Source organism: Somniosus microcephalus, chromosome 9 (assembly GCF_052327205.1).
Source record: "Somniosus microcephalus isolate GS21.2 chromosome 9, FLI_Smic_1.0, whole genome shotgun sequence".
NCBI lineage: Eukaryota > Metazoa > Chordata > Chondrichthyes > Squaliformes > Somniosidae > Somniosus > Somniosus microcephalus.
In genome coordinates, this window is record NC_140995.1 from 72,147,040 (window position 1) to 72,289,916 (window position 142,877).

General features: G+C 49.6%; 1 protein-coding gene across 1 annotated transcript; it reads right to left on the reverse strand.

Moving 5' to 3' along the window:
• Positions 1-38,950: 38,950 nt before the first annotated feature.
• Positions 38,951-105,112, reverse strand: pgbd5 (piggyBac transposable element derived 5). The gene is made up of 7 exons (XM_085996765.1): positions 104,511-105,112; positions 91,719-92,146; positions 64,449-64,583; positions 61,980-62,160; positions 56,996-57,193; positions 55,754-55,859; positions 38,951-40,414 (listed from the first exon to the last, which is right to left on the reverse strand). Exons 1-7 carry the CDS (start codon positions 104,869-104,871, stop codon positions 40,219-40,221), a joined length of 1,605 nt encoding a protein of 534 aa, XP_085852891.1. The 5' UTR covers positions 104,872-105,112; the 3' UTR covers positions 38,951-40,218.
• Positions 105,113-142,877: the final 37,765 nt, after the last annotated feature.

Below are 142,877 nucleotides of genomic sequence, written 5' to 3' on the forward strand. Positions count from 1 at the left end.
GATCAGGGCTGGGAGTGTGGGGTGAGTTCAGGGCTGGAAGTGTGTGTTGAGTTCAGGGTTCGGAGAGTGGGGTGAGTTCAGGGCTCGGAGAGTGGGGTGCGATGAGGGCTGGGAGTGTGGGGAAGTTCAGGGCACATAGAGAGGGGTGAGTTCAGGGTTCGGAGAGTGGGGTTAGTTCAGGGCTCGTAGAGTGGGGTGAGTTCAGGGCTCGGAGTTTCCGGTGAGTTCATTGCTCAGGTGTGTGGAGCGAGTTCAGGGCTGGGAGTGTGGGGTGAGTTCAGTGCTCGGAAAGTGGAGTGAGTTCAGGGCTCGTAGAGTGGGGTGAGTTCAGGGCTCGGAGAGTGAGGTGAGATCAGGGCTCGGAGCTGGGGTGAGTTCATTGCTGGGAGTGTGGGGTGAGTTCATTGCTGGGTGTGTGTGGTGAATTCAGGGCTGGGCGTGTGGGGTGAGTTCAGGGCTGGGAGAGTGGGTTAAGTTCAGGGCTGGGAGAGTGGGGTGAGATCAGGGCTCGGAGGGTAGGGTGAGTTCAGTGCTGGGAGTGTGTGGTGATTTCAGGGCTGGGAGTGTGCGCTGAGTTCAGGGCTGGGGGTGTGCGGTGAGTTCAGGGCTCGGAGAATGTGGTGAGTTCAGGGCTCGGAGTCTGGGGTGAGTTCAGGGCTCTGAGGTGTGTGGAGCGAGTTCAGGGTTGGGAGTGTGGCGTAAGGTCAGGGCTCGTAGCGTCGGGTGAGTTCAGGGCTCGGAGTGTGGGGTGAGTATAGGGCTGTGAGTGTGGGGTGAGTTTAGGGCTGGGTGTGTGGGGTGAGTTCAGGACTGGGAGTGTGGGGTGAGTTCAGGATTCGGAGATTTGGGTGAGATCAGGGCTCTGAGTGTGGGGTGATTTCAGTGCTGGGAGAGTGTGGTGCGTTCACGGCTGTGAGAGTCATGTGAGTTCAGGGCTGGCAGTGTGGGGTGAGTTCAGGGCTGGAAGTGTGGGTTGAGTTCAGGGCTCGGAGAGTGGGGTGAGTTCAGGGCTCGGAGAGTGGGGTGCGGTCAGGGCTGGGAGAGTGGGGTTAGTTCAGGGCTCGTAGAGTGGGGTGAGTTCAGGGCTGGGAGTGTGGGGCGAGTTCAGGGCTGGGAGTATGGGGTGAGTTCAGGGCACGGATGAGTGTGGGGCGAGTTCAGGGCTGGGTGTGTGGGGTGAGTTCAGGCTGGGAGTGTGGGGTCAGTTCAGGGCTTGGAGAGTGTGGTGAGTTCAGGGCTGGAAGTGTGGGGTGAGTTCAGTGCTCAGAGAGTGGAGTGAGTTCAGGGCTCGGAGAGTGGGGTGAGTTCAGGGCTCGGAGCTGGGGTGAGTTCAAGGCTCGGAGCTGGGGTGAGTTCATTGCTGGGAGTGTGTGGTGAATTAAGGGCTGGGAGTGTGGGGTGAGTTCAGGACTGGGAGAGTGGGTTAAGTTCTGGGCTGGGATAGTGGGGTGAGATCAGGGCTCGGAGGGTAGGGTGTGTTCAGTTCTGGGGGTGTGTGGTGATTTCAGGGCTGGGAGTGTGCGCTGAGTTCAGGGCTGGGTGTGTGCGGTGACTTCAGGGCTCGGAGAATGTGGTGAGTTCAGGGCTCGGAGTGTGGGGTGAGTTCAGGGCTCTGAGGTGTGTGGAGCGAGTTCAGGGCTGGGAGTGTGGCGTAAGGTCAGGGCTCGTAGCGTCAGTTGAGTTCAGGTCTCGGAGTGTGGGGTGAGTATAGGGCTGTGAGTGTGGGGTGAGTTTAGGGCTGGGAGTGTGGGGTGAGTTCAGGGCTGGGAGAGTGGGGTATGTTTAAGGCTGGGAGTGTGGGGTGAGTTCAGGGCTGGGAGAGTGGGGTGAGTTCAGGGCTCGGAGAGTGGGGTGAGTACAGGGCTGGAAGTGTGGGGTGAGTTCAGGGCTCGTAGAGTGGGGTGAGTTCAGGGCTCGGAGAGTGGGGTGTGTTCAAGGCTCGTAGAGTGGAGGGAGTTCAGGGCTTGGAGGGTAGGGTGAGTTCAGTGCTGGGAGTATGTGGTGAGTTCAGTGCTGGGAGTGTGGGGTGAGTTCAGGGCTGGGACTGTGGGGTGAGTTCAGGGCTGGGAGTGTGGGGTGAGTTCAGGGCGTGGAGAGTAGGGTGAGTTCAGGGCTGGGAGTTTGGAGTGCTTTCAGGTCTAAGAGTGTGGTGTGAGTTCAGGACTGGGAGTGTGGTGTGAGTTCAGGATTCAGAGATTTGGGTGAGATCAGGGCTCGGAGTGTGGGTGAGTTCAGGGCTGGAAGTGTGGGGTGAGTTCAGGACTAGGTTTGTGGTATGAGTTCAGGACTGGGAGTGTGGGGTGAGTTCAGGATTCGGAGACTTGGGTGAGATCAGGGCTCGGAGTGTGGGGTGATTTCAGTGCTGGGAGTGTGTGGTGCGTTCAGGGCTGTGAGAATCGTGTGAGTTCAGGGCTGGCAGTGTGGTGAGTTCAGGGATGGGAGTGTGGGGTGAGTTCAGGGCTCGGAAAGTGAGGGGAGGTCAGGGCTCGGAGTGTGGGGTCAGTTCAGGGCTGGGAGTGTGGGGTGTGTTGGCTCGGAGAGTGGGGTGAGTTCAGGACTGGGAGTGTGGGGTTTGTTCAGGGTTCGTAGAGTTGGGTGAGATCAGGGCTGGGAGTGTGGGGTTTGTTCAGGGCTCCTAGAATGGGGTGAGTTCAGGGCTCGGAGAGCGGGGTGCGTTCAGGGCTGGGACAGCAGGGCGAGTTCAGGGCTGGGAGTGTGGGCCAGTTCAGGGTTTGGAGCGTGGGGCAAGTTCTAGGCTAAAATTGCTGGGTGAGTTCAGTGTTGGGAGTGTGAAGTGTGTTCAGGGCTCGGAGAGTGGGGTGAGTTCAGAGCTGGGAGAGTGGGGTGAGACCAGGGTTCGGAAGGTAGAGTGAGTTCAGGGCTGGGAGAGTGTGGTGAGTTCAGTGCTCGGAGAGTGTGGTGAGTTCAGGGCTGGGAGTGTGGGGTGTGTTCAGGGCTCCTAGAATGGGGTGAGTTCAGGGCTGGGAGTGTGGGGTGAGTTCAGGGCTGGGCGAGTGGGGTGAATTCAGGGCTCGGAGAGTGGGGTGAGTTCAGGGCTCGGAGAGTGGGGTGAGTTCAGGGCAGGAAGTGTGTGGTGAATTCAGGGCTGGGAGTGTGGGGTGTGTTCAGGGCTCCTAGAATAGGGTGAGTTCAGGGCTGAGAGTGTGGGGTGTGTTCAGGGCTCGTAGAGTGGTGTGAGTTCAGGGTTCGGAGAGTGGGGTTAGTTCAGGGCTCGTAGAGTGGGGTGAGTTCAGGGTTGGGAGAGTGGAGTGAGTTCAGGGCTCGGAGATTCCGGTGAGTTCATTGCTCAGGTATGTGGAGCGAGTTCAGGGCTGGGAGTGTGGGGTGAGTTCAGGGCTCGGAGAGTGGGGTGCGATCAGGGCTGGGAGTGTGGGGTGTGTTCAGGGCTCGTAGAGTGGGGTGAGTTCAGGGTTGGGAGAGTGGAGTGAGTTCAGGGCTCGGAGATTCCGGTGAGTTCATTGCTCAGGTATGTCAAGCGAGTTCAGTGCTGGGAGTGTGGGGTGTGTTCAGGGCTCGTAGGATGGGGTGAGTTCAGGGTTCGGAGAGTGGGGTTAGTTCAGGGCTCGGAGAGTTGGGTTAGTTCAGGGCTCGGAGCTGGGGTGAGTTCATTGCTGGGAGTGTCTGGTGAGTTTCGGGCTGGGAGTGTGGGGTGAGTTCAGGGCTGGGAGCGTGGGGTTAGTTCAGGGCTAGGAGACTGGAGTGAGTTCAGGGCTCGGAGTTTCCGGTGAGTTCTTGGCTCAGGTGTGTGGAGCGAGTTCAGGGCTGGGAGTGTGGGGTGAGTTCAGGGCTGGGAGTGTGGGGCGAGTTCAGGGCTGGGAGTATGGGGTGAGTTCAGGGCTGGGAGTGTGGGGTGTGTTGATGGCTCGGAGAGTGGGGTGAGTTCAGGGCTGGAAGTGTGGCATGAGTTCAGGGCTGGGAGTGTGGGGTGTGTTCAGGGCTCCTAGAATGGGGTGAGTTCACGGCTGGGAGTGTGGGGTGAGTTCAGGTCTGGGCGAGTGGGGTGAATTCAGGGCTCGGAGAGTGGGGTGAGTTCAGGGCTCGGAGAGTGGGGTGAGTTCAGGGCTGGAAGTGTGCGGTGAGTTCAGGGCTGGGAGTGTGGGGTGTGTTCAGGGCTCCTAGAATCGGGTGAGTTCAGGGCTGAGAGTGTGGGGTGAGTTCAGGGCTCGGAGAGTGGGGTTAGTTCATTGCTGGTGTTAAGTATGTGTATTGTATTGAACAATTAACACAAAGACTTAAACGTATAACTCAACAGGTCTTTACTGGTTGGAGGTAGGGACTATACTGAATACAAGATTACTGCACAGTGCTTATATACCGGTGTGTTCACCCCCGGTATTACGTCTACAGCAGCCTGAGAAAGTAGTACATCTCTTAAGGTGGAACAGGCTTAAGCTCTCTTAAGGTGGAACAGGTTACATACACAACACTCCTCCCTTCTTAGCTTTATAGTCATCCCCCCCATTTAACATAACGTAATAACATATATACATATATAACTTCATGTTTAACGTAACATATCACAGATTCAGTCTCTGCGGAAAACAGTTCACAGATTCAATCTCTACGAACAGTTGCAACATACTCTTAGTGGGAACAGTTTACAGGTTCAGTCTCTGTGGGAACAGTTCGTAAATTCAGTCTCTGATCTTAATTCGTTCCAGACAGCATCTTTTCGTAGTGTTCGGCCGGAGGTAGTAGAAGTAACAATGTTTTAAACAATTATTATTTTCGGCCTCTTCTTTTTCTTTTCTGCCTTTTTACAACTCTTGTCGTTCCCATCTTCTCGGCGGACAGCTGTAATGCTACCAACTCTCTATGTTCTTTAGACCTTAAGTGCTTCCTCCGGATTTCAGCACTTTGGGAGTTTCCATCACAATTTGGGCATACCACATCCTCGTAGTATTCACTATCACTCAACAGGTCGAGAGGCCCTTCTACTTCTTCCTTACCCAACTGGACGCTATCCGACTGCTGTTCCTTCTCTATCTCTCTTACTTCCCGTAGTAGAGCCACCTTCTTCCGATGTTCCGTAGACTTTTGGTGCTCCTCCATGATTTCTGCACTTTGGGGGTCGAAGTTACAAGCTGGGCAGGACAGGACATCGTAATATTCGGAGTCGTCCGACAGGTCATGGTAATATTCGGTGTCGTCCTGAGCTAGGCCAGCGAGAGGGTCGTCTATTTCCTCCATACCCAGCTGGACGTTAGCCAGCTCTTGTTCCAAATCCAGACATCTTTCCTGAAGAGACTTCTTCATGTGTACCTCTGCATCCAGCTTTTTCTGGGCTTTCAGCAAGTCGTTTACTAGTGACCTCATTTGTGATTTTAATACTTCAACTTCCTTTGGAGATTGATTGCTCGGACTATGCAGTCCCTCTACCGGAGCAGCTGTTTCAGCGGTCTGTTGTTCTACATTGACGTGAGTCAGCATACTTTTGGCATCCAATGGCTGCTCTGTTGCAGTCGTTTCAGTCTGTGTCGTCACATCAGCCATCTCAATGACTTTTGAGAGCTCCGAACCCTTTTCCTTTGAAGATCGCAGCTCGTGTTCAAGTTTTTCCCATTTCAGAGTCTTGTCCCTCAGCATATGAAGGAGTTGGCTGACCGTTAACTCTTCTGACACCAGATTATGGCACGCACCTTCAGAACCTGAATCAGCTTTGATTCGTTCGGCCTCCTCGCGCAGATGGTTGGTGTGCTCCTGCTCCATTTTCTCCATCAGTTGCTTCTGTTGCCTTTCCAGATTCTCCCACTCTGTAACAAAGAACTTTTTTATTTCATTCATCTCTTGCTCAAAACGGCGAATCATTTGTTCTAATTGCTGTTGTAGTTTGAAATGGAGTTGAGTTCGAGCCCAGTGTCCCTCAAAAATGTGCATATCAGTAGACTTGACAGACTCAGAATTCTCTGTTAAACTATGTTGTTGTTGCTCAGTGGAATTCTGTGCTGAAACTTTGTCTTTTGCACATGGGTTGGTCTTACCATCATCAGTTCTAGAGTCTGGGCTGATTATCTGCACCGAGTTCTCACTCTTTATGGCTTTTAGTGAATGCCAGTCCATATTTATGTTTCTAAACCACTCCCGGCCTAGTAGTGGTGGACCTCCCTCCGGTAGCACATATAAGTCCATTATTTGACTTCCTTCGCCCTTGTTGGCCACTGCAACCTTTATTGTCCCGATGGGGTACACTCTCTGCCCCGTGTAGGTTGTCAATATAATCTCCGTATCCTGTAGGGGAATATGTTGGAATAACCTTCTGTAATCTTTCTTATTCATGACCGACAATGCCGATCCAGTGTCCAATTCCATTTTTACTTGGACTCCTTCTATCTGAAGAGTAACCCAAATTGTCTGGAGGTCTGCACCCTTACCAACGTTGAGTACCCTTAAGCTAGCCAGTTCAATACTGCTTGCGTCTGAATCGGACTCCTGTTCGGCCACCTTGTGTACCTTTGCGTATTTCCCTTGCGGTGACTTCTTGTTGCTGGTCTTCTTCCCTGACCTGCATACTCTAGCTATATGTCCAAGCCTACCACAAGTTCTACATTCTTGGTTTTTAAACCAACACTGGTTCTGATCATGCGTTGTCTTTCCACAACGATAACATTTAACAGAACTCACACCCAATTTGTGTGCACTGAGCTCCGGTGACCGTAGCTGCATTACTGCCGTGCCTCTCGCTGCGGCTTCGTGTGCTGCTGCCATAGTGACCGCCTTCTCAAGCGTCAGCTCATTCTCCTCGAGCAGTCGCTTTTGTGTATCCTGTTTAAATAAACCACACACAAATTTGTCTCGTAGTGCATCTGTCAGTCCCGTTCGAAACTGGCAATATTTCGCTAATTTACGCAATTCCAGCAAATATTCAGCATTGCTTTCATGCTGTAGCTGCCTTCTGTCGTAAAATTTAAATCGTTCCGCTAGCATCAGCGGCGTGGGGTTTAGATGATCTTTCAGGACAGTAACAATCTCATCGAACGTCTTATCCGCCGGTTCATCTGGTGATAACAGGTGTTTCAATTGCCCGTATGTCTTCGCACCCATTAAATTTAATAATGTTAGTGCTTTATCAGCCTCACGAATTTTATTGGCCTTATAATAATTTTTAACTCGTTCAACATATATGGCCCAATCTTCGATGTCACTATCAAAGTTGCTAATATTCCCGTGTTTAGGCATTGTAGTACTTTATCAGATTTGCAATTTCTCAGATTTTTTTTTTTTACTGCTATCCAAGATGGCGGCTTCCCGCTCTTGCCGTCGTCCTCCGCCCACAAAATGGCGGTTTTCCCGCGCTTGGCGGTCTTCACCCGTCCCCCGACGCCGTCTCCCTTCAGCCCCCGAGTGCGGCCCTTATCTTCGCCGCGATCGATAGCCCGCGCTGTGCACCGCGGCTCTCGCACCTTGAGCTTCTGCAGCCGCCGCGCCTTTCAGCCCGAGTGCGGCCCTTATCAGGGATTTCGATCGATGGCCCGGCTGCGCCTCGCACTTGAAAGCGGCCCGGCCCTTATCAGCGGATGCGATCGATGGCCCGGCTGCGCCCCTCACTTCAAAGCGGCCCGGCCCTTATCTGCCGATCGCTATCGCCCTGTACCTCTCTCTTCCCCAGTCCTGTCTTCTACTCCGGTTCACAAGCTGATGGAGGCTTCAGGGTCCTAATGCCTGTCGCTTCCAGTGGGGTGGTGAGTGGTGAGGTTTGAAACCTCTCTTCAACCGCCGTGGAATAACTGCCGCAGGGTAAGAACCTGACTCGTCGCCAGTGTTAAGTATGTGTATTGTATTGAACAATTAACACAAAGACTTAAACGTATAACTCAACAGGTCTTTACTGGTTGGAGGTAGGGACTATACTGAATACAAGATTACTGCACAGTGCTTATATACTGGTGTGTTCACCCCCGGTATTACGTCTACAGCAGCCTGAGAAAGTAGTACATCTCTTAAGGTGGAACAGGCTTAAGCTCTCTTAAGGTGGAACAGGTTACATACACAACAGCTGGGAGTATGGGGTGAGTTCAGGGCTGGGAGTGTGGGGTGAGTTCAGGGCTGGGAGTGTGGTATGAGTTCAGGGCTGGGAGTGTGGGGTGAGTTCAGGGCTGGGAGTGTGGGGTGAGTTCAGGGCTGGGAGTGTGGTATGAGTTCAGGGCTGGGAGTGTGGGGTGAGTTCTGTAATGTATGTACCTTTAAGGGAGAGAACTACTTTTTACAGCTCCTGTATACTGTAGTACCGGCAGTGACCACACCTGTATATAAACCCTAAGTAGGGATCTGTAAAGTTAGTTGCAGAGTAACCATCATTCAGTAAACACCTGTTGATCGTTCCCTGCAGTCTCTTGTCTAATTATTGAAGGACACAACATCAAGATACACGGATCTAACATTGGCTGCTCGGCCCTTGAACACCGGCTGCAACTCTGCATCACCTCCCAGGGATTCGCTCCTGGAGAACAGTGGAAGAAGGCCGAGTCCAAACGCACGGGCGTCGACCACGGGAAACCCCCCAGTCATCCAGCGGAGATTTGAGCATCGCAGGGGAGGCTGTCGAGAGCCAGGCTTGGCTTTCCAGTCACGGTGGTCCAGCGAAACGGACTGGCAACAGGTACTGCGCAGACCCTTCCCGGACAGCGGCGGCTAGAGCCAACCGATGGCACAGAAAAAGGCTGAGCAGCGTCGACGGGGGAGAGAGAGAGGGTAGAGCGCACAGGGCGCAGCCGGTGTTCAGGACCGAGCGGCGTCAACGAGAGAGAGCAGAGCGCAGCCGGTGTTCAAGGGCCGAGCAGCGCCAACGGGGGAGAGAGGCACGCAGGAAAACGCGCAGAGCGCAGCCGGTGTTCAAGGGCCGAGCAGCGTCAGCGGGGAAGAAAGGAAAGCGCAGGAGACACCATTTTAAGCCGCAGCGGGGAAGAAAGGAAAGCGCGGGAGACGCCATTTTAAGCCAGTCTAACCACACCCAAAAATGCCGAAGAGTGGCAGTATCACAGCGTTCGACAACGAAGTCGAAGATTGGACGACATATGTCGAACGCATAGAAGTATACTGTAAGGAGAATGAAGTGCCAGATGACAAGAAAGCGCTGGTATTGTTGAATTCAATGGGTGCAAAAACGTATGGCTTACTACGAAACCTAGTAACCGCAGAGAAGCCAGTAGAAAAGGATTTTGCAAACATAGTATCAATCCTACAGGACCACTTAAACCCCACACCGCTGCTGATAGCAGAAAGATTTAAGTTTCACAAAAGGAACAGAAAGATTTAAGTTTCACAAAAGGAACCAGCATAAAGATGAAAGTAATACTGAGTATTTAACGGAACTGCGCAAGCTATCGAAACACTGCCAGTTTGGAACAGGACTAGCAGATACTTTAAGGGACAAGTTTGCGTGTGGGCTTCAAAGTGAAGGAACCCAGAAACGGCTTCTATCAGAAAAGGATCTTACGCTGGACAAGGCTTTCAGCATTGCAGTATCACACGAAGGTCATCTGGGAGGGGTGAAAATGAAAAGCCTTGCTAGGACTTATGTGTGGTGGCCGGGGATCGATCAGCAAATCGAGGACCTGACAAAGAGCTGCTCAGGATACCAGAAGGTCCAAAATGCACCACCACATGCCCCTCTACACCCATGGGAGTGGCCCTCATCTCCATGGCAACGGGTGCATATTGATTTTGCTGTTCCATTCATGGACTCAATGTTTTTAATAGCCGTGGATGCGCACTCGAAATGGCCTGAGGTCATCAAAATGTCCTCCACCACCACGGAGAAAACTATTGCAGTCCTACGGACCATTTTTGCCAGGAACGGCTTGCCAGAGCAGATTTGCTCTGATAACGGACCACAGTTTGTGTCCAAAGAGTTTCAAAGATTTATGAAAAGGAATGGGGTGAGGCATTACACATCCACCCCGTATCATCCAGCCACAAATGGATTGGCTGAGAGGTTCATACAAACCTTTAAAAAAGCAGTAAAGGCCATGTGCGATGACAACATTCCACTGCAGCATAAGGTGGACAATTTCCTGTTAGTCTACAGAAATGCGACACATGCAGTCACCAACCAGGCCCCGGCCATGATGTTCTTTAACCGAAGGTTGAGATCTCGTCTGGATTTGCTCAGACCAAATGTACGAAGAGATGTTGAGAATAAGCAATTCCAGCACATCAATGAGAAGCCGACAAGGAGCTTCAATGTAGGGCAACCAGTCTTGGCCCGCGACTACCGAACAGAGAAATGGCAACCAGGAACGATATGCACATGGCAGGGCCCACTAATGTACACAGTGGATGTTGGGGAGAACATTGTGAGACGCCATGCTGACCAGATCCTAGAGTCACAGGAACGAGTCAACCTCATGTCTCGGCCATACGTACCTGGTGAGGAACCCGACGTACAGGTCGCATCTACCCCAGAAACAGTAGCATCGGAAGCTGATGAACCAACCGACGACAGGGGGCCAGAATCGCCTCCGCACCAAGAGCAAGACACTCGGGAAAGGCACTATCCAGAAAGGATCAGGAAGCCTCCCCAAAGACTGAATTTATAAATAGACTATTTTCAGCTAATGTTGCATGTTAAAAGTGTTCATTGTAATTAGTTGATATTTAATTGTTAAATGAGTGTTATTGTACTGTTAATCTAAAAGGGGAGGAATTGTAATGTATGTACCTTTAAGGGAGAGAACTACTTTTTACAGCTCCTGTATACTGTAGCACCGGCAGTGACCACACCTGTATATAAACCCTGAATAGGGATCGCTACAATTAGTTCCAGAGTAACCCTCATTCAGTGAACACCTGTTGATCGTTCCCTGCAGTCTCTTGTCTAATTATTGAAGGACACAACATCAAGATACACGGCTCTAACAAGTTCAGGGCTGGGAGTGTGGGGCGAGTTCAGGGCTGGGAGTGTGAACATAAGAACATAAGAACATAAGAACATAAGAAATAGGAGCAGGAGTAGGCCAATCGGCCCCTCGAGCCTGCTCCACCATTCAATAAGATCATGGCTGATCTGATCCTAACCTCAAATCTTCTATCACTCTGCATCCACCCGAACCCATGTGATCTCCCGGGAGAGGCGAAAAACCAGATAAAGACCCAATGGCCAATTTGGGAGAAAAAAATCTGGGAAATTCCTCTCCGACCCATCTAGGTGATCGAAATTCTTCCAGGAGATCACTCTGTCCCTATATTTTCTACAGTAGTTACCTTCTGTAAAGGCGATCTCCACCCCAGCCAGGAACAGGAATAAAACCATCTCCTGAAATCTAACAGAATTAGAACACAGTAGGAGCAGAACAAGGCTACACGGCCCCTGGGCCTGCTCCACTACCCACAGGGCCATGACCATTCCGAACCCAGACTCATGTCCAATTTCCTGCCCGCTCCCCGTAACCCTTAATTCCCTTTACTTCTAGGAAACTATCTATTTCTGTTTTAAATTTATTTAATGATGTAGCTTCCACAGCTTTCTGGGGCAGCAAATTTCACAAACCTACCACCCTCTGAGTGAAGAAGTTTCTCCTCATCTCAGTTTTGAATGAGCAGCCCCTTATTTTAAGATTATGCCCCCTAGTTCTAGTTTCACCCATCATTGGGAACATCCTCACCGCATCCACCCGATCAAGCCCCTTCACAATCTTATATGTTTCAATAAGATCGCCTCTCATTCTTCTGAACTCCAATGAGTAGAGTCCCAATCTACTCAACCTCTCCTCATATGACCACCCCCTCATCCCCGGGATTAACCGAGTGAACCTTCTTTGTACTGACTCGAGAGCAAGTATGTCTTTTCTTAAGTATGGACACCAAAACTGTATGCAGTATTCCAGGTGCGGCCTCACCAATACCTTGTACAACTGCAGCAATACCTCCCTGTTTTTATATTCCAGCCCCCTAGCAATAAAAGCCAACATTCCATTGGCCTTCTTAATCACTTGCTGCACCTGCATACTAACTTTTTGAGTTTCGTGCACCAGGACCCCCAGATCCCTTTGTACTACAGTACTTTCCAGTTTCTTGCCATTAAGATAATAACTTGCCCTATGATTTTTCCTGCCAAAGTGCATAACCTCACACTTTCCAGTATTGTATTCCATCTGCCAAATCTCTGCCCACTTACTTAGCCTGTCTATGTCCCTTTGCAGGTTTTTTATGTCCTCCTCACTCACTACTTTCCGTCCCATCTTTGTATCATCTGCAAACTTTGATATGTTACACTCGGTCCCCTCCTCCAAATCGTTAATATAGATTGTAAAGAGTTGGGGACCCAGCACTGACCCCTGCGGAACACCACTAGTTACTGGTTGCCAATCTGAGAACGAACCATTTATCCCAACTCTCTGCTTTCTGTTAGAGAGCCAATCCTCCACCCACGCCAGAATATTACCCCCAATCCCGTGATTTTTTATCTTGAGCAATAATCTTTTGTGTGGCACCTTGTCAAATGCCTTTTGGAAGTCTAAATACACTACGTCCACTGGTTCCCCTTTATCCACCCTGTATGTTACTTCCTCAAAAAACTCAAGCAAATTTGTTAAACATGACTTCCCCTTCATGAAACCATGCTGAGTTTGCCCTATTAAATTATGTTTATCCAAATGTCCCGTTACTGTCTCCTTAATAATGGACTCTAACATTTTACCAACCACAGATGTTAGGCTAACAGGTCTATAGTTTCCAGCCTTCTGCCTACTACCCTTTTTAAATAAGGGTGTTACATTAGCAGTTTTCCAATCTGCCGGGACCTTTGCTGAGTCCAGTGAGTTTTGGAAAATTATTACCAATGCATCCACAATCCCTACCGCTACTTCCCTCAAGACCCTGGGATGCAAGCCATCAGGTCCAGGGGATTTATCCGCCTTGAGTCCCATTATTTTACCAAGTACCACTTCCTTAGTGATTTTAATCGTATTTAGTTCCTCCCCCCCTAGAGCCCCCTGTTTGTCCAGTGTTGGGATATTCTTAGTGTCCTCTACTGTAAAGACTGATACAAAATAATTGTTCAGTGTTTTTGCCATCTCCATGTTTCCCACCATTAATTTCCCGGTCTCATCCTCTAAGGGACCAACATTTACTTTAGCCACCCTTTTTCTTTTTATATAACTATAGAAACTTTTACTGTCTGTTTTTATATTTTTTGCTAATTTACTTTCATAATCTATCTTCCCTTTCTTAATCAATCTTTTTGTTATTTTTTGCTGTCTTTTAAAGACTTCCCAATCTTCCATCCTCCCACTAGATTTGGTTACCTTATATGCCCTTGTTTTTAGTCGGATACTATCCCTAATTACTTTACTTAGCCACGGATGGCTATCTTTTCTTTTACACCCTTTTTTCCTCAGTGGAATATATTTTTTTTGGAAGTTGTAAAATAACTCCTTAAATGTACACCACTGGTCATGTACCGTCTTACCCTTAAATCTATTTTCCCAGTCCACTCTAATTAATTCCGCTTTCATACCTTCATAGTCTCCTTTATTCAAGTGGGGCGAGTTCAGGGCTTAAGTGTGGGGCGAGATCAGGGCTGGGAGTGTGGGGTGTGTTGAGGGCTCGGTGACTGGAGAGAGATCAGTGCTGGAGTGCAGGGTGTGTTCAGGGCTCCTAGAGTGGGGTGAGTTCAGGGCTGGGACAGTGGGGCGAGGTCAGGGCTGGGAATGTGGGGCGAGTTCAGGGCTGGGAGCATGGGGCAAGTTCAAGGCTGAAAGTGCTGGGTGAGTTCAGTGCTGGGAGTGTGAAGTGTGTTCAGGGCTCAGAGTGGGGCGAGTTCAGGGCTCGGAGAGTGGGGTGAGTTCAGGGCTCGGAGAGTGGGGTGAGTTCAAGGCTCGGGGCTGGGGTGTGTTCATTGCTGGGAGTGTATGGTGAATTCAGGGCTGGGAGAGTGGGGTGAGTTCAGGGCTGGGAGAGTGGTGTGAGATCAGGTTTCGGTGTGTGGGGTGATTTCAGTGCTGGGAATTTGAGGTGAGTTCAGGGCTGGGAGAGTCGGGTGAGTTCAGGGCTGGCAGTGTGGTGAGTTCAGTGCTGGGAGTGTGAAGTGTGTTCAGGGCTCGGAGAGTGGGCTGAGTTCAGTGCTCGGAGAGTGGGGTGAGTTCAGGGCTCGGAGCTGGGGTGGTTTCAGTGTTGGGAGTGTGGGGTGAGTTCAGGGCTGGGAGTGTGTGGTGAGTTAAGGGCTGGAGAGTCGGGTGAGTTCAGGGCTGGCAGTGTGGTGAGTTCAGGGCTGGTAGAGTGGGGTGAGTTCAGGGCCTGGAGGGTGGGGTGAGATCAGGGCTCGGAGAGTGGAGTGAGTTCAGGGCTCAGTGTGGGCTGAGTTCAGGACTGGGATGCTGTGTGAGGTCAGGGCTGGGAGAGTGGGGTGAGTTCAGGGCTGGGAGTGTGGGGTGAGTTCAGGGCTGGGAGTGTGGGGTGAGTTCAGGGCTGGGAGTGTTGGGTGAGTTCAGGGCTGGGAGTGTGGGGTAAGTTCAGGAGTGTGGGGTGAGTTCAGGAGTGTGGGGTGAGTTCAGGAGAGTGGGGTGAGTTCAGGGCTGGTAGAGTGGGGTGAGTTCAGGGCCTGGAGGGTGGGGTGAGTTCATGGCTCGGAGAGTGGAGTGAGTTCAGGGCTCAGTGTGGGCTGAGTTCAGGACTGGGATGCTGTGTGAGGTCAGGGCTGGGAGAGTGGGGTCAGTTCAGGGCTGGGAGTGTGGGGTGAGTTCAGGGCTGGGAGTGTGGGGTGAGTTCAGGGCTGGGAGTGTTGGGTGAGTTCAGGGCTGGGAGTGTGGGGTAAGTTCAGGAGTGTGGGGTGAGTTCAGGAGTGTGGGGTGAGTTGAGGAGAGTGGGGTGAGTTCAGGGCTGGGAGTGTGGGGTTAGTTCAGGAGTGTGGGGTGAGTTCAGGAGTGTGGGGTGAGTTCAGGAGAGTGGGGTGAGTTCAGGGCTGGGAGTGTGGGGTGAGTTCAGGGCTGGGAGAGTGGGGTGAGTTCAGGGCTGGGAGTGGGGTGAGTTCAGGGCTCTGAGGTGTGTGGAGCGACTTCAGGGCTGGGAGAATGGGGTGATTTCAGGGCTGGGAGAATGTGGTGAGTTGAGGGCTGGGAGTGTGGGGTGAGTTCAGGGCTCGGCGAGTGGGGTGAGTTCAGGGCTCTGAGGGTGGGGTGAGATCATGGCTGGGAGTGTGGGGTGTGTTGATGGCTCGGAGAATGGGGTGATTTCAGGGCTGGGAGAGTGTGGTGAGTTCAGGGCTCGGAAAGTGTGGTGAGTTCAGGGCTGGGAGAGTGTGGTGAGTTCAGGGCTGGGAGAGTGTGGTGAGTTCAGGGCTGGGATTGTGGGGTGAGTTCAGGGCTGGGATTGTGGGGTGAGTTCAGGGCTGGGATTGTGGGGTGAGTTCAGGGCTGGGATTGCGGGGTGAGTTCAGGGCTGGGATTGCGGGGTGAGTTCAGGGCTGGGATTGTGGGGTGAGTTCAGGGCTGGGAGAGTGGGGTGAGTTCATGGTTGGGAGAGTATGCTGAGTTCAGGGCTGGGAGAATGTGGTGAGTTGAGGGCTGGGAGTGTGGGGTGAGTTCAGGGCTGGTAGTGTGGGGCGAGTTCAGGGCTTGGAGCGTGGGGCAAGTTCAAGGTTGAAAGTGCTGGGTGAGTTGAGTGCTGGGAGTGTGAAGTGTGTTCAGGGCTTGGAGAGTGGGGTGTGTTCAGGGCTCAGAGTGGTGTGAGTTCAGGGCTCAGAGAGTTGTGAGTTCAGGTCTCAGAGCTGGGGTGATTTCAGTGCTGGGTGTGTGGGGTGTGTTCAGGGCTGGGAGTGTGGGGTGAGTTCAGGGCTGGAGAGTCGGGTGAGTTCAGGGCTGGCAGTGTGGTGAGTTCAGGGCCTGGAGGGTGGGGTGAGTTCAGGGCTCGGAGAGTGGAGTGAGTTCAAGGCTCAGTGTGGGCTGAGTTCAGGACTGGGATGTTGTGTGAGGTCAGGGCTGGGAGAGTGGGGTCAGTTCAGGGCTGTGAGTGTGGGGTGAGTTCAGGGCTGGGAGTGTGGGGTGAGTTCAGGTGTGTGGGGTGAGTTCAGGGCTGGGAGTGTGGGGTGAGTTCAGGGCTGGGAGAGTGGGGTGAGTTCAGGGCTCGGAGTGTGGGGTGAGCTCATGGCTCTGAGGTGTGTGGAGCGACTTCAGGGCTGGGAGAATGGGGTGATTTCAGGGCTGGGAGAGTGTGGGGTGAGATCATGGCTGGGAGTGTGGGGTGTCTTGATGGCTCAGAGAATGGGGTGATTTCAGGGCTGGGAGAGTGTGGTGAGTTCAGGGCTGAAAGTGCTGGGTGAGCTCAGTGCTGAGAGTGTGAAGTGTGTTCAGGGCTCAGAGTGGTGTGAGTTCAGGGCTCAGAGAGTGGTGTGAGTTCAGGTCTCGGAGCTGGGGTGATTTCAGTGCTGGGAGTGTGGGGTGAGTTCAGGGATGGCAGTGTGGTGAGTTCAGGGCTGGGAGTGTGGGGTGAGTTCAGGGCTGGGATGGTGGGGTGACTTCAAGGCTGGGAGGGTGGGGTGACTTCAGGGCTGGGAGGGTGGGGTGACTTCAGGGGTGGGAGTGTGGGGTGAGTTCAGGGCTGGGAGGGTGGGGTGAGTTCAGGGCTGGGAGGGTGGGGTGAGTTCAGGGCTGGGAGGGTGGGGTGAGATCAGGGCTCGGAGAGTGGGGTTAGTTCAGGGCTGGGAGTGTGGGTTGACTTCAGGGCTGGGAGTGTGGGGTGACTTCAGGGCTGGGAGTGTGGGGTGAGTTCAGGGCTGGGAGGGTGGGGTGAGTTCAGGGCTGGGAGGGTGGGGTGACTTCAGGGCTGGGAGTGTGGGGTGAGTTCAGGGCTGGGAGGGTGGGGTGAGTTCAGGGCTGGGAGGGTGGGGTGACTTCAGGGCTGGGAGTGTGGGGTGAGTTCAGGGCTGGGAGGGTGGGGTGAGTTCAGGGCTGGGAGTGTGGGTTGACTTCAGGGCTGGGAGTGTGGGGTGACTTCAGGGCTGGGAGTGTGGGGTGAGTTCAGGGCTGGGAGGGTGGGGTGAGTTCAGGGCTGGGAGTGTGGGTTGACTTCAGGGCTGGGAGTGTGGGGTGACTTCAGGGCTGGGAGTGTGGTGTGAGTTCAGGGCTGGGAGGGTGGGGTGAGTTCAGGGCTGGGAGGGTGGGGTGAGTTCAGGGCTGGGAGGGTGGGGTGAGTTCAGGGCTGGGAGGGTGGGGTGAGATCAGGGCTCGGAGAGTGGGGTTAGTTCAGGGCTGGGAGTGTGGGTTGACTTCAGGGCTGGGAGTGTGGGGTGACTTCAGGGCTGGGAGTGTGGGGTGACTTCAGGGCTGGGAGTGTGGGGTGAGTTCAGGGCTGGGAGTGTGGGGTGACTTCAGGGCTGGGAGTGTGGGGTGAGTTCAGGGCTGCGAGTGTGGGGTGAGTTCAGGGCTAGGAGAGTGGGGTGAGTTCAGGGCTCGGAGAGTGGGGTGTGTTCATGGCTGGGAGTGTGGGGTGAGTTCAGGGCTCGGAGAGTACGGTGAGTTCAGGGCTGGGAGAGTGTGGCGAGTTCAAGGCTGAAAGTGAGGGGCGATTTCAGTGCTGGGAGTTTGGGGTGAGCTCAGTGCTGGGAGTGTGTGGCGAGTTCAGGGCTGGGAGTGTGGGGCGCGTTCAGGGCTGGGAATGTGGGGTGAGTTCAGGGCTGGGAGCGTGGGGCAAGTTCAAGGCTGAAAGTGCTGGGTGAGTTCATTGCTGGGAGTGTGAAGTGTGTTCAGGGCTGAGAGTGGGGTGAGTTCAGGGCTCGGAGAGTGGGGTGAGTTCAGGGCTCGTAGCTGGGGTGATTTCAGTGCTGGAAGTGTGGGGTGAGTTCAGGGCCTGGAGGTTGGGGTGAGTTCAGGGCTCGGAGAGTGGAGTGAGTTCAGGGCTCAGTGTGGGCTGAGTTCAGGACTGGGAGTGTTGTGTGAGGTCAGGGCTGGGAGTGTGGGGTGTGTTGATGGCTCGGAGAATGGGGTGATTTCAGGGCTGGGAGAGTGTTGTGAGTTCAGGGCTGGGAGAATGTGGTGAGTTCGGGGCTGGGAGAGTGTGGGGTGTGTTCAGGGCTGGGAGAGTGGGGTGAGTTCAAGGCTGGGAGACTGTGGTGAGTTCAGGGCTGGGAGAGTGTGGTGAGATCAGGGCTGGGATTGTGGGGTGAGTTCAGGGCTGGGAGAGTGGGGTGAGTTCAGGGCTGGGAGAGTGGGGTGAGTTCAGGGCTGGGAGAATGTGGTGAGTTGAGGGCTGGGAGTGTGGGGTGACTTCAGGGGTGGGAGTGTGGGGTGAGTTCAGGGCTGGGAGGGTGGGGTGAGTTCAGGGCTGGGAGGGTGGGGTGAGTTCAGGGCTGGGAGGGTGGGGTGAGATCAGGGCTCGGAGAGTGGGGTTAGTTCAGGGCTGGGAGTGTGGGTTGACTTCAGGGCTGGGAGTGTGGGGTGACTTCAGGGCTGGGAGTGTGGGGTGAGTTCAGGGCTGGGAGGGTGGGGTGAGTTCAGGGCTGGGAGGGTGGGGTGACTTCAGGGCTGGGAGTGTGGGGTGAGTTCAGGGCTGGGAGGGTGGGGTGAGTTCAGGGCTGGGAGGGTGGGGTGACTTCAGGGCTGGGAGTGTGGGGTGAGTTCAGGGCTGGGAGGGTGGGGTGAGTTCAGGGCTGGGAGTGTGGGTTGACTTCAGGGCTGGGAGTGTGGGGTGACTTCAGGGCTGGGAGTGTGGGGTGAGTTCAGGGCTGGGAGGGTGGGGTGAGTTCAGGGCTGGGAGTGTGGGTTGACTTCAGGGCTGGGAGTGTGGGGTGACTTCAGGGCTGGGAGTGTGGTGTGAGTTCAGGGCTGGGAGGGTGGGGTGAGTTCAGGGCTGGGAGGGTGGGGTGAGTTCAGGGCTGGGAGGGTGGGGTGAGTTCAGGGCTGGGAGGGTGGGGTGAGATCAGGGCTCGGAGAGTGGGGTTAGTTCAGGGCTGGGAGTGTGGGTTGACTTCAGGGCTGGGAGTGTGGGGTGACTTCAGGGCTGGGAGTGTGGGGTGACTTCAGGGCTGGGAGTGTGGGGTGAGTTCAGGGCTGGGAGTGTGGGGTGACTTCAGGGCTGGGAGTGTGGGGTGAGTTCAGGGCTGCGAGTGTGGGGTGAGTTCAGGGCTAGGAGAGTGGGGTGAGTTCAGGGCTCGGAGAGTGGGGTGTGTTCATGGCTGGGAGTGTGGGGTGAGTTCAGGGCTCGGAGAGTACGGTGAGTTCAGGGCTGGGAGAGTGTGGCGAGTTCAAGGCTGAAAGTGAGGGGCGATTTCAGTGCTGGGAGTTTGGGGTGAGCTCAGTGCTGGGAGTGTGTGGCGAGTTCAGGGCTGGGAGTGTGGGGCGCGTTCAGGGCTGGGAATGTGGGGTGAGTTCAGGGCTGGGAGCGTGGGGCAAGTTCAAGGCTGAAAGTGCTGGGTGAGTTCATTGCTGGGAGTGTGAAGTGTGTTCAGGGCTGAGAGTGGGGTGAGTTCAGGGCTCGGAGAGTGGGGTGAGTTCAGGGCTCGTAGCTGGGGTGATTTCAGTGCTGGAAGTGTGGGGTGAGTTCAGGGCCTGGAGGTTGGGGTGAGTTCAGGGCTCGGAGAGTGGAGTGAGTTCAGGGCTCAGTGTGGGCTGAGTTCAGGACTGGGAGTGTTGTGTGAGGTCAGGGCTGGGAGTGTGGGGTGTGTTGATGGCTCGGAGAATGGGGTGATTTCAGGGCTGGGAGAGTGTTGTGAGTTCAGGGCTGGGAGAATGTGGTGAGTTCGGGGCTGGGAGAGTGTGGGGTGTGTTCAGGGCTGGGAGAGTGGGGTGAGTTCAAGGCTGGGAGACTGTGGTGAGTTCAGGGCTGGGAGAGTGTGGTGAGATCAGGGCTGGGATTGTGGGGTGAGTTCAGGGCTGGGAGAGTGGGGTGAGTTCAGGGCTGGGAGAGTGGGGTGAGTTCAGGGCTGGGAGAATGTGGTGAGTTGAGGGCTGGGAGTGTGGGGTGAGTTCAGGGATGGGAGTGTGAGGTGAGTTCAAGGCTGGGAGAGTGGGGTGAGTTCAGGGCTGGGAGAGTGGTGTGAGTTCAGGGCTGGGAGTGTGGGGCGAGTTCAAGGCTGGGAGTGTGGGGTGAGTTCAGGGCTGGGAGTGTGGGGTGAGTTCAGGGCTGGGAGTGTGGGGTGAGTTCAGGGCTGGGAGTGTTGGGTGAGTTCAGGGCTGGGAGTGTGGGGTAAGTTCAGGAGTGTGGGGTGAGTTCAGGAGTGTGGGGTGAGTTCAGGAGAGTGGGGTGAGTTCAGGGCTGGTAGAGTGGGGTGAGTTCAGGGCCTGGAGGGTGGGGTGAGTTCAGGGCTCGGAGAGTGGAGTGAGTTCAGGGCTCAGTGTGGGCTGAGTTCAGGACTGGGATGCTGTGTGAGGTCAGGGCTGGGAGAGTGGGGTCAGTTCAGGGCTGGGAGTGTGGGGTGAGTTCAGGGCTGGGAGTGTGGGGTGAGTTCAGGGCTGGGAGTGTTGGGTGAGTTCAGGAGTGTGGGGTGAGTTCAGGAGAGTGGGGTGAGTTCAGGGCTGGGAGTGTGGGGTTAGTTCAGGAGTGTGGGGTGAGTTCAGGAGTGTGGGGTGAGTTCAGGAGTGTGGGGTGAGTTCAGGAGTGTGGGGTGAGTTCAGGAGTGTGGGGTGAGTTCAGGAGAGTGGGGTGAGTTCAGGGCTGGGAGTGTGGGGTGAGTTCAGGGCTGGGAGAGTGGGGTGAGTTCAGGGCTGGGAGTGGGGTGAGTTCAGGGCTCTGAGGTGTGTGGAGCGACTTCAGGGCTGGGAGAATGGGGTGATTTCAGGGCTGGGAGAATGTGGTGAGTTGAGGGCTGGGAGTGTGGGGTGAGTTCAGGGCTCGGCGAGTGGGGTGAGTTCAGGGCTCTGAGGGTGGGGTGAGATCATGGCTGGGAGTGTGGGGTGTGTTGATGGCTCGGAGAATGGGGTGATTTCAGGGCTGGGAGAGTGTGGTGAGTTCAGGGCTCGGAAAGTGTGGTGAGTTCAGGGCTGGGATTGTGGGGTGAGTTCAGGGCTGGGATTGCGTGGTGAGTTCAGGGCTGGGATTGCGTGGTGAGTTCAGGGCTGGGATTGTGGGGTGAGTTCAGGGCTGGGATTGTGGGGTGAGTTCAGGGCTGGGAGAGTGGGGTGAGTTCATGGTTGGGAGAGTATGCTGAGTTCAGGGCTGGGAGAATGTGGTGAGTTGAGGGCTGGGAGTGTGGGGTGAGTTCAGGGCTGGTAGTGTGGGGCGAGTTCAGGGCTTGGAGCGTGGGGCAAGTTCAAGGTTGAAAATGCTGGGTGAGTTGAGTGCTGGGAGTGTGAAGTGTGTTCAGGGCTTGGAGAGTGGGGTGTGTTCAGGGCTCAGAGTGGTGTGAGTTCAGGGCTCAGAGTGGTGTGAGTTCAGGTCTCAGAGCTGGGGTGATTTCAGTGCTGGGTGTGTGGGGTGTGTTCAGGGCTGGGAGTGTGTGGTGAGTTCAGGGCTGGAGAGTCGGGTGAGTTCAGGGCTGGCAGTGTGGTGAGTTCAGGGCCTGGAGGGTGGGGTGAGTTCAGGGCTCGGAGAGTGGAGTGAGTTCAGGGCTCAGTGTGGGCTGAGTTCAGGACTGGGATGTTGTGTGAGGTCAGGGCTGGGAGAGTGGGGTCAGTTCAGGGCTGTGAGTGTGGGGTGAGTTCAGGGCTGGTAGTGTGGGGTGAGTTCAGGTGTGTGGGGTGAGTTCAGGGCTGGGAGTGTGGGGTGAGCTCATGGCTCTGAGGTGTGTGGAGCGACTTCAGGGCTGGGAGAATGGGGTGATTTCAGGGCTGGGAGAGTGTGGGGTGAGATCATGGCTGGGAGTGTGGGGTGTCTTGATGGCTCAGAGAATGGGGTGATTTCAGGGCTGGGAGAGTGTGGTGAGTTCAGGGCTGAAAGTGCTGGGTGAGCTCAGTGCTGAGAGTGTGAAGTGTGTTCAGGGCTCAGAGTGGTGTGAGTTCAGGGCTCAGAGAGTGGTGTGAGTTCAGGTCTCGGAGCTGGGGTGATTTCAGTGCTGGGAGTGTGGGGTGAGTTCAGGGCTGGCAGTGTGGTGAGTTCAGGGCTGGGAGTGTGGGGTGAGTTCAGGGCTGGGATGGTGGGGTGACTTCAGGGCTGGGAGGGTGGGGTGACTTCAGGGGTGGGAGTGTGGGGTGAGTTCAGGGCTGGGAGGGTGGGGTGAGTTCAGGGCTGGGAGGGTGGGGTGAGTTCAGGGCTGGGAGGGTGGGGTGAGTTCAGGGCTGGGAGGGTGGGGTGAGATCAGGGCTCGGAGAGTGGGGTTAGTTCAGGGCTGGGAGTGTGGGTTGACTTCAGGGCTGGGAGTGTGGGGTGACTTCAGGGCTGGGAGTGTGGGGTGACTTCAGGGCTGGGAGTGTGGTGTGAGTTCAGGGCTGGGAGGGTGGGGTGAGTTCAGGGCTGGGAGTGTGGGGTGAGTTCAGGGCTGGGACGGTGGGGTGAGATCAGGGCTCGGAGAGTGGGGTTAGTTCAGGGCTGGGAGTGTGGGTTGACTTCAGGGCTGGGAGTGTGGGGTGACTTCAGGGCTGGGAGTGTGGGGTGACTTCAGGGCTGGGAGTGTGGGGTGTGTTCATGGCTGGGAGTGTGGGGTGAGTTCAGGGCTCGGAGAGTACGGTGAGTTCAGGGCTGGGAGAGTGTGGCGAGTTCAAGGCTGAAAGTGAGGGGCGATTTCAGTGCTGGGAGTTTGGGGTGAGCTCAGTGCTGGGAGTTTGGGGTGAGTTCAGGGCTGGGAGTGTGTGGCGAGTTCAGGGCTGGGAGTGTGGGGCGCGTTCAGGGCTGGGAATGTGGGGTGAGTTCAGGGCTGGGAGCGTGGGGCAAGTTCAAGGCTGAAAGTGCTGGGTGAGTTCATTGCTGGGAGTGTGAAGTGTGTTCAGGGCTGAGAGTGGGGTGAGTTCAGGGCTCGGAGAGTGGGGTGAGTTCAGGGCTCGTAGCTGGGGTGATTTCAGTGCTGGGAGTGTGGGGTGAGTTCAGGGCCTGGAGGGTGGGGTGAGTTCAGGGCTCGGAGAGTGGAGTGAGTTCAGGGCTCAGTGTGGGCTGAGTTCAGGACTGGGAGTGTTGTGTGAGGTCAGGGCTGGGAGTGTGGGATGTGTTCAAGGCTGGGAGACTGTGGTGAGTTCAGGGCTGGGAGAGTGTGGTGAGTTCAGGGCTGGGATTGTGGGGTGAGTTCAGGGCTGGGAGAGTGGTGTGAGTTCAGGGCTGGGAGAGTGGGGTGAGTTCATGGCTGGGAGAGAGTGCTGCGTTCAGGGCTGGGAGAATGTGATGAGTTGAGGGCTGGGAGTGTGGGGTGAGTTCAAGGATGGGAGTGTGGGGTGAGTTCAAGGCTGGGAGAGTGGGGTGAGGGGTGAGTTCAGGGCTGGGAGAGTGGTGTGAGTTCAGGGCTGGGAGTGTGGGGCGATTTCAAGGCTGGGAGTGTGGGGTGAGTTCAGGGCTGGGAGTGTGGGGTGAGTTCAGGGCTGGGAGTGTGGGGTGAGTTCAGGGCTGGGAGAGTGGGGTGAGTTCAGGGCTCGGAGAGTGGGGTGTGTTCATGGCTGGGAGTGTGGGGTGAGTTCAGGGCTCGGAGAGTACGGTGAGTTCAGGGCTGGGAGAGTGTGGCGAGTTCAAGGCTGAAAGTGAGGGGCGATTTCAGTGCTGGGAGTTTGGGGTGAGTTCAGTGCTGGGAGTTTGGGGTGAGTTCAGGGCTGGGAGTGTGTGGCTAGTTCAGGGCTGGGAGTGTGGGGCGCGTTCAGGGCTCCTAGAATGGGGTGAGTTCAGGGCTGGGAGTGTGGGGTGTGTTGAGGGCTCGGTGACTGGAGAGAGATCAGTGCTGGAGTGCAGGGTGTGTTCAGGGCTTCTAGAGTGGGGTGAGTTCAGGGCTGGGACAGTGGGGCGAGTTCAGGGCTGGGAATGTGGGGCGAGTTCAGGGCTGGGAGCGTGGGGCGAGTTCTGGGCTGGGAGCGTGGGGCAAGTTCAAGGCTGAAAGTGCTGGGTGAGTTCAGTGCTGGGACTGTGAAGTGTGTTCAGGGCTCAGAGTGGGGTGAGTTCAGGGCTCGGAGCGTGGGGTGAGTTCAAGGCTCGGAGCTGGGGTGTGTTCATTGCTGGGAGTGTATGGTGAATTCAGGGCTGGGCGTGTGGGGTGATTTCAGGGCTGGGAGAGTGGGGTAAGTTCAAGGCTGGGAGAGTGGGGTGAGTTCAGGGCTCGGCGAGTGGGGTGAGTCCAGGGCTCGGAGAGTGGGGTGAGATCATGGCTGGGAGTGTGGGGTGTGTTGATGGCTCGGAGAATGGGGTGAGTTCAGGGCTGGGAGAGTGGGGTGAGTTCAGGGCTGGGAGAGTGTGGGGTATGTTCAGGGCTGGGATTGTGGGGTGAGTTCAGGGCAGGGATTGTGTGGTGATTTCAAGGCTGGGAGGGTGGGGTGAGTTCAAGCCTGGGAGGGTGGGGTGAGTTCAGGGCTGGGAGGGTGGGGTGAGATCAGGGCTGGGAGGGTGGTGTGAGATCAGGGCTGGGAGTGTGGGTTGACTTCAGGGCTGGGAGTGTGGGGTTACTTCAGGGCTGGGAGAGTGGGGTGAGTTCAGGGCTGGGAGTGTGGGGTGACTTCAGGGCTGGGAGAGTGGGGTTGACTTCAGGGCTGGGAGTGTGGGGTAAGTTCAGGGCTTGGAGAGTGGGGTGTGTTCATGGCTGGGAGTGTGGGGTGAGTTCAGGGCAGGGATTGTGTGGTGATTTCAAGGCTGGGAGGGTGGGGTGAGTTCAAGCCTGGGAGGGTGGGGTGAGTTCAGGGCTGGGAGGGTGGGGTGAGATCAGGGCTGGGAGGGTGGTGTGAGATCAGGGCTGGGAGTGTGGGTTGACTTCAGGGCTGGGAGTGTGGGGTTACTTCAGGGCTGGGAGAGTGGGGTGAGTTCAGGGCTGGGAGTGTGGGGTGACTTCAGGGCTGGGAGAGTGGGGTTGACTTCAGGGCTGGGAGTGTGGGGTAAGTTCAGGGCTCGGAGAGTGGGGTGTGTTCATGGCTGGGAGTGTGGGGTGAGTTCAGGGCTGAGAGAGTACGGTGAGTTCAGGGCTGGGAGAGTGGAGAGAGATCAGGGCTGGGAGTGTGGGGCAAGTTCAAGGCTGAAAGTAAGGGGCGATTTCAGTGCTGGGAGTTTGGGGTGAGTTCAGTGCTGGGAGTTTGGTGTGAGTTCAGGGCTGGGAGAGTATGCTGAGTTCAGGGCTGGGAGTGTGCGGTGAGTTCAGGGCTGGGAGTGTGGGGCGAGTTCAAGGCTGAAAGTGCTGGGTGAGTTCAGTGCTGGGAGTGTGAAGTGTGTTCAGGGCTTGGAGAGTTGGGTGGGTTCAGGGCTCAGAGTGGTGTGAGTTCAGGTCTCGGAGCTGGGGTGATTTCAGTGCTGGGAGTGTGGGGTGAGTTCAGGGCTGGCAGTGTGGTGAGTTCAGGGCTGGGGTGTGTTCAGGGCTGGGAGAGTGGGGTTGACTTCAGGGCTGGGAGTGTGGGGTAAGTTCAGGGCTCGGAGAGTGGGGTGTGTTCATGGCTGGGAGTGTGGGGTGAGTTCAGGGCTGGGAGAGTACGGTGAGTTCAGGGCTGGGAGAGTGTGGCGAGTTCAGGGCTCGGAGAGTGGAGAGAGATCAGGGCTGGGAGTGTGGGGCAAGTTCAAGGCTGAAAGTGAGGGGCGATTTCAGTGCTGGGAGTTTGGGGTGAGTTCAGTGCTGGGAGTTTGGGGTGAGTTCAGGGCTGGGAGAGTATGCTGAGTTCAGGGCTGGGAGTGTGCGGTGAGTTCAGGGCTGGGAGTGTGGGGCGAGTTCAAGGCTGAAAGTGCTGGGTGAGTTCAGTGCTGGGAGTGTGAAGTGTGTTCAGGGCTTGGAGAGTTGGGTGGGTTCAGGGCTCAGAGTGGTGTGAGTTCAGGTCTCGGAGCTGGGGTTAGTTCATTGCTGGGAGTGTGGGGCGAGTTCAGGACTGGGAGTGTAGGGCGAGTTCAGGACTGGGAGTGTAGGGCGAGTTCAGGGCTTAAGTGTGGGGCGAGATCAGGGCTGGGAGTGTTGGGTGTGTTGAAGGCTCGGTGACTGGAGAGAGATCAGTGCTGGAGTGCAGGGTGTGTTCAGGGCTCCTAGAGTGGGGCGAGTTCAGGGCTGGGACACTGGGGCGAGTTCAGGGCTGGGAATGTGGGGCGAGTTCAGGGCTGGGAGCATGGGGCGAGTTCAGGGCTGGGAGCGTGGGGCGAGTTCAGGGCTGGGAGCGTGGGGCGAGTTCAGGGCTTAAGTGTGGGGCGAGATCAGGGCTGGGAGTGTTGGGTGTGTTGAAGGCTCGGTGACTGGAGAGAGATCAGTGCTGGAGTGCAGGGTGTGTTCAGGGCTCCTAGAGTGGGGTGAGTTCAGGGCTTGGAGAGTCGGGTGAGTTCAAGGCTCGGAGCTGGGGTGTGTTCATTGCTGGGAGTGTATGGTGAATTCAGGGCTGGGCGTGTGGCGTGAGTTCAGGGCTGGGAGAGTGGGGTGAGTTCAGTGCTGGGAGAGTGGTGTGAGATCAGGGTTGGCAGTGTGGTGAGTTCAGTGCTGGGAGTGTGAAGTGTGTTCAGGGCTCGGAGAGTGGGATGAGTTCAGGGCTCGGAGCTGGGGTGATTTCAGTGCAGGGTGAGTTCAGGGCTGGGAGTGTGTGGTGAGTTAAGGGCTGGAGAGTCAGGTGAGTTCAGGGCTGGCCGTGTAGTGTGTTCAGGGCTGGGAGTGTGGGGTGAGTTCAGGGCTCTGAGATGTGTGGAGCGACTTCAGGGCTGGGAGAATGGGGTGATTTCAGGGCTGGGAGAGTGTGGGGTAAGTTCAAGGCTGGGAGAGTGGGGTGAGTTCAGGGCTCGGCGAGTGGGGTGAGTTCAGGGCTCGGCGAGTGGGGTGAGTTCAGGGCTCGGAGAGTGGGGTGAGATTATGGCTGGGCGTGTGGGGTGTGTTGATGGCTCGGAGAATGGGGTGAGTTCAGGGCTGGGAGAATGGGGTGAGTTCAGGGCTGGGAGAGTGTGGGGTGAGTTCAGGGCAGGGATTGTGGGGTGAGTTCAGGGCTGGGAGAGTGGTGTGAGTTCAGGGCTGGGAGAGTGGTGTGAGTTCAGGGCTGGGAGAGTGTGGTGAGTTGAGGGCTGGGTGTGTGGGGTGAGTTCAAGGCTGGGAATGTGGGGTGAGTTCAGGGCTGGGAGGGTGGGCTGACTTCAGGGCTGGGAGGGTGGGGTGAGTTCAAGCCTGGGAGGGTGGGGTGAGTTCAGGGCTGGGAGGGTGGGGTGAGATCAGGGCTCAGAGAGTGGGGTTAGTTTAGGGCTGGGAGTGTGGGTTGACTTCAGGGCTGGGAGTGTGGGGTGACTTCAGGGCTGGGAGTGTGGGGTGACTTCAGGGCTGGGAGAGTGGGGTGAGTTCAGGGCTGGGAGAGTGGGGTGAGTTCAGGGCTCGGAGTGTTGGGTGAGTTCAGGGCTCTGAGGTGTGTGGAGCGACTTCAGGGCTGGGAGTGTGGGGTAAATTCAGGACTCGGAGAGTGGGGTGTGTTCATGGCTGGGAGTGTGGGGTGAGTTCAGGGCTGGGAGAGTACGGTGAGTTCAGCGCTGGGAGAGTGTGGCGAGTTCAGGGCTAGGAGAGTGGAGAGAGATCAGGGCTGGGAGTGTGGGGCAAGTTCAAGGCTGAAAGTGAGGGGCGATTTCAGTGCTGGGAGTTTGGGGTGAGTTCAGTGCTGGGAGTTTGGGGTGAGTTCAGGGCTGGGAGTGTGTGGCGAGTTCAGGGCTGGGAGTGCGGGGCGCGTTCAGGGCTGGGAGTGCGGGGCGCGTTCAGGGCTGGGAATGTGGGGTGAGTTCAGGGCTGGGAGCGTGGGGCAAGTTCAAGGCTGAAAGTGCTGGGTGAGTTCATTGCTGGGAGTGTGAAGTGTGTTCAGGGCTCAGAGTGGGGTGAGTTCAGGGCTCGGAGAGTGGGGTGAGTTCAGGGCTCGGAGAGTGGGGTGAATTCAGGGCTCGTAGCTGGGGTAATTTCAGTGCTGGGAGTGTGGGGTGAGTTCAGGGCCTGGAGGGTGGGGTTAGTTCAGGGCTCGGAGGGTGGGGTTAGTTCAGGGCTCGGAGAGTGGAGTGAGTTCAGGGCTCAATGTGGGCTGAGTTCAGGACTGGGAGTGTTGTGTGAGGTCAGGGCTGGGAGTGTGGGGTGTGTTGATGGCTCGGAGAATGGGGTGATTTCAGGGCTGGGAGAGTGTGGTGAGTTCAGGGCTGGGAGAGTGTGGGGTATGTTCAGGGCTGGGAGTGTGGGGTAAGTTCAGGGCTCGGAGAGTGGGGTGTGTTCAGGGCTCGGAGAGTGGGCTGTGTTCATGGCTGGGAGAATGGGGTGATTTCAGGGCTGGGAGTGTGGGGTGAGTTCAGGGCTGGGAGAGTACGGCGAGTTCAGGGCTGGGAGTGTGGGGCGAGTTCAGTGCTGGGAGTGTGAAGTGTGTTCAGGACTTGGAGAGTTGGGTGGGTTCAGGGCTCAGAGTGGTGTGAGTTCAGGTCTCGGAGCTGGGGTGATTTCAGTGCTGGGAGTGTGGGGTGAGTTCAGGGCTGGCAGTGTGGTGAGTTCAGGGCTGGGAGGGTGGGGTGTGTTCAGGGCTGGGAGAGTGGGGTGAGTTCAGGGCTGGAAGTGTGCGGTGAGTTCAGGGCTGGGAGTGTGCGGTGTGTTCAGGGCTCCTAGAATGGGGTGAGTTCAGGGCTGGGAGTGTGGGGTGAGTTCAGGGCTCGGAGAGTGGGGTTAGTTCATTGCTGGGAGTGTGGGGCGAGATCAGGGCTGGGAGTGTGGGGTGTGTTGAGGGCTCGGTGACTGGAGAGAGATCAGTGCTGGAGTGCCGGGTGTGTTGAGGGCTCCTAGAGTGGGGTGAGTTCAGGGCTGGGACACTGGGGCGAGTTCAGGGCTGGGACAGTGGGGCGAGTTCAGGGCTGGGACAGTGGGGCGAGTTCAGGGCTGGGAGCGTGGGGCGAGTTCAGGGCTGGGAGCGTGGGGCGAGTTCAGGGCTGGGAGCATGGGGCGAGTTCAGGGCTGGGAGCGTGGGGCGAGTTCTGGGCTGGGAGCGTGGGGCAAGTTCAAGGCTGAAAGTGCTGGGTGAGTTCAGTGCTGGGAGTGTGAAGTGTGTTCAGGGCTCAGAGTGGGGTGAGTTCAGGGCTCGGAGAGTCGGGTGAGTTCAGGGCTGGGAGAGTGGGGCAAGTTCAAGGCTGAAAGTGCTGGGTGAGTTCAGTGCTGGGAGTGTGAAGTGTGTTCAGGGCTCAGAGTGGGGTGAGTTCAGGGCTCGGAGAGTGGGGTGAATTCAGGGCTCGTAGCTGGGGTAATTTCAGTGCTGGGAGTGTGGGGTGTGTTCAGGGCCTGGAGGGTGGGGTTAGTTCAGGGCTCGGAGGGTGGGGTTAGTTCAGGGCTCGGAGAGTGGAGTGAGTTCAGGGCTCAATGTGGGCTGAGTTCAGGACTGGGAGTGTTGTGTGAGGTCAGGGCTGGGAGTGTGGGGTGTGTTGATGGCTCGGAGAATGGGGTGATTTCAGGGCTGGGAGAGTGTGGTGAGTTCAGGGCTGGGAGAGTGTGGGGTATGTTCAGGGCTGGGAGTGTGGGGTAAGTTCAGGGCTCGGAGAGTGGGGTGTGTTCAGGGCTCGGAGAGTGGGGTGTGTTCATGGCTGGGAGTGTGGGGTGAGTTCAGGGCTGGGAGAGTACGGTGAGTTCAGGGCTGGGAGTGTGGGGCGAGTTCAAGGCTGAAAGTGCTGGGTGAGTTCAGTGCTGGGAGTGTGAAGTGTGTTCAGGACTTGGAGAGTTGGGTGGGTTCAGGGCTCAGAGTGGTGTGAGTTCAGGTCTCGGAGCTGGGGTGATTTCAGTGCTGGGAGTGTGGGGTGAGTTCAGGGCTGGCAGTGTGGTGAGTTCAGGGCTGGGAGGGTGGGGTGTGTTCAGGGCTGGGAGAGTGGGGTGAGTTCAGGGCTGGAAGTGTGCGGTGAGTTCAGGGCTGGGAGTGTGCGGTGTGTTCAGGGCTCCTAGAATGGGGTGAGTTCAGGGCTGGGAGCGTGGGGCGAGTTCAGGGCTGGGAGCGTGGGGCGAGTTCAGGGCTGGGAGCGTGGGGCGAGTTCAGGGCTCGGAGAGTCGGGTGAGTTCAGGGCTGGGAGAGTGGGGCAAGTTCAAGGCTGAAAGTGCTGGGTGAGTTCAGTGCTGGGAGTGTGAAGTGTGTTCAGGGCTCAGAGTGGGGTGAGTTCAGGGCTCGGAGAGTCGGGTGAGTTCAGGGCTGGGAGAGTGGGGTGAGTTCAGGGCTGGGAGAGTGGTGTGAGATCAGGGTTGGCAGTGTGGTGAGTTCAGTGCTGGGAGTGTGAAGTGTGTTCAGGGCTCGGAGAGTGGGGTGAGTTCAGTGCTCGGAGAGTGGGGTGAGTTCAGGGCTCGGAGCTGGGGTGATTTCAGTGCTGGGTGAGTTCAGGGCTGGGAGTGTGTGGTGAGTTACGGGCTGGAGAGTCGCGTGTGTTCAGGTCTGGCAGTGTGGTGAGTTTAGGGCTCGGAGAGTGGAGTGAGTTCAGGGATCAGTGTGGGCTGAGTTCAGGACTGGGATGTTGTGTGAGATCAGGGCTGGGAGAGTGGGGTCAGTTCAGGGCTGTGAGTGTGGGGTAAGTTCAGGGATCGGCGAGTGGGGTGAGTTCAGGGCTCGGAGAGTGGGGTGAGATCATGGCTGGGAGTGTGGGGTGTGTTGATGGCTCGGAGAGTGGGGTGAGTTCAGGGCTGGGAGTGTGGGGTGAGTTCAGGGCTGGGAGTGTGGGGTGAGTTCAGGGCTGGGAGTGTGGGGTGAGTTCAGGGCTGGGAGGGTGGGCTGAGTTCAGGGCTGGGAGGGTGGGCTGACTTCAGGGCTGGGAGGGTGGGGTGAGTTCAGTGCTGGGAGAGTGTGGCGAGTTCAGGGCTCGGAGAGTGGGGCAAGTTCAAGGCTGAAAGTGAGGGGCGATTTCAGTGCTGGGAGTTTGGGGTGAGTTCAGTGCTGGGAGTGTGGGGTGAGTTCAGGGCTCGGAGAGTGGGGTGAGTTCAAGGCTCGGAGCTGGGGTGTGTTCATTGCTGGGAGTGTGTGGTGAGTTCAGGGCTTGCAGTGTGGTGAGTTCAGTGCTGGGAGTGTGAAGTGTGTTCAGGGCTCGGAGCTGGGTTGATTTCAGTGCTGGGAGTGTGGGGTGAGTTCAGGGCTGGAGAGTCGGGTGAGTTCAGGGCTGGCAGTGTGGCGAGTTCAGGGCTGGGAGGGTGGGGTGAGTTCAGGGCTCGGCGAGTGGAGTGAGTTCAGGGCTCAGTGTGGGCTGAGTTCAGGACTGGGAGTGTTGGGTGCGTTGATGGCTCGGAGAATGGGGTGATTTCAGGGCTGGGAGAGTGTGGGGTGTGTTCAGGCCTCAGAGTGGTGAGAGTTCAGGTCTCGGAGCTGGGGTGAGTTCAGGGCTGGGAGTGTGGGGTGACTTCAGGGCTGGGAGTGTGGGGTGAGATGAGGGCTGGGAGTGTGGGGTGAGCTCAGGGCTGGGAGAGTGGGGTGAGTTCAGGGCTGGGAGTGTGGGGTGAGTTCAGGGCTGGGAGTGTGGGGTGAGTTCAGGGCTGGGAGAGTGGGGTGAGTTCAGGGCTGGGCGTGTGGGGTGAGTTCAGGGCTGGGAGTGTTGGGTGAGTTCAGCGCTGTGAGGTGTGTGGAGCGACTTCAGGGCTTGGAGTGAGGGGTGAGTTCAGGGCTGGGAGTGTGGGGTGAGATGAGGGCTGGGAGAGTGGGGTGAGTTCAGGGCTGGGAGAGTGGGGTGAGTTCAGGGCTGGGAGTGTGGGGTGAGTTCAGGGCTGGGAGTGTGGGGTGAGTTCAGGGCTTGGAGTGTGGGGTAAGTTCTGGGCTGGGAGAGTACGGTGAGTTCAGGGCTGGGAGAGTACGGTGAGTTCAGGGCTGGGAGAGTACGGTGAGTTCAGGGCTGGGAGAGTGTGGGGTATGTTCAGGGCTGGGAGTGTGGGGTAAGTTCAGGGCTCGGAGAGTGGGGTGTGTTCAGGGCTCGGAGAGTGGGGTGTGTTCATGGCTGGGAGTGTGGGGTGAGTTCAGGGCTGGGAGAGTACGGTGAGTTCAGGGCTGGGAGTGTGGGGCGAGTTCAAGGCTGAAAGTGCTGGGTGAGTTCAGTGCTGGGAGTGTGAAGTGTGTTCAGGACTTGGAGAGTTGGGTGGGTTCAGGGCTCAGAGTGGTGTGAGTTCAGGTCTCGGAGCTGGGGTGATTTCAGTGCTGGGAGTGTGGGGTGAGTTCAGGGCTGGCAGTGTGGTGAGTTCAGGGCTGGGAGGGTGGGGTGTGTTCAGGGCTGGGAGAGTGGGGTGAGTTCAGGGCTGGAAGTGTGCGGTGAGTTCAGGGCTGGGAGTGTGCGGTGTGTTCAGGGCTCCTAGAATGGGGTGAGTTCAGGGCTGGGAGCGTGGGGCGAGTTCAGGGCTGGGAGCGTGGGGCGAGTTCAGGGCTGGGAGCGTGGGGCGAGTTCAGGGCTCGGAGAGTCGGGTGAGTTCAGGGCTGGGAGAGTGGGGCAAGTTCAAGGCTGAAAGTGCTGGGTGAGTTCAGTGCTGGGAGTGTGAAGTGTGTTCAGGGCTCAGAGTGGGGTGAGTTCAGGGCTCGGAGAGTCGGGTGAGTTCAGGGCTGGGAGAGTGGGGTGAGTTCAGGGCTGGGAGAGTGGTGTGAGATCAGGGTTGGCAGTGTGGTGAGTTCAGTGCTGGGAGTGTGAAGTGTGTTCAGGGCTCGGAGAGTGGGGTGAGTTCAGTGCTCGGAGAGTGGGGTGAGTTCAGGGCTCGGAGCTGGGGTGATTTCAGTGCTGGGTGAGTTCAGGGCTGGGAGTGTGTGGTGAGTTACGGGCTGGAGAGTCGCGTGTGTTCAGGTCTGGCAGTGTGGTGAGTTTAGGGCTCGGAGAGTGGAGTGAGTTCAGGGATCAGTGTGGGCTGAGTTCAGGACTGGGATGTTGTGTGAGATCAGGGCTGGGAGAGTGGGGTCAGTTCAGGGCTGTGAGTGTGGGGTAAGTTCAGGGATCGGCGAGTGGGGTGAGTTCAGGGCTCGGAGAGTGGGGTGAGATCATGGCTGGGAGTGTGGGGTGTGTTGATGGCTCGGAGAGTGGGGTGAGTTCAGGGCTGGGAGTGTGGGGTGAGTTCAGGGCTGGGAGTGTGGGGTGAGTTCAGGGCTGGGAGTGTGGGGTGAGTTCAGGGCTGGGAGGGTGGGCTGAGTTCAGGGCTGGGAGGGTGGGCTGACTTCAGGGCTGGGAGGGTGGGGTGAGTTCAGTGCTGGGAGAGTGTGGCGAGTTCAGGGCTCGGAGAGTGGGGCAAGTTCAAGGCTGAAAGTGAGGGGCGATTTCAGTGCTGGGAGTTTGGGGTGAGTTCAGTGCTGGGAGTGTGGGGTGAGTTCAGGGCTCGGAGAGTGGGGTGAGTTCAAGGCTCGGAGCTGGGGTGTGTTCATTGCTGGGAGTGTGTGGTGAGTTCAGGGCTTGCAGTGTGGTGAGTTCAGTGCTGGGAGTGTGAAGTGTGTTCAGGGCTCGGAGCTGGGTTGATTTCAGTGCTGGGAGTGTGGGGTGAGTTCAGGGCTGGAGAGTCGGGTGAGTTCAGGGCTGGCAGTGTGGCGAGTTCAGGGCTGGGAGGGTGGGGTGAGTTCAGGGCTCGGCGAGTGGAGTGAGTTCAGGGCTCAGTGTGGGCTGAGTTCAGGACTGGGAGTGTTGGGTGCGTTGATGGCTCGGAGAATGGGGTGATTTCAGGGCTGGGAGAGTGTGGGGTGTGTTCAGGCCTCAGAGTGGTGAGAGTTCAGGTCTCGGAGCTGGGGTGAGTTCAGGGCTGGGAGTGTGGGGTGACTTCAGGGCTGGGAGTGTGGGGTGAGATGAGGGCTGGGAGTGTGGGGTGAGCTCAGGGCTGGGAGAGTGGGGTGAGTTCAGGGCTGGGAGTGTGGGGTGAGTTCAGGGCTGGGAGTGTGGGGTGAGTTCAGGGCTGGGAGAGTGGGGTGAGTTCAGGGCTGGGCGTGTGGGGTGAGTTCAGGGCTGGGAGTGTTGGGTGAGTTCAGCGCTGTGAGGTGTGTGGAGCGACTTCAGGGCTTGGAGTGAGGGGTGAGTTCAGGGCTGGGAGTGTGGGGTGAGATGAGGGCTGGGAGAGTGGGGTGAGTTCAGGGCTGGGAGAGTGGGGTGAGTTCAGGGCTGGGAGTGTGGGGTGAGTTCAGGGCTGGGAGTGTGGGGTGAGTTCAGGGCTTGGAGTGTGGGGTAAGTTCTGGGCTGGGAGAGTACGGTGAGTTCAGGGCTGGGAGAGTACGGTGAGTTCAGGGCTGGGAGAGTACGGTGAGTTCAGGGCTTGGAGAGTGTGGTGAGTTCAGGGCTGGGAGTGTGTGGTGAGTTCAGGGCTGGGAATGTGGGGTGAGTTCAGTGCTGGGAGTGTGGGGCGAGTTCAGTGGTGGGAGTGTGGTGCGAGTTCAGGGCTGGGAGTGTGGCGAGATCAGGGCTGGGATCGCGGGGCGAGTTCAGGGCTGGGAGCGCGGGGCGAGTTCAGGGCTGGGAGCGCGGGGCGAGTTCAAGGCTGAAAGTGCTGGGTGAGTTCAGTGCTGGGAGTGTGAAGTGTGTTCAGGGCTCAGAGTGGGGTGAGTTCAGGGCTCGGAGTGGGGTGAGTTCAGGGCTCGGAGTGGGGTGAGTTCAGGGCTCGGAGTGTGGGGTGAGTACAGGGCTGGGAGAGTGGTGTGAGTTCAGGGCTCAGTGTGGGCTGAGTTCAGGGCTGGGAGTGTGGGGTGCGTTGATGGCTCGGAGAATGGGGTGAGTTCAGGGCTGGGAGAGTGGGGTGAGTTCAGGGCTGGGAGTGTGGGGTAAGTTCAGGGCTGGGAGAGTACGGTGAGTTCAGGGCTGGGAGAGTGTGGCGAGTTCAGGGCTCGGAGAGTGGAGAGAGATCAGGGCTGGGAGTGTGGGGCAAGTTCAAGGCTGAAAGTGAGGGGCGATTTCAGTGCTGGGAGTTTGGGGTGAGTTCAGTGCTGGGAGTTGGGGTGAGTTCAGGGCTGGGAGTGTGTGGCGAGTTCAGGGCTGGGAGCGTGGGGCAAGTTCAAGGCTGAAAGTGCTGGGTGAGTTCATTGCTGGGAGTGTGAAGTGTGTTCAGGGCTCAGTGGGGTGAGTTCAGGGCTCGGAGAGTGGAGTGAGTTCAGGGCTCAATGTGGGCTGAGTTCAGGACTGGGAGTGTTGTGTGAGGTCAGGGCTGGGAGTGTGGGGTGTGTTGATGGCTCGGCGAATGGGGTGATTTCAGGGCTGGGAGAGTGCGGTGAGTTCAGGGCTGGGAGAATGCGGTGAGTTCAGGGCTGGGAGAGTGTGGGGTGTGTTCAGGGCTGGGAGAGTGGGGTGAGTTCAAGGCTGGGAGACTGTGGTGCATTCAGGGCTGGGAGAGTGTGGTGAGTTCAGGGCTGGGAGAGTGTGGGGTGTGTTCAGGGCTGGGATTGTGGGGTGAGTTCAGGGCTGGGATTGTGGGGTGAGTTCAGGGCTGGGAGAGTGGTGAGAGTTCAGGGCTGGTAGAGTGGGGTGAGTTCAGGGCTGGAAGTGTGCGGTGAGTTCAGGGCTGGGAGTGTGGGGTGACTTCAGGGCTCGGAGTGTTGGGTGAGTTCAGGGCTCTGAGGTGTGTGGAGCGACTTCAGGGCTGGGAGTGTGGGGTAAATTCAGGGCTCGGAGAGTGGGGTGTGTTCATGGCTGGGAGTGTGGGGTGAGTTCAGGGCTCGGAGAGTGGAGAGAGATCAGGGCTGGGAGTGTGGGGCAAGTTCAAGGCTGAAAGTGAGGGGCGATTTCAGTGCTGGGAGTTTGGGGTGAGTTCAGGGCTGGGAGTGTGTGGCGAGTTCAGGGCTGGGAGTGCGGGGCGCGTTCAGGGCTGGGAATGTGGGGTGAGTTCAGGGCTGGGAGCGTGGGGCAAGTTCAAGGCTGAAAGTGCTGGGTGAGTTCATTGCTGGGAGTGTGAAGTGTGTTCAGGGCTCAGAGTGGGGTGAGTTCAGGGCTCGGAGAGTGGGGTGAATTCAGGGCTCGTAGCTGGGGTAATTTCAGTGCTGGGAGTGTGGGGTGAGTTCAGGGCCTGGAGGGTGGGGTTAGTTCAGGGCTGGGAGTGTGGGGTGTGTTGAGGGCTCGGTGACTGGAGAGAGATCAGTGCTGGAGTGCAGGGTGTGTTCAGGGCTCCTAGAGTGGGGCGAGTTCAGGGCTGGGAACGTGGGGCGAGTTCAGGGCTGGGAGCGTGGGGCGAGTTCAGGGCTGGGAGCGTGGGGCGAGTTCAGGGCTGAAAGTGCTGGGAGTGTGAAGTGTGTTCAGGGCTCAGAGTGGGGTGAGTTCAGGGCTCGGAGAGTGGGGTGAGTTCAAGGCTCGGAGCTGGGGTGTGTTCATTGCTGGGAGTGTATTGTGAATTCAGGGCTGGGCGTGTGGGGTGAGTTCAGGGCTGGGAATAGTGGTGTGAGATCAGGGTTGGCAGTGTGGTGAGTTCAGTGCTGGGAGTGTGAAGTGTGTTCAGGGCTCGAAGAGTGGGGCGAGTTCAGTGCTCGAGAGTGGTGCGAGTTCAGGTCTCGGAGCTGGGGTGATTTCAGTGCTGGGAGTGTGGGGTGAGTTCAGGGCTGGGAGTGTGGGGTGTGTTGAGGGTGGGGTGAGTTCAGGGCTGGGAGGGTGGGGTGACTTCAGGGCTGGGAGTGTGGGGTGACTTCAGGGCTGGGAGTGTGCGGTGTGTTCAGGGCTGGGAGGATGGGGTGAGTTCAGGGCTCTGAGGTGTGTGGAGTGACTTCAGGGCTTGGAGTGTGGGGTAAGTTCAGGGCTGGGAGAGTGGGGTGAGTTCAGGGCTGGGAGAGTACGGGGAGTTCAGGGCTGGGAGAGTGTGGTGAGTTCAGGGCTCGGAGAGTGATCAGGGCTGGGAGTGTGGGGCAAGTTCAAGGCTGAAAGTGAGGGGCGCTTTCAGGGCTGGGAGTGTGGGGTGAGTTCAGGGCTGGGAGTGTGGAGCGAGTTCAGGGCTGGGAGTGTGGGGTGTGTTGATGGCTCCGAGAGTGGGGCGAGTTCAGGGCTGGGAGAGTGTGGCGAGTTCCGGGCTGGGAGTGTGGGGTGAGTTCAGGGCCGGGAGTGTGGGGTGAGTTTAGGGCTGTGATTGCGGGGTGAGTTCCGGGCTGGCGGTGCGGGGCGAGTTATAGGCTGGGGGGCGTGTGGCGAATTCAGGCCCGGGAGTGTCGGGCGAGTTCAGGGCTCGGAGAGTGGGGTGAGTTGAGTATGGGGTGAGTTCAGGGCTGGGATTGTGGCGTGAGTTCAAGGCTCTCCTACTGAAACTTTGAGAGTGTGTCCTGTACTCTTCCCTGTTATAATGTCACAAGGCCCGCCATTATTGCCCATCCCTAATTGCCCTGGAGAAGGTGGTGGTGAGCAAACTTCTTGAACTGCTGCTATCCTTGTGGTGAAGGTAGTCCGACAGTGTTGTTCGGGAGGGAGTTCCAGGATTTTGACCCAACGATGCTGAAGGAACAGCGATATTATTCCAAGATAAGATTGTGTGGGACTTGGTGTGGCACTTGCAGGTGATGGTTTTCCCATGCGCCTGCTGCCCTTGTCCTTCTAGGTGGAAGAGTTTGCGGGTTTGGGAGGTGCTGTCGGAGAAGCCTTGGTGAATTGCTGCAGTGCATCTTATAGTACACCGGTTGTGGAGGGAGTGAATGTTGAAGGTGGTGGATGGAGTACCAATCAAGCGGGCTGCTCAGTCGTGGATGGTGTCGAGCTTCCTGAGTGTTGTTGGAGCTGCACTCATCCAGGCAACTGTAGAGTATTCCATCACACTCCTGACTTGTGCATTGTAGATGGCTGGCCTAGTTAAGTTTCTGGTCAATGGTGGCCCCCAGAACATTCATGGTGGGGAATTCGGCAATGGTAATGCTGTTGATTATCAAGGGGAGGTGGTTAAGACTCTCGCCTTTTGGAGATCATTGCCTGGCACTTCTGTGGCGCAAATGTTACTTCTCACTTATCAGCCCAAGCCCGCATGTCATCCAGGTCTTGTTGCACGCAGGCATGGACTGCTTTATTTTCTGTGGATTGCCAATGGAACTCAGCACTATCAGCGATCATCCCCACTTCTGACCTTATGATGGAGGGAAGGTCATTGATGAAGCAGCTGAAGATGGTTGGGTCTAGCATACTGCCCTGAGTAACTGGTTGTGATGATTGACCTCCACAATCTTCCTTTGTGCTAGGTATGACTCTAGCCAGTGGAGAGTTTTCTCCCCAGATTCCCATTGACTTCAATTTTACTAGGGCTCCTTGATGCCACACTCGGTCAAATGCTGCCTTGATGTCAACATCAGTCAGTCTCACCTCACCTCTGGTATTCAGCTCTTTTGTCCATGTTTGGACCAAGGCTGTACTGAGGTCTGGAGCAGAGTGGTCCTGGTGGAACCTAAACTGAACATCGGTGAGCAGATTATCAAGTGCTGTTTGATAGCACTGTCGGTGACATCTTCCATCCCTTTGCTGATGATTGATTGTGGACTGATGGGGCAGTAATTGGCCGGATTGGATTTGTTCTGCTTTGTGGACAGGACATACCTGGGCAGTTTTCCACATTGTCAGGTAGATGCCAGTGTTGTAGTTGTACTAGCACAGCTTAACTAGAGGCGCAGCAGTTCTGGAGCACAATAGCCAGGATGTTGTCAGGGCCCATAACCTTTGCTGTATCCAGTGTCCAGTATCCAGCTGTTTCTTGATATCACATGGAGTGAATCAAATTGGCTGAAGACTGGTTTGTGTGATGGTGGGGACCTCCGGAGGCCGATATGGATCATCCACTCAGCCCTTCTGGCTGAAGTTAGTTGCAAACGTTTCAGCCTTGTCTTTTGCACGTGTGCTGGGCTCTGCCATCATTGAGGATGGGGATATTCATGGAGCCTCCTCCTTCCTTTAGTAGTTTAATTGTCCACCACCATTCACGACTGCATGTGGCAGGACTGTAGAGTTTTGATCTGATCTGATCTCGCTCACTGATACTGTGCGTGTGTCCTATACTCTCCCGTTAGTGAAGTTATGATTGGCTTATTACATCAACTACCTTTCACTTTCACCTGCTGTTCAGCAGTTAAGTACAGTTCAAGTGCTCACAACACTACTGTACAACTTTGCCACAATTCCCAGGTTTCCTTTATTGTAAATTGTAACATACATCTTTATATTTTAAATACAACAGATTTGTAATATACAGGGCACTTTTATTGAGACACATACACTGCTCGAATGCAAATCAACTAAGAGAAAGTGGATCCCACATGAAAGCCAACAGATTAACTCTGCATGCTGTCTCCAGACCAAAATGGAGCGATTTCAGAACTGCATAATCGCCTTCATTTCCCCCTTGTTAATTATTACAGTTCATTTACAGCCACACATCCCACTCCTGACATCAGTTCCTCCTTATTGAATAGCTGGCAGGGCACACTTCCAGGAAACAGGAGTGTCCCTACCAGCTAATTCATCCACTGTGCTCTCGCAATGGCACATCATCTCACTATCAATCCTGCTGACCAGCTGAGCGACTGAACTTCGACCCCCCCCAGGGGAGTACTTCAGCTTGCCGTTTTAAACTCTACCTCCACGTACATGATGTAGGGATTTAGCGTTCCAAGCAACAACTTCAATCCTCTGCAGTGATAAAGAACATAATTTATGTCTGGTGTAGCATCTTCTAAATGCAGTACATTCCACAGATTGTGAATTCTGAACATGATAGAATAGTTAGTTCAATGTAAACATTCAGAATGCATAATAAATCTTTCATTATAAATATCTAAACAGGGCTGTTGGATTGCACTACAGGGTTCGGGAAATCAGTATGGAATACAATGAAGGTGCAAATCATTAACAGTGATACACATTAAGGTTCTCATTTTTGTACAAAGAAAATTACAAGATTCCTTGGGATGGTTTTATCATTTCCCAAACGTGCACAGGTTGTATATAAAAAAGAGTGCAGATTTTCCTCCCCAGGTATATATAAAAAAAAGCCACATTTGGACCACAATTTAAAGCCCCTATGTTATCATTCCAGTTACGTCCAGGGATTAAGAGTCAGGTTGCCCACCATTCATTCTTCAGTTACCAGCACTTAGAACATCAAAAGACAAGTTACATTTGGATGGTCCAGGTTGTTTTAAATGACAGTACCAATGTCCAGATTCCTTGTAAATTGTGTGCGGTCTTCAATCAGCAGCTCAGCTGGCTGCTCCGTGGCAGAGCTGGGCGTTAACGGACGTGCTTGCTGCAAATTTCAAGTAAAAGCTCAATGAGAAATAAATCTTTTTGAATGTTTGGGACAAGTGTGTGAGATGTGGTTTAGCCCCGTGGATGCAGTGCAATGATTTGACGTCGGCACTTGCGCTGCCAGCGGAATCACTCAGAGGGGAGATATTCTTCAATCCCAAGCAACTCTTTGACCAGTCTCTCACCAAACTGTACCCGAGTGTAGCGCCTGACGAGATACACCTCTGACATCTTGTACAAGACATACGCGTTATTGACAGCGATACTGAGGACAAACCAGAACACTTGCTGCCACGTCTTGTTAGGTTTGTGAGATATAAAGTACCTGTGGAAGAGAACAAACCCAATTACTGAAGTCCTCTTTTCCCACACATTGATTAAAATATATATTTGGTAGATAGAGAAACTGTTTCCATTGGCAGGAGGGTTGGTAACCAGAGGACACAGATTTAAGATAATTGGCAAAAAAGCCAGGGGGGAGATTAGAATTTGTGCTATGTGGAGCGAGTTAAGATGATCTGGAATGCACTGCCTAAAAGGGCAGTGGAAGCAGATTCAATAGTAACTTTCAAAAAGGAACTGGAAAAATACTTGAAAAGGAACAATTTGCAGGTGTATGGGGAAAAGAGCAGGGAGAGTGGGACTAATTGGATGGCTCTTTCAAAGAGTCGGCACAGGCACGATGGGCCGAATGGCCACCTCTGTGCTGTAAGATTCTATGATGCAGAACTTGGTCTTAGATGAGGAATTTTCACTTCCACATTTTCAGAGTCAAGAATTAGGGAGGAGTAAAAAAGTTAAATTTAAAAGTGTCAAATATGTATCCAAGTTCTTAATGTGCAAGTTCTCTCAAAGCACAGCAAACATGAAACAGTCCATCACACAAATAAACCCAGTATACCGAAGTTTCTTGGGTCTATGCCGCATTTTACATTTGCTGTAATATTGCACCCAAACAAAATGGTCCAACAGCTCCCCTGACACTCCAGAGTAAATGAGTAAAGAGGGCACAGACTTCACTTACTAATTATAGGCTGCCCAGGAACCTTTTTAAACCCTTCACATTTAAGGAAAAAAAATTTACCAACACCTGCACTTCATTTTACCGGTGTATGCCTCCCTTTGTAACCGCCGACTTCCCCCAGCCTCACATCGACTTCAGAGAAGGGAGTGCATTCCCCATGGGCATACCACTCTATGCTATCATAACAGGAGGAGGAGCCATAGCAGTGTGTTCAGGCTGGGAGAGTCAGGCAGCGTGGCCGAGGACAGCAGTCCACCAGGTTAACAACCTCCCTTGACATGTCTACAGGCCAAACTGTTTCCACAAGGACCTCCAAGGGGCAATGTACCATGTAATTTTTTTTGGGCTGCGGGGCCTCTTTAATGGGGCAGTTTTTTCAATTTAAAAGCCGTCTCTCCGGCTGTGCGGGACTCCTAGAGCGCTGTGCGGCAGCGCAGCTTAAAGAGAACATTGCCGAAGGAACCTCTCCAAGGGTGTCATTGGGCTTCTGCCAACTGCATCGAAGGTTTGCAGACTCGAGTCACTGGCGATAGAAGCGACAGTGGCCGTCAGCTTTTATGGCTCGGCGCCGTCCAGTCTGCCACAGGGCACCTGTGCAACATTGGCCAGGGAGCCATCAGGGTGAGTGTCCTGCAGACCATGGGCGCCCCTTTCATAGAGAAGCCAAAATCTTCCACGTGGGGATCATCCCGCAGGCACAGAGCTGTGAAGCTAGGCAGGATATGTGGATTCCGCAGAGAGCAGGATACCATGATGACATGCACATGACACTGGAGGTGTCAACTGAGCAACTGCTGACAGGTGAATAGGAAAGGGCTCCATTCTGTGAACATCCTGCAAATCAGGCTTGGTCCTCACTGATCACTGCAAAGGGACATCAGAGGGCAGATTCTGTAGGAAGTCTTTGACTAATCAACTGCAGTAGCAGCACTTCAGTCATACCTCCTTCTACGCACCCTAGCAGACGACATCAAAGTGGGACCTTGCCTGGAATCCTCACGTGTGCGAAGAAGCCCAAACCGTGTGTGTGTGTCAGTGTGTATGAGGATGAAGAAGGTGCTTTGGGATATGCGTTATTGGAGTGGTAGGCGCCCTTAACTAGAGTTTAGTCTGAAGGGCAGGTAGTGTGAGCGCTCCTTTACATGGGGAAGAGTGCAGTGGTGCCCAGGAAGGAAAGGGCTAGAATGCCGACATGCTACCCTAGCCTGCCCTTGAGGCATTTCCACTTCTTTCTGCACTGATCAATCTTGGTCGCGAGGGAGTTGCAGACAGCACGTCTAAGACTCGGGAGTGTGAGGCTCCTGTTTTGTACCTCTGGTAAGGGGGTGCAGGGATCTTCAAAGAAGCTGAGTGTGCTGCTGGCTGCCACCCTGGTAAGGCACCCAGTGGGTAGAGCTGGCACCTAAGTGGGCACGTCAATCTGGACTGATGCTGTGGGAGAGAGATGCCATCAAGTGATTTCGTGGAAATTGGCAGCGACACCACCTGTCAGCTGCTGACCTTGCTGTCGGACAGTGGTTACCATAAAAAGCATTTACCAGGATTGTTTAGGCGATTCACACAGGCGGTTTAGAGCATAATTATTAAAGCACCTGAAATCAGCCAAAATTAGCAGGATAGGACCTGTAGACCGAGTTACGCCATTGTTACATGGAAGTTTCCGGGGGGCAACTTACACATTTTCTACACTCAAAGTTACAGTGGGGCTGCACCAAAAGTCTTGGGCCTAGCTTACCCTGGGAAAGTAGTGTGGAACTCCCTCTGCTGGTGAACAGCACCACTTCCCAGCTCAACAACAGAACAACTGCAGAACTGACAGTCGAAGAAATTCAGGGCCTATGCAAGTTTCAAGGAAAGGGTGTGGGATGGAGAATAACTTGCATTGTAGAAGTAGCTTTCTTACCCTGTATAAATGATTCTGTGGCCAAGTACAATGACCTCCTGTACATAGAGTTCTACAAATTGATCTGTCACGAGTGGGAGGTACAGCAAGCAATGCTAGTCTGTCTTGGAGGCTAAACTCCTACAAAATGCAATGCAACCACTCGAGACCACAGGGCCAAATTTAATTTGGAAAAAAGTGTACCCCTCCAGTGTGGGAAGGACCCCCAAACAACCAGTATTAAAAATTCCCGTAAGAACCATGGATCGATAATAGCCCATTACGGTATTGAGAAACAAAATGAGAATATTAATCTCAAAAATAATTTAGAGGGGGAGAAGAAAAAAATCTAGCAGTTGAAAGCTACTGCTGTGCCCAAATTTAGTCTGCCTCATTATTCTGAGGAATTGGGCTGTTATTCGTGTAGATGAATGGCAGCACTCGCTAATTTGCTAGTCAGTATCCAGATCTTCTATTCCTACGTAAGGAGGTGGTGGTGGCATAGGGCTTTGCTTGGCACAGACATTGCAAGAGGAAATCGGGCCAACAACTTGCATTCATATAGCACCATTAACATAGAAGAGCATCACAAGGTACTTTACACAGGCCTGAAATGGACACAGAACTACATGAGGGATTAGGTGGGATGGCCAACAGCTAGACCAAAGCAGGTTTAAAGAGGGTCTTAAAAAGAGGACAGGGAGGTGGAGAGGCAGTGGGGTTTTAGGGAGGGAATTCCAGAGAGTGGTACCTAGAATGCTGAAGGCACGGCCGCTAATGATGGGGTAACGGGAGTGGGGTGTAGCACTGTTTACGTTCCAGAGATTTGGAAGAGGGACAAAGTGCATTTAGGAATTTAAACAAAGTTGAGAATTTTAAATTTGATTTAATGAGGGACCAGGGGTCACCTAAAACACATTAGCTGGTCATTATCACATTGCTGTTTGTGGGAGCTTGCTATGCACAAATAGGCTGCCGTGTTTCCTACATTACAACAGTGACTACACTTCAAAAGTGCTTCACTGGCTGTAAAGCATTTTGGGACATCCTCAGGTTGTGAAAGGTGCTGTATAAATGCAAATCTCCCTCTGGCCTTGGTATAATTTCCATATCCTTTGTTATACAACATTGTATTTAAAGCTCATACTGGGTGTTAAAACAACAACTCCTTTCCAAACCACTGCAGACGCCACTGGAAAAAGGCTCAATAAAAAAGTAGTCGGGTCCTATTTTTGGTAATAAACATACACTTTTACATTGTTATAACAACAGAAAGTGCTGGAAACACTCAGCAGGTCAGGCAGCATCGAGGAGAGAGAGAAAGAGAGTCAACGTTTCGGGTCGAACCCTTCGTCAGAACTGGAAAAGGTTAGGGAGGAGAGATTTTTAAGGAGGAGGGGAGGAAAGAATAAAAGGAAGGTCTGTGATAGGATGGAAGGCAGGAGAGATTGAATGACAAAAGGGATGATAAGGCAAAAGGAGGTGTAATGGGGCAAGTTAACAAACAAAAGATGGCTTTAGACGATGTGTGGATGATGATGGCAGCAACATTAACAGCTCATGTGAGGAAACAAGAGAGAAAAAAAACTACAGGGGCCAATTTATAGTCAAATTGTTGAACTCGATGTTAAGTCCAGAAGGCTATAAAGTGCCTAATAGAAAGATGAGGTGCTGTTCCTCGAGCTTACGTTGAGCTTCGTTGGCGGCAGGCGGAGCAGAGCGACTACAAAAGGCCCCAGAGGCTCAGGTAGGCCTCAGTGCGGCAGCGGCGGCAGGCGGAGCAGAGCGGCAACAAAAGGCCCCAGAGGCTCAGTGCGGCATCGGCAGCGGTGGCAGGAGGAGCAGAGCGACTACAAAAGGTCCCAGAGGCTCAGGTAGGCCTCAGTGCAGCATCGGCAGCAGGCGGAGCAGAGCGACTACAAAAGGTCCCAGAGGCTCAGGTAGGCCTCAGTGCGGCATCGGCAGCGGCGGCAGGCGGAGCAGAGCGACTACAAAAGGCCCCAGAGGCTCAGGTAGGCCTCAGTGCAGCATCGGCAGCAGGCGGAGCAGAGCGACTACAAAAGGTCCCAAAGGCTCAGGTAGGCCTCAGTGCAGCATCGGCAGCAGGCGGAGCAGAGCGACTACAAAAGGCCCCAGAGGCTCAGTGCGGCATCGGCAGCGGCGGGAGGCGGAGCAGAGCGACTACAAAAGGCCCCAGAGCGGCATCGGCGGCAGGCGGAGCAGAGCGGCAGAGCGACTACAAAAGGTCCCAGAGGCTCAGGTAGGCCTCAGTGCGGCAGCGGCGGCAGGCGGAGCAGAGCGACTACAAAAGGCCCCAGAGGCTCAGGTAGGCCTCAGTGCGGCATCGGCAGCGGCGGCAGGCGGAGCAGAGCGACTACAAAAGGCCCCAGAGGCTCAGGTAGGCCGCAGTGCGGCATCGGCAGCGGCGGCAGGCAGAGCAGAGCGGCAACAAAAGGCCCCAGAGGCTCAGGTAGGCGTACCAATCTCCAATCTCAGGGAAGGAGGTGCAAAAATTTGAGGTGTGACGTCACCACAAAACAGGTAGGTGATTGGTTGGAGTATTTCTCTCGTTTTAAAACTTTAAGTCTGTGGTTTATAGTTTTTAAGGTCTCTGTGGTGTAGCAGGGACAGTTTGTAAACCAGGGCCCTTAAATATATCATTTAACTGTAGTGAAATTGGTGGGATTCATTTAATTTTAATTAATTAGTTAAAGGGCAAGTCATGGCAGGACAGCCCAGCCCCGCAGTGTGCTCCTCCTGCTCTATGTGAGAAATCAGGGATGCTTCCTGCGTTCCTGACGACCATGAGTGCGGGAAGTGTGTCCAGCTGCAGCTACTGACAGACCGCATTGCGGCACTGGAGCTGCGGATGGATTCATTTTGGAGCATTCGCGATGCTGAGGACGTCGTGAATATCACATTTAGCGAGTTGGTCACACCGCAGGTAAAGGGTGTACAGGCAGGAAGGGAATGGCTGACCAGCAGGCAGAGTAAGAGGCGCAGGCAGGTAGTGCAGGAATCCCCTGCGGCCATCCCCCTCTCCAACAGATATACCACTTTGAATACTGTTGGGGGGGATGACTCATCAGGGGAAGGCAGCAGCAGCCAACTTCCTGGCACCATGGGTGGCTCTGCTGCACAGGCTGGGAGGAAAAAGAGTGGAAGAGCTATAGTGATAGGGGACTCAATTGTAAGGGGAATAGATAGGCGTTTTTGCAGCCGCAATCAAGACTCCAGGACGGTGTGTTGCCTCCCTGGTGCAAGGGTCAAGGACGTCTCGGAGCGGCTGCAGAACATTTTGGAGGGGGAGGGCGAACAGCCAGTTGTCGTGGTGCACAGAGGCACCAACGATATAGGTAAAAAACGGGATGAGGTCCTAAAAGCAGAATATAGGGAGTTAGGAGGTAAATTAAAAAATAGGACCTCAAAGGTAGTAATCTCAGGATTGCTACCAGTGCCACGTGCTAATCAGAGTAGAAATAGGAGGATATTTCAAATGAATATGTGGCTAGAGGAATGGTGCAAGGAGGAGGGATTCAAATTCCTTGGACATTGGAACCGGTTCTGGGAGAGGTGGGACCAGTACAAACGGGACAGTTTGCACCTGGGCAGGGCTGGGACCGATGTCCTAGGGGGGAGTGTTTGCTAGTGCTGTTCGGGGGGGGGGCGTTAAAACTAAAATGGCAGGGGGTTGGAAAGGAAAACAGGGATAAAAGCAAAAGATAGGAAGGAGAAAAACAAAAGTGGCAGTCAGAGAAATCAACAGTTTAAATCAAACGTGGCCACAGTAAATAATAATTCTAATAGGTCTAAGAGCGTTAAAAAAACAAGCCTGAAGGCTTTGTGTCTTAATGCGAGGAGCATTTGTAATAAGGTGGATGAATTGGCTGCGCAAATAGAGGTAAACGAATATGGTTTGGTTGGGATTACGGAAACGTGGCTCAAGGATGGCCAAGACTGGGAACTCAACATCCAGGGGTATTCGATATTCAGGAAAGATAGGCAAAAAGGAAAGGGAGGTGGGGTAGCATTACTGGTTAAAGAAGGGATTAATACAATTGTAATGAAGGATATTAGCTCTGATGATGTGGAATCTGTATGGGTAGAATTGAGAAATACTAAGGGGAAAAAAACATTAGTGGGAGTGGTATATAGACCTCCAAACAGTAAGGTGGAGGTTGGGGATGGCATTAAAAGGGAAATTAAAGAAGCGTGCAATAAGGGCACAGCAGTCATCATGGGTGACTTTAATCTACATATAGATTGGGCCAACCAAATTAGTAACAATACTGTGGAGGAGGAATTCCTAGAGTGTTTACGGGATGGTTTCCTGGACCAATATGTCGAGGAACCAACCAGAGATCAGGCCATCTTAGACTGGGTATTATGTAACGAGAAAGGATTAATTAGCAATCTTGTTGTACGAGGCCCCTTGGGTCAGAACGATCATAATATGATCGAATTCTTCATTAAGATGGAGAATGAAGTAGTTGACTCAGAGACAAGGGTCCTGAATTTAAATAAAGGAAACTACGATGGTCTGAGGATCGAGTTGGGTAGGATTGATTGGGGAATGTCACTCAAAGGGTTGACGGTGGATAGGCAATGGCAAACATTCAAAGACCGAATGGATGAGCTACAGAATTTGTTCATCCCAGTTTGGCATAAAAATAAAACAAAAAAGGTGACTCAACCGTGGCTAACAAGGGAAATTAGGGATAGCATAAGATCCAAGGAGAGGACATATAAATTGGCTAGAAAAAGCAATAATCCTGAGGATTGGGAGCAGTTTAGGAGTTAACAAAGGAGGACAAAGGGATTAATTAAGAAAGGGAAAATAGAATATGAGAGTAAACTAGCATGGAACATAAACACTGACTGCAAAAGCTTTTATAGATATGTGAAGAGAAAAAGATTGGTGAAGTCAAGCGTAGGTCCCTTACAGTCAGAATCAGGGGAATTTATAATGGGAAACAAGGAAATGGCAGACCAACTAAATACATACTTTGGTTCTGTCTTCACAAAGGAGGACACAAATAACCTCCCAGAGATGCCGGGAACATAGGGTCTGATGAAAGGGAGGAACTGAAAGAAATCAGTATTTGTAGGGAAATGGTGTTAGGAAAATTGATGGGACTGAAGGCCGATAAATCCCCAGGGCCTGATGGTCTACATCCCAGGATACTTAAGAAGTGGCCCTAGAAATAGTAGATGCATTGCTGGTCATCTTCCAGAACTCGATAGACTCTGGAACAGTACCCATGGATTGGAGGGTAGCTAATGTTACCCCACTATTCAAAAAAGGTGGTAGAGAAAAAGCAGGGAATTATAGACCGGTAAGCCTGACATCGGTAGTGGGGAAAATGCTAGAGTCTGTTATAAAAGATGTAATAGCAGAGCACTTGGAAAGCAGTGACAGGATTGGACAAAGTCAACATGGATTTACAAAAGGTAAATCATGCTTGACTAATCTACTGGAATTTTTTGAGGATGTAACTGGTAAAATAGATAAAGGAGAACCAGTGGATGTGGTGTATTTGGACTTTCAGAAGGCTTTCGATAAGGTCCCACATAAGAGATTAGCGTGCAAAATTAAGGCACATGGGATTGGGGGCAAGGTATTGACTTGGATAGAGAACTGGTTGGCGGACAGAAAGCAAAGAGATGGAATAAACGGGTCGTTTTCCGAGTGGCAGGCAGTGACTAGTGGGGTACCGCAAGGATCGGTCCTAGGACCCCAGCTGTTCACAATATATATTAATGATCTGGATGAGGGAATTGGATGTAATATCTCCAAATTTGCAGACGACACAAAGCTGGGTGGGAGGGTAAGCTGTGAGGAGGATGTCGTGAAACTCCAGTACGATTTGGACAGAAACATGGCAAATGCACTATAATGTGGATAAATGTGAGGTTATCCACTTTGGTGGCAAAAACAGGAAGGCAGATTATTATCTGAATGGCAATAGATTGGGAGAAGGGGAAGTGCAAAGAGACCTGGGTGTTATTGTGCACCAGTCGCTGAAGGTAAGCATGCAGGTGCAGCAGGCAGTTAAGGTGGCAAATGGTATGTTGGCCTTCGTAGCAAGAGGGTTCGAGTACAGGAACAAGGATGTCTTGCTACAGTTGTACAGGGCCTTGGTGAGACCGCACCTTGAGTATTGTGTGCAGTTTTGGTCACCTTACTTGAGGAAGGACGTTCTTGCCATGGAGGGAGTGCAGCGAAGATTCACCAGGCTGATACCTGGGATGGCAGGAATGACGTATGAGGAGAGATTGTGTCGATTGGGCTTATACTCACTGGAGTTTAGAAGATTGAGAGGGGATCTCATCGAAACCTATAAAATTTTGTCAGGTCTGGACAGACTAGATGCAGGAAGGATGTTTCTGATGGCCGGGGAGTCCAGAACCAGGGGTCATAGTCTAAGGATAAGGGGTAAGCCATTTAGGACTGAAATGAGGAGGAATTTCTTCACCCAGAGAGTGGTGAACCTGTGGAATTCTCTGCCACAGAGGGCGGTGGAGCCCAGTTCATTAAATATATTCAAGAAAGAGTTGGATATATTTCTTGAGGCTAAAAGGATCAAGGGATACGGGGAGAAGGCAGGGACAGGGTACTGAATTTGGATGGTCAGCCATGATCTCATTGAATGGCGGAGCAGGCTCAAAGGGCCGAATGGCCTACTCCTGCTCCTATCTTCTATGTTTCTAACAGTGCAAGAGGCCGAGGAGGGAGAGATCCGAGTGGGAGTGGAGCGGATAATTAAAGTGACAGGCGACCAGAAGCTCGGGGTCACGCTTGTGGACTGAATGGAGATGTTCTGCAAAGCGGTCACCCAATCTGCATTTGGTCTCCCCAATACAGAGACCACATCATGAGCAGCGAATACAGTATACTAAATTGTAAGTACAAGTAAATCGCTGTTTCAGACTATAAATGGAAGGCTCAGCTGCACAGGCCGGGGGGGGGGGGGGGGAGAAAGAGGAGAGGGAGAGCAAGCGATAGGAGATTCAATAGTTAGGGGAGCAGACAGGCGTTTCAGCGGCCGCAGACGTGACTCCAGGATGGTATGTTGCCTCCCTGGTTCCAGGGTCAAGGATGTAATTGAATGGCTGCAGGGCATTCTGAGGGGGGAGGGTGAACAGCCAGAGGTCATGGTCCATATCAGTACCAACGACATAGGTAGGAAGAGGGATGAGGTCCTGCAAGCAGAGTTTAGGGAGCTAGGAAAGAGGTTAAAAAGCAGGACCACAAAAGGTAGTAATCTCCAGATTATTACCAGTGCCACGTGCTAGTGAGTTCAGAAATAGGAAGATAGAGCAGATGAATGCGTGGCTGGAGAGATGGTGTAGGGGGGAGGGCTTTTTATTCCTGAGGAATTGGAACCGTTTCTGGGGGAGGTGGGACCTCTAGAAGCCAGACTGGTTGCACCTCAACAGGAACGGGACCAATATCCTTGCGGGAAGGTTTGCTAGTGCTGTTGGGGAGGGTTTAAACTAGCTTGGCAGGGGGATGGGAACCCAAGTATAGTCAATAGGGAGGGAAGTAAAACTGGAATTGGAAAACAAAAACGTAGAAAGTAAATTGGAAGGACAGAGGAATCAGGGGCTAGATAGTCATCAACAAGGAGGTTTGCCTGTACTAAATGGTATATACTTCAATGCAAGGAGTATAGCGAACAAGGCAGATGAGCTGAGAGCACAGGTAGATACTTGGGACTATGATATTGTAGCCATTACAGAGACGTGGCTGAAAGAGGGGCAGGTATGGCAGCTCAACATTCCTGGTTACAGGATTTTCAGACGGGATAGAGAGGGAGGTAAAAGGGGAGGGGAGGTCGCGGTATTGATTAAAGAAACTATTACAGCTGTGAGGAGGGATGATATGTTGCAGGGATCATCAAACAAGGCCATATGGGTCGAATTGAAAACAAAAAAGGGGCGATCACACTGCTGGGAGTGTACTACAGACCCCCAAACAGTGAGAGGGAGATAGAAGAACAAATATGTAGACAAATTTCTGAGAAGTGCAAAAACTATAGGGTAGTAATAGTAGGGGATTTCAACAACCCCAATATTAACTGGGATAAAATTAGTGTGAAAGGTATAGAAGGTGCAAAATTCCTAAAATGCATCCAGGAGAACCTTTTTAGCCAGTATGTAGCAAGCCCAACAAGGGAAGGGGCGGTTCTGGACTTAGTTTTAGGGAATGAAGCTGGGCAGGTAGAAGGCGTATCAGTGGGGGAGCATTTTGGTGCTAGTGACCATAATTCTGTTAGATTTAAGTTAGTTATGGAAAAGGACAAGGATAGACCAGGAATAAAAATTCTAAATTGGGGAAAAGCAAATTTTGCTAAGCTCAGAGGGGATTTAGCCATAGTGGACTGGAAAGAGCTACTTGAAGGTAAATCAGTGTCAGAGCAGTGGGAGGCATTCAAGGAGGAGATCCGGAGGGTTCAGACCAAACATGTGCCCTTAAGAGGAAAACTAAAGAAAGGGTAGGGCCTATTAGAGATCATGAGGGTAATCTGTGTGTGGAGGCGGGAGACATTGGTAGGGTTCTTAATGAATACTTTGCGTCGGTTTTCACAAAGGAGAGGGGCGAAGCAGACATTGTTATCAGGGGGGAGGAGTGTGAAATATTAGATGAAATAAACAGTGAGAGGGGAAATATTAAGGGGTTTAGCAGCTTTAAAAGTGGATAAATCCCCAGGCCCGGATGAAATGTATCCCAGGCTGTTAAGTGAAGCAAGAGAGGAAATAGCAGAGGCCTTGACCATCATTTTTCAATCCTCTCTGGCTTCAGGTGTGGTGCCAGAGGACTGCTAATGTGGTACCCTTGTTTAAAAAAGGGAGAAAAGGATAGACCGAGTAATTACAGGCCAGTCAGCCTAACCTCAGTAGTGGGAAAATTATTGGAAAGAATTCTGAAGGACAGGATAAATCTTCATTTAGAAAGACACGGATTAATCAAGGATAATCAGCACGGATTTGTTAAGGGAAGGTCGTGTCTGACAAACTGGATTGAATTTTTTGAGGAGGTAACAAGGAGGGTAGATGAGGGTAGTGCATTTGATGTAGTGTATACGGACTTTAACAGGGCCTTTGATAAGGTTCCACATGGCAGACTGGTCACTAATTTAAAAGCCCATGGGATCCAGGGCAAGTGTCAAGTTGGATTCAATACTGGCTCGGAGACAGGAAGCAGAGGGTAATGGTTGATGGGTGTTTGTGACTGGAAGGCTGTTTCCAGTGGGGTACCGCAGGGCTCAGTACTAGGTCCCTTGCTTTTTGTGGTATATATCAATGATCTAGACTTCAATATAGGGGGTATGATTACGAAGTTTGCAGATGATACTAAAATCGGCTGTGTGGTTGATACTGAAGAAGGAAGCTGTAGACTGCAGGAAGATATCAATAAATTGGTCAAGTGGGCAGAACAGTGGCAAATGGAATTCAATCCGGAGAAGTGTGAGGTAATGCATTTGGGGAGGGCCAACAAGGAAAGGGAATACACATTAAATGGTAGGCCACCGAGTAGTGCAGAGGAACAAAGGGACCTTGGAGTGCATGTCCACAGATCCCTGAAGTTAGCAGGCCAAGTAGATAAGGTGGTTAAGGCGGCATGCTTGCCTTTATTAGCCGTGGCATAGAATACAAGAGCGGGGGGGGGGGGGGGGGGGTGGTTATACTTCAACTGTATAAAACACTAGTTAGGCCTGGTCACCACATTACAGGAAGATGTGATTGCACTGGAGAGGGTGCAAAGGAGATTTACAAGGATGTTGCCGGGAGTAGAGAATCTTAGTTATGAGGAAAGACTGGATAGGCTGGGTCTGTTTTCCTTGGAAGAGAGGAGGCCGAGGGGAGACCTTATTGAGGTGTATAACATTATGAGGGGCATAGATAAAGTGGATAGAAAGGACCTATTTCCCTTAGCAGAGGGGTCAAAAACCAGGGGGCACAGATTTAAAGTAATTGGGGAAAGATTTAGAGGGGATTTGAGGGGAAATTTCTTCACCCAGAGGGTTGTGGGTGTCTGGAACACTCTGCCTGAAAGGGTGGTAGAGGCAGGAACCCTAACCACATTTTAAAAGTACTTGGGTGTGCACCTGGGGTGCTCCAACCTGCAGGGTTATGGACCAAGAGCTGGGAAGTGGGATTAGGCTGGATAGCTCATTGTTGGCCAGTGCAGACACGATGGGCTGAAATGGCCTCCTTCCATGCTGTAACTTTCTATAATTCTATGAAATTGGCCCCTGTATTTCTTTATTTTTTTTTCTCTCTCGTTTCCTCACATGGTAGCTGTTAATGTGGCAGCCATCATCATATAAAGCTATCTTTTGTTTCTTAACTTGCCCCATTACCTCTCCTTTTGCCTTGCACCAACATCCCTTTTGTCATTCAATCTCTCCTGCCTTCCATCCTATCACAGACCTTCCCCTTTGTTCTTTCCTCTCCTCCTCCCTAACCTTTTCCAGTTCTGACGAAGGGTTCGACCTGAAATGTTGACTCAGTTTCTCTCTCCTCGACACTGCCTGACCTGCTGTGTGTTTCCAGCACTTTCTGTTGTTATTTCAGATTTCCAGCATCTGCAGTATTTTGCTATTGTACTTTTACATTGGTGCTTGTTTAGGGTAGATTGGCTCCTTGTGCTTACTGCTAAATCCAGTTCTTTCATCCCAGGTTGGGAGGAAAAGATTGGAAACTAGAGTCAGGACCTGGTGTTACCAGGAATGAGGGACTTCAGTTATGAAGAGAGGTTGGAAAAGTTAGGACTGTTCTCCTTGGAGCAGACAAGGTCAAGAGGTGACCTAACAGGTTTTCAAGATGGTTAGAGGTTTGACAGAGTAAATAGGGAAAAAATATTCTCTCTGGCGAGTGGATCAATAACTAGAGGTCATAGATTCAAAATCAAAGTCAAAATATTTAGAGGGGAGTTGAAGAAAATTTTTTGCACTGAGTTGTCGGGATCTGGAACGCACTACTTGAAAAGGTGATGGAAGCTGATTCCATAAATAATTTTAAAAAGGGAGTTGGACGGGTAATTGAGGGTGAGCAACTTACAGGGTTACGGACAAAAAGCAGGGATGTGGGACTAAGCACGACTACTCTTTCAAAGAGCCAGCACAGGCACGACGGGCCGAATGGCCTCCTTCTGTGCTGTAACTTTCTATGATTCGATGATAATTCTGATTGCAGTTATGCTATGTTGAGCTGACAACATTGCAATTTCTAAGCCAAGTTATTTGCTCGTTGTGGTTAGCTTAATCTTATCCTTGACTACATCCAATCAGCATAATAATTCTGACAACATACAGAGCACCAAGATTAAAAGCACGAGAAAAAGATCCCTTTGGAATCCTGATGTGATTTTCCAGAAGAGATGCAGACATTGCAGTGGTGGACGTAATGGTTAGATTTGAAGATAGCAATTCACTAGAAAATGAGTGAAACGAAAAGAATTAAAATATAAACATCCAATATCTGAAACTGCCGCTCTCACAGGAGGGAGACAAAGGCCTAGAAATTCATTGTGGCCACCTTTGGGGCGGTAAAGTCGGGCGGCCGCTAAAGTTTGCGCCCGCCGCCAAATCGAGGCCACTTCTCCGATATTCATTAGCTTCGCCCTAAAAGTTTGCTCGAGTGCTAAAACTGGCGCTGCACGCCTCTCTTTAGGCGCTAAGCCGGCGGGCCGGGGCGCTAAACCGGAAGTTGGGCGCAGGGCAGGTGCGGTGAGCTGCTGATTGACGGCAGACACTGGCTCCGGTGAGCTCTTAAAGGGGGAGGGTGGATTTGTTTTTTTGAAAGGCCGACACTGGTGTATTTGGGGAGGGTATCTCTCCATCAGTTTGTTATGTGTCACCACCACCACCACCTCTTCCTCCTCCCAGCCAGCCGTACCATTTCTAGTACAGGAGGGCCCTTTAATTTGCGCTCCCCGCGGCCCGCATCGGCTGTGTACCGTTCCACTTCACAGTCGTTAGGGCCGCCCGGCGCAAGTGAAGTTCCGGTTCGGGGCGCACAAAGGGCATTGCAAGACGAAATGACGTCATGATCTGCGCGCGCAGCAGGGCGCGCGCTAAGACTTTGCGCCGGCGCTAAATGTGTACTGAAGTTGGGACGAGGCGCAGATCGCGCTGCGCCCAGGCGCTAAGCGCCTAGCGCTCGAGATCTACTCCTCCTAAGGCGCTAACAGCTGGCGCGCCCAACTGAATTTCTAGGCCAAAGTTCTTTAGATTCATCATGGGTGCTGGGGGGGGGGGGGGGGGGGGCAAATGGATAGAGGAAAATACCAAACTAATGCTTTTTCTACTGTGTTATCATCGTCGAATCCAACCGTTACATCAACCTCTGCAAAGTCTTCGTTATTCTGGAAAATCACATCATTTCTTCCACTTTTAATCTTGGTCCTCTATATGTACAGTAGTTCAACCAAAGTTCCAAAATTTCCTTCAAGTGTTTGAGTGTATGAAGTCATTAAACCAACACGTTGTTTATTATGCTTTGCACCCTTCACGATATCCTTAATGTCTTGAGAAAACCATGCATTATATGGGTCCCACATAAAAGTAACTCATTAAATAGGACGATCCAGAAGTCAAAATAGGCATTTATGTACAAAAGTCATAAATAAACCATAATTCTTCAATCCATTAATGCTACAGCTACACATAATGCAGATTTTTACTCCGAGAAGGTGAGTCCGACAGATTTTGAAGCCTAGCAGATGAAAGACTGTCCCGGTATGTACTCACTTGCTGTATTTATCATCATATTTGCAGATATAGCCAAGGTGAGCAGCAAAAGCCTCTACTGCTAAAGGACAGCGAATCTCTCCACTCTTCCTTCTAATTATGACTCCTGTAGGAACAAAAGGATTTGACAAAATACTAAGAAAGTGATCAGAATTATTTAATGCAACTAGCACCTAAGTGAGAAAAGTTGAGGATAGCATAAATTCATAAGATTTGATGCTTAGTCTTGAAAATGTGATTACCTACTAACTACATAAACTATAGCACAGTATCCACATCCAAATGCTGGACACTTGTCTTATGCCTGTGTTTTTGATTTGAAACGCAACACTAGTTGCAGGAAGCTTCTTCTCCCACTGGTCAGACTCTATTAAGGAGACAACATCTGAAGTGAGCAGTCTTATTCAAAGGGGTAACGAATGACCTTGTGGGTTGAAGACAAAAACATAGGTTACAGGAACTGGAATTCCAATTCCTGTCCTAGATTCTCCTCTCCCGCAAGAACCACCTAATTAATCTTACCCTGTAGCTCTATGCTCCATTCAGAGCTGAACCCTTCTAAACTCTCCAGGTTGACCAGCCAGGTACCCTCTTCTCATTACTGTCAAACTATTTCCTCCTGGAGCCACCCTCTGTTGCTCCAATGCTTCATGAAGCCTTCTCATTACTATTCAAAATCATTGCAATGGTTTAATGCCATCTTTTCCTTGGGATGCTTTTCAGTGTAGTCTGCTATTGGTACATATCACTACAGGGGACAGAAACTTCCTTTCTGGCTTGATCAATATTTAACTCTCCTGCAGCCAACACAAAGACTAAAACCAGAAGCTGCCATAAAAAAATAACAGCTCTGGAAACTTAAACACCAAAAGAATTTTACAAAGCCAACCTCAAATGCTGCCAACTCCTGGAGAAACACAATTGAAAGCGAGTGGTCCTACCACATATGGCAAGGAAAGGTCACAGCAGCAGGTTCCACTGACTTTAGCAGCTTCATCAGTTACCTTTCCTATAGTATGTGGAACATGATGAATGGGATGACATCAAGTGTTGCAGGAACGTTACCCAGAGCTCTGGCCATTATTCCCATTATCAGCTCCAAGTTTTTACAAGTTGATTTCCCTGTAACCGGTTATTCTAAGTAACAGTTGATGGCAGAACAAACACCAGTCATGACCAGGGAGCCCGATTCATTTTGGATATCCCTAGTTACAGGGGTACAAATGTTTTAAGAGCACTTGCCTTCTTTGAACGGAGAGTAAGCATTTGTGAGAAAGTAGAACTGTCCTTTGTTGGACCAGCTGATTAGGGACATGTTTCCTTTCATTCTCACTCTGTATTGGCCCCGAACCTGTGGAAGCTCAGGGTTAACTAGCATTGACTGTGGCAGTCCTGTACAGTCACTCTTCCTGGAGCTCAGAAGTCCACAACAATAAATCCCTGTAGGGAAGAGAAACATTCCAAATCCAAATGAAACAACCCATGCCATAAAATGGACCAGTTATTGAATATCTATTTATAGGGAGGTGCACTTTACTGATTGAAACCCAAAAGTCAGGATCAAGCTGCTACAGATGACACTATTGATATTACTAATATAGTAACAAAAGGCTATGGATGCTCATGTGATAAAAACATGTCTCACCCACAGCACTAAAACTGCACATCATGAGAACACATGCACACAGGAACTAAAGCAAAGTACTAATATTGAACATGAGAGAATTGCAGGGAGACATGCTATGTATGAAAAATAAGTAAAGTACATTTCTGTAGAACAAAGTTCCCAAGACCAGGACCCAACCTAAGAATCTGGAGGGGAAAATACACAAAAGTGTGAAGAGTTTTTTTTCCCCTAAGAGGGAGACAATATTTATTTATACAGGAGAGGAGAGATGGGAATGAGTACTTGTATCAAGTCTACAAATACTTACAAAAGCAAAATACTGCAGATGCTGGAAATCTGAAATAAAAACAGAAAATGCTGGAAATACTCAGCAGGTCAGGCAGCATCTATGGAGAGAGAAACAGAGTTAACGTTTCAGGTCCATAACCCTTCGTCAGAATTGGAAAAAGCTGGAGATGGAACAGGTTTTTAAGCAAGTGCAGGGGCAGGGAAAGGGGGAGGAGAAGAAAGATAGGATGGAAGGCGGGAGAGATTAAGAGACAATAGGGATGTTGGTGCAAGGCAAAAGGAGATGATAATGGGACAAGTTAAGAAACAAAAGATGGCTCTAGATGAAGTGTAAATGGCACTGGCAGGGTGTCGCGGAGGGAGCGGTCCCTTTGGAATGCTGAAAGGGGAGGTGAGGGGAAGATGTGTTTGGTGGTGGGATCACGCTGGAGGTGGCGGAAAATGATCCGTTGAATGTGGAGGCTGGTGGGGTGAAAGGTGAGAACAAGGGGAACCCTATTGTGGTTCCGGGAGAGAGGGGAAGGGGTGAGAGCAGAAGTGTGGGAAATAGAACGGACACAGTCAAGGGCCGTGTCAACCACAGTAGAGGGGAATCCTCAGTTGAGGAAAAAGGAAGACATGTCAGAAGCACCAATATGGAAGGTGGCATCGTCAGAGCAGATGCAGCGGAGACAGAGTGATGCGCCATCAATTACTCAAAAGACTGAGGTTAAGCGAGTAACAACAGGCTTTTATTAACTAAAGAATGAAGGTCTAGTCTCGAGTGGTCGACCCGTCCAGAATACTAAGGGACTGGGAGGTAGTCACTTATATACCTGGAATAGTGGGAGGAGTCAGCCGAGGCATGTCCAGACCTGTACCTAGTGGAATACACATACACATACAGACAGATAGAACAGTGGTTTACCACATAGAGAAACTGGGAGAATGGAATAGAGTCCTTACAGGAAGCAGGGTGGGTGGAAGTGTAGTCCAGGTAGCTGTGGGAGTCAGTGAATGTTTGTCAATAGCCTATTCCCAGATATGGAGACAGAGAAGTTGAGGAAGGGAAGAGTCGGAGATGGACCATGTGAAGGTGAGGGAAGGGTGGAAATTGGAAGCAAAGTGAATGAAATTTTCTAGTTCAGGGCAAGAGCAGGAAACAGCACAGGTACAGTCATCAATGTACCAGTAAAAGAGGTGAGGGAGGGGACCTGAGTAGGACTGGAACAAAGAATGTTCCACATATCCCACGAAAAGGCAGGCATAGCTAGGACCCATGCAGGTTCCCATAGCAACACCTTTAATTTGGAGGCAGTAAGTGGAGTCAAAGGAGAAGTTGTTCAATGTGAGAACAATTTCAGCCAGGCAGAGGAGGGTGGTGGTGGATGGGGACTGGTTGGGCCTCTGTTCAAGGAAGAAGCAGAGCGCCCTCAGGCCATCCTGGTGGGGGATGGAGGCGTAGAGGGATTGGACGTCCAGTGAAAAGGAGACGGTTGGGGCCAGGAAACTGGAAACTGTTAAAGTGGCGGAGGGCGTCGGAAGAGTCGCGGATGTAGGTGGGAAGAGACTGGAGAAAAAATAGTCGAGATAGGAACAGATAAGTTCCGTGGGGCAAGAACAGGCTGAAACGATGGGTCTACCAGGGCAGTCCACAAACAGGGACCGCGACACCCTGGTCCACTCCTCTATCACCCCCAACACCACTTCCCCTTTGCCTGGCACCTACCCGTGCAAGCGCAGGAGATGAAACACATCCCTTCCCACTGTCCAGGGCCCCAAACACTCCTTCCAGGTGAAACAGCAATTTACTTGTACTTCTTGCAATTTAGTATACTGTATTCGCTGCGGTCTCCTCTACATTGGGGAGACCAAACGCAGATTGGGTGACCACTTTGCAGAACAACTCTGTTCAGTCCGTAAGGGTGACCCCGAGCTTCCGGTCGCCTGTCACTTTAATTTTCCGCTCCACTCCACTCCACCGTCCTCTTACACTGTTCCAATGAAGCTCAATGTAAGCTCGAGGAACAGCACCTCATCCTTCGATTAGGCACTTCACAGCCTGCCGGACTCAACATCGAGTTCAACAATTTCAGACCATTACCTCGGCCCCCATTTTTTTTCCCCATTTATTTTTTCTTCTTCTCTCACATGGCAGCTGTCTTTCATTCTGTCAGTGCCATTTACACTTCATCTGGAGCCATCTTTTGTTTCTTAACTTGTCCCATTACCAAATCCTTTTGCCTTGCACCATTATCCCTTTTGTATCTTAATCTCTCCTACCTTCCAGCCTATCACAGACCTTCCCTTTTGTTCTTTCCTCCCCTCCCCCCTTTCCCTGGCCCTGCACTTGCTTAAAAACTGGTTCTATCTCCAGTTCTGACAAAGGGTCATCAACCTGAAACGTTAACTCTGTTTCTCTCTCCACAGGTGCTGCCTGACCTGCTGAGTATTTCCAACATTTTCGGTTTTTACTACAAATACTTACAATCTGCATCTCCCATTGTGTCCCTAACTTATCCTATTGTACCTCATCTGGAGATCAGTGTTAGTTCCAGGTATCCAGATTAAATTTGGGCTATTAGATCATATCATGGAGTTATAACGTTCAGTGAGGGTATCAGAGGTTAACAGAATGGAGTGCACCCACACTCATTCTTCCCACAAAACAGCTTGATCATTTTACAAACTAACAGCACTATGTCTATAAATTATACAACATATGGCAGAAGTAATCACAGTGAAATCTGCCACCAGCTCCACATTATACAAAATACAAAATACACATTGATGAGAACAACCTCTAGGCAGTAATTTCACCCATGGGTTCAGTTAAGTGCTACAACCATCTTGAGCTTCACCTCATGGTTTATGCCATCTCAACTTTGAGATGAGATTACAGCATTGACATTCCATCTCATTCAGCTCCCCTTGTGACTGAAGGCGCCACCCAGTGCGGAGCTACAAACAACAGATAGACGCAGGTATGATTCCCCAGTCTGTACCAAGTTAGCTTATCTCAGTTGGGACACTGCAATTGGTGTCAGCAATCTGCCCTGGGGGACAGGGGTGGGCGTAAAAAAACAAACACAGAAATCAGCCAAGGTTCCCGCTCTTGATTCCCATCTAGTGACTTCTGCTGGTAAATGTGGGTGTGGATGTCACAAGGTGACAGGCTTGGCCACGATCAAAAAGAACCTACCAATGTTCACATAATGGGCAAGGTATCAGAGGGAGCTGGTGACCATAGAATGACATTGCAGCAAGTTAGTGCCTTCAAGGGGAGTAGGGGCAGGAAAGAGAAAAATGAGAACACTAAAATGGAGAAAAAAATGTTCATTCCCAAACTCAGCATCTTACATTCCTTATTAAAACATAATGGCCCAGAAATTCGGGTCTCCACGGGTGAGTACGCACGGGGTACTCACCCGTAAGCCCAATGGAAGTGCCGGTTTCCTGCATGCATTGCGCATGCGCGGGAAACCGGCACTTCCGTTCCCCTGAAAGCAGGGGTTCAGAGGTCGAACGCGTGCACAGGAGAGGCTGCGCGTGCGCATCGAACTTGGGTGTTTTTTTTTTTATATACAGGTTTTCCCGGGAGTGTAAGTCTCCAGAAGTTAGACATGTAAAAAGCAGGCGTAAGGCCTGCTTTTTACAAGGCAAGTGGTGAATTAATTAAAATTAAAACATTTTTTCCCCACAGGTTTATTATTTTTAAATACTTTAAAGAAAGGCAAGTTTATTTTTAGCCCCGTTAGAAATTTAAATTATTGTTTAAAATAGTTATTTCATGTAATTTATCATTTATTTAAAAAATGTGATTTTTAAAAAATGTATTTGAAGATTTAGTGAGGTTATGGGGCCTGTAGTATTTCTAAGTTTTGACAGGTCTTCCTGTCAGACTTATGAATGGAGCATTCCCTGCTCCGATTGGCTCCCCATGGCCCACGTGATCCCAGGGGACGCATCGAACTGCGCCCCTGGGATATGCAAGCACTGCGCGCCGACAGCTGGAGCAGGCCCCAGATCGGAATTCCACAGGGGCCCACAGCTCAACGGCCGGCGCGCAAGGTAAGTGCAGGTCGGGGGCTTGCACCCGCGGGAAGTCCCCGACCCAAATTTCTGGGCCAATAGCTAAAACTTGGGATGGAACAAGAATGAAGAAAATCTACTTCAAGGTACCCTGTACTAAGCTCCAGCAACAATTAAAGGTCCACATCGTATGTTCAGCGAAGCAATCCTTTTAACTTTTTCCAAAGTTATCTTGCTTCACACAGTTATTCCAAAAAGTCCTGCACTGCCCACAGTATTTCATGCTTTTTTATTACAAACCTTTTTTCTCAAACTCCTCGAAAAGATTTAGGCTGGTGATGCTGGGGCCAGTGTAGATGATGTAGTTTTTGCCAGTCAAATTCTGACAAAGGCTTTTCGCCACAAGACTGTGGAGCTGTGGTCTGTTCTTCAAAGTATCCAACCCATCCGAGGCTGTTCCTTCCTTCAAATGAACATAAACCTAAATGGAAAAGGAGAGCAAGACCACCAAACACATTTAACACGTTTGGTTGCAGAATAGCATTAGACTCAAAGATTCTTCCCCATTTTCACTGCAACACCAAATTCCACTTAGTGACTCTTCCATTTGTCACAACAGATTGTCTTAAGATGTGCTAATCTCTTATTAATGCAGCCCCTTGACTGGAGCAACAGACTTTTATTTTCCGCTCTGTGCCACACTGCACTCCATGCACGCTTTTTCTTTTAAACTTGCACACTTCACCTCACTGGATTAGATATCCAGAACAGCCTCCATTTGGTTTCACTATCCTTTACAGTCGATCCTGTGGAGAGAATGGCCTCATCATTTGTGCTGCAAGCTGACAATCTATATACCCGCAAAATGGGTACCAGGCACCGAATACTGTGCGCTCCCAGGTCCCTCCCAACATTCAGGGAGTTCACTGTTAAAAGTATTATTTGCTTTGGTCTCAGTCTCTGCTCCTGGAAAAGGTGCTAGAGCCACGAGACACAAATAACATGGAATCGTTTACAAATCAATTGGATGCAGCAGTGGCGAGTTGGGGGAGCAACAGTATGGAGAACCCGCACTGGCAGGCGGGTCGGTAACCAGAGGACAGAGATTTAAGGTAATTGGCAAAAAGAACCAGAAGGGAGATGAGAATTTTTTTTACGCAATGAGTTACGATGATCTGGAATGCGCTGCCTGAAAGGGTAGTGGAAGCAGGTTCAATAGTAACTTTCAAAGGGAAATTAGATATTTACTTGAAAAGGAAACATTTGCAGGGGTATGGGGAAAGAGCAGGGGAGGGAGACTAATTGGATTGCTCTTTCAAAGAACCGGCACAGGCATGATGGGCCAAATGGCCCCTCTGTGCTATATGATCTGTGCTCCTTCATCGTCGCTGGGTCAAAATCCTGGAACTCCCTCCCCAACAGCACTATGGGAGTACCTTTACCATACGTACTGTAGCGGTTCAAATAGGAGGCTCCCCACCTCCTTCTCAAGGGCAATTAGGGATGGGCAATAAATGCTGGCCTTGCCAGCGATGCTCACATCCCTAACAAAAAAAAAATGATTCTATGGCAGATGTACCATGACTTCACAATCACAGCATGCAGCAAGTTAAAAACAGAGACTGTACTGTTCAAGGGAATGCAGACATACATTAATAACCAGCTTCTGTTTGTTGAGACAATATTTTTTATCTTGGAAACGTTTTAATACCAGAGTAGGAACAATCCACACCATTAAAAGTCTTGAATCCAGTGGATGTATTTAGCATTATACCTTTCAAAAGGTGTTACAGAAGAAAGTGTGGCTTTAGAGGGGTGACAAGTCCATAGGACAAAAAAATCATGAGTGGCTCAACTGTAACCCACTTAAGAGACCAAGTAACCATTTGAAGGAGGGAGACGTTACACTGTAGATTTAGCATCGGCGTGAAGCAGAAGCAGTTTTGAGCAATGCTGAACTGGTGTCGTATAAAGTACAAGTTAAAGAGTGACCCTTCTCTGAATAAAGTGAGTGTCAGTCTGCTTGTGTCTCAGGCTGCATTTACACTATAAACATGAACAAATCAAATTAAATAAATAGTAGCAATGTAGAATGAGTCACAAGCAATCAAATGGATCAGTTCACAGAAGGAGGCTTGCTCATGCTATATCTTGCAAATTAGACAGACAGACATTATAAGGTGTAGATCGTCTCCAGCTGAGTCAGAACCATTACTGGTGCTAATTAAACTATTACTTTACTGAAATAAACAGAATATTCTGGAAATACACAAGATTTATCAGCAGCAGAGAATAAAGATGGAATACGTTTTCGATACAGACCGTCATCACAAAGCATTTGTTAAAGTGTCTCAAAAGAGGCTTTAGAAAAATTCAGATGTATGGTAAAAGAGGAAATGTAACAGCATGGATAGAAAGTTGGTTGACAGAACAGTTAGGACGGAGCTCTGATTGTAGAGCGTCAGTGCCCCCGAGGTCAGTGCTTGGTCCACTTCTGTTCTCAGTATAAATAAATGATTGGGACGTGGTCATAGGGAGCACAATCTGAAAATTTGTTGATGACAAAGGTGAGGTGTTTGTCAAAACACAAGGACTGACAAAGATGTCAGGAGGATAGACAGGTTAGTGGAGTGGGTAGACAGGTGGCAGACGCAGTTTAGTGTGAATATCAATGGGAGGTAATTAGTTGTTTAAAATTAGCTCATGAATATTTGAAAATGGGCCTTAATATTTAGTTACAGAAGAGGAGAACATTTTCAGTAATGTCACCTGGCAGATGTAGCCTGTTGCTGCACATTGCCTGACCCAGAGACTAAACTTCCGCTTTTTCCTTTTACGTAAATCCCGGTCCGTACATGTGGCAATGAATAATGGATCTTCATCAATTAGTGGCTCATGAAGTACCTGAAATACATAAAGATATATTCACAGTTTAATGAAAGATTAAATCATACACAACCTTGCTGTAACATTTCCTCAAATTACAGCTAGTTTTTTTAAAAAGTTAACAACTTGCATTTATATAGCACCTTTAACGTAGTAAAACATCCCATGGTGCTTCAGAGGAGCATTACCAAACAACATTTGACACTGAGCCACCATAAGGAGATATTAGGACAAATGACCAAAAGTTTGGTCACAAAGGTAGATTTTTAAAGGAGGAGAGAGAAAGAGAGAGGTGGCAGGGTTTAGGGAGGAAATTCCAGAGCTTGGGCCTAGGCAGCTGAAGGCACAGCTGCCAATTGGTGAAACACTTAAAATCAAGGATGTGCAAGAGGCCAGAATTAGAAGAGTGGAGAGATCTCAGAGGGTTGTAGGAGGTTACAGAGATATGGAGGGATTTGAAAACAAGGATGAGAATTTTAATATTGAGGCATTGCTTAACCTGGAGCCAATGTATAAGAATTCACAATAATTTACAGTTCTGAAGATTAATTTTTTTGATTAAAGAATCCCTGGGCGTTGTGCTTTTAAATTTCATGGGATAAAAATGGCTGTGTCAGCACATGGCCGAAGACAAAGGGACTTGGAAAGCAGCTTCTGTGTCTGGAAGTAAGGTTCAATGGAGCTGCTAATCAAAGGGGTGTCCCCCCCCACTGCAGCAGGGCAATCGATGCCTGTTTATCAATAGTGGTTCCAGATGACCACAGGACAATGCTTTGTTTACAAAGCAATTGAATGCTATTAGCATTTGTTTGAATATCGAGTGGATACATCTAAACTGCAGAAGAGACTTTTGGATCTTGAATGGGGACCATTTAAGAACTGAATGGGTTTAAATCACCTAGCATCTGGACAATAGAGCAGTTGTATTTCCCTTTTGTTTCAGCCCAGGGAGCTCCGGAAGACACATTAACCCAGTCCAACCACTCTGAGTTAGCCAATCACAGCTTTCTCTTGTGTATTGGAACCTTTGGGTGGGAATTTTGCACACAGCCCTGGCAGGGCAGAACAGCAGGAGCTCGCCAGGTATATAAGATAGCTGCTGAGAAGCTATATCTCTTCTCACTTCGCTGGACCACAGGTGAGCAGGGTGTTCTGACTCAACAAGACAACCTAGCAGGAGTTTGGGGTGGTGATTTAAGGGAATTGCTAAGATTGTTTAATTAACATTGTAGCCATTGTATCCCTCGTTTTTGCCGTCTGTACCCCCTTGTTATACACTTTTACTGTAATTACTGTGTTCGTGTGGCATAGTTTATTCTTTTGATTGTAGTTTATTTAGGTAATAAAACTTGATTTTTCTCTCATCCAAACCACTTGTCCGTTTTAAAATCATTAATTATAAGTTCCTCCACTCAGAACTGAAGGAGGGGTAGCGATTCGAAACCGCTGTTTGTAAATTGGTTCAGAGTGCAGCAGCAAAAGGCTGTTGACCAGGTGAATTACCGTAAACCAGGTAAAAGGTTGGAATTGGTCAGAGCTCAGAGGCAAAGGCTGCTGGCCAGGTAAATTACCATAAACCAGTTAAAAGATGCCCCCCCCTTACAAATGGAGGTCAGTAACCACAGGGCTGCTGGGTGAACGGGACGGTGCGAGTGAGGACACGGGCAGCAGAGCTTTGAATGAGCTTATGTTTATGTAGGGTGGAAGATGGGAGGCCATCCAGGAGAACATTGGAAGTCAAGTCTCGAGGTAACAAAGGCACGGGTGAGGGGTTCAGCAGGTGAGCGGAGGCAGCGTGGGGGTCGGGCGATGTTACGGAGGTGGAAATAGGCGGTCTTCATGATGGCGCGGATGTGTGGTCATCTCAGTAATTCAGCATTTAATAAATTCTTGATGAAAGTAATACATGAACCTGGAATTCCCGTTAATATGATTGTGTTGAAACAGTTCAGGCAAATGACACACTACAGTCGATTACAATTGGCCATCCATGGATGACTACTGATGGGAGCCATTTCAAAGAACTGGCTAAAAATTTATTCCTAGCACAAGGAGAAATACAAACATTTATTGGGAAGAAATTGGCATCTAGCAGTGCACGCCAATATAAATGAAAAGTTGAACAGCATTTGGGGGATCAGGCCAATTACTCCAGCTGAGATCTACACCGGGGCTGAATTTCTAGGAAATACAAGATGGGCATCAGCTGAATGAACACTTCCTAGAAGCTCTTGAATGACTTGGGTCTTGGTCAATGGCTTGTCCCAGCAACACTCTTCCTGTAATAAAAGGACAAGTAATATAGCTTGGTATCTCTCACTGATTTCCTGGAAGTGAATCTCAGTCCATCAGCAGCTAGGAAAATTTCACAGGTTCTTAAATCAGACCAATAAAGAGTTTTGCACATTAACATTAGTACACCATGTCAAAGAAGGACTTGTGCTTGGAGATGACAGGACAGTTGCTGTTGGTGTAGAAATATTTCACAGAAATCACAGAAACCCCACAATGCAGATAGAGGCCATTTCGGCCCATCGAGCCTGCACCGACACATATCCCACCCGATCCCCGTAACCCCTACACCAACACATATCCCACCCTATCCCCGTAACCCCACGTATTTAATCCCCCTAACGCTAAGGGTCAATTTATTATAGCCAATCAACCTAACCCGCACATCTTTGGACTGTGGGAGGAAACCGGAGCACCCGGAGGAAACCCACGCAAACACGGGGAGAATGTGCAAACTCCACACAGACAGTCACCCGAGGCCGGATTCGAACCCGGGTCCCTGGCGCTGTGAGACAACAGTGCTAACCACTATGCCACTGTGTACATTAGTTCAAACGATGGATGCTGTCTTAATGAGTCAAGACACATTATTGAGGCAGAGCAATGGGATCTTTATCCTCATCCAACTTGTGCTCCGACCGGCCTAAAAGTGTTCCCATGCTGACACAAAAGTGGCTGTGTTTCACCCCTTGGGATCATTTAAGCTTGAGGAGGTAAATGTATCCCTGGGGTTGGTTGTAGGCATCAGCAAAACCCAGAGGGTGGTGGTTTGATCAGAATCTCAGTAATAACACGTTCATGCAGGCATTTAAATCCCACTGATAAAATTGAACTAGTTGCACTATGGACTTGAAGCGGTTGTGCATGAATATAAACCAGTCAGGCACTAAGGATGTTTGCACCCCCATCTACTTTCTCGGTCTTCTATGCAACATCCAAGCCCCCAACCTTGCTGGTGAGGCCAAATTCCAGCCAGCATTGCTGCTTTTCAAATGCTGCATTTAAAAATTGTGACAAAATAATTAAACAAAACTGCACACACTCGCAATAGCACATCAGTTTGAGACAATGGAGAAGCCATTTCAGAAATTCACACCTATAATGTTGGGAGTGCTTTCATTCAGGAGTTAGATATATTTCTTAAGGCTAAAGGGATCAAGGGATATGGGGAGAAAGCAGGGACAGGGTACTGAATTTGGATGATCAGCCATGATCTCATTAAATGGCGGAGCAGGCTCGAGGGGCCTAATGGCCTACTCCTGCTCCAATCTTCTATGTTTTGATTTATTCAGCACAGCACGAGACTTAACTGGTCAATTTAGTTGCCATGGTCTCCACGCTAAGAGGGCAGTGATGGTTTTGATCAGCAATTTGATGAGCCAATCCTTGGCAGAGAGAGCCGGGACAAGGGCAGAAGTTAAGCTTTCGGCTATGGTTCTCTCTCTGTTTGCAGCCAATTGGAGTTTAATATTCTCTGGATTATTGCCCAAGACACGTGCAAATTGGCATAGAAGCAGACAGATCAGGAGAATTAACACGTGGCTAAAAGGCTGGTGTGGGAAAGAGGGTTTCTTTTCATGGGACACTGGCACCAGTTCTGGGACAGGAAGGAGCTGTACCGATGGGACGGACTCCAGCTGAACTGGGAAGGGACCCATGTCTTGACAGAAAAGGTAAATAGGGAGGTGGCAAAGGCTTTAAACTAGTAAGATGGGGGGGGGGGGGGGGGGGGGAAGGGATCTACAAGAAACGTAACCAGCCTAAATATAAACAAAACAAGAAAAGAGAGCATAGGAAAGAATAAAGTAAGGGAGGACATTGATGGCAAGGGAATAAATCGAGTTATAGAACAGGAGTCCAAAAAGATGGTTAAACTTAAAGTGAGGGGAAATCCTATTAAAAACTAGTTAAATGTCTGTACAGCAATGCAGTGTCTGTAATAAAACAAGGGAGCTGGAGGCAATCATGCGTTGCGAGGAACCAGACGTAATAGGGATTACTGAGACATGGCTACAGCGTCCTAGGCCCAACCATCTTCAGCTGTTTCATCAATGACCTTCCCTCCATCATAAGGTCAGAAGTGGGGATATTCACTGATGATTGCACACTGTTCAGCACCATTCGAGACTCGTCAGATACTGACGCAGTCCGTGTCCATATGCAGCAAGACCTGGACAACATTCAGACTTGGGCTGACAAGTGGCAAGTAACATTCGCACCACACAAGTGCCAGGCAATGACCATCTCCAACAAGCGAGACTCTAACCATCTCCCCTTGACATTCAATGGCATTACCATGGCTGAATCCCCCACTATCAACATCCTGGGGGTTACCATTGATCAGAAACTGAACTGGACCAGCCATATAAATACTGTGGCTACAAGAGCAGGCCAGAGGCTGGGAATTCTGCGGCGAGTGTCTCACCTCCTGACTCCCCAAAGCCTTTCCACCATCTACAAGGCACAAGTCAGGAGTGTGATGGAATACTCTCCACTTGCCTGGATGAGTGCAGCTCCAACAACACTGAAGAAGCTCGATACCATTCAGGATAAAGCAGCCTGCTTGATTGGCACCCCATCCACCACCTCCAACATTCACTCCCTCCACCACCGGCGCACTGTGGCTGCAGTGTGTACCATCTACAAGATGCACTGCAGCAACTCGCCAAAGCTCCTTCAACAGCACCTTCCAAACCCGCGACCTCTACCACTTAGAAGGACAAGGGCAGCAGACGCATGGGAACATCACCACCTACAAGTTCCCCTCCAAGCCACACACCATCCTGACTTGGACCTGTATCGCCGTTCCTTCACTGTCGCTGGGCCAAAATCCTGGAACTCCCTTCCTAACAGCATTGTGGGTGTACCTACACCATATGGACTGCAGTGGTTCAAGGCGGCGGCTCACCACCATCTTCTCAAGGGCAATTAGGGATGGGCACTAAATGCAGGCCTATCCAGCAACGCCCACATCCCATCAATGAATTTTTAAAAAATCAGGACTGGGAATTAAACATTGCAGGGTATAACATATTTAGAAAAGATGGGGAGTGAAAAAGGGGAGGTGGAGTAGCTGTACTTATTAGGGATTACATAATGACAATATAAAAAAAGTGACGCAGATATCAGCAAGACAAAAATAGAATCCATATGGAGAGAGATAAAAGATAATTAAGGATCAATCACACTAATAGGCAGAGTCTACAGACCACCCAATAATGGAAAGGAGGTGGAGGAAGAAATATGCAGACAAATTAGGGAAATGAGTAAAAAAATAGAAGAATAATCATGCGGGATTTCAACTACCCCGATATTAATGGGGCAGAAGAGCTAGGTAAAAGGGGATAAGGGAATGGAGTTCTTACAATGTGTACAGGACTCCTTTCTAATCCAATATGTAAAAAGCCCAAGGGAGCATTCGCTATTGGATCCAGTAATAGGGAATGAACCAGGGCAAATAAGAGAAGTAAAAGTAGGGGAACATATAGGCAATAGTAACCATATTATGTTTTAATATGCTTTAAGATGATAACTGAGAAAGACATAAGTATGACGAAAACCAGGTTAACAGATTGGAGAAAAGCTGATTTTGAGCAGCTGAGAATAGAACTTGGGGAACAAAAATGGACAACAATATTGGTAAACAACGATATAGAATAGCAATGGGAAACATTTAAAACGGTGTACAACAGAGTGCAGGAAAAATATATTCCATTAAAAGTAAAGAATAAACTAAACAATAATGAGACTCCATACATGAATAAAGCCATAAAAGGGAACAATTGAGGGTAAGGAAATAGGCATACATAAGTACATAGGCAGGGGAGTGCATGATAAGGGAGAATACAAAAAGATTAAGAAAAGTCAAAAAAACAATTAGGGAGGCAAAGAGGAACTATGAAATTAAATTACAGGAAACTTTGGTTTATCTGGAGGTTAACTGTCCGGAATGCTCGATCCACCGGCAAAATGCAGGAGTCGGTTCAGTAAGTTTTTTTTCTTTTCGTTGCTTTTTTTTCCACCAGTCAGGCTCTGCAAGGTCTAGCTGAAGCTGTTGCTAAGCTACAGAGATGCTTGCAAGCTACGGCCGACTGTTTAGAAGCTGTGCAACAGGGTTTGTTGCTAGATACAGAGCTCAAAAGCTCCGTATGTTTTAACATTAGCGCTGGTTTGTCCGGCAGTTTTGATGGGACGGCAACAGCTCGGTCCCGTCGGTGCCGGATATCAAAGTTTCCTGCATCAAGGCACATAAAACAAAATAGTAAAATATTTTATAGGCACATCAATAAAAAGGAAGGTTGGGATGGGAATAGGGCCATTAAGGGATAGACAGGATAATACCACAGGTAACGATAGAGAGATGGCAGAAATATTAAATAATTATTTTGCTTCAGTATTTACCAGGAAGATAGAACAGGTGGACATGACATTGGATGATTAGATTAGTAATGAGATAAGTGTATTTAAAATTTAAAAAAAGGGGATATTTTAAATAAACTAATCAAACTCAGGATAAAACACCTGGTCTGGATAGATTGCATCTACACATTTTAAAAGAATCTAGGGAAGAGATAGCAGAGGCATTACCACTGCTGTTCACAATTTACATTAACGATTCAGACTGTTGAATCAAAAACACAATTTCTAAATTTGCGGATGACACCAAATTTTTTTTTTGGGGGGGGGGGGGGGGGAGATAGTCAATACGGAGGAGGACTGCAACAAATTACAGGAGGACATTAATAAACTTGCAGAATGGACATATAATTGGCAAATGAAGTTCAACACAGATAAATGTGAGGCATTACATTTTGTTAGGAAGAATAGGGAGGTCACGAGTCTAGGTGGGGTAGAGGAACAAAGGGATCTAGGAGTACAAATACACAAATCACAAAGTTGCAACACAGGTTAGCAAGGCCATAAAAAAAGCAAACCAAGCACTAGGGTTTATTTCTAGAAGTATAGAATTAAAAAGTAGGGAAGTTATGCGAAACCTGTATCGAACCTTGGTTAGACCACACTGCGCACAGTTCTGGTCGCCATATTATAAAAAGGATATAGAGGCACTGGAGAAACATAGAAACTAGGAGCAGGAGTAGGCCATTCGGCCCCTCAAGCCTGCTCCGCCATTCAATGCAATCATGGCTGATCATCCAAATTCAGTACCCTGTTCCTGCTTTCTCCCCATATCCCTTTAGCCTTAAGAAATATATCCAACTCCTTCTTGAATATATTTAAGATGAATTGGCCTCTACTGCCTTCTGTGGTAGAAAATTCCACAGGTTCACCACTCTCTGGGTGAAGAAATTCCTCCTCATCTCTGTCCTAAATGGCTTACCCCTTATCCTTAGACTGTGACCCCTGGTTCTGGACTCCCCAACCATCGGGAACATCCTTTCTGCATCTAGTCTGTCTAGTCCTGTTAGAATTTTATAAGTTTCAATGAGATCCCCTCTCATTCTTCTAAACTCCAGCGAGTACAAGCCCAATCGGCCCAATCTCTTCTCAGACGTCATTCCTGCCATCCCAGGTATCAGCCTGGTGAATCTTCGCTGCACTCCTTCCATAGCAAGAACTCCTTCCTCAGATAAGAGGGTGCAGAGAATATTTACAAGGATGATACCAGAAATGCGAGGGTATACATATCAGGAAAGGATGAACAGGCTGAGTCTCTTCTCTTGAAAAAAGGCAGCTGAGGGGTGACCTAATAGGAGGTCCTTAAAATTATGAAAGGTTTTGACAGAGAGAATGTTTCCACTTGTGGGGAAGAGCAACACTAGAGGCCATAAATAGAAGATAGTCAACAAGAAATCCAATAGGGAATTCAGAAGAAACTTCTTTACCCAAAGAGTGGCGAGAATGTGGAACTCGCTACCACAGGGAGTGGGTGAAGCAAATAGTGTAGATGCATTTAAGCATATAAGGGAGAAGGGAATCGAGGGTTATGCGGATAGATTTAGATGAGGAAAGGCGGGAGAAGGCTCGTGTGGAGCATAAACGCTGGCATGGACTGGTTGGGCCGAATGGTCTGTTTGAGCCGTATATCCTATGTAATCCTATAAAAGAGACAGTGCGGCCTCGCTTCGTCTCCAGCAAGAGACAAAGGTTGTGGCATTAGCATGTGTGGCCTGTAGTAGGAACGATTTGAGCCAGTCAGCAATATTAAGTGGTAACTGTGAGGTAGACCATAAATAGGGCAACATTTGCATAATTTATCATTTTTGTTCTTAGGAGGATGAAATAGGTAAAACTCATGAATACAATATTCTCTTCATTCATGTATTTCATGCAAACTAGACCAGATTGGTTTATAACTTGCATCTTACTTCAGTGACCATCAGTCTGCCTTCAAAAAGATTGGGGAAATGCACATGGGGCACATGCGCCATCACCATATTCAGTCCACAGCGAGGGGTGGTCTTGTTACAGCACCCCAGATTACACTTCCACATAGCTAGATATTCGGCAGTAAAGGTATATTCGTGATTGTAAGGGACGTAGGGTCTATTTACAAGAGAGTGACCAGTGACTCTAAACCCAAGAGATGGTTTAGAGCATTCATGCTTAAATTAAGCATCAAATTTATTTACAAGGAATATAATTACACAGAAACAAAAATATACTGGTAACTAGCAGTACAACATTTGACACACAATAATTAAAACAACTAATCTTGGCTTAGTTGATGGCATTCTAACCGGAGTCAGAAGATTGTGCGTTCAAGCCCCACTATGAAGCGTATCATTTGGGCTGACAGCTCAGCGCAGTACCGAGCACACGTTGTATTAGCTTTCAGAGAAGACATATCATTATGACCTTGTCTGTCTGCTCAGATAGATGTAAAAGAACCAACACGTTTAAAAAAAAAAGTAATTCTCCCTCAACAATCAAAAATAATTCTCTTGGCATTCAACCATTTGCTGTTTTTGGGATCTTGCTGTGCACAAAATGGTTGCTGCCGTTGCCTATGTAACAGTGACTGCACTGAAGAACTTTGAGGACATAAGGCACTATTCTCCTTCGAGCAGAGACGGTCAAGAGGAGATTTGATAGAGGTATTTAAAATCATGAAGGGTTTCGATAGAGTAAATAAAGAGAAACTGTTTCCAATGGCTAGAGGGCACAGATTGAAGGGGAATCGATAAAAGAACCAGAGGCAACATGAGGAAAAAGTTTTCCACACAACAAGTGGTTAGGATTTGGAATGCACTGCCTGATGATAGGGTGGTGGATACAGGTTCAATATTAGCCTTCAAAAGGGAATTGGAGAAATCGTTGAAGGAGAAAAATTGCAGGGATATGGGGAAAGAGCGGGGGAGTGGGACTCACTAGATTGCTCTTCGAAAAAGCCGGTGCAGACTCGATGGGCCGAATGGCCTCTTGCTGTGCTGTACTATTCTATGATTCTATAAATGCAAGCTCTTTCACAAAAAATAGCATCCAGATGTTTAAGAACCCTTTTCAGAATCTTTGCATTTGGAGTCCTTGATGAATGTTAACAGGATTACCCAGCTGCACAAAGCCTCCCACTGCTGCAACATGGAGGGGGACAGAGAACAGGATTGAAAACCAAGACATCTGCCCAAGTGCATTCTTTCAATGACAGAGTCCAGCTGTTACAAAATCTTTTCACTAGCCAGGTAATCAGAATGTTAATTACTTCTGCCACTCAGGGTGCAAAGGGCTCCTCCTTAGCTGCAGGTTGCCTGGCCAAAGTATATAGGAATTCTAACTGACGTGACACTCCTTTGAAGGTTGCAGTATTCACCCTCCTTGCCCCACAAGCTGCAGAATGAGATCAGAGATTTTCTGATGCAACATTACTAGCCCATGTAAATGGGTCCAGAAAGTTGTGCATTGTTTAGCTCAGGATTCAAATCAAAGGACATATTTAAATAAAACAGCTTCCTGAAGTCAATTTTGGCACATTTATTTACTCTTTAAATGGTTTTTAAAACAAAATATTTACTGTTCAGAGTTTTGCTTCAATCACACACACACCCCATGTAACTGGTCATACTTTCTTAAAAAAAAGTAATTCCTCAGGATATGGGCATTGCTGACGAGGCTGGCATTTATTGCCCATCCCGAGTTGCACTCGAGAAGGTGGAGGAGAGTCGCTTTCTTAAACTGCTGTAGTCAGAGTGCTAAAAAAGTGTTTGCACAGTGCTAGTAGGTTGGGAGTTCCAGGATTTTGATCCAGTAACGATGAAGGAATGGCCGATATATGTCTAAGTCAGGATGGTGTGTGACTTGGAGGGGAACTTGGAAGTGATGGTGTTCCCATGCGCCTGCTGCCCTCGTCCTTGCAGGTGGTAGAGGTTGCGTGTTTGGGAGGTGCTGTCGAAGAAGCCTTGGCAAGTTGCTGCAGGCCATCTTGTAGATGGAACACACTGCAGCCAGGGTACACCGGTGGTGGAGGGAGTCAACTTTAAAATGGTGGATGGGGTGCCAATCAAGCGGGCTGCTTTGTCCTAGATGGTATTGAGCTTAAGTGTTGCTGCAGCTGCACTCATCCAGACAAGTGGAGAGTATTCCATCACACTCCCGACTTGTTCTCAAAGTCTCTCCACCACCTACAAGGCACGTCAGGTGAGCCACTCTAGTAGCCACGGCATTTATGCGGCTGTTGCAGTTGAGTTTCTGGTTAATGGCAACCCCCCAGGATATTGATGGGGGATTCGGCGAGGGTAATACCATTGAATTTCAAGGTGAGGTGGTTGGACTCTCTTGTTGGAGATGGTCATTTTCCAGCACTTGTGTAACGATTGTCACATAGAATCATAGAAAGTTACAGCACGGAAGGAGGCCATTACAGCCCATCGTGTCTGCGCCATCCAAAAAAAGCTATCCAGCCTAATCGCACTTCCCAGCTCTTGAACCGTAGCCCTGCAGGTTACCGCATCCCAAGTGCACATCCAAGTACTTTTTAAATGTGGTTAGGGTTTCTGCCTCTACCACCCTTTCAGGCAGTGAGTTCCAGACCCCCACAACCCTCTGGGTGAAGAAATTTCCCCTCAAATCCCCTCTAAACCTTCCACCAATTACTTTAAATCTGTGCCCCTGGTTTTTGACCCCTCTGCTAAGGGAAATAAGTCCTTTCTATACACTTTATCTAGGCTCCTCATAATTTTACACACCTCAATAAAGTCTCCCCTCAGCCTCCTCTGTTCCAAGGAAACCAGACCCAGCCTATCCAGTCTTTCCTCATAGCTAAGATTCTCTACTCCCGGCAACATACTTGTAAATCTCCTCTGTACCCTCTCCAGTGCAATCACATCTTTCCTGTAATGTGGTGACCAGAACTGCACGCAGTACTCTAGCTGAGGCCTAGTGTTTTATACAGTTGAAACATAACCCCCCCCCTGCTCTTGTATTGTATTCTATTCCATGGCTAATAAAGGCAAGCATTCCGTATGCCTTCTTAACCACCTTACCTACCTGGCCTGCTATCTTCAGGGATCTGTGGACATGCACTCCAAGGTCCCTTTGTTCCTCTACACTACTCAAGTGTCCTACCAGTGTCACATGCCACTTATCAGCCCAAACCTTGCTGCATGCGGACATGGACTGCTTCATTATCTGAGGAATTGCAAATGGAGCTGAACACTGCAATCAGCAGTGAACAGCCTCACTTCTGATCTTGAGGGATCAGTGATGAATCAGCTGAAGATAGGTGGGGCTGGCACATGGCCTTGAGGAACTCCTGGAGCAATGTTCTGAGGCTGAGATGATTGGCCTCCAACAACCATCTTCCTTTATGCCAGGTATGTTTCCAACCTCTAATCTCCATTGACTTCAGCTTAACTAGGGCTCCTTGGTACACCACGGTCGAATGCTGACTCGATGCGTACGTTTTCAACTAAACTTCAATAAAAGCTACTTAACTTCAGAAAGCGAGCTAAGCGGAGAGACGGTCTTTCCTCATCCGAATTTCTTTCATCAAGTTAGTCAAATTTTGAAAGCTTCTCAGGCAAACGGGTTTTGATTAGTACCACCTGTGGCTTGTTGTTTACATCACATTAGTGACAGCTGTGAGTTGAAGTGTGCGAGAAAAGCACACACAGGCAGGTCCATATACAGATCACCAACACTGAACTCAATGTGAGCAGAGAGATCCTAGAATCTTACAAGGCAGTGCTATCAGACCCAACACCCCGCCACTGCTGACAGACACCAGGGGGGAGAAATTGGCCTGGTTTGCACCTCGCGGTAGCACCTCCAGGGGGGCGGTAACGGGGTGCTAAGGGCTTACTGACCAAGCGCAGCAAAATCACCAACGGCCACGAATTTCCCTGGCAGGTTTGCGCTGCCGCTAAAACTTACCGCCTCGATCTCCTGCGCCCCAGAGATTGTGACTTCATCCGGTGCGCAACGCCCTGTTACCGCCCCGGATGCAATATTTGCTTCCGCTCCCTGCAGCATCGCCGTGCATCAATAACGGCAGCTGCAGGAGGCATCGTCCCCTCGGCTGGCTGCTTGAGGAGCGCTATTTAAAGGCAGTTGTGATCAGGTAGGCCAAAATTTATTTATGTCCCTAATTCTGGTGTTTTTGATTTTTTGTACCCCGCAATTGCTTAGTCCTGCACTCAGTGCTTGGGGCTGCAATGCGCGTGTTGCCGGTGTTGTCGCCCAACAGACACAGCCGGAGGATTCCTTCATCACAGCATTGGGAGGGAAGGAGCCTGTAAACCCGGCAGCGTTGTATGGAACATTGTATAGCGCTTTGTCGCTACCGCCCCTCTCACTCCCTTTAGCGCTCTAAGGGAAGTGGTAGCGCTTGATTTAACGCTCCACTTCCCTCTTGGAGCGCTAAAGCGGAAGCTCCCGGCAGATTGTCGCCCAGTGATATTTCTGCGCTCCCGCAAAAGTTATCGCCCCAAACGGGGCGCCATGCAATTTCTAGCCCAAAGAATCCACCAGAGACAAACTCCACTATTCACCCCCACTCTCCCGTTCTCTCCTCCATAAGGATGCCAGACCAAAGGACCTCCACCTGAAGTGCTGGCAAATTCCAGAGCCTCCAGTTCTGCCAAACCCCAGGCACTATACCCCAGCACTGCTAACAACCAAATACTTACCTCTAACGCTACATCTTGCTGTGCATAAATTGTAAATTTGAAAGATATAAAATAAAGGCCACTCACTTAAATCTTCACAAAAGAATGGACAACATTTTAGAATTCAGCTCCCCAATGCACAGGTAAAAATCCCAAAATACCACATAATAAAATGGAATTTGACTTCTTTGGTCAGTGTTACGACTCTTATTGTTACAAAACAACTCACCCTCCAACTGAGAGCAATGCCACAGGGGATCTGGTAGCAATATAATTGCATCTAGTGGCACAGGTATGATGGATCAAGCAGCCTCATAAGCTGTCTAATTATAAGATTCCAGGAACACCAAGTGATCAATACCAATAGTTTCTCTTGTTGACATTTAGAAAACAAAGCAAGGATTGTTTATCAAGAATATAGTGGCAAAATTAAAGGATAGTTCTGTTTCTTTTGCCAAGTATTTTAAATCTAGCTGGAAGCTCCTCCCAGCTTCATCTCAGCTCTAAGTTCATGAAGAAAAAAAAATCTCTTCAAACAAACCACTCACTTTAGAAAACACCTTGCAGTTATATTGTGCCGTTAACATAGTAAAATGTCCCAACGCACTTTGCAGGAGCATTAGCAGACAAAACTTGACACCAGACCACAAAGGAGGTATTAAGACAGGTGACCAAAAGCTTGGTCAGAGGTAGGTTTTAAGAAGTGTCTTAAAAGGAGGAGAGGTAGCGAGGTTTAGGGAGGGAATTCCAGAGCTTAGAGCCTAGACAGCTGAAGGCACAGCCACCAATACTGGAGTGATGAAAATTGGGGATGCACAAGAGGCCAGAATTGGAGGAGCGCAGAGATCACAGAGGGCTGGAGGAGATTAGAGAAGGGAGGGACGAGGCCATGGAGGAATTTGACAAGGCCGAGAGTTTTAAATTTGAGGCATTGCCAGGCTGGGAGCCAAATGTAGGTCAGCGAGCACAGGGGTGATGGGTGAATGGGACTTGGTGCTCGTCAGGATACAGCCAGCAAAGTTTTGGATGAACTGAAGTTTATGAAAGCATCACTCCTTTGCAACAAAGTGGTGAAATCCAGAAGAGAACAAGATAACTGAATTGTTTCTGTATGAAAATCTGGAGAAATTACTTCATTTTTGGGTCGGAGATAAATGAACTTTCTCAAAGCAATGCTCTAGAAATACTCATGATTTACAATATGTTTGGCCACTTAACACCAGAAATTGATGTCCGTACGCCCTGTCCTTTCACTCCACAAAAGAATGAAAATTGCTGATAGTTAGTTTAAGGGAAAAGAAAGTGTGTAAATGATTAATGTTTTACAGTTGAGTGCTGGAGGACATTTTTGTTCATGGAAGTGCAGGTGAATAGCATTTTGGGTCATAGAAAGAGAGCAAAGAATACAAGTGTAAGGAAGTAATGATGAATTTATACAAAGCTTTGGTCGGTCACAGTTGCGAGTATGGTGTGCGGTTATGGGTAATTCCAATGTACAGTATGGATTCATCAGGCTGACTCCAGGAATGGGAAACCAGAGTTATGAGCAGAGATTAGAGATATTGAGACATCCCCACTGGAGATGTGAAGACTAATAAGAGATTTAATAGAGGTTTTTACAAAAATGAAGGGCTTTGATAGGCCGAACAAGCTTCTGGAAATTAAGTCAACAAACGCTAATATTGGACTAAGTCCTTTGAACAAACTTGAAGGCATGAACCAGCTGACAGGTGGGATTGCAGTGGGAGAGTTCAGTCAAGGAGGTTGAAGAACCTGGTGGGGGTGGGGAAGCACAAATCAGGACCCAGTCTCCAAGGCCATCTCCTCTTCAAAGCGGTCAGACTCTTGTCCCTCTCAATACTGGCAGCTCCTGCCACCCACCACAAATGCCGAAGGCTCACTCCATACTCCGCCTGGATTCCAGGACAATGCTTCACAGTACTCCTGCACACCATATTGCACAACAATTAAACTGATGTACAAAATTGTCTTTGGTGTTCCAAGTACCCTCAGTAATGTTTCTATCTCAAAAGCCTGCAGTTTTTCCTAGAGTGGTCAGCTGAAGGGAGTTACCAACTGCGCTTGTGTCTACGTTTCCAAAGATACCACATCGCAAGCATGTGCAGTGCAGAATGTTTGTTGGGATGCATCAGCTTAATTCTCTCAGTGCAAGTGGAAGCATGCCTTGCGCTACGATAGAACTTAAGGGTGGAATTTTCCGAGGGCTGTGCTGCCAGCGAGCCTTACACGGAGCAGGCAACTTGTTTTAAAATTGCAGGAAAATTCTACCTCGCGTGTGGCGTTTACATCAATGACGGGGAATGCAGCGCCATGAACTAACTGAATGACGGAAAAGGCTCGAGGGGCTGAATGACCATAGTTTTCCACTCACTCACTCACGTCAATGGATAGAAAATCACAGGGCATGCCTGAAATTATCCAATAAGCAGCCAGATGAGTGCAAGGTCCCACCAGTGGGTTGGAAAATTCCACATTCCAATGTTTTTCCAAATGATTCGAAAACAAGCTGGAAGATAGAATTTTAAACAGGTTCGTTCAGGTAAAAGTTTCAGATTTAAGACCATCAAATTATTATTTTTTGCAAGGGGGAGGGGGGGGGGGGGAAGAGAAAGAGAAAGAAGCGATTATACCACTTGTGCATTCTTTTATCTCAGAAAGCACAGTGGTCTTCAGTCCTTTTGACTTTGTTTGCAAATCAGCTGCACACAAGTTAAACAGTTCTGAAGTGAATCTTTTACTCACAAATAGCTTCCTAAATTCATCTTCCATCTTGATTTTGAAACCATCTTGGAAAAAAACTCACTTTTATTGTCCAAGCAAAGACACAATTTAAAATCTGTAATGATAAAAGTAAATCAGAGAATCGTAGAAATTTACAGCACAGGAGACCATTCGGCCCATCGTGTCTGTGCCGGCCGAAAAAGAGCTATCCACCCTAATCCCACATTTCGGCTCCTGGCTCGTAGCCCTGTAGGTTATGGTACTTTAAGTGCATATCCAAGTACTTTTTAAAATGAGATGAGGGTTTCTGCCTAGACCACCCTTTGCAGACCCCACCACCCTCTGGGTGAAAAATGTTCTCAACTCCCCTCTAATCCTTTTACCAATTATTTTAAATCTATGCCCCCTGCTTATTGACCTCTCTAAGGGAAATAGGGCCTTCCTATCCACTCTCATTTCCTATAAATAGAAACTATTGTTAAATTTCTTACTATAAATTAAATGACTGTATTGTAGGAGCGTGGGTTCCTAACTAAAAGACTGAGTTCTACTCAGGCGATCAAACAAAACGAACTTTAATGAAACAAACAGGCTTTAACAAGAAACTGCAGGATAACATCGAATGTAGGTCTGCTCTCTGGAGGCTCCACGAGGACTGCCCCTGCAGTCCCGTGGCTGACGTCATCACGTTTTCCCGCCAGTGGGGGATCACATGATGAATGGCGTGACGTCATCACGTTTTAGCCACGCTGTTAAAAGTAACCACACTCTGTACAGTTAAACAGCATAAATAAAGATACAGACTCAGACTGTAGCTAACATGTTGTTAAAGGAATTATATACAAACGATCCGAGTCCTTTGGTGGCTCCGCCACATGCGCCCCCCCCAGAATTGTCTTTAACAGCAAAAGTGAGACGTCGAGGAGGCCTGACAAGTCTGTCCGAGCGACTTCGATAACCCTGCAAAGGAAGCTGATGGACGGTGGTCGAGCTGGCGGGCGGTTGTGGTTGAGCTGGCGCGGCGAGCGTGGTCGAGCTGGCGGATGGCTGTGGGCGGTCGGCCGGCCACGTTTCGGCGGTTGCGCGACGACGACTGGGCGGTCCAGGTCCAGGTGAGCCGACTTCAACCGGTCCACCGAAATGTGATCCGGCTTTCCTCCGATGTCGACCGAAAAGGATTTGTCTCCTGATTTGATGACGCAGAAAGGACCAGTGTAAGGGGGCTTGAGTGGATCCCGGTGAGCGTCGTGGCGGATAAATACGTACTCATCATTCTTCAGCTCCGCTGGCACGTGGGAGCTCTGTAGGCCGTGATTTGATGTAGGCACCGGAGCGAAGCATCTGGGTGCTTCCTGGTGGCTGACGAGTTGCTGGGAGGCGGACCATGGCTCTGTGGGAGAAGGGAGGAAATCTCCTGGTACTCTGAGCGGCTGGCCATAAACGAGTTCGGCCGAGGACGATTGTAGGTCTTCTTTGGGCGCCGTACAAAGACCCAAAAGGACCCATGGGAGTCTGTCCACCCATCCTGCACCTTGAAGACTGGCCCGTAGGGCGGCTTTAAGCGACCTGTGGAATCGCTCGCAAAGGCCGTTCGCCTGTGGATGATAGGCGGTGGTGCAATGAAGTTTGGTGCCGAGCCCGAGCTACAGCGTTCCAGAGCTCCGATGAAAATTGTGGCCCACGATCGGAAGAGATGTCCGCCGGTACCCCGAAACAAGCAACCCAACAGGAGATGAAAGCTCTAGCAACCTCTGCCGAAGTGGTGGAACCCAAAGGAATTGCCTCTGGCCACCTAGTGGTGCGGTCCACCATGGTGAGGAGATGCGTATAACCATGAGAAGGCGGAAGTGGCCCCACAAGGTCCACGTGCACATGGTCGAAACTACGCTCCGGAACAGCAAACATAACCACTGGAGCCTTTACATGACGCTGGACCTTAGCCTTCTGGCAGACCACGCAGGTGTTGGCCCAGTCACGGACATCGAGGTGCATACCCTTCCAGACGAACTTCGCTGACATTAGCCGTTGTGAAGCCTTCATACCAGGGTGCAACAACCCGTGTATGGCGTCAAAAACCTTCCGGCGCCATGCAACTGGCACAATAAGTCGGGGAACGCCCATGGAGACGTCGCAAAGGAGCGTGGTGCCTGCGGCCTGGAAACTGACGTCGGTCGCTTGGAAACTAGAGGGGACGGTTCTGTATGATTGGACCTCTGGGTCCGAGGCCTGATCCGCAGCCATGAGGGCGTAGTCAATCCCCAGGTGAACCGCATGGACCGTCGCGCGGGAGAGGCAGTCACCAGGTTGTCTTTACTAGACACATGTTGCATGTCCATGGTAAATTCAGAAATAAACGTCAGGTGACATTGTTGACGAGCAGACCACGGTTCGGCGGTCTTGGCCATGGCGAACGTTAGAGGTTTGTGGTCGACAAAAGCAGTGAAGGGACGTCCTTCTAATAAGAACCGGAAATGGCGAATGGCTAGGAAAAGGGCCAGTAACTCTCGATCGAAGGTGCTGTATTTTCTTTCATTTTTCCGTAGTTGACGGCTGAAAAACACCAGCGGTTGCCACGTGCCGTTCACCCACTGCTCCTGCACTGCGCCGATGGCGTAGTCTGACATGTCTGTGGTAAGGGCAATGGTGGCACCTGGAAGTGGGTGCGCCAGCATGGTTGCGTTGGCCAAAGCGCTCTTGGTGTTGACGAACGCCTGGTCCATCTCGGCTGTCCAGCGGATTAGATCCTTACCGGACTTGCCCTTGAGGGCCCCGTACAAAGGTTACATTAGCTGAGCCGCCTTAGGGATGAATCGGTGATAGAAATTGACCATCCAAGAGCTCTTGCAGGGCCTTGACGGTTGGCGGGCGCGGAAAAGAGGTAACAGCTTCCACCTTCGTCAGTAAGGGGACGGCGCCGTCTGATGTTATGCGGTGTCCCAAGAAATCGATCCGCTGCAGGCCAAACTGGCACTTGGCCAGGTTGATGATCAAATCATGCTGGCTGAGGCGAGTAAAAAGAGGGTACGCAGATGGCACATGTGCTCTTCCTTGCTAGCGCTGGCGATGAGAATGTAGTCAAGGTAGACTAAGATGAAGTTTAGGTCTCGGAGCACGGAGTCCATTAAGCGCTGGAAAGCCTGTGCCGCGTTCTTCAAGCCAAACGGCATCTGCAGGAACTCAAAAAGGCCGAAAGGGGTGATGACTGCAGTTTTCGGGACATCTTGCGGGTGCACGGGAACCTGGTGATACCCCCGGACGAGGTCGACCTTGGGAAATTCTATCTTTTCTGCCAAATGGGCTGCGAAATCCTGAATATGCGGGATCAGGTACCGATCAGGAGTAGTGGCGTCATTTAGGCGTCGGTAGTCACCACTTGGCCGCCAGCCGCCGCCCGGTTTCGGAACAATGTGGAGAGGCGAAGACCAGGGACTATTCGACCGCCGAATAATCCCCAGCCGCTCCATCGTGTCGAACTCCGCTTTCGCAGCCGCGAGCTTGCCGGGTTTGAGCCTTCTAGCCTGTGCATAAACCGGGGAGCCATTAGTGGTGATATGATGTTCAACACCATGCTTCGTGGCCGAGGAGAAAGTGGGCCTCGTCAGCTCCGGGAACTCTGAGGAGCCGAGTGAAGTCATCCGGAGAAGGGAAAGTGCAGGCGATAGAGCGCGCCACAGTAGTACCGTGCTGGCACGGGATCGAGTGGAAGGTGGCCGCGTTGATGGACATCGGCGAGGAGGCCGTTGGCACACAGAAAATCCACCCCTAGGATGGCCTGCGAGACTGTGGCCATGACAAATTCCCAATGGAAGCGCTGACCGCCGAAACAGACTTGGACCCGCCGCTTCTGGAAAGTTCGAATGGCTGCGCCATTAGCCACCACGAGGGAAAAACCGTGGTTCCCAGCTTGCATATCGAGAGTCGACGCAGGTAGGATGCTACACTGCGCCCCGGTGTCACAAAGGAAACATCGACCCGATAGGGAATCGGTGATGTAAAGAAGTTTCCCCGTAGATCCGATGGCCATCGCAGCCGCGGAGCGCCCGTTAGACCCGGTCCTGCTTCGCCAGGAACGCTGCAGGAGCTGTGTTTTTTTGGGGGGCAAAAAACTGCAGGGAGAGCGGCAGCATCGTGCTTTCGCGCCAAAACGGGCGTGGTAGGAGCACCAGCCCGCTGCAGGAGGAGCTGGAGCCGCATCTGTGGGGGATGAGCACCTCGTGGCCACGCAGCACTGCTGGGTTACTGTGAAAATCTTATCTGCTTCGGCAGCAAGCTCGGCGCAGTCTGTAATCTCGGATCTGGCTAGGGCAGCCTGCACCTGCTCCGGCAGTTGGCAGAGGAATAGCTCCCGGAAGAGGAAGCATTCCAGTTCGGCACCCAAGAGCGTGAGCATTTGGCTCATGAGCTCGGACGGTTTGGAGTCCCTGAGACCGGGCATAGCGAGGAGCCAGTGAGCGCGTTCTGACTGAGAGCCCGAAGACCTGCAGCAACCGCGCCTTTAACGTATCATACTTTCTGTCAGAAGGAGGACTACCGAGGAGGCTGACGATCCGCGAGGCAGTGGCGCTATCGAGGGTGGAGACCACGTAGTAATAACGGGTCTGATCCACGACGATGTTCCGGATGGCGAACTGGGCTTCAGCCTGGATAAACCACGCGGCTGGTTGTTGCTCCCAGAACTATGGCAGTTTCAGAGTCACGGCGTTCGTGTCCATGCTGAAGATCTTCCGCGAAAACCGTTCACGAAAGTCGGGGTCACCAATGTAGGAACGTGGGTTCCTAACTAAAAGACTGAGTTCTACTCAGGCGATCAAACAAAACGAACTTTAATGAAACAAACAGGCTTTAACAAGAAACTGCAGGATAACATCGAATGTAGGTCTGCTCTCTCTGGAGCCTCCACGAGGACTGCCCCTGCAGTCCCGTGGCTGACGTCATCACGTTTTCCCGCCAGTGGGGGAATCACGTGATGAACGGCGTGACGTCATCGCGTTTTAGCCACGCTGTTAAAGTAACCACACTCTGTACAGTTAAACAGCATAAATAAAGGTACAGACTCAGACTGTAGCTAACATGTTGTTAAAGGAATTATATACAAACGATCTGAGTCCTTTGGTACAGTATATAGAGAAAAAAAACAGAAAATGCTGGAAATACTCAGGTCAGGCAGCATCTGCAGAGAGAGAAAAACAGAAAAAGAGAGTTCATGTTTCAGGTCGATGATCTTTTGCCAGAACTGGAAAAAGTTAGAGATTTAACAGTTTTTAAGCAAATAGAGGGAGGGAAAGGGAGGAAAGAAAGGGAAGGTCTGAGATAGAGTAGAAAACAGGAGAGATTAAATGACAAGACATGATTGTGCAAGGCAAACCTGGTAATGAGACAAGGAAGGAAACAAAAAGATGGGTCAAGAGGAGCTGTAAATGGCAAAAGCAGAATCATTACCAGCACCTGCTGGTCAAAAGAAATGGCAGCAGTGGCTAGGACCGGAAATTGTTGAACTCTATGTTGAGTCTAGAAGGTTCTAAAGTGTCAATCGAAAAATGAGGTGCTGTCCCTCGAGCTTCATTACAACAATGTAGGAGGCCAAGGACAGAGAAGTCAGAGTGGGACGGAGAATTAAAATGACATGATCATGATCACACTTGCAGACTGAACGGAGGTGTTGCAATGCCTGAATGGGTGGTGGAGGCAGATTCAATCGTGGCTTTCAACAGGGAATTGGATAAGTGCCTGAAGGAAAAAAATTTGCAGGGCTCGGGAAAAGGGCGGGGGAGTGCAACTAGCTGAAGTGCTCTTGCAGAGAGCCGGCACGAGCTTGACGGACCGAATGGCCTCCTTCTGCGCTGTAGCCATTTGAGTGTCTAAGATAGGTGTTTCATTCTTGAACATTAACCAGTCTATACGAGCAAAAAAAAATTATTTTGCAGCAGCCCATATGCACACTACAAAGCTGCAATAATGATGCCATCTGGCTTTCTCCACCCCACCTCCCCCAACAAAATCAGGAATTTGAGTGGGATTGCAATTATATGGAGTGAATCCAAATCCTATACAAAGGGCAAAATTAATGGAGGGAGATGCAGGAAATAATGGACAATAAGTGGAAAGAGATATCATTTAATATTTAGAAGTGAAAATCAGGCAGGCGATCTGCCAGCTTATCACCCACGTGAAGGTGATAATTACCCTGATGACAGTCACTGAAAGTACATACGAACAATAACGGACAGGTAAAGACCCTCTGGTCCATCCAGCCTGTCCCACACTATTGTGATACTTTCTGCATCACGGGAGCCTGTCAACAAGGGCAGACGTCGACGACAAAGTCCAACACCGCCTTCAGTGTGCCAGTGCAGCCCTCGGTCGCCTGAGGGAGAGAGTGTTTGAAGACCAGGACCTCAAACCCGGCACTAAGCTCATGGACTACAGAGCAGCAGTGATACCCGCCCTGCTGTATGCCTCAGAGGACCATGTACAGCAGGCACCTCAAAGCACTGGAGAGGTACCACCAACGCTGCCTCTGCAAGATCCTGCAAATCCATTGGCAGGATAGGCGCACCAACGTCAGTGCTCTTGCTCAGGCCAACATCCCCAGCATCGAAGCTTTGACCACGCTCAATCAGCTCCAAAGCCAGATACGAGACTCCCAAAACAAGCGCTCTACTCAGAGCTCCGGCACGGCAAGAGCACCCCAGGTGTGCAGAGGAAACGCTTCAAGGACACCCTCAAAGCCTCCTTGAAAAAAGTGTAACATCCCCACCGACACCTGGGAATTCCTGGCCCAAGACCGCACAAAGTGGAGGAGAAGCCCTGACTGCGACCGCAGCTTCTCTCGTTCAGACCACCTCGCCCTGTACAGAAAACGTCACAAGCTGGTCTGAGCCTGACACCATTCACAATGTAAGCCAGACAGGATGCAAACTAAACTCATCATTTTTCTTAACTAAGATTCACCTTGGCCGAATCCTTCAACAAATGAACAGCTCGAGTCCCTTCGCTGGGAGCAAGCGGAAGCCAAGCGCAGGCAGTGCAAGGAGCGCATGTCAACCCAAGCACCCCACCCACCCGCCCCTTCAACCACCGTCTGCCCCACCTGTGACAGAGACTGTAGGTCCCGCATTGGACTAATCAGTCGCCTGCGAACTCCTTTTTAATGTGGAAGCAAGTCAACCTCGGTTCCGAGGGACTGCCTAAGAAGACTCCACCCCGAATAAAACGACTGGCAAAGAAACGTGTACCAAGGAATCTTGTGCATAGACTTAGGCACAAAGGTTTTCCCTACAGAAACCACAAACGGGTCCAAGACTGCTATAAATGACAATGGTGAAAGTTGACATCCTTGCCTTACTCTTCCAACAAACTCAACAAAGTGGCAATGATGCCCTTTGATATCACTGAAGCTAGAAGAGCCATATGGAGTTCTTACTGAATGAAACCAAGGGTGAAGCTGAATTCCTCCAGGGTATAGAATGGGTAACCACTCCCTCACTATCTCAAGTAGTTTCTCAGTAACCAATGAAAGGGTCGTGATGGTGCACTTGAGAGAAGTCTTGATGTGTTTCCTCAGTGTCTGAGTTTTTACAAATCCTACCTGATCACTGCATACAATATGCAGAAGGACTAATTCCATATGGGTAACTTTGCTGTAGTTTGCAGTCAACATTGAACAACAAGGCGGCTGTGACTACTACAGGTGGAGTCTTTCCCTTTCTGTGGCAGCACTGAAGTAAGAGTGTTGGAGTGCACTGGAGAGTTTGGGATCCTATATCCAAGTCTTTCAGTAATATTGACCTCAATTTGGGTAGGATTTTGACGATTTCTACCATCCAAGCCCAGTGACTTTCCCCTGCACATCCCTCCCATTATCCTTTCCACCTCAGCTAGCTCTATGGGACACTCCTATTGATAAGATTTCAAAGATTGACCAATTCTTATCTAAGACATGCAACAAAAAAAAAGTGGTCATTATCCGGGGTAGTTCCCTGAGATTTTGATTGGTAGGAAGGAATTGAGTTCATTAAATTTCCAGTTCATTTAAGATTCTGGCTGCAGCTCCCTGTCCCATTCCTAGTCACTCAGCTGTTTCAGCTGTTCAGCTAGCAATCTTCCCCCTTCACCTCCCTGGTCATAACAGCATGAATTTGGTTTGTTTCGTTAGTGACGTTAAGGTGACATTTATTCTTCATTAACTGAGTGTTTCTCCAACGAGAAAGTTTTGTGCCTCGTCTCCAGCTGGTGGAACCAAGCCCAACATGGACAGCGCCTCCCTTCCGTTTTTGGCTGAAACATAGCTTAGAACACACCTACGTGACACTGCCTCGACAGCTTCCCACCAGGATGTCTCATAGGCTACCGCATTACTGTTTTCCTGCCCAGTCATCAATTACTAGTTCCAGCCTGTGTGTGAAGATAAAAACACTTGCCAATATTGGAGGAAAAAGTTAATCTGGGAACTTCCTCCCCAACCAATCTAGGCGATCGAAATTAGTCCAGGAGATCACTCTGGCTCTGAATTCCCTCCAGTACCTACCTATTGTACAAGGTGATGTCTGACCCAGCCAGAAACAGATCCAGCTCTAGCTTGAAGGAATTCATACCCCTAAAAGGAGATATGAATGTTGAGCATTTACCCTGCCCATATATAACTTGGATAAGTGCAGTGTTATGCATCATTTGCCAGTCCGGAGACCAATCTCCCAACACATTAAGATTCGCCTGAAGCCAGCGAGCATCGTCTACAGTCCTAACACTTGCACAGATCTTGAGATCATCTGCAAATTTGCAGATCATGACCCCAACACCTATATCTAGATCATAAATAAAAATAGTAAAGAACAGACCCAACACCGATCCATACAACACACCACTGGTGACTGGTCTCCAAACAAATCCAAATCATTTATAGCTATGCCTATGTCCGTCCAGCCAGTTCTCAATCCAGCTCAATATATTACCATTAATCAAGAGGCTTCAATCTTGTAGAGAGAAGCCTTGTGCGGTACCTTATCAAAAGCTTTTTGGAAGTCTAAGTAGACAATCTCTACTGGGCTGTTGTAGCAAATATTCTAATGAACCTCTTGCTTAATGAGTTTTTGCCCCCAATTCTTTCCCATCCTCTCTGGCGAGCAATGATTCAGCCATTTAATTGGAGAGAAAATCGGACGATAACCTGCTTGCTATCCATTTTAAGGCTTGGCAGACTCATTAACTACCACTCCCTGCCAACAATAATGGGTCCTTATTGATTGCTCATACTGCAACCAGAGTCCTTTCTCTTCAACAGTGATCTAAAAATAACCTGGTGTTCATGTATGCCGTTATGAATCTGCTTGAACATAAAAATGGAGTAGCATTTGGAAAACCTGCCAGGGGAAGACAGGAGATTTTTTTCCCCTTCCCTCGAACGGTAATTTTAAATTAATTCTGTTGATTACAAAAATGTTCCACTATTCAGGTAGCACATAGATGTTCCTTCCCTTCAGCTGGGTAAACAGCTTGGAGACAAGAAATTTGCAGAATACTTTTAAAGCTGTGACTCTCAACATGCTTAGAACTACTGGTGTTCTGTAGAGTGTAATCTGGGCAGTGTGCATTTCATGAAAAGATGTCTGCTTTACATGCTAATATATTTGAATATTTCTAGTCCAGCGGTATGGTACTAGCCAGAGTACACAATATCCCAGTTAACAGAAACAAACAATCTGACATTTAAGGTACTTTTCATCGTAGATGGATTTAGTGAGCAGAAACCCACCAGTGCATCAGTTTTCTTTTAAAAATTTGATTAGAAACGAGATGTAGAGCAATTTAAAATAAAAACTACGCAACTAACAGGTTGGGAGTTTACAAAGAAATCTATTCGTGGCAGCTAATAAAATACTGCAGAAACTGGAAATCCAAAAAACAGAAAAAAAAACTGAGAATACTCAACAGGTCAGGTAGCATTCTTAATTCAGAGGCTGGTGGAGTGGAGGATGAGACACAGAAACAGAAAAGAAGTGGCAATGGCAGAAGCACAGGACTCAGTCGTTGGCCCCCTCAACTACAGTGGAGGGGAATCCTCGGCAAAGGAAAAGGGGAGGACATTTCGCAAGGACTGTTTAACCTGCTTGAGAATTCCCAGCTTTTCCTGTTTTTATACCCATAGCAGCTTATTAGGTCAATATTTCCCAGCACTGTGAAAGAGAAAATATCTGGCATGGGCAGAGAACAGTGACGTACATGCATCACAATCAGATCAAGAATGAGCAACACTGATAACACAAATCAAGTTATCGTGTCACCTAACACTTTTAGCAAAAACTGCTGGCAGAAGACTTTTCAATACTGAGCCAAAGTGGCAGCCAAGGTTAAGAAAGTACCCACAGTTGATTCTTGCCTCCCTGACTGAATCACTGTCATTATAATGGCATCACAGAAAGAGCTGCTGCTTTCACCAGTCCTGCACTTAATTTCACACAGGATTAAACCATGAGCAGATGGATCAATCATTACCAAATATCCAGCCATTGAAAGTAGTCTAAAATTTTCCATTTTCTTTTAAATTTCTCCCTTGGTACGATTTTCCCATCAGCAAGGTGGAACTATTCTAGACCCCTACTGATGAACCAAACACTAAATGCCCAAGAGCTGCAAGGTTGGTCCTCCCTTCAATATTCCTCTCCTTGCGCAAATGTACCCAGTGTCTACTGGCCAGTCCAGCCAAAGTTAGAACTCTCGATCTGCAGATTCCCAGCACCAAGCCAACAATAGGATGTGAGGCAGCTGCTGGGAATTGGCACATGGCTGCTGGAATATAGCACATGGCAAGTGCATTCCATGGGAAAAGCACTGTTACAACACAGTGCCAGTGAAGAAAGGCAATTCTTTCGTACAAGTTACACCAAACAATTCCAATGGGGGCACAGAGACATGGACAGGATAGTCAACATTCATCAGTTCAAGTTAAAACCTCAGGTAAATTCTACTACTTTAATCTCATTAAACAATATTCTGGAAACCCCATTAGAAAGGGTTAATCATGCAACAGTGCGTACTTTACGGTGCCTATTGATGTCAATACCTGGGTTTGAGATGGTTTGAATGCAGTATCAAATGTCATTTGTAGGCAATCCAAAAAAGGTTGAATTTTATATAGACCATGTGTTGTCTGGCTGGAGCGAAATGCTACAATATGGAAGTACTTCAGGATCTTTTCAAATCTGGCTTGTGTCATCATCAGTGCAATGCTCTTGTTGCTATAAAACCCACCGCTCCATATGCTCAGGACAGACTCGCAGTGGTGAATGCTAGTGGAGATCATATATCCCAAAAAGGTTTTCATCTCTGGAAGACTAACATCACTCCAACCTTCATCACAGCCAAATCTTTCTTGGTACTTTTTGGCATACATGTTTGTTTGAACAACCATATTCCTTATAATGTTATCAGGGACAAAGAGCTGAAAGAAGTCAATTGCACTTGCATTTAACGGCATCTGATGTACAGGACCTGTGACAGGAAAAAGCAAAAAAGTAGTTTAGTTACTTTTCTAGAAGATGTGCAAAAATCTGTAATGCTTACATCAGTACATCAACTGTTGTTAGAACAGGATTACGGCATTTTTGATTCTGCCCTACAATAAAACATTTGCTCCAATGCAGACCATATTTCTTTAGGGAAGTACAGGTCTGCCTCTTAACTTTATTTGGACAACTGCTGTCATGCCATGCATGAACAGAGTGCTCCGCCCTCTACTGTATTAACTTCATAACGCTCTGGTTAGACCCCATCTGGAGTACTGTGTTCAGTTCTGGGCACCGCACCTCAGGAAGGATATATTGGCCTTGGAGTGGGGGCAGCGCAGATTCACCAGAATGATACCGGGGTTAAAAGGTTAAATTACAAGGACAGGTTGCATAGACTAGGCTTGAGTATAGAAAATTAAGGGGTGATCTGATTGAGGTGTTTAAGATGATTGAAGGAGTTGATAGGGTAGAGAGGGAGGAACTATTTCCTCTGGTGGGGGAGTCCAGAACAAGGGGGCATAACCTTAAAATTAGAGTCAGGCCGTTCAGGGGTGATGTCAGGAAACACTTCACACAAAGGGTGGTGGAAATCTGGAACTCTCTCCCCAAAAAGCTGTTGCGTCTGGGAGGTCAACTGAAAAAGTCAAAATTGAGATGATATTTTGTTAGGCAAGGCTATTAAGTGATACGGAACCAAGGCAGGTAGATGGAGTTAAGTTGCAGATCAGCCATGATATAATTGAATGGCGCAACAGGCTCGAGGGGCTGAATGGCCTACCGGTGTTCCTACCCTCTTTAAATTAGGAAGACCAAAACTGCAGACAGTACTTCATGTGCAGCATCACCAAGGGAGGATGCAATTATTAGAATTACCTCTCCCAACTTACCGAACTGTACATCAGAACATTCGGTTTGCTTTCCTAACTGCCTGTGAACACTGTACCGATCACATTATTCAAGCAACTTCCACCCAGGTGGAAAGATTTGTGGTACGTCATCTCATACATACTGGAGGGTAGAGGAAAACATTTCACCACATGCTTTGATGGAGATTATGTTAAACTAAATGGTATTTGCCCTGTATATCATCTTTATGCTACACAAGTGAGACATTGTACCCAGTGTCTATTACCTACATTGTTTTCATGGTTTATAGCTTAAATAACAAATGAATTCTTCCCAGTCCTCCAAGATTACTTTTTTTGTTCAGCAAGTACTGTGAAAGTTATGTAAAAAGAAAAGCAAAATTACATTAAATGTGCAGCACAGAAATAGGCCATTCGGCTCAACTGTTCATGCCAGTGTTTATGCTCCAAACGAGCCTCCTCCCAAACCGACTTCATCGCACTATCAGCATATCCTTCTATTCCTTTCCCCTCATGTACTTATCGAACATCCCCTTAAATGCATCTATGCTATTCACCTCAACCACTCCATGTGGTACTGTGTCGACTGTGACTCAGTTGGTAGCACCCTCACCCATGTGTCAGAAGGTTGTGGGCTCAAGTCCCACCAGACACTTGAGCACAAAGGTCTAGGCTGACACTCCAGTGCAGTACTGAGGGAGTGCTGCACTGTCGGAGATGCCGTCGTTCGGATGAGACGTAAAACTGAGGCCCCGTCTGCTCTCTCAGGTGGATGTAATAGATCCCATGGCACTACTTTGAAGAGCAGGGGAGTTATCCCCGGTGCCCTAGCCAATATTTATCCCTCAATTATCACTAAAAAACAGATTATCTGGCCATTATCTCATTGCTGTTTATGGGAGCTTGCTGTGTGCAAATTGGCTGCCGCATTTCCTACATTACAACATTGACTACACTGCAAAAGTACATTGGCTGTAAAGCGCTTTGGGACAGCCTGAAGTTGTGAAAGGCGCTATATAAAGGCAAGTCTTTCATTATCAAGTTCCACATTCTCACAACTCTCTTAAGTAAAGATGTTTCTCCTAAATACCTTATTGCATTTAGATTTTATTTTCTAAAAGTTACAATAAGCACACACAGATCTGGTAGAGCAACAGCTTTGGTGCTCACTTTGTAATCAAATAATTGTCAAGTCAAACGAAAGGCAACCGTCCAAATTCTTCCAGTTAGGCACTTTGCAGCCTTCCGGACTCAATATCGAGTTCAACAATTTCAGATCATAACCTCGGCCCCTATTACATTTTTACTTATAATCTTTTTCCCTCCCCCCCCCCCCCTTCCCTTTTTTCTCTCCCACATGGCAGCTCTGCCAGTACACTTCACACCTAATCCGAGCCGTCTTTTGTCTCCACTTGTCCTATTACCATCTCGTCTGGTTTGAATACCTCTTAATGTCTCTTTACTTCTTTTGTTCTATCGCAGCCCTGCCTTCGATCTATTTCATTTCCTTTCCAGTTTTGAAAAAGGGTTTCGACCCGAAACGTCGATTCTAATTTCTCTCCACGGATGTTGCCTGGCCTGCTGAGTTTTTCCAGCATTTTCTGTTGTTATTTCAAATTCACTATGTGGCTTCCTCAGATCTTTATATTAGGCACAGTCACATCCTCAAAATTGGCCCCAGTAACTGTTGAGAGCAAAGGCAGCTGCTTTACTTGGTCCCTTCAGTATCTCAGTAGAATTTCTCCATCAAGTCTGATTACATTTAAATTTCTGAACACAAAAGGAAAAAGATCCTGGCAACAACACTATTGGGAATAGAATTCCAGGGATAGGAGAAATGGAGGGTAAAGTTTCAGTGGTATCCTGCGCCGCTCTTTTGGATGAATGGATGGATGGACTGATTGAGATTACTGAGGTGCAGCTGCTGCTGTTGGCAAAAACTTGAAGCTCCAGCTTCAGTGCCAGTAACTCGTGCAGTGCTGCACCAAATCTTCCAGGCAAACAACCATCAAGCACAAGACGGGGCTACCATCCTCAATGCCACAAAGCATTCATGGGGTCTGTCTGTTGCTAAAGTTCCTACCCTGACTCACCTAGGAGTTTTGGGGATGGGGTGGGGGATAGAATGGATTATCTGGACCATGCCTTCGGAGGTAATTTGCCATTGTAACTCTTCCCCCTCTCCCACTCTACCTCCCACTCTTCTCATTTACAAAAATATCCCAATGTTATTGTGTATTACATTCACTCCCTCCACCACCAGTGCACCGTGGCTGTAGTGTGTACTATCCACAGGAGGCACTGCTGCAAGTCTCCAAGGCTTCTTCAGTAGCACTTCTCAAACCCACGACCTCTACTATCTAGAAGAACAATGGCAGCAGGTGCATGGGAACACCATCACCTACAAGTTCCTCTCCAAGTCTCACACCATCCTGACTTGGAATTATATTACCGTTCCTTCATTGCCGTTGGGTCAAAACCCTGGAACTCCCTCCCAAACAGCACTATGGGAGTACCTTCACCACACAGACTGCAGCGGTTCAAGGCAGCGGCTCACTACCACCTTCTCAAGAGTAACTAGAGATGGGAAATAAATGCTGACCATGCCAGCACTACTAACATCCCTAGAATGGATATAAACAAAAAGGCATATTATGTCAATCCATCATCCTAAATCAGTTGAGAATTGCTCTAGGGAATGGCATAGACCAAGAAGGTCTTCCAAGAGAAACCAAATCAAATGTTCAGCTTGAGAGCTTTAAGGTTTTGACAGATGCCCGAAGAGAAGCCCTCGGTTGAAAAGTGCTTGGGGTGGGCAGGAAGGGATAAAAAAGAGAAAAGGAGAATCCCTGCGTGGCTTGACGATTCTGAAATGGACTGGTGTAGGATTCTCAAAATTCCCACATTCCCCAATAGTTATGGATAAAGGGACCCTGTATGGACAAGTTATTAAAAAGGTGATGTGCCTTCAATAACCACAAAACTACAAGTTATAGACTTTAACAAGTTGGCTATTAATCACTAAGATCAGAGCTAACATCTCAACACACCGACTGGCTCACAGGAATGAGTCATACAGATCCTGAGATCTTTAAGTAAGAGAAGTCAGGGGCGGAGCCAAGAGCCAAGACCTGGAACCTTCCAGGTTAGTCAGGAAAGAGGGAAGTGAAACTATACACCGTGTGGGGGAGGGTAATATACATGAGTGCAAAACGGATACAGGCAAGACAAACAGATTTCATTACATTCACCCCTTCTTTAGATTTAGTCCATCGGGGTGATGTTTCTTAAAAGTTGGTATAAGTGAGTCTGTCAGGAGGTTTTGCAGTTCTCAGTGATCGGCGCAAAGCCGGTTGGGGTGCCTCTAGGGGAGTGGATTCTGGTTCCTCCGCTGTCCGGGCCTCCGCAGTGTCCTCCAGGTTAAAGTTGGGTATTGATACCTCTGGGCGTCCTGTCTCTTTTTGGTGTAGGCCTTCCTCGGGTAGTCTCTCATCGTTCTCTCCGCTCCCCGAGGGAGCGAGGTCTTTTATGGAAACAGTGTCCTCTCGCCCGTCAGAGTATTCGATATAGGCGTACTGAGGGATTGCATGGAGGAGCTGTACCTTTTCCACAAGGGGGTCCGTTTTATGGCCTCTCACATGCTTCCGCAATAGTACTGTCCCCGGAGACGTCAGCCACGCGGGTAGGCGGGTAGAGATATGCCCGAGGTGGATTTCCGGGGGAAAACGAACATCTTTTCGTGAGGGGTAGCGTTAGTGGCTGTACATAACAGAGACCTTATGGAGTGGAGCACGTCTGGGAGGACTTCCTGCCAGCGGGAGGTCGGAAGGCCTTTTGACTTTAAGGCTAACGTGACAGCCTTCCAAACAGTAGCATTCTCCCTTTCCACTTGCCCATTACCCCGGGGGTTGTAGCTAGTGGTTCTGCTAGTGGCTATCCCCTTTGAGAGCAAGAACTGGCGCAGTTCGTCACTCATGAATGACGTCCCCCTATCGCTGTGTATGTAGTCCGGCATGCCAAACATGCAGAATAGATTGCAGAGACACTTGATGACCGTGGCACTGGTCATGTCTGGGCAGGGAATGGCGAAGGGGAAGCGGGAATATTCATCGATGATATTGAGGAAGCATATGTTACGGTCGGCAGAGGGAAGGGGTCCCTTGAAGTCCAGACTTAGGCGCTCGAATGGTCGTGTGGCTTTGATAAGGTGTGCACAGTCAGGCCTGTAGAAACGAGGCTTGCATTCTGCACAGATGCGGCAGGCTCTGGTCATTGCCCTGACCTTCTCAATGGAGTGGGGCAGATTGCGGGTCTTTATAAAATGGTATAGTCGGGTGACCCCTGGGTAACCGAGGTCGTTGTGGAGACCCTGTAATTTGTCCGTATGAATGCTGGCATACATTCCCCGCGATAGGGCGTCTGGGAGTTCATTAAGGGCTCCCGGCCTGTACATAATATCATAGTCGAACGTGGATAGTTCGATCCTCCACCTGAGTATTTTGTCATTCTTGATTTTCCCCCTTTGTTTGTCATTAAACATGAAAGCCACCGACCGCTGGTCGGTGAGCAGGGTGAAACGTTTGCCGGCTAGGTAGTGTCTCCAGTGCCGCACTGCCTCCACTATAGCCTGTGCCTCCTTCTCGACAGAAGAGTGCCTGATTTCAGGTCCCTGAAGGGTTCGGGAGAAGAAGGCCACAGGTCTCCCAGCCTGATTGAGGGTCGCAGCTAAGGCAAAGTCTGACGCATCACTTTTGACTTGAAAGGGAATGCTTTCGTCCACTGCACACAGTGCAGCCCTTTCAATGTCCTGTTTAATACTGGTGAAAGCCTCCCGAGCTTCAGCTGATAGTGGGAAGGACGTCGATTTAATGAGGGGTCGGGCCTTATCAGAGTAATTGGGCACCCATTGGGCATAATACGAAAAAAATCCCAGGCACCTTTTTAAAGCTTTGGGATTGTGTGGCAGGGGCAGTTCCTTTAGGGGGCGTAATCGGTCAGGGTCCGGTCCAATTACCCCATCTTCCACCACACAGCCGAGGATACAGAGACGGGTTGTGTTGAAGACACATTTGTCTTCGTTGTAGGTTAGATTCAGCTTTAGGGCAGTTTTAAAAAATCTCGCAAGATTTAGATCGTGGTCTTGCTGGTTGTGCCCGCAGATAGTGACATTGTCCAGATAGGGGTAGGTAGCTTGTAGTTTATTCTCGTCAACGATGCGGTCCATCTCACGTTGGAAGACCGAGACCCCATTTGTTACCCCGAAGGGCACTCTGAGAAAATGGCAGAGGCGTCCGTTCGCCTCAAAGGCGGTGTATGGGCGGTCCTCCGTTCTAATGGGGAGCTGGTGATACGCGGATTTGAGGTCGATAGTCGAGAAGACTCGGTATTGCGCAATCTGGTTGACCATTTCTGATATGCGGGGTAAAGGGTAGGCGTCCAGCTGGGTATAAATATTAACAGTCTGGCTGTAGTCAATTACCATCCGTTTCTTTTCGCTATTTTTAACTATGACTACTTGGGCACGCCACGGACTGGTACTGCATTCAATAATGCCTTCCCGCAGGAGTCTGTCCACTTCCGCCTTGATAAAGTGTCTGTCTTCCAGACTGTACCGTCTACTTTTGGTCGCTATGGGCCTACAGTTCGGAGCGAGATTAGCGAATAAAGAGAGCGGGCTGATTTTTAAGGTTGATAGGCCACAGACTGAGTGGCGGCTGGGACCCGCCATATGCTAGCATGACACTTTCGTGGTGGCACTGGAAGTCCAGGCCCAAGATTACATTAACAGAGTTCTGGCATCACGAGGAGTTTAAAATCCTTGTAGTCCGTGCCTTTTACAGTCAGTGTTACCACACAGTAGCCCAAAATGTCCGAAGTGTGGGGCTTAGCAGCCATAGCAATTCTGCTCCATGTAGGGGTTACCGTTAATGAGTGCCGCCATACCAGGCTAGGGTGGATAAAACTCTCGGTACTCCCACAGTCAATTAAACATTTCGTTAAATTCCCGTTTACCTGTATGTCCATCATGGATTTTGTCAGCGGGTGTGGCCTGGATTGATCCACCGTGATCGAAGCCACTGTTGGGCCCTGGGCACCCGTTGAGTCGGGAAAAGATGGCGGATCCCAAGATGGCGGCCCGCACGGCACGCACGAGGCGGTGACGGAGTTGGAAATCGGATTCCCCCTGCAGACTTTGCTAAAATGCCCCTTTTTCTTACATTTGAAGCATGTAGCGTCCTTCACTGGGCATCGTTGTCTGGGGTGCTTGGCCTGGCCGCAGAAGTAGCATTTCGGGCCTCGAGACATTGCCGCTGTAGTAGGACTCCTGGGTGAACTTCTGTGTGGGGACTCCGGCGGTGTAGAGCTGGTCTGAGGCCTGGATGGGGAAGATGGCTGATTCCAAGATGGCGGCCCGCTCGAGGCGGTGAGGGCCGCATGGCCGGAAGAATAAGAGTCAGAGTTTTTCTGGGCCACGTCCAGCGATCGCGCAGTGGCCACTGCCTTTTTTAAGTCCAGGACCTCCTTCTCCAGCAGTCTCTGCCGGATATAATTCGATTTGAGGCCCGTGATGAAGGAATCGCGGACCAATTCGTCAGAGTACGCGTTGGCCGTCACGGCCTTGCAGTTACAGTCTCGGACCAAGTCCTTTAGGCCCTGTAAGAAATCGTCCATTGATTCCTCAGGTCGCTGCCTGCGTGTAGCCAGCAGATGTCTGGCGTACACTTCGTTTACTGGCCTCTGGTATTGGGCCTTCAGGATAGTGATGGCCTCCGTGTAAGAGGTGGCGTCCCGGATGAACGAATAAATCCAATGATTAACGCGAGTAGTCAGTAGACTCAGTTTATCTACCTCGCTAGCGGATGAGGCCCTCGCGAAGAGTTAGAAGCATTTGAGCCAGTGTCCAAATTGATTTGATGCTTCAGCAGAATGTGGATCCAAGTCCAGACGCTCTGGTTTTAGGAGTCGATCCATCCTAGTATTCTTTAGTGATTAAAATTGATGTGCCTTCAATAACCACAAAACTAGAAGTTATAGACTTTAACAAGTTGGCTATTAATCACTAAGATCAGAGCTAACATCTCAACACACCGACTGGCTCACAGGAATGAGTCATACAGATCCTGAGATCTTTAAGTAAGAGAAGTCAGGGGCGGAGCCAAGAGCCAAGACCTGGAACCTTCCAGGTTAGTCAGGAAAGAGGGAAGTGAAACTATACACCGTGTGGGGGAGGGTAATATACATGAGTGCAAAACAGATACAGGCAAGACTAACAGATTTCATTACAAAAGGGCACCCAAAACGGCTTCTGAGACCTCGTGACCAAAACCAACAGGATTTTAAAAGCAAGGCCCTGCAAAAAGGCAGGCCCTGAAATGAAACTTAACATGCATGGATCTGTGAAAAGACTTTGTAAAGCCAGACAGCTAGGTAAACACAGAATATGCATTCTTCACCTTGGAACAGGTCAAGTCAGGGTGGCCCTAATCTGAAGGCCATCAACTCTTCGCATAAATAATCACTAACAGCTCACAGGTAGCTGCCAAGCCAGGAAACACGATTAAGTTTCATAAATAACAAACAGCCAGGATATGGAAGCCATTATACAAGGAGACAACCGCCCCAGAAGTCGTTAAAGTAAATAGCTGTAATCATTTTAAACGAGCCCGCCAAAAGGTAGACAAAGGACTGACCTGATTTGGTGCGCGGATAAGGGGTGAAGAACCAGGTATAATTGTAGGCCCACCGGTAGTGATCGGTCTCTTATCTCTTGCCGCCTGCCTCTTGCTCCGGGCTCCTGCCTCTCACTCTCGCTTCGCACCTAGTGGCGGGCCCTCTTCTCCCTCCCCGCACCGCTCGACAGCAAGGACACCCATTACTACACCGGAGGCCAAACGCGGGAGGAGAACGAGACCCGAATCAAAAACGCACAGGACACACATGGCCACAAACAGACGAGAAAAACAGTAAAACCAGTAAAGGCAGAGAAGGGCAACGGAAAGGTGCGTTGGGGGACAAACTGCCTAGTTATAAGCTGGCGTTTGATACTTGGACAGTAAAGCCCAATTAAGAATAAACTGGTGTTCGAAGCTTGGGTAGGAAAATCTCATTAACGGTAAAAACCGCCAACCGAACCCCAACCGCAGTAATACCGTCGGCGACCGCCCGAAGACCCATCGCGACAAAGTACTCGACGAAGGCGTTAACGGAGAAAAGGGAGGGTGATTCGCACAAACAACTCCATCGCCGCGCCCTGCGACCACGACGAACCCCAAAGGACAAGAGTAAACCTCAAAACCCACAACCAGTTAAATCAACAGGTTTCGAATTGGTGAGCATGAATTCCTGGCCCTTCGTAGCTTAATCTAGTTAGGTATCGGGGGTGGGATAAGGATAAGGGGATTTTTTATGTATTTGTTTCCCTCGATGTGCTGTGTGTTCCCCATTCCCATATAAGCGTAATTGTTTATGCCTGTAACTGTATCAGTAATTCTCAGTAAGATTGTGTTTTATTGTGCCTTTAATAAAATTTGCTGTTTTCTTGCACCAAACCACTTGTCTACTCGATTTTCTGTATCGCCACCTGTACTTAAGTCCAGTGTCTAGAACCCAGGGGTGTGGGAGCGATTCTAACTGCTCAGACAGTCAGAGGTGAAGCTGACTGGGCACACGCCATCCCCTACACTGGTCATAAGATAAATTATCTGTACAAACATTTGTGAAATAATTTTTGATTCATCTTATCTTAATCTGAATGCTTCACAATGACAGTTAGAAGGAAGGGGCCTGCATCACCACCATATGCATCATTGCCAGGGGGAGGGGGGTTCTGCCTCGCTATTATGAGGGGTGGGAAGATTAGCTGCCTCTCCATCAGAAGGGGCAGGGAGAGAGGGCCTCACTCGATAACATATCCGGTGAAGAGCAGCTGCCACATAAACAGACACAAACGAGAAAGAGGTTTGAAGGACACAGGAATGCAAGGGGCCAAAAAGAACCACTGCAATCTACTTGTCCAAGGAATGAGACACAGGAGAGTGCGAATGAAAAAGGGAAATGGAAGAATACAATCCAGATTTAAATAGAAGGCAACAATGTTAAAAGTGACTGACTGGTTAGATTTCAAAATTTCTTGAATGGTATACTTGTAGCTAGTGAGAATATCGTGCAAACTGTTTAAACCCTGTGGCTGACACACACACAATTCACGATCACTGGGTATCTATACACAAAACTCTGGTCTCGTTGCTGAACCTTCTGCTAGTTTCCTTTAGTCAAATTAACTGAAGTTGTAAAGATATTTATTAAGCAATTGTGAATAACGATTAGACCTACATAAAGTATGTTAACTATAAAATAAAACCTCCACTATGTCTCAACCATTACAGAACGGGGGGAGGGGGGGGTGGAAGAGAGAGAGAGAGAGAGAGAGAGAGAGAGGAGAGAGGAGAGAGAATTCATAGATAGGCAAGACGACCGTTAATTAATTTAGTTTCGGGATTACAGCAAATTGTAACAAACAGGCAAATGCACTGCCTTTAATAATTCTCCAAATCATGAAAATAAAACCTCACAATAAACAGATGCATCTAAAATTCAACAAACTGGTCTACCAAAGACCCTAATGTCTTCCTGTAAAACATAAATGTAAATAAACAGATTTCTGTGTATAGGGGAGGATGGTAAATAATTAAATCTCTGCATTACTTCTCCCCAATTTAACTACCTCAACTCAGACCCAATCTTGTATAGATTTTTGCAGAATGTAGCTGACCATTTAACGATTATTTGCTGTGCAAAACATTCATTTATTTCTGACGGACAATTTTGTTTTGATGCGACATGAGCAAAAAAAAAAAATCAACAAATCCAAAAGTGGAACACCCACAAGAGTTTAAACCTCTAATACTTAACGAGATGTCCAGCAAAAGCAAGCCGTGTAGGATAAATAATTCACACCTACAGCTCAATCAGATCGCAAAGCTGTGTACGAGAATTGGACACCTCTTTACACAGAGGAATCAGAGAGTAAAAGAACCGACTAACAGAGACCGGGGGTGTTTCTACACAAGCAGCGACCCTGGCTGTTCACACACACATCACAAAGTCCTTGAGACATCTCCCACCTGAGCCAGCACAAGCGAGTACAGCAAACCCGCCCAGCCCTTGCCCAACTTCCCGGCACCCAATGATTAAGAGAAACATCATGCAAAGAACGCTCCTTGTACGGGGCAAGTCCAGGGAAGGAGGAAGTGGGTTCAGAAACACATACTATACAGATGGCCTGGAGACTGAAGCAGCCCGCACAGCTGCAGGAGTTTCAGGGCTCCACGGACCGGACCTTGGGGGGAGTCAACGACCCGCATTACAACACAGCAGGAAGCAACAGGTGGGGTCACGGATCCGGCCTGTGGGGGGCGGAGCCCATCGGTTACCCGGACCTCACCAGCACTACTGCTCCTACCCTTCACCTGCCCAGCCCTCCCGCTCCTACCCTTCACCTGCCCGGCCCTCCCGCTCCTCCCCCTCCCTGGCCCGGCCCTCCCGCTCCTCCCCCTCCCTGGCCCGGCCCTCCCGCTCCTCCCCCTCCCTGGCCCGGCCCTCCCGCTCCTCGGCCCGGCCCGGCCCTCCCGCTCCTCCCCCTCCCTGGCCTGGCCTGGCCCTCCCCGGCCCGGCCCTCCCGCTCCTCCCCCTCCCCCTCCCCGGCCCTCCCGCTCCTCCCCCTCCCCGGCCCTCCCGCTCCTACCCCGGCCCGGCCCTCCCGCTCCTACCCCTCCCCGGCCCGGCCCTCCCGCTCCTACCCCTCCCCGGCCCGGCCCTCCCGCTCCTACCCCTCCCCGGCCCGGCCCTCCCGCTCCTACCCCTCCCCGGCCCGGCCCTCCCGCTCCTACCCCTCCCCGGCCCGGCCCTCCCGCTCCTACCCCTCCCCGGCCCGGCCCTCCCGCTCCTACCCCTCCCCGGCCCGGCCCTCCCGCTCCTACCCCGGCCCGGCCCTCCCGCTCCTACCCCGGCCCGGCCCTCCCGCTCCTACCCCTCCCCGGCCCGGCCCTCCCGCTCCTACCCCTCCCCGGCCCGGCCCTCCCGCTCCTACCCCTCCCCGGCCCGGCCCTCCCGCTCCTACCCCTCCCCGGCCCGGCCCTCCCGCTCCTACCCCTCCCCGGCCCGGCCCTCCCGCTCCTACCCCTCCCCGGCCCGGCCCGGCCCTCCCGCTCCTACCCCTCCCCGGCCCGGCCCGGCCCTCCCGCTCCTACCCCTCCCCGGCCCGGCCCTCCCGCTCCTACCCCTCCCCGGCCCGGCCCTCCCGCTCCTACCCCTCCCCGGCCCGGCCCTCCCGCTCCTACCCCGGCCCGGCCCTCCCGCTCCTACCCCGGACCGGCCCTCCCGCTCCTACCCCGGCCCGGCCCTCCCGCTCCTACCCCGGCCCGGCCCTCCCGCTCCTACCCCTTCCTGGCCCGGCCCGACCCTCCCGCTCCTACCCCTCACCGGCCGTGTCGACGAACGGAGGGAACGCGATGTCCTTCAGCCGCTCCGTCCACCCCGCCGCCGCCTCTTCCTCTCTGTCGCCCGGCTCCGGGATGTGGTGCCCGGCGGCCCCGGGCCTGCTGCTCCCGCTCTCGGTCCGGCCCCTGGTCGCCGTGCCCGGCTCCCCCTCCTCCCAGTCGGACTGCGAGCTTCCCGCCGAGGAGCTGCCGGCCGACGTGCTGTAAAATGGGTTGTCGTCGCTGCTGCTGCCACCGCCCGACTCGCCGAACACATCGTCGGAGATGTGCAGGCTCTTGTAGCGGGAGCGGGCCGCCCGGAGCAGGGAGAGCGCCTTCCTTCGGCCCGCCGCCTCGGTCGCCATGGAAATGAAGGGGCGAGCGCCGCGCTAACTGCGCATGACAGCTTCAGCGGCGGCCAGTGCCCGGGACGCGAGCGTCAGTGGGAGCGGCGCCTGCAGTGGGAGCAGATCTGCAACGAGTGCACGAAGTGACACCGACAGCCAATGCAGTGGGAGCGGCACTGGTCGTGCAAGCCAGTGGACAGAGTGGGAACGACACCTGCAGCCACGGCACTGGCCGTTAAACCGAAGCAGCACCTGCAGCCAATGCACGGAACGCGAGCGGCATCTATAGGCAATACAATTGGGTGCATGACGCATAGCCAATGCTCCTAGTGGGAGTGGCACTTGCAGGCAATGCATGGAATAGGGGCTGCACGAGCAGTCAATGTACTAAGCAGCGCCTGCCGCCAGTGCAGTGGCACCAGTAGTGCGAGCAGCATCAGCAGCCAGTACACCGAGTGGAAGCAGAATGAGCAGTCAATACACCAGTAGTGGCAGCGGCACCCATAGCCAATGAATGGAGCAGGAGCAACATGAGTAGTCAATACAAAAGTATTGGCAACAGCAATGGCAGTATTGGTAGTCAATGCCACCGTTCCCTCATTCTACCATTACCACCAAGCCAGGGGATCAACCCTGGTTCAACAAGGAGTGTAGCAGAGCATGCCAGAAGAAGCACCAGGCGTACCTAAAAATGGGGTGCCAACCTGGGGAAGCTGCAACACAGGACTACATGCATGCTAAAAAGCAGAAGCAGCATGCTATAGACAGGGCTAAGCGATCCCACAATCAACGGATTAGATCAAAGCTCTGCAGTCCTGCCACATCTAGTTGTGAATGGTGGTGGACCATAAAACAACTAACGGGAGGAGGAGGCTCCAAGAATGATGGTGGAGCCCAGCACATGAATGCAAAAGACAAGGCTGAAGCATTTGCAACCAACTTCAGCCAGAAGTGCCAAGTGGCTGATCCATATCGGACTACTCCCGAGGTCCCCACCATCACAGAAGCCAGTCTTCAGCCAATTCGATTCACTCCATGTGATATCAAGAAATGGCTGAGCGCACTGGATACAGCAAAGGCTATGGGCCCCGACAACATCCCGGCTATCGTGCTGAAGACTTGTGCTCCAGAACTAGCCGCGCCTCTAGCCAAGCTGTTCCGGTACAGCTACAACACTGGCATCTATCCGACAATGTGGAAAACTGCCCACAAAAACCAGGACAAATCCAACCCGGCCAATTACCGCCCCACCAGTCTACTCTCAATCATCAGCAAAGTGATGGAAGGTGTCATCGACAGTGCTATCAAGCGGCACTTACTCACCAATAACCTGCTCACTGATGCCCAGTTTGGGTTCCGCCAAGACCACTCGGCTCCTGACCTCATTACAGCCTTGGTCCAAACATGGACAAAGGAGCTGAATTCCAGAGGTGAGGTGAGAGTGACTGCCCTTGACATCAAGGCAGCATTTGACCGAGTCTGGCATCAAGGAGCCCTAGTAAAACTGAAGTCAATGGGAATCAGGGGGAAAACGCTCCACTGGCTGGAGTCATACCTAGCACAAAGGAAGGTGGTTGTGGTGGTTGAAGGTCAATCATCACAGCCCCAGGACATCGCTGCAGGAGTTCCTCAGGGCAGTGTCCTAGGCCCAACCATCTTCAGCTGCTTCATCAATGACCTTCCCTCCAACATAAGGTCAGAAATGGGGATGTTCGCTGATGACTGCAGTTTTCAGTGCCATTCACAACTCCTCAGATAATGAAGCAGTCCCTGCCCGCATGCAACAAGACCTGGACAACGTTCAGGCTTGGGCTGATAAGTGGCAGGTAACATTCGCGCCACAGAAGTGCCAGGCAATGACTATCTCCAATAAGCGAGATTCTAACCACCTCCCCTTGACATTCAATGGCATTACCGTCCCCGAATCCCCCACTATCAACATCCTGGGGGTCACCATTAACCAGAAACTTAACTGGATCAGCCACATCAATACTGTGGGAACAAGAGCAGGTCAGAGGCTAGGTATTCTGTGGCGAGTGTCTCATCTCCTGACTCCCCAAAAGCCTTTCCACCATCTACAAGGCACAAGTAAGGAGTGTGATGGAATACTCTCCACTTGCCTGGATGAGTGCAGCTTCAACAACACTCAAGAAGCTCGACACCATCCAGGACAAAGCAGCCCGCTTGATTGGCACCCCATCCGCCACCTTAAACATTCCACCACCGCTGTACCATGGCTGCAGCGTGTACCATCTACAAGATGCACTGCAGCAACTCGCCAAGGCTTCTTCGGTAGCACCTCCCAAGGGCAGCAGGTGCATGGGAACACCACCACCTCCAAGTTCCCCTCCAAGTCACACACCATCCTGACTTCTGTATATCGCCGATCCTTCATCGTCACTGAGTCAAAATCCTGGAACTCCTTATCTAACAGCACTGTGGGAGTACCATCACCACACGGACTGCAGCGGTTCAAGAAGGCGGCTCACCACCACCTTCTCGAGGGCAACGAAGGATGGGCAATAATGCTGGCATTGCCAGCGACACCCAGATCCCATAAGCAAATAGCAAAAAAGCACCTGCAGCCAATGCATTGGTGGTAGCAGTACCCACAGACAGTGCACTGACTGGCATTAACAGCGAGACTGACTGGCATTAACAGCGAATGTACTGAGTGGCAGCAGCACCAGCAGCCAGTGCTCTGAGCAGCAATGGCAGCCAATGCACCAATACCCCTAGCCAATGCATCCAGCGGTCCCAGCAATCAGTGCACTGAACAGCAGCAGCGGCAACCAATGCATTAAGCACCACGAGGAGTGGTAACCAATGCACAAAATGTTATCAACAATTTCAGTCAATGCATCAAACAGCACTAGCAGTGGCAGCCAATGTGCCAAGCAGCTGCCAATCCACTGAGCAGCAGTTGCGCCAACATAGAAACATAGAAGTTAGGAGCAGGAGTAGGCCATTCGGCCCCTCGAGCCTGTTCCGCCATTTCTCCTCATCTCTCCTCTCAATCTCAATCTCTCCTCGTACGTCATTCCTGCCATCCCAGGTATCAGTCTGGTGAATCTTCGCTACACTCCATGGCAAGAACATCCTTCCTCAGATAAGGTGACCAAAACTGCACACAATACTCAAGGTGTGGTCTCACCAAGGCCCTGTACAACTGCAGCAAGACATCCTTGCTCCTGTACTCGAATCCTCTTGCTAGAAGGCCAACATACCATTTGCCTTCTTAACTGCCTGCTGCACCTGCATGCTTACCTTCAGTGACTGGTGCACAAGGATACCCAGGTCTCATTGCACTTCCCCTTTTCCCAATCTATTGCCGTTCAGATAATTTATCTTCCTGTTTTTGCTACCGAAGTGGATAACCTCACATTTATCCACATTATACTGCATTTGCCATGCATCTGCCCAATCACCCAACCTGTCCAAATCATACTGGAGTTTCTCTGCATCCTCCTCACAGCACACTTGCCCACCCAGCTTTGTGTCGTCTGCAAACTTGGAGATATTACATCTAGTTCCCTCGTCTAGATCATTTATATATATTGTGAATAGCTGGGGTCCTAGCACCGATCCCTGTGGTACCCCACTAGTCACTGCCTGCCACTCGGAAAAAGACCCGTTTATTCCAACTCTTTGCTTCCTGTCTGCCAACCAGTTCGCTATCCAAGACAGTACCTTACCCCCAATCCCATGTACTTTAACTTTGCATGCTAATCTCTTATGCAGGACCTTATCGAAAGCCTTCTGAAAGTCCAAATACACCACATCCACTGGTTCTCCCTTATCTATTCTACCAAAAAATTCCAGTAGATTAGTCAAGCATGATTTACCTCTTGTAAATCCATGTTGACTTTGTCCAATCCTGTCACTGTTTTCCAAGTGCTCTGTTATTACATCTTTTATAATGGACTCTAGCATTTTCCCCACTACCAATGTCAGTCTATAATTCCCCATTTTCTCTACCACCTTTTTTAAATAGTGGGGTTACATTAGCTATCCTCCAATCCATGGGAACTGTTCCAGAGTCTATAGAATTTTGGAAGATGACACCTAACGTATTAAGCCATACTGCATGTCCAGCAGCCAATGCATGAATAGCACTGACAGCTAATGGCGCCAGAGCCCATCATTAACTTTTAATTTGCAGCAGTCGCATTGGTAAGAAAATACGACAAAAAAAAGTCTTGGAACCCAACAGTATCAGGCAGATTTTAACCTGTCTAGTGGAGTATTTGATCATCCCGGATTCCCGGTCTATATTTATCCCTATAACCTCTAATCCTGTTTTAAGCCACTTTAGTTTTAATCCCAATCAGTAACAGGATTTCTATATACTTTGTGTGTTATGGACAGAGCCTCTAGAATTCTGCAGCATTTTAAGATCAATTTCAGCAGTCTCAACCATATTATGCAGTAAACGTAGGTCCTGCAGAAAGATTATCCAGTTTCGGTGCCATGTCACTAAGTGATCTACAAGTATTTATGTCTTGAGGAAAGTGTAACATCAGCATAGAATTACATTGAATGTCATCATAGAAACAGGCCATTCAGCCCAACTGGTCCATGCTAGTGTTTATTCTCCTTCCACCCCTCTTCATCTCACCCTATCAGCATAACCTTCTATTCTTTTCTCCCTCATGTGCTTATCTAGCTTCCCCTTATATGCATCCATATATATCGCTTCAACTACTCCCTGTGGTAGCAAGTTCCACATTCTCACCACTCTCTGGGTAAAGAAGTTTCTCATGAATTTCCTATTGGATTTATTATCTTATATTTATGGCCCCTAGTTTTGGTCTCCCCCACAAGTGGAAACGTCTTCTCTACATCTACCCTATCAAACCCTTATATAACGTAAAGACCTCAATCAGGTCACCCCCTCAGCCTTCTCTTTTCTAGAGAAAAGAGCCCCAGGCTGTTCAATCTTTCCTGATAAGTGTAACCTCCTTTATATTTTATATTATAAAAGGAACTTGTAGATATTTTTAAAAAAGGGCTTTGAGATGCCCTTGAATTAACACCACCTGATGAGAAGGAGAGGAGACAAGGAGACTGAAGCAACACAGCAGGAGCTAACACAAAGGTCCGGAGCAACCAGCCACCATTAGGAGTAAGGCAGTTACTGTCAGCCAACAGAACAGAAGAGTCATCCCCTGAGTTGCAAGAGTAAGATGAGTGAGATTAAGAGAGAATCATAGAATCAGAGAAAGTTACACCACGAAAGGAGGCCATTTCGGCCCATCGTGTCCGCGCCGGCCAACAAAGAGCTATCCAGCCTAATCCCACTTCCCCGCCCTTGGTCCGTAGCCCTGCAGGTTAGAGCACCCCAAGTGCACATCCAAGTACTTTTTAAATGTGGTTAGGGTTCCTGCCTCTACCACCCTTTCAGGCAGTGAGTTCCAGACCCCCACAACCCTCTGGGTGAAGAAATTTCCCCTCAAATCCCCTCTAAACCTTCCCCCAATTACTTTAAATCTGTGCCCCTGGTTTTTGACCCCTCTGCTAAGGGAAATAGGTCCTTTCTATCCACTTTATCTATGCCCCTCATAATTTTATACACCCCAATAAGGTCTCCCCTCAGCCTCCTCTGTTCCAATGAAAACAGACCCAGCCTATTCAGTCTTTCCTCATAGCTAAGATTCTCTACTTCCGGCAACATACTTGTAAATCTCCTCTGTACCCTCTCTAGTGCAGTCACATCTTTCCTGTAATGTGGTGACCAGAACTGCACGCAGTACTCTAGCTGAGGCCTAACTAGTGTTTTATGCAGTTGAAGCATAACCCCCCTGCTCTTGTATTCTATGCCACGGCTAATAAAGGCAAGCATTCCGTATGCCTTCTTAACCACCTTATCTGCTTGGCCTGCTACCTTCAGGGATCTGTGGACATGCACTCTAAGGTCCCTTTGTTCCTCTACACTATCCTACAGTGTCCTACCATTTAATGTGTATTCCCTTTCCTTGTTAGCCCCCCCAAATGCATTACCTCACACTTCTCCAGATTGAATTCCATTTGCCACTGTTCTGCCCACCTGACCAATTTATTGATATCTTCCTGCAGTCTACAGCTTCCTTCTTCAGTATCAACCACACAGCCGATTTTTGTATCATCTGCAAACTTCTTAATCATACCTGCTATATTCAAGTCTAGATCATTGATATATACCACAAAAAGCAAGGGATCTAGTAGTGAGCCCTGTGGAACCCCACTGGAAACAGCCTTCCAGTCACAAAAACACCCATCAACCATTACCCTCTGCTTTCTGTCTTCGAGCCAGTTTTGAATCCAACTTGACACTTTGCTCTGGATCCCATGGGCTTTTAACTTTGTGACCAGTCTGCCATGTGGAACCTTATCAAAAGCCTTGCCAAAGTCCATATAAACTACATCAAACGCACTACCCTCATCTACCCTCCTTGTTACCTCCTCAAAAAATTCAATCAAGTTTGTCAGACACGACCTTCCCTTAACAAATCCGTGCTGACTATCCTTGATTAATCCGTGTCTTTCTAAATGAAGATTTATCCTGTCCTTCAGAATTCTTTCCAATAATTTTCCCACCACCGAGGTTAGGCTGACTGGCCTGTAATTACTCGTTCTATCCTTTTCTTCCTTTTTAAACAAGGGTACCACATTAGCAGTCCTCCAGTCCTCCGGCACCACACCTGAAGCCAGAGAGGATTGAAAAATGATGGTCAAGGCCTCTGCTATTTCCTCTTTTGCTTCGCTTAACAGCCTGGGATACATTTCATCCAGGCCTGGGGATTTATCCACTTTTAAAGCTGCTAAACCCCTTAATACTTCCTCTCTCACTATGTTTATTTCATCTAATATTTCACACTCCTCCCCCCCGATGGCAATGTCTGCTTCGCCCTCTCCTTTGTGAAAACAGACGCAAAGTATTCATTAAGAACCCTACCGACGTCTCCCGCCTCCACACACAGCTTACCCACTTGATCTCTAATAGTCTGTAAGGGTAATCCGGGAGAGCTTCTTCTCCCCGAGATGGACCCTCTGATATAAAGGGTCGACGTCCGCCTTATTCCCAATCAATCACTCGGAGTCCGGAAGTTCGTTCAGTAAAGCAACTTTATTTACAAGTCGACAGGGAAGATACCCATGCTGGGATGAATGCTCTTCGATCGCTAAGATCCCCAGCCTTATATGCAGTTTTTTGTTCTAAGTTGTGGCTTACATCATACAGTTGATTTCGGGTGCAAATTCTTGCAACCTGTGTGCACATTTTGACCGTTACATAGTCTTGTGACCCCATATGTTATCTTTACCACATTCCTCAATTAGTAGCTGACGGTTTGTGCACATCATTCAAGTAGCAACTGACAGTTTGACCATTTGGCCACATTCCACCATACTTCCCTATGGGACATGTACATTGGATATATGCTCGGTTCCTCAATTCCCTTATTTTAGCCCTTTTAACTCTCAGTACCCCCCTTTTGGTCCTGATTAATCCCTTTTAATCATTGACCAACCCAATTATTTCTCCTATTATGGTGTCCTGCTGGGGTGGTGATCAAATCCAACCCATTGGGTCACCTTGTTTAAATAATCATATTATCACCCTGATTTCTATGCCCCCTACATCCTTTCCATCGACATATTATCCATCCAATTACATAGGTTATAAGCATTAATGTTATTAGTACTATACATCCATTAAGCAGGTCTTTCTCCCAAGCCTTCGCTCGTTCATAGTAATAGTCTGTCTGCTCGATGGGAATCTGCCCAGGAGGTTTCTGTAACAATTACCACCGAACAGCACACATTACTACTTTATCAAGGTCATGTACATTTCTTCCATTTCCTTCTTTTTTGTTTTCTATGTTTTTTACAGGTGGCACATGCTGCTATTCCCATTCCTATCGCCAAAACGAATTGTACTATAACTAGTATGTGAGATGTAATGCGGATCCAGCGGTGGATGTTGACATTCATCCCCCAATCCCACAGCTTCCTATACCATGGGACTTCCTGTTGTTCTACTTCTATGTCCCTTTCTAGTTCCCCAAGGTTCCTTTGCAACATTACGTATTTCACCATTTTACTTAAGCTCTCTTTTATCTCTTGCAGATCCTCTTGCAGGCGGGGTATCGGAGCCCCCACCGGATCTTCATAATTGACCAATTCGTCCCTTAAATTATCTGGCACATTTAGTTTCATTTCCTCCCTTGAGTGTACATACACCAATCTGGTGTGTCCAATTGTCACAAGGATCTTTGGTGTAAAGCAGAAGTTAGGCATTGTGATTACACATACAAAGTTACTATATTGGTACTCAGTCTCTGTGGTGGCTATACAATACTCCCCTCTGCCTCTATATCCCGAGTGGGTGTGATGGTAATCGACATGTGATAATTCCAACATGCACCCCTCTGTCTTATTATAGCCGCACTCATCCTTAGGGCCTTCTCCTACCAGCTGTGGGCATATCGTAAGCATACCTTTCCCATGGCATCCATTTAGGGAGACTCCTCATAGTACCATTCTTCCTGTGGCATAGGTATCAATTGGATAGTATCGGAGGTATGTCTCACCCCTCTCTATGTCTATGTTTGTTACCTGGTACTGTGGGTATGGCGTCGTGTCTAGTCTCACCACTGGTATCATGAGTACCATGCCTATCATTGCTGTCACTTCTGCTTTGCATTTTTGTATCACTGGATATACTCTGGTCATCCCCTTGAGGGTACAAGCACTCAGAGGGCCTGGATTCTGGCTCGGGCCATAGAGCTGTGTGCTGTTAATCCAGTCTGGTACCTCACCTCGTTGTATCTGTGCCAGATTGTATTTTAACTGTCCGGTGGTCCATTGGCCATAGGCATGGCACAAGCCTCTCCCTACCCCATCTTTTGCCTGTTCCTCATCTCTATGGTTTAGTTTGTTGATAGTGCTAGCACGGTCTTCTATAACTTTGATTCCCTCAAGTAATTTCCTTATCGTATGTTCTCCCAACTCTGATTCTTGTTGAACCAAACCAGTTTCTTTCTCTAAAATCTGTTGTATTCCCCTTTGTAATTGTTCCACACTACTCTGGACTCCTTGTATATCTAGGGCATTAATGAATGATGTCCCCGTATTTATTCCCGTGAGTACATCGTTTACTAAGCCTACATTTTGTTGTACTGCACTTGTGCACTAACAATGACAATAAAGTTGATTATTATTATGATTATATATAGTGGTTAGCACTGTTGCCTCACAGCGCCAGAGACCCAGGTTCGAATCCGGCCTCGGGCGACTGTCTGTGTTGGAGTTTGCACATTCTCCCCGTGTTTGCGTGGGTTTACTCCGGGTGCTCCGGTTTCCTCCCACAGTCCAAAGATGTGCAGGTTAGGTTGATTGGCTATGATAAATTGACCCTCAGTGTTAGGGGGATTAAATACGTGGGGTTACGGGGATAGGGTGGGATGTGTGTTGGTGTAGGGGTTGCGGGGATCGGGTGGGATATGTGTCGGTGCAGGCTCGATGGGCCGAAATGGCCTCTATCTGCACTGTGGGGTTTCTGTGATTCTGTGATTTCTGTGATTATTAATTCTTTGGTGGAATGCAGCATGTCCCCTGAAATTAGTAGCCCCTGTTGCATCAGCAGCTTGGTTAATTACATTCCTTACAACTCTCTAGTTTTAGTAAATCCTTCACAATATCCTGGCCATTGTAGCATGGTTAAGTTCATCAGTACTGGTACAATTTCGTGTCTCACATTATCATACAATTGTTCTCCCTCGGTAAATAACACCAGTCCATTTTCGGGCCCAGGCGTCAATTTCAGACACCTTCGTTCTTCAGGTGTCGTTGTGATTGGGGGTGTTGTTGGTTCTAGGATTACTCCTTGTGGTGTGATCCTTGTTGTTGTTGGTTGAGGTGTTGTAATGGCGTGTACAATAGTCCATCTTATGATATCGTCCGTGCAGCACAGGACATATCCTCCCCCTACTTGACCCAACACCTGCCAGTATCTAGTACATCTTACCATATTGCTGGTATCTGTCATTGGTTGTTGATCCAAGTTCACCCAGATACCGTTACACCTGTAACATCCTTTTCCTTGTTTTTCACACTCGTAACTGTGTGATATAATGAAGTTCCTCGTGGAGTCTCCACTAGGAGACCTTAACTTGCAGTCCATTTCTTTCAGCTAATAAGTGTTGTCATCAGGGTAGTTATAATAATCCATCTCACTGGATCCATGTTTATCTGTAATTTAAATAGAGGTCTGGTCATCTTCCGAGCTCTTTCCCCTAGAGGAGAGGGTAGAATGGAGGTCTTTAGTGTTAAATGGTTTTACCTGGGTCCAGTGCTTCCATCGCATACCCATCGGTTCCTGTAGACAAACACACATATCACTTGTCATTAATACAGTATATGGCCCCATCCAACGGGGTTCCATTCCCTTTCTTCCGATAACTTGCGTCATTACTTGTTGACCTATTCTGGGCAACTCGTCTGGTTTAAGTCCAGCATTCTGCCTTTCTAGATCTTTAATCTGTTGTTGGTTCCTTACATCATCAAAGACCCCACCCACCCCAGCCACAGTCTGTTCGCCCTCCTACCATCTGGAAGACGCTACAGATGCATTCGCACCCGTACGACCAGATTTAGGAACAGCTTCTTTCCCAGAGCTGTCAGCCTACTGAATTCCACAAATAAACACTAAAGCCTGCACATCTGCCGATGCACTTTATTATGGTCATATTTATGCTAATATATATGTACAAATGTATGTTGAAATGTTTAAGTGTCCTAATCCAAATTGTACACTCTCGGGAGCCGCAAGCCTACATTTCGTTGTACTGCACTTGTGCACTAACAATGACAATAAAAGTTGATTTGATTTGATTTGATTTGATTTGATTTAGTTATACTAAGTATCGCCTTAATCTATCTTGTACTGGTCCTGGTTTTCCCACCCCTCCAGCCAAATCCTCTGGTAGTCTCATAGCTCATCCTGTCATTAATTCATAGGGGGTCAGTCCAGTCATTCGTCCTGGCGTGGCTCGCAGCCTCATTAGTATGCTGGGTAATAATTCCGACCATCCCTTCCCTGTTTCTTGGATGGCTTTTGTCAGCGCGTTTTTCAGTGTCCTATTCACTCTTTCTACCATCCCCGAGCCCTGAGGGTGATATGGTATGTGGTATTTTTGTGTTACGTGTAACAGCTTACAAGTTTCTCTCATTATTTTACCGGTAAAGTGGGTGCTGTTGTCTGAGTCAATTTGCAGAGGCCAATATTAGTGCAACTGTTTTTGCAGCGCAATCTCGGGTGGCAAAGGCTTCCACCCACCTGGTAAATTGGTCAATTATTACCAGGCAGTATTTCTTCCCCCGGTCCTGTGCTAAGGGGCCGGTAAAGTCAATTTGTAAATTTTCCCAGGGTCCTTGGGGCCTGGGTTGGTTTGCTACTCTAACTCTACATCTCTGTCCTACATTATTGTTAGCGCATATTATACAGCAGTGGAAATATTTCTCTACTTCCTGACCCATCTTTGGCCACCACCAATACTGTGTCAGTAGGTGCAACATGTTACTAATGCCAGTATGTGTTACACCATGGTATAGCGCCATCAGTTGTTGTCATCAACATTCCAGTGCCACCACCTGGTTTCGTGGTCCCCATTTCCAAATTCCATCTTGTGGTCGGGCGCCAGCTTGTTTCCATCTCTCCTTTTCCTCTTTACTAGTATTTTCTTGTACCTCCATTATATTCACTTCCTGTACCCCACTGACAGTCATGACCATATTTATTTCATTTTTGAACGCATCCTCTGGTTGCATTTCTTCCACAGTTAGTTTGGCGGCTGGATCTGCATACCTATTCCCTATAGGGGCCTGGTCCTGGGGTTCCTGTGAGTCCATATCCTCTATCTTTGTGTGGGCTTTTATTTTAATTACCGCTGCCTCTAAAGGTGCCTGTGCAGCCTTAAACATAGAAGATAGGAGCAGGAGTAGGCCATTCGGCCCCTCGAGCCTGCTCCGCCATTCAAATTCAGTAACCTGTCCCTGCCTTCTCCACATATCACTTGATCCTTTCAGCCTTAAGAAATATATCTAACTCCTTCTTGAATATATTTAATGAATTGGCCTCCACTGCCTTCTGTGGTAGAGAATTCCATGGGATCACCACTCTCTGGGTGAAGAAATTCCTCCTCATCTCTGTCCTAAATGGCTTACCCCTTATCCTTAGACTGTGACCCCTGGTTCTGGACTCCCCGGCCATCGGGAACATCCTTCCTGCATCTAGTCTGTCTAGTCCTGTTAGAATTAACTAACCTTTCTATTAGTTTTCTGTAGTGTACCTGTAGAGCCCCTGTGTACTGTAATACCGGTAGTGACCACTCGGGTATATAAGCCTGTATAGCGTCTTGTATCTTTTAGTTCACCTCCAGACTTTGTTCAGTAAACACCTGTTAAACCAACTCCTGCACTCCGTGTCTCCATTAACACACGGATACAAGAGTGGCGACGAATTGGAAACGGACTTACCTGCAATTTGGCAGCACCTCAAGGAGATTGATTCCTCAGATGAAGGTCGAAGAAAAAAAACAAAAAACTGTGGTTTCACCAGCCAGCCGGGCTGGTGGCAGGTACTGCACTAATCCTTCCTGGGCGGCGGGCTGGGGCTCGATCGGGTGGCTCTGCAGTGGGGCCGAGCAGCGAGCCAGAAGGCGGAGGTATCAGAGACGGAGGGTAGAGCACTCGGGAGATGGCCGGCGCTGCAAAGCAGGTCGGCGTTCGGACCAAGCAGAGGGAGGGAAAAGTCCCAGAGAGTCCGGCGGGAACGAGTCTCCAACTATTAAAAATATCTGTGTACTGGCACTGGGGGTGCTCCTGCTGCCCAGGAAGGGGGGAAAAAGAGTGGGAGAGCAATAGTGGTAGGGGATTCTATAGTAAGGGGAACAGATAGGCGTTTCTGTGGCCGTAGACGTGAATCCAGGATGGTTTGTTGCCTCCCTGGTGCCAGGGTCAAGGATGTCACTGAGCGGCTGCAGGGCATTCTGGAGGGGGAGGGTGAACAGCCAATGGTCGTGGTCCACATTGGTACCAACGACATAGGTAAAAAGAGGGATGAGGTCCTGCATCAAGAATTTAGGGAGCTAGGTAACAGATTAAAGAGCAGGACCTCAAAGGTTGTAATCTCTGGATTACTCCCAGTGCCACGTGCTAGTAAGTATAGGAATGGGAGGATAGAGCAGATGAATGCGTGGCTAAAGAGTTGGTGTAGGGGGGAGGGTTTTACTTTCCTGGATCACTGGGCCTGCTTCTGGGAAAGGTGGGACTTGTACAAGTCGGACGGGTTGCACCTGAACCAGAGCGGGACAAATATCCTTGCGGGGAGGTTTGCTAGCACTGTTGGGGGGGGTTTAAACTAACTTGGCAGGGGGATGGGATACAGAGGGGAGCTGAAATAGGGGGGGATGTGCTGCCAATTATAGAGAAAAAAACAAGTCAGCTTGGTAGACAGGGCAAATATATAAGGGCAAGGCTGGATGGCATCTATTTTAATGCAAGGAGTCTTGCGAATAAGGTGGATGAACTGAAGGTGTTGATAAACACATGGGAGTATGATATTGTTGCTATCACGGAGACATGGTTGAGGGAAGGGCAAGACTGGCAGCTCAATATTCCGGGGTACAGAATCTTCAGGCGAGACAGAGGGGGAGGTATAAGAGGAGGGGGTGTCGCAATATTAATTAAGGAGTCAATTACTGCAGTAAGGAGGGATGATATATTAGCAGGGTCCTCTAATGAGGCCATATGGGTGGAGCTTAAAAACAAAAAGGGGGCAAGCACTTTGCTGGGAGTGTACTATAGGCCTCCAAACAGTCAGGGGGAGATAGAGGAACAGATATGTAGGCAAATCTCAGAGAAATGTGCAAATAATAGGGTAATAATAATGGGGGATTTCAACTTCCCCAATATTAACTGGGATAGTCAGAGTGTGAAAGGCTCAGAGGGTGTAGAATTCTTAAAGTGCATCCAGGAGAGCTTTTTGAGCCAGCATGTAGAAAGTCCTACAAGAGAGGGGGCGGTACTGGACCTAATTCTAGGGAATGTGGCCGGCCAAGTGGAAAAAGTGCTAGTAGGTGAGCACTTTGGTGATAGTGACCATAATATGGTAAGATTTAAGGTGGCCATGGAAAAGGACAGGGATGGGCCGGAAATAAAGGTTCTAAATTGGGGGAAGGCCGATTTTAATAGGATAAGGCAGGATCTGGCCAAAATGGACTGGGATCAGCTACTTGTAGGAAAATCCGCATCGGAGCAATGGGAGGCTTTCAGAAGGGAGATTGAGATCATACAATGGCAACATGTTCCCGTAAAGGTCAAGGGTGGTTCCAAAAACCACAGGGAACCTTGGATGTCAGGGGATATACGAGAATGGATTAGGAAAAAAAGGAGGGCTTTTGGTAGATACAAAAGGTTAAAGACGGAGGAAGCCCTAGAGGAGTACAAAAAGTGCAGGGGGATACTTAAAAAAGAAATTAGGAGATCAAGGAGGGGCCATGAAATAACACTGGCAAGCAAAATAAAGGAAAATCCGAAGATGTTTTATAAGTATATTAAGGGTAAGAGGATAACTAGGGAAAAAATAGGGCCCATTAGGGACAAAAGTGGCAATCTGTGTGTGGAGCCGGAAGATGTAGGAGGGGTTCTAAATGAATTTTTTGCATCTGTTTTCACTATGGAGAAGGACGATGTAGACATAGAAATAGGGCGGGGGGACTGTGATATGCTCGAACATATTAACATCGAGAGGGAGGAGGTATTGGCGGTTTTAGCTGGCCTAAAAATGGATAAATCCCCAGGCCCAGATGAAATGTATCCCAGGCTGCTGTGTGAGGCAAAGGAGGAGATTGCGGGGGCTCTAACACATATATTCAGGACCTCTCTGGCCACAGGGGATGTGCCAGAGGACTGGAGAACCGCTAATGTAGTACCATTATTCAAGAAGGGTAGTAGGGAAAAACCGGGGAACTACAGGCCAGTGAGCCTAACATCAGTGGTAGGAAAATTATTGGAAAAAATCCTGAGGGACAAAATTTGTCTCCACTTGGAGAGGCAAGGATTAATCAGGGATAGTCAACATGGCTTTGTCAGGGGAAGATCGTGTCTGACTAATTTGATTGAATTTTTTGAGGGGGTGACTAGGTGTGTGGATGAGGGTAACGCAGTGGATGTGGTATACATGGATTTCAGTAAGGCCTTCGATAAAGTCCCGCACAGGAGACTGGTCAAGAAGGTAAGAGCCCATGGAATCCAGGGTGCCTTGGCACATTGGATACAAAACTGGCTTAGTGGCAGAAGGCAGAGGGTGATGGTCGAAGGTTGTTTTTGTGACTGGAAGCCTGTGGCCAGTGGGGTACCACAGGGATCGGTGCTGGGTCCCTTGCTGTTTGTGGTCTACATTAATGACTTGGATATGAATGTAAAGGGTATGATCAGTAAGTTCGCGGATGATACAAAAATTGGTAGGGTGGTGAATAGCGAGGAGGGTAGCCTCAGTCTGCAGGACGATATAGATGGGTTGGTCAGATGGGCGGAACAGTGGCAAATGGAATTTAACCCGGAAAAGTGCGAGGTGATGCACTTTGGGGGGACTAACAAGGCAAAGGAATACACAATGAATGGAAAGACCCTAGGCAAGACGGAGGGTCAGAGGGATCTGGGTGTGCAGGTACACAGATCCCTGAAGGCGGCGGAACAGGTGGATAGGGTGGTAAAAAAGTCATATGGGATACTTGCCTTCATTAGCCGAGGCATTGAATATAAGAGCAAGGAGGTTATGATGGAGCTGTATAAAACACTGGTTAGGCCACAGCTGGAATATTGTGTGCAGTTCTGGTCGCCACACTACAGGAAGGATGTGATCGCGTTAGAGAGGGTGCAGAGGAGGTTCACCAGGATGTTACCAGGGCTGGAGCGCTTCAGCTATGAAGAGAGACTGGGCAGGTTGGGTTTGTTTTCCTTGGAGCTGAGGAGGCTGAGGGGGGACATGATTGAGGTGTACAAAATTATGAGGGGCATAGATAGGATGGATGCTGAGGAGCTTTTTCCCTTAGTAGAGGGGTCAATAACTAGGGGGCATAGATTCAAGGTAAAGGGCGGGAGGTTTAGAGGGGATTTGAGAAAGAACTTTTTCACCCAGAGGGTGGTTGGAGTCTGGAACTCACTGCCTGAAAGGGTTGTGGAGGCAGAAACCCTCACAACATTTAAGAAGCATTTGGATGTGCACTTGAAATGCCATAGCATACAAGGCTACGGGCCAAATGCTGGAATATGGGATTAGATTAGACAGGGCTTGATGGCCGGCGCAGACACGATGGGCCGAAGGGCCTCTATCCGTGCTGTATTACTCTATGACTCTATGACTCTAAATAAAAACCGTGGAGAACAGCGTTGTCAGCAGCGGCAGCGGCGGGAAAGCGCGGGAGGCGCCATTTTTTCTCGGCAGGGAAGAAAGGAAAGCGCGGGAGGCGCCATTTTTGATTTTCAGGATGCCTAAGACTGGCAATATTACTGCTTTCGATAGTAATATAGAGGATTGGACCACATATGTGGAAAGAGTGGAGGTATATTGCACAGCGAATGAAGTAGAGGATGATAAAAAGGCATCGGTACTTCTAAATCTGATGGGCGCAAGGACATACGGGCTGTTATGAAACTTAATCACTCCAGCCAAACCGATGGACAAGAATTTTAAGGAGATTGTTGATACCCTACAGGAGCACTTAAACCCAACACCGCTGCTGATAGCGGAATGATTCAAATTCTTCAGGAGGAATCAGCACAAGAATGAAAGTAACGTTGACTACCTCACCGAATTAAGAAAGCTGTCAAAGCACTGCCAATTCGGGGCAGGACTGGCAGATTCTCTACGAGACAAATTCGTCTGCGGTCTCCTAAGTGAAGGAACACAGAAAAGGCCACTTTCTGAGAAAGATTTGACACTGGACAAGGCTTTCAGTGTGGCTGTATCATACGAAGCAGCAGCAAGAGGAGTTGCAGAGATACAGCAAAAGCCACAGGACTTCGGCACCCATGAAATGACACGGGGTTTCGAGAGATGTTATTGCTGCGGCAGATTCACCCATGACCAGAGGGGCTGCTGGTTCAAGGACAAAGCATGCAGGCAATGCGGAAAGATGGGACACATTGCACGTGTATGCCGATCTGGAAACAAAAAACCCACTGACAGAAAAAAAATCAATAAGGAAAAGTACAGAAAGGTACAAATGATGACGGACAGTAGCTCCGAAGACCAGAAGAGCGATAGCGACTCCGGAAACAAGAGACTAAGCTGTCTCAAATTACATAATGTAATTGCCAAAGAAGATTACCAGACCATTTTGGTTACCCTCACGATAGCGGGGTCCCCAGTTAAAATGGAGCTAGATACAGGATCAGCTCTGACCGTCATAAGTCGACGGGATTACGAGCGGCTATTTCCGCATATACCTTTGAAAGACACAGCCATTATCTTGAAGACATATACGGGGCAGAAAGTATACCCCAGAGGAAAAATAAGGGTGCCTGTTGTATTCAATGGCAAGGAAATACAGAAGTTGTATTTATACGTTCTGCAAGATGGTGGTCCACCGCTGTTGGGACGTGAATGGATCAGGAAGATACGTTTAGACTGGCACTCCATTCAGGCACTGACGGTGAAAAGTAAGAAAAAAAATGATGATGACGTCATACCTGAACGATTAAAAGACACCTTGGCCAACGCCAAAGAAGTGTTTCAACAGGAACTAGGAACCTTGAAAGGCATCACCGCCTCAATAAAAGTGGAAGATGCGGCAATTCCCAAGTTTTTTAAGGCAAGGCCAGTGCCATACGCAATTCGTCCAGCAGTCGAGGCAGAGCTGGAGAATTTGGAAAAGGCAGGCGTGTTATCCAAGGTAGATTGGAGCGAGTGGGCAACACCCATCGTCCCGGTCATGAAGAAAACATTGAATAATGATAAATCTGAAGAACAGAGAAAAATTCGCATCTGTGGGGACTTCAAGGTGACTGTAAACCCGATCCTTCACACGGTACAGTATCCTCTTCTGAGGATAGAAGATATTTTCGCCTCACTATCCGGAGGGAAACGTTTCACCAAAATTGACTTGGCACAGGCATATCTACAGATGGAGGTTGAGGAGGCCTCTAAAAAGTATCTCACGATAAACACACACAAAGGCCTGTACCAGTACAATCGACTGGTTTTCGGAGTAGCATCAGCTCCAGCTATCTGGCAAAGAGCTATGGAGCAAGTCCTGCAAGGGATTCCGGGGACTCAATGCTACCTAGACGACATCCTTGTAACAGGAGAAAATGACAACGAGCACCTTGCCAATTTGGAGCAGGTGCTCACTAGGCTGAGAGAACGGGGCCTACGAGCAAATCGCCCCAAGTGCAAATTTTTCCAGAAACAAATATCATATTGTGGCCATATAATTAACGAAGAAGGGTTGCATAAGTCACCTGAAAAAATTGAAGCGGTCATAAAAGCTCCAGCACCTGAAAATGTCACACAATTAGGGTCGTTCCTGGGATTGATAAATTACTATCATAAATTTTTACCGAACTTGTCAACTGTTCTGCACCCTCTTAACGCACTGCTACAAACGGGAGTAATTTGGAAATGGAGCGAAGACTGTAAACGTGCCTTCCATAAATGCAAAGGCTTGATCACGTCCAAGGAAGTGTTGGCTCATTACAACCCATCACTGCCAATCAGACTGGCGTGCGATGCATCCCCTTACGGCGTAGGAGCGGTATTATCGCATAGATTCCCTGATGGCTCGGAGCGGCCGATAGCTTTTGCGTCACGCTCATTGAACTCAGCTGAGCGTAACTATGTCCAGATTGACAGGGAAGCACTCAGCCTGGTGTGGGGAGTGAAGAAATTCAACCACGGACAAAAATTTACCTTGTTGACTGACCATCAACCCCTCGTCTCCATATTCAACCCTAAAAAGGGCGTTCCCATTATGACAGCGCAAAGGCTACAGAGGTGGTCCCTTTTCCTAGGGGCACACCAATATGACATAGAATACAAAGGATCGAAACAGCATGGGAATGCTGATGGTTTATCGCGCCTACCGTTGCCAACGGTAGAAGAGGCACCTACAGTGGACCCAGTGGAGATGTTCCACTCAACCATAGTGGAATGTCTACCAGTAACAAATTCTACCATTGAAAAGGAAATGAGAAATGACCCGACTCTCTCACGAGTCTACGATTTAACGGTGAAGGGATGGCCAGCACATGGCGAATCACTGTTGCCAGCCTTCTCGCAAAGAAGAGAACAGCTGTCAGTGTGCCGAGGAACCTTGATGTGTGGATCCAGAGTGGTGATTCCACCCAAACTCCAGGATAAAGTGCTAAAGGAGCTTCACGAGGGGCATCTGGGTGGAGTGAAAATGAAGAACCTAGCCAGAGCGTTTGTGTGGTGGCCAGGAATCGATGGAGACATCGAAGAAATGACCAAGAGCTGTCTAGGATGCCAGAAGGTCCAAAATGCCCCACCACAAGCCCCTCTACATCCATGGGAGTGGCCCTCATCTCCATGGCAAAGGGTACATATCGACTTTGCTGGTCCATTTATGGACTCAATGTTCTTAATCGTGGTTGATGCACACTCCAAGTGGCCGGAGGTAATAAAAATGTCCTCCACCACCACGGAAAAAACCATCACAGTATTAAGGACCATATTTGCCAGGAATGGGCTGCCTGAACAGATCTGTTCTGATAATGGACCGCAATTTTTGTCCGAAGAATTCAGGAAGTTCTTAAAAAACAATGGGGTTAAGCACTACACGTCCGCCCCATACCATCCCGCCACCAATGGATTAGCTGAAAGGTTTGTCCAGACCTTCAAGAAGGCCATAAAGGCCATGGGTAATGAAGACATAAAACTACAACATAAGGTAGATAACTTCTTGTTTGCGTACAGGAATGCAACACATGTAGTTACAAACCAAACTCCCGCCATGATGTTTTTCAATCGAAGACTAAGATGCCGGCTGGATTTGATCAAGCCAAACATCAGAAGGGATGTAGAGAACCGACAATTTCAAGGCATGAATGAAAGGCCAACTAGAACCTTCCAGATAGGTCAACAAGTTTTGGCCCGGGACTACCGTACCGAGAAATGGCAGCCTGGAACTATTTGCACACGACTAGGACCGCTGATGTATACCGTGGACACTGGAGAAAGCATAATAAGGCGCCATGCTGACCAGATCATAGAATCATCCGAAAAGGGACAATCTACTGTGGTAAACCACTGTTTGTATTCCACTGTGTACATGCCTGGACATGCCTCGGCTGACTCCTCCCACAAGTCCTAGTATAAAGGTGACTGCTCCCCAGCCCCTTTGTATTCTGGACCGGTCGACCACTCGAGGCAGACCTTCATTCTTTTGTTAATAAAAGCCTTTAGTTACTCTCTTAACTCTCAGTCTTTTATGAGTAATTGATAGCGCATCAGTTTTATTAACAAAATTTTTATAATGGAGAAGATCCTCACACCAGCATGCCTGGACTTAGATCATCGGGAGGCGGACTCATCCACCAAGTTTACTCACTGGCTTAAGTGTTTCGAAAAATTCCTGACCGTCTCCGCAGCAATCAAATCGGACAAGGACAAACTGGATGTCCTGACCTCCAAAGTGAACCACCGAGTGTACTCGGTCATCCAAGACGCGACCTCGTACGCGGACGCTATCAAGCTCCTCAAGGACCAGTACACGCGCCCAGTGAACGAAGTGTACGCCAGGCACCTTCTGGGGAGTCGTAAACAACAACCTGGGGAATCGACCGTGGAATACCTTCAGGCACTGTCTGTGCTTGGCCAGGCCTGTGGTTGTAAGGATGTAAAGGCCGCCGTGTACACAGAGGAACTTATCCGGGACGCTTTTGTAGCGGGCCACAGATCCAATTACACCCGACAGCGACTGTTGGAGCAGAGTGACCTCGACCTCAACAAGGCCTCTGAACTCGCACTATCATTGGATGCAGCCTACCGGGGCATGGATGCCTACTCCTCTGCACCGTGGACGCCGCGGGGAATGACAGCCTGGGACACGGTAGGACCGCCTCATAGCGCCGTGCCACCCCAGCCACACCCCAGCAATGGCCCAACTACCGCAGCAGTGTCCCAAGGCCAGACAGCAGTGCCCCAAGGCCAGAAATGCTACTTCTGTGGCCAGGCAAAACACCCCAGAGCGCGCTGCCCGGCGAAAAACGCGATCTGCTCGGGCTGCGGGAAGAAGGGACACTACGCTAACGTCTGCAGGGCCAAAGCCACCCCGAACCCCAGCAGCGCCGTGTGTGGGCCATGCGGGCCGCCATCTTGGGCCTCCCCGGCCATGTGCGAACCACCGGTACAGCAGCCATTTTGGACGCCTCCAGCCACATGGGGATCATGGACGCCGCCATCTTGGATGACAGCCGGAACGCAGCAGGCCCCCAACACCGCCTCATCTGATACCTGCAGCGACACACCGACCCCTACGCTGGCATCCGTTACACTGGACCAAGCGAGACCGCACCAGCTGGCCAGTTCCACAATGGACATTAAGGTAAATGGCCACGATACAATCTGCCTTTTTGACTCTGGGAGCACGGAGAGCTTCATCCACCCCGACACGGTGCGGCGTTGCTCTCTCCCAGTCCTGCTTGCGCACCAGCGGATTTCTATGGCCTCCGAGTCCCAGTCGGCGGACATTGGCGGCTACTGCGTAGTGACACTCGTAGTAGATGGGACCGTGTACGATCATTTTAAACTTCTGGTCCTGCCCGACCTCTACGCTGCCGTCCTGCTGGGGTTAGATTTTCAGTGCCACCTTAAAAGTGTTACGATGGCGTACGGTGGACCCCTACCCCCACTCACAGTCCGCAGCCAGCAGCTCCCAAATTGCCCGCCGCGCACCAGGTGCAACCTCTCCACACTCAGAGTCACCCCCCCCCACTGTTTGCTAACCTCACCCCCGACTGTAAGCCCATCGCCACAAAGAGCAGGCGATACAGTGCCGGGGACAGGGTTTTCATTAAAACCGAAGTGGAGCGGCTCCTGAAGGAAGGGATTATTGAGGGCAGCACCAGCCCCTGGCGAGCCCAGGTTGTGGTCGTTAAGACCGGCGAGAAGCAGCGCCTGGTCATCGACTACAGCCAGACAATAAATCGCTACACCCTGCTGGACGCCTACCTACTCCCCCGCATAGCTGATATGGTCAACCAGATCGCGCAGTACCGCGTCTTCTCGACCATTGACCTGAAATCAGCGTACCACCAGCTCCCTATCCGCCCTGAGGACCGCCAGCATACTGCCTTTGAGGCAAACGGCCGCCTCTATCACTTCCTTAGGGTTCCCTTTGGCGTCACCAATGGGGTCTCCGTCTTCCAAAGGGAGATGGACCGGATGGTAGATCAAAATGCGTTGCAGGCCACTTTCCCATATCTGGACAATGTGACCATCTGCGGCCGTGACTTGCAGGACCATGACGCAAACCTCGAAAAATTCCTCCGCACCGCCCAACTCCTGAACCTGACATATAACAAGGAGAAGTGCATATTCCGCACAAACCGCCTCGCCATCCTTGGCTGTGTTGTGGAACACGGAGTCATCGGCCCCGACCCCGACCAGATGCGTCCCCTTATGGAACTCCCACTGCCCCACTGCCTCAAGGCCCTGAAGAGGTGCCTAGGGTTTTTCTCCTATTATGCCCAGTGGGTCCCCTACTATGCGGACAAGGCCCATCCGCTGATCAAGTCCACCTCTTTTCCCTTGACGGCAGAGGCCCGCTTAGCCTTCCACCGTATCAAGGAAGACATTGCCAAAGCCACCATGCATGCAGTGGACGAATCCATCCCCTTCCAGGTGGAAAGCGACGCGTCCGACTTTGCCCTGGCCGCTACCCTCAATCAGGCGGGGAGACCCGTGGCCTTCTTTTCACGAACCCTCCAAGGCCCGGAGACCAGACACTCCGCTGTTGAGAAGGAGGCCCAGGCGATTGTGGAGGCTGTGCGTCATTGGAGGCACTACCTGGCCGGAAAACGATTTACCCTGCTCACTGACCAACGTTCAGTTGCTTTCATGTTTAACAACAAGCAGAGGGGCAAAATCAAAAATGACAAGATCTTGAGGTGGAGAATCGAACTTTCCACCTACAATTACGAGATCTTGTACCGGCCCGGGAAGCTCAATGAACCCCCGGATGCGCTATCGCGTGGCACCTGCGCCAGCGCGCAGATCGATAGACTGCGGGCCCTCCACAATGACCTCTGCCACCCGGGGGTCACCAGTTTCTTCCACTTCATCAAGGCCCGCAACCTGCCTTACTCTATTGAGGAGGTCAGGACCATGACCAGGAACTGCCAAGTCTGCGCTGAGTGCAAACCGCACTTTTATAGACCAGACAGGGCCCACCTGATAAAAGCCACTCGCCCCTTCGAGCGCCTGAGCGTTGATTTTAAAGGGCCTCTCCCCTCCTCCGACCACAATGTGTACTTCCTCAATATTATTGATGAGTACTCCCGTTTCCCGTTCGCCATCCCCTGCCCGGACATGACCAGTGCCACGGTCATTAAATGTCTGAACGACCTCTTCACCCTGTTCGGTTTCCCCAGCTATATCCATAGCGACCGGGGCTCATCGTTTATGAGTGACGAACTCCGTCAGTACCTGCTAACTAGGGGTATTGCCACAAGCAGGACCACCAGTTACAACCCCCGGGGGAACGGACAGGTGGAAAGAGAAAATGCGACAGTTTGGAAGGCCGCCCTGCTAGCCTTAAAGTCTAGGGGCCTTCCAACCTCCCGCTGGCAGGATGTGCTCCCCGATGCGCTCCACTCTATTTGGTCACTGCTCTGCACTGCCACTAACGCCACCCCTCATGAGAAAATGTTTGTCTTCCCAAGGAAGTCCACATCGGGGACATCGCTACCGCCATGGCTGACGTCCCCAGGGCCGGTCCTACTGAGAAGGCACATGAGGACCCATAAAACGGACCCCCTGGTCGAGAGGGTCGACCTCCTCCACGCCAACCCCCAGTATGCTTACATTGCATACCCGGACGGGCGGGAGGACACAGTCTCCATAAGAGACCTTGCACCCTCGGGGGCCGCAGTAACCCACTACTCACTACCACCCCCCCCACGATCCAATATCCAGCCCCGGCAGACAGCAGGCCTGGGCCCAGCGACCCGCTCGACATCTACGAGGACGACACGCCTGTGCCACAGCCTACGCGGGACCCGACGCCGGAAGCTCCACTACCCCTGCCGTCGCCACGCCGATCACAGCGGCAGACAAGACTCCAATACACTAACTTTTAATACACTTCACCCCGCCGGACTCAATTTTAAACAAGGGGTGAATGTGGTAAACCACTGTTTGTATTCCACTGTGTACATGCCTGGACATGCCTCGGCTGACTCCTCCCACAAGTCCTAGTATAAAGGTGACTGCTCCCCAGCCCCTTTGTATTCTGGACCGGTCGACCACTCGAGGCAGACCTTCATTCTTTTGTTAATAAAAGCCTTTAGTTACTCTCTTAACTCTCAGTCTTTTATGAGTAATTGATAGCGCATCACCTACACCACAACTCTATACGTCTAATTATGAAGCAGAGATACCCATAGTATCTACCTCCGATCCGGTGATACTGGAACCAGATGAACCCGACACTGGCATTCAAGCCAAATCGACCTTGCCAAAAGAACCTACTACACCACCGAAAACTACTACACCACCGAGGCGTTATCCGGACCGAGTCAGGAAGCCTCCAGAGAGACTGACTTATAATTGATTAAGTGCAGCAAATGTGTAGATTATTGTTCTTGTAAACATGTTAATTAATGATTACTTAAAATGTTATGTACTAATTATCAAAAAGGGGAGGAATTGTAGCGTATGTACCTTTAAGAGCCCCTGTGTACTGTAATACCGGTAGTGACCACTCGGGTATATAAGCCTGTATAGCGTCTTGTATCTTTTAGTTCACCTCCAGACTTTGTTCAGTAAACACCTGTTAAACCAACTCCTGCATTCCATGTCTCCATTAACACATGGATACAACATTTTCCATGTTTTACTACCTCTCCCGTAGAGGTCATGTACCCCCTTCTGGCCCATAGTGTCATATAATCATGCACCACTCCGAAGGCATAACGGCTGTTGGTATAAACATTTATCCGTTTTTTTTGCTATTTCCAACGCTTTTATTAAAGCCACTAGTTCCGTTACCTGTGCTGACTTATCCCCATAAAGGGCTCCTTTTAACAGGGTCTTTCCTTCTTGATTTACTACTGCCCACCCTGTTCTGGGTTTTCCGTTGATATATTTTCGGGATCCATCTACATAGATTATCATATGGGGATTTTCTAGTGGGTCTTCCTTTACTCCACTACCTATTTCTTCCTCCATTTTCATCTGACAACTGTGCTCTTCTCCTTCTGTTAATGTGCCCGTGGCTGGATTAACCCCGGTATGTTTTTCTATTATCACAGTTCCATCCCTGGGGAGTAATATAGCTTCCCATTTAGCTTTCCTGCTACAGGTTGGACCCCGGTAATCCGGCACCCTCGGGACCAGGCCGGTGCCGGACCACTGAAAATTCCGAACCACTGAAGGTGTCGAAAGTCACCACAAATACCGTGACACCGCCACCACCTGCTCCTCCTCTTCCTGCTGCTGCCCTCCCTGTGCCGCCGCCGACCCCGCCGCCCACGGGCGGCTCGGGCTCGGGCTCCATCGCTCCGCCGAGCCATCGGTGATGCTGCGCAGTCCAGGCACTGATCCTGATCCAGCGGCGGTCCCGGGACTCGAGCCGGACCCAGCCCAGGGAGGGAATGTGACAGCAGGACCTTCCTCGTGCCAGACCACTGAAGGTACCGGACCGTCGGGTGCCGGATTACCGGGGTTCAACCTGTATCTGATATAGTCCGCAATTTTCCTGTGTTGAGTAGTTCCACAAATGTATGTTGAGTATCCAAAATTACCTTTCCCATCATCACTATTGGTTCGCTTACTTACACCGCCCAGGTGGCGCAATCTATTGCAGCCACACATTGTGACATCGCCTTCGCTACTGGGTCTTTTTTTGCAGAGTAATACGCAACGGGTCTCTGTTTCCCTCCGTGATCTTGCATTACCACGGCTGAATAACTCCCTTGGTCCTGGTCACAGTACAAGTGGCAGGGTTGGGTATGGTCTGGCAGTCCTAATGCAGGGGCCGTTATAAGTTCTTGCTTAAGGGTGCTGACGTAATAAAACTCACTACGCACTTGGTTTGAGTATAAAGCAAGGCTTTAATCAACTTGTTTCAGAACATGGAGGTCTTGTTGTACTTCACTAGTTCCTTGTCTTACAAAATGTCCCTGGAAAGCTGGGGCCGACACCCGAGTATTTATACTCCTTGGACGGCGCCACCAGCTGGCCGTCCAGCGTTATTTCATGAGTAGTTTCTTGATGAATGATGAGATTTATAACATTCTTCCTGCCTAAAAGATTTGGAAGTCCGACGACTTTCTCTTAGCGGATCAGGCGGACCGCAAATAGCTGCAGTTTTTTAGATTTTTGTTTATGGCTAGAAGGCACGTCTCCCCAGACTGTGTCTTGGTCCCTGGGCCGCTTGATCCGTACTGGTGGATCGACAGGGCCCGTGTTGCTCTGAGCGACCTGAGGGAGACCGTGACTCCGGGTGCGGGTCCCCACAGGCGCAGAACTGGCTTCATCCTGTTGGATAGCTGGGGATTGACCGGCGTCCTGGCCTCAGGTGGCCATCCCACGGGAAGCACTCGGCTCCCCGAGTGGATCCGGTGGGGCAGCTGGCAGATCTCTCGATGCCCCAGGTAGGGCGTCATCTTCGGGGGAGCGCAGAGTGTCAGCATCATCCCCGTGGGTCCCTCTATCGGTTGGGTCCGTGGAACTGGCCGGACAGGGTGCCAGGTCCCGGAGCGAAACGGTGGACTCCCGGCCATCAGGGTACCGCACGTGCGCATACATGGGGTTGACGTCTGTGAGTTCTACCTCGTCGACGAGAGGATCGGTTTTAGATGATCGGACGAATCTTCGGAGCAGCACGGGGCCGGGAGCTGCCAACCATGACGGTAGAGACGTCCCATGGGTGGAATGACGCTGGAAGCTGAAGAATCGCTCGTGAGGTGTGACATTGGTAGATGTAGAAAGGAGAGACCTGATGGAATGCAACACATCAGGGAGCATAGTTTCCCACTGCTGGTCTGGTAGGTTGCGTGACATCAGCGCAAGATGAACAGCGTTCCAAATGATAGCGTTGTATCTCTCAACCTGTCCATTACCGATGGGATGGTACGGTGTCATTTTACTTTGGCGATTCCCCGTTGGGAGAGATAACTTTTGAGTTCGTTTGACATGAAGGAGGGACCCCGATCAGAGTGGATGAAATTGGCCGTACAGCAAAGGGAAAAGACTTGATCAAAGCATATTGGGATAGGGGAAAGCAAAGGGAAAGCGTGAATATTCGTCCACCATAGTCAGTAAGTAGGTGTTTCGCATTGAGGAGGGCAATGGCCCTTTAGAGTCAATGTTGAGTCACTGCATAGGCTGCATAGCGTGTATGAGTGAGCCATCCGATGGACGGAAGAATTGCGGTTTTAATTCCGCACAAATTCTACAGGAGGAGCACGTTCTTTTCACATCTTCCGTAGAAAATGGGAGATTTTTAGATCGCACAAAGTGCAACATACGGGTAACGCCAGGATGGCATAAGTCAGTATGAAGATCCGCCAGAGTCAAAGTTGACATAGAAGAGCAGAATGCCCGCGTGAGAGTATCCGGGGCCACATTCTCTTTGCCAGGTCAATAATGTATGGTGTATCCAAAGGCAGCCAATTCCATCCTCCAGAGTTGTATTTTGTTATTCTTGATCTTAGTGTGTTTCCGGTTATCCAGCATAAAGGCCACGGAGCGCTGATCGGTTATAAGTGTGAAATGGCGACGAGCAAGAAAATGATTCCATTTATGTACCGCTTTGATGATGGCCGTAGCCTCCTTCTCGACAGGAGGATAATGGAGCTTGCTACCCTGCAAAGTTCTGGACAGAAATGCAACGGGTCAACCACCTTGATTCAAGGTAGCAGAGATCGTCACATCTGATGCATCGCACTCGACCACGAAAGGAAGATTTTCATCAATGGAACGAAGCGTGGCTTTTTCCAGTTGTCGCTTGAGGAGGTTGAAATCTGAAATAGCCGTTGCCTCTAATGGAAATGACTTTGCGTGAAGCAGGGGCTGGATCTTGTCGGAGAAGTTGGGTATCCATTTCGCATAATAGGCGAACATGCCGAGTGCCTGATGAAGAGAGCTGAGATTCGTAGTTGGAGGGAGCTCCTGAAGCGGACGAAGTCGCTCCGGATCCGGTTTGATGACACTGTTGCCCACCCAGTAGCCAAGGATGTTGACTGATGGTACTGATTTCACAGATTTGGACTCATTTAAGGTTAAGTTGCGGCGACGGAGAACGTCAAAAAATTTCTGGAGGTTGGCATCATGCTCCTTCTGGTCATGACCAGCAATGGTGATATTATCCAGATATGGAAAAGTGTCCGTTAAGTTCTCCTGTTTGACTAGGCTATCCATTGCCCGTTGAAAGATGGCCACCCCATTGGTGACCCCAAATGGAAGGCGACAAAACTGGTAAAGCTGACCATTGGCCTCAAAGGCCGTATACTTCTTGTCAGAGTCCTTTAACGGCACTTGATGATATGCGCTCTTTAAATCAAAAGTTGAAAATACCTTGTAGTTGGCAAGGTTATTGACCATGTCATCGATGCATGGTAGTGGGTAGGCATCCAGGTCGGTATACTGGTTTGCGAATAATCGATGCAAAGACATTTCTTGTGTTGCTTCAGAGGGTTTTTAACAACAACGACTTGAGCCTGCCAGGAAGATGAACCTGGCTCAATGATACCATCAGCTAGAAGGCGAGAGATTTCTGTCTTGATAAAGGATCGATCATCTTGGCTGAAACGTCGTGATTTAGTGACTATGGGCTTACATCGGGGGGAAAGATTGGCAAACAAGGAGGGCTCGTCGAGCAAAGCCGCCGAAAGCGCACAAAACAGTACTTTAGAAATAGTAAGCTCTGGCTTTGACCCTCCAAACTCGAAAGTGAGTCTTTTGTATTGTTTCTGGAAATCCTGTCCCAGGAGTACATCACTGCACAGGTTCTTGAGCACCCCGAGTCGGGTGGAGAAATAAGTGCGTCCATTGAGAATAAGGTCGACAAGACAAAAGCCGGAAGATTGATGGTCAGTGTCATCAGAGCCATTGCAATTTCCCTGTCCGAGTGGTAAATACGCAGTTTTAACTTACTGACAGCCCGCTCACTAATGAAGCTGTTAGAGCTGCTGAGTCGATTAGTGCACACAAAATGTGTCCATTTACTGAAACCTTCATGGCTGCATGGGACAGACTTTGGGGAAAAACAGTTGTGATGGGGGGAGGGGCAGTTTTACCCTTGACAGCTGTAACCTTAGTAGTGGTTCTTGGGGGAGGAGCAGTTTTATAGATTGCAGCTGTAAACTTAGTAGTGGCTCTTGGGGGAGGAGCAGTTTTATAGATAGTAGCTGCAAAACTAACAGGAGCTTTCGACCGGTATACCTTAGAGAAGTGGCCTTTCTTACGAACAGCGGCTCTTGACTGGCATACCTTAGAAAAGTGACCTTTCTTGCTGCAATGATTGCAGGTCGCGTTACGAGCAGGACAAAATTTCCTATAATGGAAAGCACCTCCACAGAAGAAACACTTCCTTCCAGATTGCCAGGATGCCGCTAGGCGAGGTGGTCCTCAGTGTAGGTTTCTAGGGTAGGGTTGTCATCAGCCAGGTTGGAGTCATCATCTGTGAGGGCTTCCGCCCGAGGCCTATCGAAAGAGTCACTAAAAGTGATAACAGCAGCCCGTGCACGTGGTGAAAGATAGGTATCTGCATTCCTCTTTGCTAATTCCAGAGAACATGCCTGGTCATAGGCAGCCTGTAACTTGAGGGTTTTATTCTCCAACAGACACTAACGTATGAAGGGAGATGCAATCCCATTAATAAAGGAATCACGAATTAACTCCGACTGGTACTGCTCAGCTGTAACAGCTTTAAGATTACAATCCTTGCTGAGCCTGCAAAGTTTCTGAAGGAATTCGTCAAGTGATTCCCCGGGTTGTTGTCGAGTTGTGGCCAGTAGATGCTGAGCAAAAATTTCATTTGGGGACTTGACATATAGCTGCTGTAGTATTTGGATAGCGGCATCATAGTCTACACAGTCTTCGATATAATCAAACACATGAGGGGATACATAATTAGCAAGTATCTCTAATTTATCAGGAACATTCTCACCACACACCCTGAGGAAGTTGTTGAAAGTACGATACCAGTGTTTCCATACCTTAGCAGCTGTAAGTGAATTCAGGTCCAGGTCGAGACGGGCGGAGCTGAGTAGTTTCTCCATGATGGATCAATTACTTGTCTGAGTTCCCTTCTACAGTTCAAGTTGTAGCTGGCTGTTCCCGAAATCACCCAAAGCGTGGAGTCGATATCAAGTTGATTAAATTGACGTAATAAAATTCACTACGCACTTGGTTTGAGCATAAAGCAAGGTTTTAATCAACTTGTTTCAGAACATGAAGGTCTAGTTGTACTTCACTAGTTCCTTGTCTTACAAAATGTCCCGGCAAGCTGAGGCCGACGCCCAAATATTTATACTCCTTGGACGGCGCCACCAGCTGGCCGTCCAGCATTATTTCATGAGTAGTTTCTTGATGAATGATGAGATTTATAACAGGTGCTGTATGCCTCTTCTTGCTCCGTTCCCCAATCCATCCCTTCCATAGGTCCCTTTGTACCTTTTCTGTATTGGTTCCACTAAGGTGGTATATTGGGGTATAAAGTTCCGACTGTAATTAAATAATCCCAGCACCTTTCATACCCCTCTTACATTTACAGGTCTTGGCATGTCCCTAATGGCCTGTCTTCGCTCCTCCGTCATTTCTTTCTGTCCCCTGCTTATCCAGTGCCCCAAATATTGTACTCATTTTTGGGCTATCTGGGCTTTCCGGGGTGAGGCTTTAAACCTTGTTCTTCTTAGGGCTCCCAATACCTCGTAGATGGCTTTCCATATTTGGGGATGCTAATAACAGATCATCTACATATTGGGTGATGGTACTTTCTTCTGGGCTCAAGTCCACTTTTTCCATGGCTTCTGCCATTGCTTGGTGAAAAATTGCCGGGCTGTTGTGGAACCCCTGAGGTAACCGGGTCCACGTATATTGCTGATTTCCTACCGTGAACGCAAATTTGTCCTGGGACTCTCGCTCCAAGGGCAAACTCCAAAACCCATTCGCTATGTCTAATACAGTGAATATCTCTGCCTTAGGGTCCAGATCATGTAATATGGTCGATGGATTAGCCATTATTGGGTATTGTTGGGGCGTACATCGATTAAGGGCGGTGTAGTCTATAGTCAATCGATATGTCCCATCGGATTTCTTAACTGGCCATACTGGGCTATTGGTTGTGGATGTAGTTTTCCGTACCACCCCTGAGTCCTCTAATTGCTGCACTATTTCTTATACTGCTACTTCGGCTTCCAGTTTAATGGGATATTATCGGTGCGCCTTGTGAGTTTCCCCGGGTATGCCTATTGGGGTCATTTGTACTAAGCCACAATCCTGCCGACTACGCCAAGTTGTAAGGGTAATCCGGGAGAGCTTCTTCTCCCTGAGACGGACCCTCTGATAAAAAGGGTTGATGTCTGCCTTATTCCCAATCAATCACTCGGAGGTTCATTCAGTAAAGCAACTTTATTTACAAGTCGACAGGGAAGATACCCATCCTGGGATGAATGCTCTCCGATCACTAAGATCCCCAGCCTTATGTACAGTTTTTTGTTCTAAGTCGTGGCTTACATCATACAGTTGATTTTGGGTGCAAATTCTTGTGACCCATGTGCACATTTTGACTGTTACATAGTCCTGTGACCCCATATGTTATCTTTACCACATTCCTCAATTAGTAGCTAATGGTTTGTGCACATATTCAAGTAGCAACTGACAGTTTGACCATTTGACCACATTCCACCATACTTCCCTATGGGACATGTACATTGGATATATGCTCGGTTCTTCTATTCCCTTATTTTAGCCCTTTTAACACTTTCATAGGCCCTACCCTTTCTTTAGTTATCCTCTTACTCTTAATATATTTATTTATAAAACATCTTTGGGTTTTCCATGTTTACTTTTGCTAATCTTTTCCTTTTTACATACCCATAGAAGCTTTTACAGTCTGTTTTTATGTCTTTCGCTTGTTTACTCTAAGATTCTATTTTCCCTTTCTTTATCAATTTCTTGGCCCTCCTTTGCTGAATTCTAAAATCCTCCCAATCCTCAGGCTTACTATCTTTTTGGCAACATTATAAGCCTCTTCCATTGATCTAATACTATCTTTAACTTGTCTTGTTAGCCACTTTTCCTGTGGGGTTTTTGTGCCTTAAAGGAATGTATATTTGTTGTAAATTATATATTAATTCTTTAAATGCTAGCCATTGCTTGTCTACCATCATACGTTTTAATGTAGTTTCGCAATCTACCTTAGCCAACTCGCCCCTCATACCTATGTCGTTTGCTTTGAGAGGTTGTGTAGAAAGGAAGCGTTCTCTACTAGATGGATGGGCTTCACCTAAACAAGGCCACAATCAATGTCCTCACTAAGAGAGTAACTCATGCAATTAGGAAAGGTAATGGTATGTTAGCCTTTATTGTGGCATTGAAAGTCATATATCCAAATTTGCCGATGACACAAAGATAGGCAGCATTGTAGGCAGTGTAGATGAAAGTATAACATTACAGAGGGATATTGATAGATTAAGTGAATGGTCAAAACTGTGGCAAATGGATTCAATGTAAGCAAATGTGAGGTCATCCACTTTGGACCTAAAAAGGATAGCACAGGGTATTTTCAAATGGTGAAATGCTAAAAACAGTGGAGGTCCAAAGAGACTTGGGGGTCCAGGTACATAGATCATTAAAATATCATGAACAGGTACAGAAAATAATTAAAAAGGCTAATGGGATGCTGGCCTTTATATCTAGAGGACTAGAATACAAGTGGGTAGAAGTTATGCTGCAGCTATACACATTGGTTAGACTACACCTAGAGTACTGTGAGCAGTTTTGGGCACCACACCTTAGGAAGGATATATTGCCCTTGGAGGGAGTGCAGCGTAGGTTTACCAGAATGAAACCCGGACTTCGAGGAGAGATGACACAAATTAAGGTTGTATTTCCTAGAATTTAGAAAGTTAAGGGGTGATTTGATCGAAGTTTTCAAGATATTAAGGGGAACAGATAGGGTAGATAGAGAGAACCTATTTCTGTCGGTTGGGGATTCTAGGACTAGGGGGCATAGTCTAAAAATTAGAGCCAGAACTTTCAGGAGTGAAATTAGGAAACACTTCTACACACAAAGGGTGGTAGAAGTTTGGAACTCTCTTCTACAAACGGCAATTGATTGATAATTTTTTGTTAACCAAAGGTATTAAGAGATACGGGCCAAAGGCAGGTATGTGGAGTTAGGTTGCAGATCAGCCATGATCTCATTGAATGGTGGAAAAGGCTCAAGAGGCTGAATGGCCTTCTCCTGTTCCTATTACAAAAGAATTAGAGTACAAGAGTAAAGAAGTCTTACTGCAATTATATAGAGCCTTAGTGAGACCACACCTGGAGGACTGTGTACAGTTTTGGTCTCCTTACCTAAGGAAGGATATACTTGCTTTAGAAGGAGTGCAACAAAGGTTCACTAGACTGATTCCTGGGATAGGCGGATTGTCCTACGAGGAGAGATTGGGGAGACTAGAACTATATTCCCTAGAATTTAGAAGAATGTGAGGTGATCTCACTGAAACATATAAAACATATTAAAATTCTTAAGGGGCTTGACAGGGTAGATGCTGGGTGGATGATTCCCTTGGTTGAGGAGTCTAGAACTAGGGGTCACAGTCTCAGAATAAGGTGTCAGCCATTTAGGACTGAGATGAGAAGACATTTCTTCACTCAGAGGGTGGTGAATCTTTGGAATTCTCTACCCCAGAGGGCTGTGGAGGCTCAGTCATTGAATATATTCAAGACAGAGATCGATAGATTTTTGGGTATTAAGGGAATCAAGGGATATGGGGATATTGCAAGAAGGTGGAGTTGAGGTAGAAGACCAGCCATGGTATTATTGAATGGCGGAGCAGGCTCGAAGAGTCAAACAGCCTACTCCTGCTCCTATTTCTTATGTTCCTGTGTATGCTATAACGAAAAGATTTAAACTGAAAAGGCAGGGGTAAGTGAAAAAAACTAGATGAGAAAGCAGAACGTAGAGCGAAAGGGACAAGGGGTGTAGGAAAAATGAAAGAGAAAATGATCAGAAGGAGGAGAGTGAAATGAGTAAGATTGCCAACAGAGAGGGAGGACTTAAGTAGTATGGATGTTAATGCACAAAGTATTGTGAATACAATTGATGAGCTTGAGACACAAATTGTTATGGGGGGATGTGATATGATATAAAGTATTAACAGAGGCATAGCTTAGGCTAGGGTAGGGCTGAGAGCTGAACATTCCTGGTTACAAAATGTTTGGGAGGGATAGAGTAAGAAAGAAAAGGGAGGAAGGGGATCAGTATTAATCAAAGATTCCATTACAGGATTGGAACATAGGGATGATAAAAGGGCTTGAAGCAAAAGCTGAATCTAATTGATTAGAGTTCAGGAATAAGAAGGGAACTGTCACTCATTGGGAGTATATTATAGACCACGGGTCAGTGGAATGAAGATGGAGGAAGAGATATGTAGGCACATTACAGAAAATGCAGGAACAATAGGGCCTTAATATGGGTGATTTTAGTTACATCGAGTCTACAGCACAGAAACAGGCCATTTGGCCCAACTGCTCCATGCCGGTATTTGTGCTCCACTCAAGCCACCTCCCACCCCTCTTCATCTCACCCTATCAGGTTATCATAACTATGCAAAGACATTGTGGGGTAAGAGTGTTGTAAGTGGCAAAGAAGGGAAAGCGTTTCCCCGATGTGTCCAGGACTCTGTTCTAGGTCAGTATGTTCTTAGTCCAACAAGGAACAAAGCAGTGCTGGATGTACTTCTTGGAAATGAAGTGGGGCAAGTAGGTAATGTAAGGGTTGGGAAACTTCTGGGATAATGTAATTAGCTTTGATACCAAAACTGAGAGTCCAATTAAAGGTAAAGGTAGTTGACTGGAAACAAATAATTTCAATGAGGTGAAAAGGGAACTATCTCAGATAAACTGGAGAAACATTGGCAGATAAAGACAGTGGAGTAGGCCATTCAGCCCCTCATGCCTGTTCTGCCATTCAATTTAGATCATGGATGATCTGTATCTGAACTCCATGTACCTGCCTTGGTTCTGTAACCCTTAATACCCTTGCCTAACAAAAATCTCTCAATCTCAGTTTTGAAATTTTCAATTGACCCCCAGCCTCAGCAGCTTTTGGGGGAGAGAGTTCCTGATTTCCACTACCCTTTGTGTGAAGAAGTGCTTCCTGACATCACCCCTGAACCCCTTGTTCTGGACTCCCCCACCAGAGGAAATAGTTTCTCTCCAACTACCCAATTAAATTCTTTAATCATCTTAAACATAAATGATGTTCCAATGGGAATGATTAGGGTACAGACTAGTCATATTCCCACAGAAGTAAAGGTGTTGCAGTAAAAGCTGTAGTTCTTTGGATGGAGAAATTAAAGTTAAAATAAGAAAAAAGGCATATGACAAACCTAGGGCTAATAATGCAAAGGAAATCAAGCTGAATATAGAAGGAAAGCCAAATTTTTTTTTAGCAAAACTGGCAGATAACAGGGAAATAGTGAAGGATTTTATAAACACGCAAAAAGAATAGTCAATGAAAGGGAAGGGTTGATTAAAGATGAAAAAGGAAATCTTATGGTGGACAAAGGATTGGCAGATTTGGGATGTTTTACTACGTTAAAGGCACTATATAAATGCAAGTTGTTGTTGGATTCCAAATGAGGACTTGGCTGCAGATTTCATGGAAGAATGTGGTACTGGAATAAGAGGAGGAGCAATTAGATACTATAGATAACTATGGGCCAGAAATTCCAGGCCAGAAGCGTGAGTACGGTCGGCTTACTCACGCTTCTGGCCGTTGGAAATGCCGGCGTTCAGCATGAACAGCGCATGCGGGGAACGCCGGCATTTCCAGACCTCGAGCGCGTGCGACTGCACAGGCAGCGCTTGCGCAGTGAACTTCGTGGATTTCATTCATGAAATCCGTGAGGTTAAGTCCTTAGAAGTTACACTGAAAAAAAGCAAGTGTAAAGTGGTTCATTGGCTGCGGAGGAAGATATATTTTATCGTGGAGCTTTTGAAATGCAATATTTTTGTTTGGGAAAGGGAGGGAAGTTATTTTAAGAAATTTTAAGTAAGTTTTAAAGTTAAAAATTTTTTTTTTTTTGAAGGGTTTTCAGAACGGTAGGTAGAAGGAGCAATTGTGGCTGTGTGAATGGAATGTGAGAATGAGTTATGTATGTATGTCCACATATATTCCTTTACGTATATGTATGTATGTTTTATATTCCTTTACTATGAATGTATGTTTTTAATTATGATTTTCCAATAAGTTACTTTCTCTGAAAGTCATAATTAAATAATACATTCATACACATAAGTAAAGGAATATATACATAACACGCAAAGGAATATATACAGACATACATACTTTCAGAAGCTCCACGATAAGAAATATCTTCCTCCGCAGCCTCTGTAGCAACTGTACCCATGCTTTTTTCATGTGTAAGTTGTAATGACTGGACCTCACTGAAAGCATTAATGAAAGCGGCGAATTATACTGCGCACGCGCTGCATGTGCAGTCGCACGCGTTCTGCCTCTGAACCCCTTCGTTCAGAGGACAGGAAATGCCGGTTTTCCCCACATGCACTGTGCATGCTGAAAACCGGCATTTCATCCGGCCAGATGCGTAAGTACCCCGACCGTACTAGCGCATTTGGAAGGGAATTATTGGGCCAACATTTTACATGTCAATAAAATAAAAAATTTAACACTTGCACGACTTGCCCCCTCGCATCTGCGACTGAGGGTCCAAGGAGGTGCATTGCGCAAGAGGTCATCATCGTACGTATCCTCACACTGTTCCCTTTGGGGAACTGTATGAAGTGGTGGAAGGATTTATGGCCGTGATTAACGCTCATTCCGTGACCGTAACCATCTTTGAACCAGCCATTAGGGTGGTTAGTCCTATGGCGGGAGGGTTTTACGGGCTCCCACAACCCATCTGGGGGGGGGGGGGACCACCAACACCCACGGACGCAAGTATCCCGCTGGATGTCCACCCAGAGTTTAAAGTTGGAGCTCCGACTCCACTTGCCGGGACTGTCTGGAGTGGGGTTCAAAACCCTACTCCTTCTGGCCCAGCGGCGGGGATGCTTACTGCTACGCAAAAGGCCCACTCCGCACAAAAGGTGACACCCATACGTTTCCTGCGCCTTTTCCCTCCCCGTGACTGGAGCCCTATGCTGCCATTTCACGTTGCTAATCGGATTGGGCATTTGTCATAGCGGTAGGATCCCCGCCGCTGGGCCAGATTAGGGTAGGGTTTCGAACCCCGCTCCAGACAGTCCCGGCAAGTGGAGTCGGAGCTCCGGCTCTAAATTCTAGGTTGACATCCAGTGGGATATTTGCGTCCGTGGGTGTGGGTGGCCCCCCCTCCTTGTATAGCTTGTGGGAGCCCGTAAAGCCCTCCCGCCATAGGACTAACCGCCCTAATGGCTGGTTCAAAGATGGTTACGGTCACGGAATGAGCGTTAATCACGGCCATAAATCCTTCCACCACTTCATACAGTTCCCCAAAGGGAATAGTGTGAAGACACGTATGACGACGACATTGCTAAATAAATAAATGGAATTAAAAAA

What these genes read in the sequence shown, in the direction of transcription:
- pgbd5 (XM_085996765.1), bottom strand. Translation starts at nt 104,871, where the DNA reads ATGGCGACCGAGGCGGCGGGCCGAAGGAAGGCGCTCTCCCTGCTCCGG. An exon ending in CAACAGGCTACATCTGCCAG is followed by an intron (nt 62,161 to 64,448) that starts GTGACATTACTG and finishes TTTTCCATTTAG; the next exon opens with GTTTATGTTCATTTGAAGGA. An exon ending in TATGATGATAAATACAGCAA is followed by an intron (nt 40,415 to 55,753) that starts GTGAGTACATAC and finishes TCTCTTCCACAG; the next exon opens with GTACTTTATATCTCACAAAC.